This window comes from Hypomesus transpacificus, chromosome 8 (assembly GCF_021917145.1).
Source record: "Hypomesus transpacificus isolate Combined female chromosome 8, fHypTra1, whole genome shotgun sequence".
NCBI lineage: Eukaryota > Metazoa > Chordata > Actinopteri > Osmeriformes > Osmeridae > Hypomesus > Hypomesus transpacificus.
In genome coordinates this window covers 4,299,270-4,441,273 of record NC_061067.1, presented here as the reverse complement: position 1 = coordinate 4,441,273, position 142,004 = coordinate 4,299,270, and the positions used below count along the sequence as shown (strand labels likewise).

Below are 142,004 nucleotides of genomic sequence, written 5' to 3'. Positions count from 1 at the left end.
CGAGTGGGTCAGTGAAGGAGAATAGATAAACTGGAGGTAAAAAAAGACAGAGAAAGAACAACGCCCGCGCGTTTATGTGTGTGTGTGTGTTGGGAAAGGATGGACTGCTAAAGATGAACAGAAAAGGGAGTCAAAGTTGGATATTGTCGCTAAACAGAAGTTGAGCAGTGATAAGACGACAGGGGAAGAACAAAACCAGAGTTGGATGGAGAGAGAAAGCGAGAGGGATCAAAGAGTGTTGTACTAAAAACAATGAGAGAGGAGAGAGAGACGGACAGAGCGAGATGGGCGAGTAGTGCGACGGAGAGGACGGACAGTAAGGGAGTGAGAGAGAGTGATAAGAAAAGAGAGGAGAGGGAAACAGGGAGAGGGCGGAGTGTGAGCAGCGGGAGGGGGAGGGGGAGGAGGCAGGTCAGCAGTGGGAGTTATTTAATTGCAGAGTGACATTGGGAGCTGTACTAGTCAGCTCTTCCCCATCAATCACACAGGGTCAGGAGATGCCTGGAGTGATGTGGTGCTCGGCCTGCCACTACCCACTCCCCCAACCCTGCGGGCCGCCCCGCCTCTTCCTGCCCAGCTGACTCTCCCTCCACTCTCAACCCCACCCCCCTGACCCCCCCACACACACACACCAGCCCCCTCCAGGAGGACGCATCTGATTTGTCTCTTTGTTCAAAGCAAAACACAAATAATACCAGGAGGAAAGAGATAGAGGTAGGAAAACTGGAGATAAGTAGATGGATGGATGGATAGACAAAGTCAACATGGACATTTTAAAGCTACACAATCAATATGACTATTAGCTATCTAAATGATAGCTTCTCACTGTCGCTTCAAACAGATGATTGTTGAATTGATTGGCCAATTTCAACACTAAATGGTTTATTGATTTTCCTAAATTCTGGTTGTTTTCAGGCAACTGTTCCAATAATTTCCATGGAAACCGTCATTTATGCCCCACTAATGTCTGGAATAACTCTATTACTAACTAGAATGACAACAGACTGGAAATATATAAGACAAATCAGCTGCTATCTTAGATTATAAAGTCTGGCATAATTAAAATCTTCAATGGAACAGGTTCACGGTTGTTTATTTATCTTTCCATACTTTCCAAAAAAGAGACTGCCCCATAACACCTTCAGTGTTTGCCACTGATAAGAAAAATGTCATCGTAGAGAGACTTGGCATTTTCTGCACATGTAGATAATTATTCATCTGATGTTACAAACTCAAGGCTGGCTCCTGTTTCCACGTATGCCTAAACATGGTGGACTTTCCAGACAGTACTAATCGCACACAGAGCCTGTTACAAATTGCGGATATAAAACCGCTTAATTGTTTTCCTATTGATGTGAAGGCACATCAGAAGGTGTTTGGTGTCTGCATAATAATGATGGACAGAAGGGGCTTGGTTTCACAGTGCTGGTCCGTCAGTGCCTGGTCTCTCAGCTGCTTTGTGAAGCTCACAGGCAGGGGAGGCAGCCTTGGATCAGAGGGACGGGACCTTGATGTTCCTGAGACAAAGACAGCTGCCCCCCAAATGCCCCCCCCCCCCCCCCCCCCCCCCCCACAGGAAAATCTCCCCCTCTCTTCTACTCACAAGACAGCATCAACGCAAAAACATGGAACCTAAACACATCTGCATGAAGCAGGCCTCAAAAACTCCTCGTCGGCTCTCAGAAACCAGGTGGTTTTGAGACTAATTGTCCATCCATTAAATATTGAGCGATCACATTTTCATAAGATGCTCTGTGAGAGGTTCAGGGGATCAAATGTTCTAATGGTGGATCTAATCAAAGTGGATTCAGCATATTGATCGATATGGTCATGTCCTCATTGTCAGTGAGGCAGCAGTTGCTGCAGGATACGATCATTCACTCCCCCGTGCGCTGAGCGCCATTCCTTAGTTCCAGAAAAAACTCATTCAGATTACACTCATTTAACTTGGCCTCTCCTCCTCCCCTCGGGTTCGTATAGATTAAGGGAGGTCTGGAAATCTTGCTGAATTGCAGCTCAGGACTTGACTTGCAGAAGGGGGCTCAGAGTGATGGGTTGGTGCAAACTGTGTAAGCTCTGGACGGAGAGAACGATCCAGAGATATTTGATGTCCTCATTTCAAATGACATGTTCAGGCTGGCGAGCACACTGGGTTAGAGAGGCATTAAACTCTGTCTACCATGTTGCTGACCTGCCTACACCCTCTACCATGCTGCCTACATCCTCTACCATGCTGCCTATATCCTCTACCATGCTGCCCATATCCTCTACCATGCTGCCTACACCTTCTACCATGCTGCCTATATCCTCTACCATGCTGCCTATATCCTCTACCATGCTGCCTAAATCCTCTACCATGCTGCCTACACCTTCTACCATGCTGCCTATATCCTCTACCATGCTGCCTATATCCTCTACCATGCTGCCTATATCCTTTACCATGCTGCCTTCACCCTGTACCATGCTGCTGACCTGCCTGCACCCTTAAATGTACAGGAAAATGAGAAGACAAAAATGTTTAGGATCTATACATTTATTTATGTATAATTTTTCAATTTTAATCACTTGACTGAAATCAAAAATGTTGAATAGGCGTCATGAAATTCTGTATGACGAGCACTCTACCTGCCTTAAGCTGGATATGCTGGTCCCTCTAAATGTTGGACATCAAACCACAGCCGATGGCAAGCCTAGTACATGACCGCCAGCAAACTGATGACTCAGTCTCCAGCTAATATGATTGGTGACCACAGCTGTTAACATCACATATGAGCACAAACTCTCCTCAAGGACAATCTTGCTCATTTGTGTTGCAAGATTACTACGTAAGATGTGGACCCATGACATTCTTTACCCATCGAAAGCACAATCTTGTATATGGGGTTTACATAGTTAATAGTTGTTATGTCAACATCTTCTGATACTCAAGAGAATATTTTTCACTACATGCACGCGCGCGCACACACACACACACACACACACACACACACACACACACACACACACACACACACATAAACCAACACCCTCTTACTTCCCCTGGTATTGACATCATGGAAATTAGTTGATGAAAAAGTTGATGAATGGTTGAGATAGTCTGGAGGTGCGTGGAGATAGCAGGTCATCCACTGCTCCCCCACCCCCAGGCGGAGCGTCGCAGGCAACTACAGAGAATCACCCAGAGCGGAGGACAGACGTGTTCATTCACCTCTGTTTGTGTCGGCAGAGACAGGATCCTGATCCGAATCCTAATGACAGAGCAGTGCTGTCTCTGCTCCTGTGTGGGGACGCGTGTGTGTGTGTGTGTGTGTGAGAGAGCGTGCGCATGGGTGCGCGTGCATGCTTGTGTGGGTGTGTCTGGGTGTGTAGGCCTGTGTAAGTGCGCATGCGTGCATCATGTGGGTCTGTGTGTGCCCTCGTTTGTGTGTGTCACAGAGATGGATGGCTGTGACAGCTTGAGTAAAACTCACATACTTGACAAAACAGCGAGCTACCTGAACACACAAGACACAAGACAGAATAGGAAGGAAGAGTTGAGAGTAAAGATTTAGTTTTTTGAAGAATTAGAAGTTAATAAAGTTGCGCACCTCCCCAATGGCACATTTTCAAAACTTGCCTCTAAAGTCTAAATTTCACATGCTGTAATGCTTTGACATGCCTTGCCAAATAGACAATGGGATTTGCATCTTATGAAAAAAACTTGACTTGAAGAAAAGGATGAAATACCGCCTGCCAGGAGAATGTAAATATTGGTTGTATCGTTATTTGCACTGTGGAAACCTGATGTTTGCCCACCAACTATATACAGTAGAACTGTTCAGAGTTCAGGTGGGGGTTTCAAATACATTTTATTCCCTTTTATAGCTTATGATAATTCAATCTGCTGCTCTCTTCATCCTCCTGTTGTGCTTGGCGCTGGGGTCGTTGCAGAGCTCGGGGTTTCCATCAGGACGTGTCAGAGAGACATCGCAACAGATGCTCCAGAGATTCTGACAGCAGGCCTTTGATGTGTGTCACCTCCAGACGCTCCCTTTGTGAGAGAGGAGAGAAATTATGTGTTTTGTAGGTAAGCGTTATTCAAGAGGCGGGGTGAATAGAAGAAAAATGGAGGAGAGAGAGCCAGAACAGAGACAGAGAGAGAGCTAGAGAGTGACAGAAAAAGGAAAGAGAGAAGAGAGAAAGAGAAAGAAAAAGAAAGGAGAGTGAGAGGAGAGCAAGTGAGCAAGAAAGAGAGACAGAGAGAGAGAGAGAGAGAGAGAGAGAGAGAGAGAGAGAGAGAGAGAGAGAGAGAGAGAGAGAGAGAGAGAGAGAGAGAGAGAGAGAGAGAGAGAGAGAGAGAGAGAGAGTGGAGGAGGGGGAACGAGAAAAACAACAAAAATATCGGGCCTTTGTCATTCAAGACTCTTTTCCCAGGAGGAGAAATGTGTGTTCACATGCTTCACTGGTCGGGCTGAAAAACACAGAGGCCTGTAGCATTCACACTCACCTCACTGGGCCTCGGTCCTCATGGTTGCCTGGCTGGCAAAGAGCTTGTTAACACCCCCCTCCCTCCTCCCACCTCCCACCTTCCCATCCTCTCATCCATTTCCTCTCCTCCCTCCACATCCTTCCTCCCCATCCTCACAGACACCTGTGCACTGTATGCATGGACAAAACAGAGGGATTCCAGCCACCGCAGCGCAGAGGAAACTAACAAGGTCTCTCATTCTCGCTGTGGGACAAAGGAGAACAACAAACAGGCCCGGAGGCAGAGCTCCAACTATCCTGCTGCTCCTGGCCTCACAAAAGACCCCCTTGGATACAATCTGACACCAAATAGAGCTATGTCCCACACAAGTCTGCAGGCACAATTCCCTGTGACATGATTGTGGTGTCGACAGAGGGACCAGAGCAAAACAGGTAGTCGAGGATCTCTGATGAACTCGAAGAAGACGGTGGAGGCAGGATGAATGACTGGTTCTAATGAGTGGAAGGAGTCAGGCCAGGGATGACACATAGCACCAACTAACTCTCCTTTGCAGATGTCATGAGAGAGTAAAGACTGTTGCGAGGGTTTCATACAGTAGCATTTCCCATCTCTCGTGGGACACATGCTTCTCTTTAATGAAAATGTGTTCTATGTTTATCTGTGAAACGAAGAAAGGATCAAATTTGTTTGGACTACAGGGGAGGGAGAAAGAGAGAGAGACAAAGAGAGACAGCGAGACAGTGAGAGAGAGAGAGATGTTTGGATGCATTATTATCATCAGTATGTACCAGCCTATTCCTAGCAGGATGGTGACACATACTCATTAATACATTGTCCCTGATGAATAGAAGCAATTGAAACACGAAACAGGAATTGCACAAAGATTAGCATCTCTGGGTGTCAATAGGAATAACATAGCATTTCTCAAACAAAGCCAAACAGTGCTTCTAACTCATAGCATCAACACCATCCACTCCCTTTCAATCCTTTCCCTCAATGTCTCTTTTTCTCACTCACTCACTCACTCACTCACTCTCTCTCTGTCTCTCTAACCCCTCTTAAATCAAACTCCAACAGTAACTTTCACATATGTCAAAAGCCATGCGCTGCCAGAGGGAAAAGTCAATTTAGAAGCAGAAAAAAGACAGAGCGAGAGAAAGAGAGAGCAAAAGAGAGAGTGAGACAGGGGTCCAGCACTTCCTGTCTCCCTCCACATCAGAGTTTCCCTCAGCAGTGAAGCTGTGGATCAGCGGTCCAGGCTGGCAGCACTTGATTGAGCCAGGGCCCCCAGGGGTGCTGTGGTAGAAGACCTCCGCCTGGCTCAGAGCCCCCTTCCCACTGAGGGGGCCTGGGGGGTGTGTGGGCCACACTGGCTTAGGCTGACATGGGGCCTCCTGGGGCTCTCACGCGGCCGGTAGAATGAGGCCGCGGCCAGGAGCGGGGAACGGCAGGACGAGGGGCGGCTTGACTGGGTGGTCCGTGTCCGTCACAGCTTTCATTTCCGGTGCCACTTCATCAATTCCCGGGACAGCTGACATTGGTGACAGCCTCTTTTAATCTGCTACAAAAGGCCTGACCTACCGAGCCCTTATCCCCCCCCCCCTCCTCCCTTGAAGCATCCAGACAAGCTAGCTGTCCTCTGGAGCCAGAGTCTCTCCACAGGATAGAGAAATATCCCCGTCTCTCTCTCCCTGGGTATCTCCCTGAGAGCAGGGTCACAGTCATACCATCTGAAAGGATGGGGGGGGGGCTTCTCACATGGATAGAGAATAAATAAATCTGGCCAATGAGGTCAGCAAGGTGTCTTCATCATAGGCTTCATGAATCCGCCAGGGGGGCGATCTCATCAAGAGGATACAACAGGGTTTTAATGGGAACACGGGGGGAGCCAGACTTCTGAGTGGAGGGGCCTCGTTGGTTTGGCCCTTTGACCTGCAGGAGACAGTGAGGGAGGAGAGGACGCAATGCTCAAAATAACTGTTCCAACAAACCATCAGTTGCGTCGCACTTTGGCAGCAGATAGGCTTGATATTCCCCTGAACAGCAAGTTCAACGCTTAATACGAGAGCCTTAGTGTGTGGGTGTGGGTGTGTATGTCTGTGGAAAGCATCACTAAGGCAGAGGTGATGAACACTGTCATGGTTGGACTTTGATGTATGGTCCTGTGAGCAGGGTGGGAGGGGGGGGGAGTGCATGTGAAGACACAAGTTCACATTTTGCCAGTGAAATTAAAAGTCATATTGAGAAAGTGGAAATTAATGTAAGCTATCAATTCAAGCCTTAAAAGATGGGGACATATTTCAGTACTTCATGCTGACGTGTTTTAATTAGACCATCAATAGTGAGGCAACACTGGCTAATGGGGCAGAAGACACTGTCAGGACACGATACCTTGCCTACATTTCACTATTGTTCTCACACAACATTTACTGCTGTCATCTCCAACATTATCCAAAGGAGGGGGGGGGGGGGGGGGGGGATTGGGCCAGCGGGTGACTTTTTTTCTCAGAATGACAAGATTAATTGTATAGCTGGTTGCTGTTTCTCCTGGGCAGGCTATGGACAGTCCATGAACACCAAATGTTCTGGAGTCGTGTGACAATTTGAAAACCTGGTTGTAATAGCCCTACAAATGATATTTCAGCCAGCAATGAAAGAAATAAATGTATCCATCATTTGAACTGGTGAGGTGACTAGTTATGGTGGCCACTTTACAGCAGGTGGTTGTTTTAGTTCAGAGGAAGGCGTTTAAGGGTGCACGTCTCAGGTAGGGTGCAGCCTGGGTCTCAGATCACTGATTTAATTAGGCTAGCTGACATCATCTGAGAGGTGATGGGAGGAAAACAAACTGTGCAAAAGTTACCGTCAGAGTCTCAACGCCTTGTTCATTAGCGACACACACTAAATGGTTGCAGCTCCCCCTACCACACACACATATATATACACACACACACACCTCCTCCCTTACACCCCATCTCCCCCCACCTTGAGAATAAATAAGATAAGGTAGAGAAATGAAAGCATCCATCATTCAAAGAGGAAGAGGGTAATTCATCTGGCCCCCTCCTGACAGCTTTACAACTTTGCTCACTATTCTGTTTTAATTGGCAATCATGAATTAGCTGAACGAGGGGTCCGCTCTTTGCTGCCATCTCTATCCTCTCTCTCTCTCTCTTTTCTGTCTCTCTCCTTTCTCTCTTTCTGTCTCTCTTTCTCGCCGTCTCTCTCTCCTTTCTCTCTTTCTGTCTCTTTCTGTCTCTCTCTCTGTCTCTCTCTCTCCTTTCTCTCTCTCTCTCTCTCTCTCTCTCTCTCTCTCTTTCATCGTGGCTTCTAATTGGGTGGACTTGATGGGTTCCAAAGATAGGGGCACACAATGCATTCTCAGGATTGACAACTCATTTGTTGCTATGTAATTAGGCTTGAGTCTAACAAAACACACCATTTCCACTGGCTCAGTTTACTCTTGTCATCAGGCATCTCTCACCATCTATTTATCTTTATTTCCCATTCTTATAGCTCCAACAGTGCCAGGAGTGCATGGATGTGAGATATAGAATGTTATTAGCGTAAGCTTCCAATATCAGTATTGCATTTCTGAGTTCAGTCCAGTTGAAGCTTTGATGGTAAATGTCATGTGTCCCTCATGTCGAGCAATTACCTACTGGAGGGTTAAGTGAGTAAGATCACCACAGGGTTTGGTAAAGCTGTAATTCATGTCAAATGCCAAATGTGACTGATAACTATCTCGATGTATCGTCTTTGTTCCAGATAGTGACTATGGGTGGTTTTATGGTTATCCTGAGAAGTCTGAAGAAACCTGTGAACTGCAAACACACCCATCCACCCACCCATCCACAATGAGGAAAACTAGTCTGGGACACAGGGTCACACACACACGCACACACGCCAACATACAATCAAAGGCTTTTAGAGAAATGTATGAAGGAAAGAATGAGTGCTAGCTCCCCACTAACCTAGTAATCTTCATTTCCTGAACTCATATTTAATGGAGAAGAGATTAAAACCGCTCCTTCAGATTGACCATTACACGGCGGAGTAGGAGGTGTTTGAGAGGATTTATAAAAGAGATGTTCTACATATTCATAGGTGCATTGCTTCCCCGCCAGTTCCTAATGGACTTTTTATGACTATGAATCTCCCTTAGGCGATCCTTACTGAGCCTATACTTTTACATATAGGGTCAAATGTTCAAAGCTTTCCTCCATTCTCCCTCCATTTAAAAATAGGAAAAAAGGAATTAAACATTAATATGCTGATGAATAAATATTTTGTGTCTCCAGGACTCAGCGTTTTTTTTTTCCACATCCCGCAGCTGGCTTAATTAAGTCTTCCTCGAGCCTTTTGTAAATTAACACATCTCTTCCAAAACCCCTCCACTGTTTAGCCTCGCCTTCTCTTTTGCAGAGAAAATGGAAAATTAGCGAAGCAGCTTTTTCTGTGCAGTGATATGTCACAGGGAGCGATGCATAATTACCCCAACTCAGAGTAGTCCCTGTTTTAACTTACAGAGCAGTTTTCACCACTCGGGCGACACGCGCCGAACGCTCTGGGCTAAAGAGTGTTCTGGATGTCTTTGTACTCGCCAGTGCTTAAGGTGTAACCCTTGGTTCTGTAATGAGCTACTTTTATTCCTATGCTAGGAGGATAGAGTTCAGATAATGAACTGAGAAGGGTTCAGATAATGGGCTTGGCTTTCAGCTGACTGTTGGACATTATCCTGTTAGCTGAGGCATTTAAAACCCTTTCATAGGCAAATCAGTCCTAAGCCGATGTAAGTATAGTGGACAGTGGTATACAGTCCAAGTAGCTTGAGTGTTTAGAAAACAAATCTAATTCATTTCAGACACACCTGTGACATGGAATACAGTGTTTGCTCCAGACAGAGTTAGTTCTATATTACTCTAGACAGGGTTAGTTCTATATCACTCTAGACAGGGTTAGTTCTATATCACTCCAGATGGGTTGGTTCTATATCACTCCAGACTGGGTTAGATCTATATCACTCCAGACTGGGTTAGTTTTATATCACTCCAGACTGGGTTAGTTTTATATTACGCCTGATGGGTTAGTTCTATATCAATCCAGATGGCTTAGTTCTATATCACTCCAGACTGGGTTAGATCTATATCACTCCAGACTGGGTTAGTTCTATATCACTCCAGACTGGGTTAGTTCTATATAATTCCAGAATGGGTTAGTTCTATGTTACTCCTGATGGGTTAGTTCTATATCACTCCAGACTGGGTTTGTTCTATATTATTCCTGATGGGTTTGGCTCTGTTGTCATTCAGCACACGGTAGCTCCCCTCCTGGCAGCTCTCCTCGCTGTGTTTGTTCTCCTGGCGTGTGTTCACCGCTCGGACAGCGCTTTCTCACGTAGGGCCGCGACCGGTGATAAATGTGACGTTACTCCATCAAAGGATCATTAAATGTCAGGGCCTGCCGTGACAGCGGAACGTCTGGGCAGGAAGTCAATGGTGGCAGGGGGAAGTGGGAGAGAGAGGGGAGGTGGGGGAGCGAGGGGTTGGGGAGAGAGGGGAGATGGGGGAGAGAGGGCAGGTGGGAGAGAGAGGGGAGGTGTAGGAGGAGGGACCCAGAGGGATAGCATTCTGGGAGGGATCAATGGCTCATCTAGCACAACCCCCCAACTCAACTCCCCAAACCCAAGCCCACACAAACACAGACAAGCTCATCTCGCACTATACTCACAATTTGGAAGCAATTTAAAGTTTGCTAAATGGATAACTCTGTTAGCAAATCTCAAACACATACGAATATATATGTACAGTATTTATGTATGTATATATATAGACCAGTATACAGTGTATATATATGTATATAAAGCGTATGCAGGGATAACTGTTCATGTCCTTTGAAGTAGTCCAGAAAAACACAGACAGTCAACTGAGGTATTTATAATAGTGACACTGTGGAAGGTCTTTCAGGGAAATTCATCTGCAACAACACCCCTTTCATTCATGGGTTAAACATGTATTATAAATTATATTAACTATATAATTTAATAATAGAACCTTTGTCCACTAACAGACAGAGAAGACCATCAATGCATTGTCATTAACAGCAAAGAGAGGAAGCATCAGAGAAGAAGTCAAGGATTCACATTAACTGAATCTGAATGGATGTTTTTTTTATCAGACTCCGGCCTTGGTTGGTCAAAGGGAACCCTGACCGTGTTGAGTGATGACTTGACTGCCCACTGATTCTATTTCCCTCCCCTTGACAAGCGTGAAGCTTTCACCTCTTCCACCCATCCTTCTGAACACAGAGAGGGGGCGGGGGGGTGTCAACATGTTGAGTGAGGAAATAAGGAGATCCCATCTTAAGTAATTCTTTAGGCTGAGAGGCAGACAGTCGTGGTTTCTTGACTCTGCAAGTTTGTTTGTTTGCATCATTGAGACGTCAATCAGAATGCCACAGGGGCAAAGGGGGCAAGGAGGGCAAGGGGCTGGGTGCAGACAAGGTTGTCATGGTGACAGAACAGAAGAGAAACAGTGACAGACATTACTTTACACACATTTTGAAGGCAAACATTTCATGTTTTTTTTCGTCTTGACAGGCATGGACACATAAACACATCTTCCTTTGACGCAAGAGGTGATTATGGCACAAACTTCCAAATCTTCCTTCAAGCAATACCTACAATTCAGGTGCAGTGCATCTATTTGAATACAAAATCCGCAGTCACCTACATAAAGTAATTGTTTCATGAAAACAATAACTGTGATGAGGCAATCGCTCAAGGACAGGAGGAGAGGACGTAACAAAGAGACTCGCAAAGTGCAGGAAGTCAAAGGGACAGAGAAACAAGAGAACATTTATCTGTCTGTGAGCGACCGTCGCGGCAGCCTGAAATCGTGACAGAGGTAAATTAATCAGTCTATCAGCCAGACACCTAGAAGACTGCATTTGGGGAGTTGGTCAGGATGAAGTCTTCAAGGATGTTTCTGAAGAGTGCGATGCACCAAGGTCATCCTCACATTGCATCAAGCCAGGCGCTGGAAGGGTGTCTTTTGTTCTCTCGTGTGAAGTCTCTTTCTTGCCAGAGGTAACAATTAGAACTCATCTGTCAGAGGCCACTAATGTGTTCATCCCAGATTCCACACTGAAACCCACAGTTGTTCCACAGTTTTTTCATTATTGTAATTAAAGCCTCGATGTGTTCTTTCCTGTTTTATACACCTCCTCTCTCCCAGACGCCTACGTTTTCAAAATTGTATTTTGTTCACATGTAGATTGGATGTGTTATCTAACTGTCATCGTAACTTGTATTCAATAAATCGCTGCGTGCCACTAGTGCTGTTCTGGCATCTGTGTGTCTGCAGATAAGGATCGTGTTGAAGACAGAGTGGTCGTATTTCATTTGCTTCATCTATTAAGTGATAATAACATGGCAGAGATGATGGAAGAGTGCCTCACAGTGTCACACAGCTGTGGCAATGTCAATCACCTGTACTTGTCTGTCCCTTGTGGGAACAAACTGTGTTTTCAGTGAGTTTGATCAAAACAGACACCCCAGGCCCCGCAAAGAGAGGCTTTTTAACTAGTGTCCATACAGAGGCAAGAGCTGAGAAGAGAGAATGACGCTGTCTCAACCTCTTGTAGCCATTTATCTCCTCGATTCTTGTACACGCTGATGTTTTGTCTTACCTGAAGGTCGATGGAAGCCATCTTAGTCAGTTTATTAAAAGTAAAAATCCCAATTTCACCCAACCCTGACATGGCCAATGTGCGGGGTATGTGAATGAAGTTGAAGGACATCTGCTTCCAAACAGGAAAACGTTGGTTTAGAGGTATTGCACTCTGTGTCCTTGTTTCTTTGTGCTGCAAGTCATTCAATGTGCTTTCCAGTTAAAGTTGTTTTTGGCAGCCTGTTTTAATTTTAGTTCTAGTCTAGTCTTTGTGTAAAGCTGTCATTTGAGTTTTTATTAGTTTTAGTCACGTTCATACTCTTTTTAGTCCAGTCAAGTTTCAGTCGACTAAAAGTCTGAGCATCTTATTAGAACACAGAGCGTCTTATTTTAGTCAGACTTATCCCTGACTATTTTCGTCTGGTTTTAGTCTACAAAAACTGATGACATTTAGTCTAATTTAAGTCAATGAAAATTGTATTTTAGTCTCTTTTTAATTAAAACTTAATGGGAGTCAGGTGGCTGAGCGGTTAGGGAATCGGGCTAGTAATCTGAAGGTCGCCCGTTCGATTCCCGGCCATGCCAAATGACGTTGTGTCCTTGGGCAAGGCACTTCACCCTACTTGCCTCGGGGGAATGACCCTGTACTTACTGTAAGTCGCTCTGGATAAGAGTGTCTGCTAAATGTAAATGTAAAACAAAGGTAGTCTAAGCAGTAGTCTCGAGAGGCATGTTAATGCCCAAAAAAATGTTTTATGTAGGCCTATTGGTCTAGAATAAGGTATTCAAAGTCATGTTGTTGATGCCAAATTCAGTTCAGTGTGAGGTGAATGACAAAACTAGCTACAGTGTTTGGTCAACAAGGGATGCTTAGTACACATGCAGTCAGTCAGGTAGGAACTAAGAACCCACTTTACACTCTCATAGAAACAAATACACACGCACCTACCTCTGACTCATGTGTAGAAGAAGGTGTATCTGGGCACAATAGTGCAAATAACATTGTGAAATTAAAAGTAACTTACCTCACTCCCCCACCATCCCCCAGCCTCCTCACCCCATCCCTATGCCGCCCAAAGGATCTAAATGAAGAGCAGCTCTTTTCCTTATTCAGCCAATTGAAACTCATTCTTCCACAAACCAGCAGACTGTGGAGGTATCTGCCAAGTGACAAGTAGTCACACTGGAGTGAACTTGGATTTGAGCATATTTCAAGCAGGATTCAACCCCTGGCACTTGAATGAGAGTAGCTTCTTGGGCTGTTCTCCTCTGGGGATCGCTAACAAGTCTATTCCACGGGGTCCTCCGGAGAGTGTGGCAGAGAGATAAAGGGCGTGCGACATTGTTTAACTCTAGATCCTGACGCAGCGTTCCTGGGCTGGCGAGATGGCACTCTAATACATTTACAATGTAGAAATCAGCCCCGGTCCCTTTGTCCCTGTACCCCTTGTCGAAAATAAAGAATGCATTCAACCACATTCCTTCCATCTCAAGATTACAATATTGCTGTTTTTCTGCCCCCCCCCTTATCTCTCTCTCTCTCTTTCTCTCTCTCTCTTTCTCTCTCTCTCTCTCTCTCTCTCTCTCCTTCTCACTCACTCTTTCTTTCTCTCCCTAACCAGCTTTCTTTTCCTTTCAACTAGGCCTTTCATTCCACAAACATCTGTTGGCAGAGAGGGATCCCTGGTCTCGGAAGTCTCTCTCTCTCTTTCTCTCAGTCTCATAAATTTCATTACCAGAGACAATGCAGCTGAAGGGAGTTGACTAACTGCAGTTGCTGTCCTTTTTTGTCTCATTCTGATTTTTGAACATCAATTCTTGCTCAGTTTTTTCCACGAGTGTGATTATGGAAAGCAGAAGTAATCGTTGCCACACACAACAAGATGATTTTGCTGGGTTAATGGATAGTTTGGGCCTTTGTGTGTGTGTTTTGTACGGCGATGCTGCTGTTAGGAGTTCCCTCTGGGTGGAAGGTCCGCACAGGCATCAACAGATACAGACACACACATCAATAGCAAGACATGTTTACTCACAAAGAGGGACACCGGCCCTCCATCTCTTTTAGCAGGGTCACTTCTCTGAAGACACTGAAAGTGAAATCACATGTTTTTATGTTACTGAAGAACAACACCGTGTACTGTAAGAAATCATTGCTATGGGTTTAACAATCCACCATTTAATGGCCGAAGGAACCAAGAAGTATAATATCGTCTACCAGCCAGCTTTATTTGGTTGGTGAACAGCAGAAAGACCCCTCAGATCTCCTTTGTGCTTCTGTCCTCTCCAGCCCATCCCTGTGGACATCCCTGCCTCAGCCTAACTATCACAAGCCAAGCTTCTCTCACACGCCAGAAACTCTTTGGTCTGAAAACTGGAAATAATAATAAAAAAAATAGGGCTTGGTTAGAGTGGAACATTTGAAGAGAAAATTTGAAGAAATTACTTATTTCGTTGTTCAATATAGTTGTCGAGGAAAGAAAAATAAACTAATTGATTAATCACATTGAAGCACATTAGTGAAGGGTATGGACTTTGTATGGGGTTTGTTTATGTAATGAAAGTCTTATTCTGGCTTGTCTAATAAATAGCGTTCTCTATCCATATAAAAGCGTTTGTACTGATTGTAAGATATTTTGACATGTCGAATATAATTCCATCCTCTCAAGAATCCTCCAGAAACCAACGTTGGTAAAAGAATATAGCAAAGCCGTCATTTTTAACAAATGAAAAAAAATCACCGGGCTTATTTCTCTGTGTGTTTGATGTACACTTTGATTGTGTGACAGAATAAAAGAAGGATAGGTGTGAATAAAAAGAACCTTTCTTAAAACTGAAATAGTTTATTCATAAATCTGTCACCAACCTGAGAATGCCTAAAACATATTTTTTCCTCAGAATGTTCAGGTTTCCCAGAGTCAGCCTCATAACACACTCAAGGTTTACAAAACCTCGGATTTTAATATCATTCCTGCAGTAATTGGCTCCTTTCATCTGTCAGAACCTATTGTACCCATCACTGATGACTGACGGTGTCGGCAGTGGTAGGTGCTTGACTGAGACTCTGGGTTACGCGCTCAGAATCAGAATCAGAAGGGATTTTATTCGCCATGAATTTTTGCACAGACAAGAAATTTACCAAGGAATTTACCAAGGAATTTACCAAGCAATTTACCAATGGGTGTTATGACAACTTCTTGATAGTGAGTCTAAATGTTGTGTGCTGGAATTCAAACTTGTGGAGGCGTGAACCAAGCAATGACCAGTCCAGTGCGTTCAGTAGCATGGTATGAAAATATATATAACCATGAGTTACTGCTGACTGACACATCCTAAGCAGACTCTAGTCTGAGAATGGAGAATACTGATCCAGGTGATAGTGAAGAGGCATCATCTCAAGGTGACAAGGTATTGTTTCATTGCACGTCTCCATGTCCTCAAAACTGAATCTCTTCATTCTCAGCCTCATCCTGAGGATCTAATCCTCCTATGCAGTTGGTTAGATGTCTCTACATTAGGATCTGACAGGTTGCTGGGCCCCTTCATGTAGCAAGGAAGACTAACTCCGTATCCTACTCTCAGTGGGTGTTCTCAATCTTGTCATACAAAAACACCAGGTTTGAAGATTAGTTTCTAAACCCAAAGAACCAACCTGTTCAATACTGCGTTAATCTTATCCATCTCCTTTTTGTGAGACAGAACCAGAATAAGACAACAGTCTGACCCCTTTATATAAGGGAAGAATGAGATGTAGGTGGGGTGGGGGGGGGGGGGGGTGAACCTTGCAAGAAGTATTTACAGCACAATACATGTAATGTATACATTATCCCCATGATGCGTTGAGACCAAGCCACCTTGTGTTGTAAAATATCCACGACAGATCTCCAGAATAGAGACAAAATACTGACTTGATAAGGAAAAAGGCATCCAGAACCACAATCCAAGCACGGCAGTTGTATCCTAGGGGTGAAATGGGGGGGGGGGGAGAGGGGGAGGGCGGGCCAAGCAGTTTAACCCATCTCCAATTAGCTGTGAAAGTCCTTTGATTTTAATGCAGCAGTGTGGAGCGTCAGTACATGTCCCTCACCCCTCATTATCCCACAGTCTAATTTTCCATGGTCGCTGCCAGGATCTCCCCAGATATACCGCTGCAGCTTAATTACTGCAGCAGGGCCTGCAGACCGTCCATCTGAAGGACGGTGGGAGATTGAAAGAGGGAGGAGGAAGAGGAGGAGCAGAAAGGGGAGGATATCAGGAAAAATAACAGGACAGATCCTTTACAGAGGTAAAGGCATGAGAGTCGTGAGGGGAACAAAGGCTATTAACTATTTGGATTTATATTTTACACCATGCTGCTGTAGAGATCAGAGACATGGCAATGTGTTGATTATTTCACATTAATTACGTGCAAGAAAACTTCCAGTGTTGATAAAAATGAGACATCTACATAGAATTTGGGGTTCTAAAAACCCTGTAGAAGGTGAGTTTACCTAAGGGAGTTTACTTAGAACTTTTTTCTTTTCAAAGAATCTCCTGCAGGGACTAAAGGTTGTTAGACATACAGTCCCATCAAGTATACTTTCTACCTCTCCTTCTCCATCTTTTCACCTTCCAAAATCTGTTTCTTGTTTTTCAGACAAACACAGGGGCAGCTGGAAGGCAACATCTAACATTTTTATTATTTACATCAAAGAGAAAACAGACAGTGAAAAAGGCGGAACGATTGGGTTGACTTAGCAAAGTTACTGGCAATATTCCATGAAATATACAAAGGGATTGTTCTGACACACTCACCTGCCACTGCCTCATGATCTTAAGTCGTGTGTTTTTGCGCAGGTAAAAAAAACAACACTTTCATCTTGCTACTGTCGACTGATAGTTTTATATCAGTTTAATTTGAGTCAAAAAACAGATAATTGAGTGGTTATGAAGTTTCTGGGGTTTCAGGGGCACATCTTTGTTCCACAACAATGAACCTTCAATCCCATTTCCAAATACTTAACAACCAATTAGTCACTACGCAACTAAGTTATAATAACTAAGTTCATACTGTGAATTGTCATGTCAGCATGGTTGCAGAGGTAAAAAAAAAAAGAAGTGTACAGTAAACTAATAATTCTCCCTTGGTTGACCATCCATAGAACCATAGTGATCAAAGATACTGTGTTACAGCAGGTACTTGTTCACGTGTAAAGATGTCAGTGTTTAACCTCACGCCACCTCTCCAAAGACAGAAACTCCATGAATGTAGCCTAAGACGGGCTACAGGGTGATAGATTGGAGAGGTAAACTCGCATGCGAGAGGTTACGAGTTTCCAATAACGATAAGAAGCCTGTCCATTTACCCTCCTATCTGGCTCTCACCGCCACTGCAATTTGCGTCCTGTTCTTGCGCTCGTTTTGTCTGATTTAGTGGCACTAGCGTGTGCTATGGCATCTATTCATCTGTGTTTAACATCTCCAGGGCTATGGGTTCACCTGCCGCCCCGTGTTCCCGCCGGAGCTTATTAGCCGCCACTGCTAACAGGAACGCTCAAGTTAATTACATGAATGGACAAGTGTGTGCCGAGTTGCGGCACATCCTGGTTTTATCACCGAAATAATTCCACATAAATCTGACGAGAATGTCCTGAGGTGATGTCTACTAACGACTACTGCGTAATTCTCACCTGTTAATTTCATTTCGCAGGGTATTTCCTTAGATTGAACTCTCCTCCTTCAAAGGCCAAGTAGATGATTTAGCCGCAATAGGCGATATCATTGGTTCCCATCTGGAAGTAATGAATTCTGGTAATGATATTGAGAGGTAACGGTTTGAGATGTAAAGAAATAAACATGTAAACTTCTTAATTGATCCACATGTAGGTACATTTTACTAATCATTTCATTCAGTTCTTCTCAGTGGTTTCTTTAGGCCCTGTGGCCTATGTTTCCTTTTTCGTTTTGACAATTTCCTCTTTATAATTGACACATGGAGGGCTTGACGCTAAAGCTGAAATGCTGGGAGACAGTAATTGCTTCTCTTGAGTTTTCTAATGTTAGAAGTTCACCATGAAAACAACAAAGAGGAACAGAGAGACAGATGAGGTTGAGGGGAGAGAGGAGCTCATGTGAAGACAATGAATGCTTTGCGTTTACTTCAGACATTAATCATCATTTCTTCTGCCCTATCAATCACCAAAAAGGGAAAATGAAGTAAAATGGTTGTCATCCGCAGCACTTGTATAAAGTGCGTGGAGAGCGGGTAAAAAGGAACATAATACAATTAAACCTTGGGGAGGAGTATGGTGTGTTCTGCTTACCGCTGCATTTGGCTAAGAAACGCACCAAGACTTCAATACGTGCCACCATAGTGATACTGACCCATGGCTGTACTATCATTAAAATATCTCCCTTTGTGTTCACAGATCAGAAACTGCCGTTCCTCTTCTTCCATCCAAAAATAACATCATGTAAAACTAAAATAAATAAATAAATAACAACTATAAATGTGCTGACAAAAGCTTTTGATGCATAATAATGTGTTGCTAAAAACTGTAAACAGGGGCCCAGGAGAGAAGCTGTGTTTCCTTAACAAAGACTCTGAGTAAGGCTAATGCTTTCTAGGAGAAGGAAAGGCTGAAGGACTTGAGGGGGGATATGAAATGTTCACTCTAACATGCATGAACTATATCGTAATGTAACATAATAACAGGATCATTGTGAACTCAAATCAACCCCACGCACGGTTCATACAAATTTAATGCAAAGTGCTTATTTACTTACATTGTGCGTGAACTGTGCATTTGTACACAACTTCTAGCTAGAGGGTACAGCTGGCACAGACATGAACATCACAGCGGATCCATCTGCAGAACAGCCTGGAAAAAAGTGAGAAAGTACCCAGACTGTTGCCATACAGATTATTCAGCCAAGCGACATTGATGAGGGCGTCCGGACCAGTCCTGAACCCTGGCCAGCAGGGTAGAGGATGGATGATGTCAGGATGGAGAAGAAGAGACCTTAACTTTACTGTAATACGTAAGCCCATACTTGGCCAAGAAGACACACTGCTCTCTGTTGTTGTTTTTCACACACACATCCACATCCACTTGTGTGCATGCTCTCACACATCTGTTACAGTGCAAAGCATGAGCACTATGAAGGTAGGCCACAGTGGAGTTTTGGACAGCAAGGAGAGAGAAAGAGAGAGAGAGAGGGGGAGAGAGAGAGGGGGGAGAGAGAGAGAGAGAGAGAGAGAGAGAGAGAGAGAGAGAGAGAGAGAGAGAGAGAGAGAGAGAGAGAGAGAGAGAGAGAGAAAGAGAGAGAGATGGAAAGAAGGAAGGGGGGTCATGATCAAGGTGACTTGGGCATGATGTACAGCCAGAGGGCTCCTCCTTTCCTCCTATGAATCATTCTACATATTTTATGTGGATCTGTCTCTCGGCGTCAGCCCACGGTCCCGTGACCTGGATGGGGAGCCGAACCCCTTCACCCACACCCTTGTTTCACTGCTCATGTCAAGCTGCAGTGTCAGTCATGCATACAGACTGGTTGCTTAAGTGGCTTTGACTTGTGCCACATCAACTCATTAATATTAAAATGCCCAAAGGAGTAGACATGTTGGTATGAACCCAGATATGTCTCCCTGTGGCAGAACATACTCCCCATCAATGCCGCTTCCAGAAACGCATGGTGGCCCATCGGGTCACTTAAGTAGCTAGCCCCATGGTGAAGGCTGTAGTCAACAGGATGTCTCTTCAGTCAGTTCATCATGCAAAAAACATGTGTTTAACATCTTGTTAGTATGAAGAAGGTGTTGGGGGGGGGGGGGTCACATTCCATGCTTCATCAAATGCATCAATGAGCTGTGTTATTTATGTTAAAAAGAAAACGGCACCAATTCTTCCGATTTTGCTAATAACTAACTTCCTGTTTCGTGCGGGGATGTTTGCCCAGATCCATTCATAAATGTCATCAGGATCGTCTTGTTGAGGGATTTGGGGATTTCTCCTCATCCGCTCTGCAGAAAATCCACAAAATCCTCATCTGATGAAAGTCTGTGGGGATTTGTGTGCCCAGCTGAAATAGACCATGTTTCAGGCACAGGAAAGGCCTGTTTGTTCTCTTCGCTCAGTACCAGCACTGTCCTGTTGGGTTTAACATCTACAGGAACCCCTGAGGAAATCTAATTAACATAGAAGTGAATACTTGATCATGTTTCGCAAGTTTTTGAAGACGAGATTTGTCTCTTGTTAGATGCTCGTCTCAGACATGACCTCATCTACCTCATCACAAAAACACATGGCAATTTCCTACTATAAACATTGTTCATTGCAATGACTCAAGGCTTAGCGAGCACACAAGATGAACTTCAGTGTTAGATAAAGATGTGAATATTGTTCATTGCAATGACTCAACGCTTAGCTAGCATGAACTTTGGTGGTAGATGAAGATCTGATCTGAACTGAGAAAGGGCTCAGATGTTTTGGATGAAACACCAAAATGTAATGGAATTGCAGTAAAAATCTACTCAGTTTCCAAGGACTGAATTGATTCCTCTTTCTAATAAAAACACAACAGATATGAATTTGACCAAGTTTTGAAGGACAGGTACAGCAAGTTTGGAGGCTGGCACAAACAATAGCAACAATATCTGCATGGTTCTGCTTTTGAACTTTGCTCTGTATTCCAAATCCATTTTGGTTTATATAAAAGCTCTGTTTTTCTCCTGCTTAGCCTGCAGTGAGGCTTGTGGAAGTCAACGGATAGCCTCAGAACATGCTGTGACATTTTATTACGTTATTTACGGGTGAGGACTCATGGCAGTCATTCACAGATATATGTTATGTGCTGTGTCCATTAATTACATCCAGTAGACTGGTGCCTGGGTGATTAAATTTGATTACTCAGAGTGGCTATTGATTTATTCTCTCGGGGGATGGCAGCAGATGTCTAATAATTGCAGTTACATTGGTCCCAAAGTTATAGTAACACGACTTAACAACAACTCACATGCACACACAAACTCATATGCACAAAAACACACACAGGCACGAATACTCTGTCTTTTTCTTTCTTTCTTTCTTTCTTTCTTTCTTTCTTTCTTTCTTTCTTTCTTTCTTTCCCCTCTGCTCTCCCCCACTCTTTTTCTCTACTCTAACCCTGTCTCTCTCTTCGTCTTTTTCTGCAATCCCCCCTCCCCCCTCTATCTTGCTTCAGTTCTCCCTTCCTCCCCCTTTCTCTCTCTCTCTATCTCTCTCTCTTTCCCTCCACTTCTGTCCGCTGGCCAGGGCTGTGCTGCTGAGAAAAATTACCCACAATGCCAGAGGACGTATGAGTCAAATGTGTCATGAATGGTGCCGGTGGTGCTGGTGGTGGGGTGAGGGTAGCACGCTGCCCTGAAACCAGAGCACAGGATCGTGCCCAAAACCTAGTGAGTGCATCCTCCATCTAGACAGCACTCAGCTGGCAGCTGCATGCATGGTTGCTTAGTTCAAGGTAGACTGTACTCTCTGGACAGGGGAGTCAATAACACACAACTATAAGTGAATTCATCAACTTTTATACCACGCCATTTTTTTTTTCTTCTCTCTTTTCCTTTTTTTCCCTGCCGTCTTCTTCTTTAATCACTTTGAAAATTAGGCTGATTAACACTGTGTGGAAGGAGCCGCGCGGCGCCACGTCTCCCTGTACGCAGCGCATTCTTTGATGTTGTTGTTTTCCTGCACTGTACCTCCCCCGTCATTTCAATATCACAGGGAGAGGGGGCTCCTGAGCGGCCACTCGCTGAGCCTTTGTTGCTGTGATTAAAGCAGGTGTCGCGCAGGGTTGTGTGTGTTAATGACAGTTTGCATTTAAAAAGCTGTCACTCGCCTGTCAAAGGGGAGGGAAGATGGGAAAGTGTTGGTTTCCGGGGGCTCTCCGAAGTACTCGCGATGCATCTCCTTTACATAAGCTTAACCTAGCTGTGCAAATTAGCAGTGGGGAAAGTAGATCTGTTTTGTGGAAGGCTTCCTCCTCCGAGGCCAGGGCCAGGAGAGAGCTTGTCTTCCGAGAACAGGTGAGAGGAAGTTAACTCAGTAAATAAAGTATGTTGGTTATGCTGGCGTTTATTTCCTCCTGTGATGTAAATGTAGGAATTCATTATTTAAGAATGTTGATGTGAGATTCGAGACAGAGCGTATTTCAGCTCTTGATGGCACATGCTGTTGCATAGGAAATCTAAAGAGTGATATGATGATTTACATGTCCAAACCCAGTCAGATAAACAAAGGTCTAATCTCTGTGTTAAAAAAAGAAGGAGGTTGCTTAGAGACACGTTTAATCTTAAACCTTCAGGAACAAAAAAAGGTCCATACTGATTGTGTTCAGATCTGAAAGAAACATTTAAACAGCACCTTATGCTAACCGCTGTCGGTAAATCAGGCGGGAAACTACAGGCCAATTGGTTTCAACCAGTGTTTTATGACCACTGGCGGATCTCCCTCTCACTGTAATTGGTTCTACCAAAGACCAGGGGCGTTGTTAGACATAAAGCCCTACTAGGGCACAGGCCCCTATTCATATCCGTTTTTTTCTTCCAAACTTGCTGCGCACAATGCACTACTAGCTAGGCTCTATAAACTCCCCTTGCTTAACCCTCTATACAATAGTTCAGGGACGCAAGTTTGATAACAGCTTTGGCAGGGACATCAATAGTTAATGCGAGTGAGCATTTCTTTCTTATTCATTTGAGTGCAAATACTGTTTTTTGACCTTAATGTTATATTGTTTTTACGTTGTAGTCAAAATAAGATGATCGGTTGGCCTATGTAGAAACTTTCTTTAGTTTTGTAAGGTTTTCTTAACCTTCCTCAATTCTGACTAGTTTTCCGAGACTTCTGTGTGCGTGCTGCAGTGACTATTTGGCAAGCTCAGAAGAGCATGCTGACATGGATTTCTGCGGGCATCGCTTTGTGTTTTAGGTTAAAATTATTTGATTCAAAGGTTGCCGGGATTATCAATCTAAAAAAATGCACTGACTCATTAAGTAAATTGTTAAAAGTCAAACATTTGATTTTACTGGGGCACAGAAGATTTATACTGGGGCACGTGCCCCAGTAAAAAGGATCTAACGACGCCCCTGCCAAAGACCTAAGGCTCTGGAGTTTGACATGCTATCAGACCGATTAGCATTCTACGGTTAGAGTTTATTTTTTGTGTTCATTTTTTATTATTTGTGTAACCGGTGTGAATCGGTGAAACTCACTCCTCAGGTATGTAACAGGCCACCCGCATCAACAAATAGCTAGCTTTTCTTTGGCGTAGCTGGTAATGGTTGCGCTTGGCAGTCAGTGGTGGCGTGTTTGAGACCAGGCAGGGACGAAACAAATGGTCCATAAAGCCTTCAGGACTGAGCAAGACCACGTCTGTTACACCCCCGTTACATTTGCTTTTTTCTCTAACATTTGGCCCCATCCTAGTTCCCATGTTTCTTTAAGCGCTGAACCCACAGTCCTTGATACCCTTGAGGATATGAATTCATGGTTCAAGTTGGTGGTTAGTCTGAAGATAGAAGTCGTTTTATTTATTCCAGTTTAGCATTTGATCGAATTACGTCCTTTAGTTTTATACACTGGTGGCAACTGGGTGCGGAATGTGGTAATTGACTTTGGAATTAAGTCACATTAGTCTTGTTAGTGTGTAGGTGTGTGTGTGTGTACATGTGTTTGTGTTATTGGTTAAAGAGATAGCAAGAGAGGTAGAAACTCATGAACACCCATGGCTTTAAAAATCTATGTCTGACTAATAGTTTTCATTCTCATTTTATAGAAGTACATAAAATATCTGTCTTTTCTTATTCCTTTCATAATTCAAATATGCATCCACCCCAAAATGAATTCTATTGTTTTTATCGGTAAACAACCTGAATTTCTCATTACACTCAACTATTGATTTTACCCATCCTGAGAGATGGTAGATTAGTGGTCAACTTTCAACACCTCGATCAATATTCATCTGCCTAATTAGGTATTAGCAACAGGAAAGTGGACTAACCTGCCACACAAACAAACAAAGTCTAAAAGTATCCAGCTGCTAAGCTGCCAAGCTTTTGTCCATTATCAACCATTGTTGTCTCGCTCTTTATGCAAATGAGGGTATTGGACTTGTTTGCTTGCAATGTAAATCAAGGTTGGTGCACTTCAATCTGTTTTTCTTTCACCCCACAAATGTCCGACAACCGATACAGGAACAAGGACAGTCTGAGGACACTGCCAGCTCATGAACATCCTAGTCCGAGTCAGATGGCTGAGCGGTTTGGGCATCGGGCTATTACTCAGAAGGTTGATGGTTCGATTTGTATTCAAATCTAGAATGAAACCCCATACCTTTGACTAACAAAGCATTTCACTTTCACCATTGTTTCATCTTTCATGTTTCTTTACCGTTAATTTCGTAATCTATTCCTTTGAAAGTTTTTTTTTTTCTTTTGTCCAATTTAACTTTTTCTTAAGCACTTTGAATAGCCATTGTGAAATGTGCTTTACAAATAAACTTACCTCGTCTATGTAGTTGCCAAGCGAAGGTTTAGATGACCTTGTTTAGGTATAGAAAGAAGTAAATGCAAGTTTCATTTTGCTTCTTTGAAGCAGAAATGACTGGCTTCCATTGAATACTTTTATCATAATTAAAGACCTTGATTCCCTAAAATGAACAGACTTTCCCAACTAATAGGGTGAATTTGGGTTATCTGGGACATGTTTTGCATGCATTTTCTCATCGGAGCTTCCGGTGCCCTGACCCTTTCTGTAACACCAAACCAACCACGTTTTGTGATTTCATTCACATAACACATGAGCGAAGCAGGTTCAGGCATGGCACTTGGGCAGCGCGCGTCATGTCACCCATCGCCGTGTTCTTATCCCATAGGCTTAGCTTGATAGGCGGCGCTATAAAGTCGTCACATGCACGCACACACATCCTTGTTTACCTTTGTGTTCTGCACTGCTGCCACCCACCACCGTCCCCTTCTCTGCCAATGTTAAACCATTTGTAATGTGTACGAATAAATGGTGAAATCAATCACGTGAGTGTCTTGACTGAACCATGCTAAACCTAGGGGTAAAAGTTCTGTGGACTACACATTGTCATAGCAGGGAAGAAAACGCTCTGGAGTTTAGGTGTCCCAGATTACCCAAATTCACCCTATCTTTATTTGGAGACATTAAGCATTCTGTTGGTGCTCCTGGCATTTGCTTTTAATTGATTGTCTCTCATAGGCTGAATGCCATGCGCCTTGAGCCCACACTATTTATGTGTATTCTCACCTGCTTCCCTATCCAATCGGAAAAGATGCAAGACAAGCAAAGAATTCAGTAGCTTTGTACTCAGGCTCTGTAATTGAAATGAACGCTCCATTTCAAAACAGAGCCGGCTGGAAAATCTACAGACACAATTTGTGAAAAAATATATTTATCCACCCTTGACCTCAACTACAACTAGCAATCAAGTCAAGACAGACATTTTGAGTAAATCCTAGGTAAAAAAAAAGTCTGGTTTATGAAGAAATGATAAATAAACCCACATACAATGCTATAAACAAGAATACAGGAGGATTTTATGAACCGGATGTATATTGGGGGGGGGGGGGTGCACAGTGGACAGATATTGGACAGTGACCATGTTGGTATAAAAATTCTGACATTTATCCCATAAGTCCTGTCTAATTGCAGCAAGCCAGCATCAAAAACACCTCAGAGACTGTCTCTCCCCCCCCCCCCCCTTCACCCAGGTGAGGTACACTACAGGGGGCTCACAGTGGGCTTGGGGTTGAAGCTTACACAGGCGTGTCTGCACCCGTCCTCTCTCCCTCCACCAGTTCATCCCGTTCTCAGAGGACCACTGGTAAACACTGCTTGTCCAACCCCGGGGCCAATTAGCCTCCAAGATCAGCCTAGCGCACTCTGTATTGGAAAGGGAGGGGGACTTAACTCAAGGAGCGTTCTCTTGAAAAGTTCAGCTTGCCCTAATCATTGGGAGAACAACCATCCCAAGGGTGCCATTCCAGCTTTCAGAAAAAATTCAAGGGGAGTTTTATCACAGTTTGTTTAAAGGGCGGTCTACAAATTCATACAAGCAATTTATCTAATAACTCTGGAATATGATCTGAACCCTAACAAGCAGTGCCTGTGGAGAACAAACTAATAGAGAGTTTGTTAGGTTGACCTCATGGCTGCTCCTCCCACAGACGTGGGGCCTTCATAGCTGTGAATGTTCTCTTGTTATTTTTGTTATATTGTTTTTATTGAATTTGATCCGTGTTTATGTTTTTTAAATGTGTTCTGCATTGCACCTCATAAACTCTTGTGAGTACCACAACTTTGAGGGAAAGAGTTGAAGAGGATAGGGTGTGAATCACATTATTTCTAATTAGAATTTACAGGGCTTGCTGTGTATCCAAGCAACCAAAGCTTGGCACAAAGTCAGACTGGTTCTCTGAGGCTGTCTCTCTCCAGCACCGGTCCGGCCAGTGGCCATAGGCAGGTCTGCTTCCTGTCACTTATACCCTCTGGGCTATGCTTCCAATTAATAGCATAAACAGATCTATGAGTATGTGTATGTGTTCCTTGGTGTGTGCGTGTGTGTGTGTGACGAGATTGTCATTTCAAGTTGAAACCATGTTTTCACTGGCTTTTTGGCCAGCACCCCAGCCCGATCATGGACAAAAACAGAAATATTTAATTAAAGTCACCAACATTGATTGTCAGGTAATGCTTTTTTGTTTCTGTTGTTTGCTCTTTGTGTAAAGTCAAAGTAAAGTTGAAAAGGAGTCTTCCTAATCACCTCGAAACAGCACATCATCTGAGACTGGAACAGAGTGCTGAAAAACAACCCTGCTGTGCTTGTTTGCTGGCGGTGGAGTGGACATGCTCTGGCAGACAGGATCGGTTGTGAGGATGGACTTAGGAAGCGCTGCCTATTTACCAGGTGAGCAACCTGCCCATCCCTAAATCCCACGGCGGCAGTATCCATTAGGGGATCTATGAGAAGAAGAAGCAGAAGTGGTCCCCTGGAGGACGCCCCAATGCACAATCACCCACATGCCCTCTACACACGAGATACTGGGGAAGTCACACTTTGCGCTATTATAAAGTTATTGACCATCTGTATAAGCATCCATTTTAACTTGAGTGAGGAATGACTGATCGTTTGAGGTTAAAGCACACCGAGTCCTGATTACTGATGCAGTAAGTTACTGTTTTAACTCACTCTGAATTTCTGCCACTGCGACAGCGGCCATTTTTATTCTCACCCACATTTGTTGAGCCTCTGTTATGAGCCTCTGTTCTGAGTCCACACTGAGGAAGTAGACTGACTTTGTAAGATGATTTGCACGTGAAATACACCAATGACTACTTTGGAAAAAGTCCCAAACAAGCAAATGTGTGCATTGGGATGAGCAGATTATGCAAATTAAGGGGTGCTTTGCTTCCAACCCCTGGGCAGCCCTATCGGCCGGTTGTGGCCAGTCCCCATGTGTAACAGCCCCCTCTGGTGTGTGTCCACCCAGGGCTGGGGAGAACAGGTTGTTTCAACACACTGTGGAATAGGAAAACAATGACATGGTCTAGCTAGCCCATGGGCTCATAGGCCTCCCACACACAACCTGAGTTGATGGCTGACTTCTTTACGTCAGGAGAATTCATCGCTGACAGAGATGAGAGCAAACACCTTTTGGCATGATGGATGTGTATTAGCATAATGTCAGTCTAGGTATTGTGTGTACTACTGTTTGCTCGAGATAAGTTAAAGACATATTTTAAACACACTGTACTCAGCACAATGTGTCAGTCTGGGATACACGTCTCTACCGCATGCAGATCTCTCTTGTTGTAAGAGCCAAGGGTGCTTTGTATCTTCCCAGCGATAGTGAAAGCTGTCATCCAGCACTGGTGGACTCCATTCTGGATGTAAACATAAACAATTGTGCATACATTTAATGAAAACCCAGCTGTTATCTATGTAATGGTAGAACCAAAATATGGTAAACTGGTGTACCATACTCATGAGTACTGTACAGGACTAGGTTCTGGATGTCTTGAACCAAGGCCGTAGCCATGGAGTCAACATTGGGGGGGACGAATATTTTTTTTAATGATAATTTCGGACAGCGTGTATGGTTGCTTGTCGTAGCGTAGCACATTTATATTTTTATATCAATATATTGGGGGGGACATTTTGACCAGATTTGAATATTGGGGGGGATGTGTCTCCCCCAATATGTATTAAGATTATGGCCTTGCCCTGAACAATCACAAAGCATTATTTTAATGTTTAAAAAAAGGTTGGGTTCTTGTGTTTATTGAAATATGATATGATGTACCTACTGTATCTAAAAACCTACTGTATCTTAACTCTGTGGTAATCAGAATTAATATATTATAGTTTTAATCAAATGTAAAAACAAAATAGCAAATTCAGGGTGATCGTAAATAATTAGATCAACTATTAGGAAAAAAAATTCTGATTAGATGAGGTAGGCCTACTTCCCTACAGAATGTGATCTGTCCGCTACCAGTCTCAAAGCCTTGTAGACAGCCTGGGCTGCTTATTACTAACGCCCCCACCGGCACCGGCAAATGTATTGATTCCTCATCCTCACATTTCAGACAGCTTGAATGACGCAGTGATCGATGGAGATAGGGCATCACGTTAGAGCGTCGATAACGTTGGCCTACCCATGCCTTCCGATAGCAGCATAGCAACCTCTGTTGTGGTGTGTGGTGCACCTTCAGCTGACGCTACACACAGCTTTGATGCTAGTATGCCAGGTATCGGTCCCTAATGAATTGGACAGCTCGGGTTTGTGAGATTGCGGGTGGGGGACAGTCGATGAAAGGGGAGGGAAAGTTCAACCGTGTAAAAAAATGTGTTCTCTCGGAACAGAAAGAGGGGGGGGAAAAGTCACAGGTCCAATAAAGATAATTAAATCTTGGGTTTAAAAAGCGGAATCGCAGCGTTTGTTTAAATGGGTCGATGGAACCGGACTGACAAGACAAAGGAGACTGATTCATCAACGTTCTCGCAAAATGGACCACTTAGGCAAACATAGGCAAACAAGACATGCATTAGCTTGTCACAGACATCTCATAGCAACAAAGGGAGTTAACATATTCTTATGCGGGTAGGATCACTAACATAGTGATATTTGGATTTGGTGTCTGAGTGATTCAGTCAGGTTTAGCGTAGTAAAAGCATACAAATATGAATAGGAAATAACACATTTCAACAAGTAAGAAAACTATTGAAGTTGATCAATAGTGGCTTTATTGATTGTTTACTCACACTCAGGGACAGTTATATTGATCAAGTCCTTGCATGAATCAGCCTGTAACTAATATGTATCTGCTCAGCTTTCAGAGAAAACAAACAGCAAAACAACTGGGACTTCAAGCCCAAAGTCAGCATGGCTGGCGGCCAGGACAAGCTCATTTATTTGGCTTGGTCTCAGATAGGCTAGTACTTTGCATTTAGACACTGGCCAAAGTCGGAAGAAACTAACAAGACACAAAAAAGTTAAAAAGCTACAGGGTTTGCCTGGGTTCAAGTCACTGTGCTGCCCTGTAAGCCCTATGATAAGCTCCCAAATGTACTGCATGGGAACCGGGTTGATCTAGGCAGAGCACAGTATGTACACAGTGGATCTCAGGGGCCCTGGCGGGATGCTGAGTAGCAGCACTGATGATAATGGATAATGATAACAAGAATAACATCGTTAATTGGCTCTCACACATCCCCTTGATTATTGGGGAGCTATGTTTACACTGCTGGAGTACAGTAGGCCCACTAGGACTTGCAGCTACCTCAGTCAGCTTTAGTTCTGGGTCCACTGAACCAGAAAGTTGGACTCTGCACATTTTCTTGGACTTCTCTGTTGCTTGGCGTAGAGTCGGAATGCCTGTTTTTAGTATTTTTTCTCCCCCCTCCTCCCCTGCCTTCTCTCCTTTTTTCCTCATCTCCCATTTTGTTATTTTGATTCAGGCACTGTTGTTGCTGCTCCTCTTGATGGAGGTCCCTGATCCTTCAATTGCTTATCTGAGATTTACTCACATGTGGATATTGTCTTTATTATGTAGTCAATGGTAAACCATGCTCAATGAACAATTACCACTCCCATCAACACTCAGGTGCTCCATATAATACAAATTACCCAACTCAATTGCCTTAATCAAAAAATATACCTTTCGACTAAAAAAGCAATTTCCATTTTGACTGGGAATAAAGCACCTGCACCTGATTATAGCAGATACCTGGCTAAGTCTCTTGATGGTGTGGATGAGCAGAGAGTTGCAGGATGAGGAATGGCCTCTGATCAGAGTAACTGGATGTGTCATCGAAAAGACATGCAACATCTTTGTTGCAACATCACAGACTTCATCTACACTACAGAGAGATGCCGACAAGTGGAAGATGTGTTCATACTTGAAAAGCAAATATTTCAAAGCGTTCATCGACATCACACAGTGTGTCGGATTAAAATCAAATATCTGCGTCCAGGATAGTTTTCGAAAAACGTTTGAGCAGGAAAAATGTGTGAGTCTCCTGTTGTGAGTAATGTAACTTGATAATACCACCCCTTCTCCCTTTCACTCTGACTCTCAGTCTGTTCTCCCTTCCTTTCCCTCTCTCATTTTCTCTCACTCCATACCTCTGTCTTTCTTTCTTTCTGTATCAAGTGTTTTTAGAACGTCTCAATAACGAGCATCAAAAGTATTTCTCTCCGTCACTTTCCTTATTAACAACGATCAGTCAGCTATACAAAACTTCAGAGGGCTCAAATGCCATTTAACCGCAATGAAAAAGACTCCAACTAATAATAACTCGATGATAATGGTTAAAATTTACATTCTTAAACGGCCTGCAAACTCACTGATTAGAGCCATACTTCTCCTGGCAAAGATCAACTTTAAGTGATATACTACTGCCCTCTTGTGGAAAAGTAGGAATCTCACTGCAGCATAACATCATTTCTGCACTGCTCACTGTGTGTTTTATGTTTCAAATCCAAATCAGCTCACAATAAAGCTAATCATCAGACCATAACTTATATCTATTTTCTCCTATGACACACTACATATAATAATTTAATATTAGAATAAGGGGGAACACGTTTCCTTTCATGTGTTTACACAGACGATTGCACATTGATAACCTGAAGAAGAACAAAATAATTGATTAGACTCTCAAAACCCATTAAATGATCATGCCTGTATGATAAGGATTTCTGGAGTACTTCTTTTGTAGCTCACATAGAAACACACACAACAACTTGTGTACACACACAAATACCATATCTTAGCTAGGTTCTAATCATCGATATTCTCTTAAGCCTGGCTCTGTTGATTGACAAGATGTGAATACAACTATAGAAAGTTGTGTAGTGTCATTTATCTTTAATGATATATCGTCATTGAATATTGCTGAATTGGACAGGAATAATTTGATCAAACAACTGGAATAATTCTCACCATATGTTCATATTTAGGTTGTATGTTTTATTGAGGAGGAAATCCACATCTGCAGTATGCGTTTGACTAATAAAATAATTTTGGACTTGTAGAGCAAGTATGCCGCCTTCACATTTGATACAGCAGCAACAGTGGCATTAGTTCCTTTTTGTACTTGGGCTTAAGAGCGTGTTTACAGACGTGAGATGCAGTGACTCATGGGGGACAGAGGGAAACATATTGAATCATTGTTTCAGTTTCCTGAGAACAGAGAAGAAAGCAGGGATGGTAGGAATCAGACAAAGAGATGCATTTTGACATTCCAGTGCCAGTCTCGCCCACCTTGCGTAACTTTATTGCGTAAACATCCACACTTGTTTCAACACTTTAACACTCCTCTCTCCTCCCTCCCACCACCACAACAGAATCACACCCCTGTAAATGGCAGCAAAGTTGGTTAAAAAAAAACATCAATATGCTTTAAAATAGAAGACAACAAATACAAAATGTGATGTTTTTCCTAATATTCAAACACCAAATGTACATCAGATGACTCATTGAAATAATATACCATGGTTATTACACATCGTTATTTACAGAATACTCCTCTATATTTCTTTCATTCAAACCATAGTTTTTTACAAGGTAAGGAAGCTACTGTTAAATACCAATATTATCGGTCTGAAAAACTAAAATGGCTTTCTGAATTTTCATGTTACTTTAATTTCCTGCAAACACAAAAGCAATTGGCTGCAATAAGTTAAGAATATACTTCACTCTATACACATCCTACACAGGTATGCAGAGTGAGAAAAAACCAATTTCAATACTAAAATATTGATTTAAGAGTGTATTTCCAGAGCCCCAGGAGTAGAGATTTGCAAGGATGGCTTTATTTCACTGATATCTTGTTGAAGTACAGTATGTAGTTGTACATAGCTCTACAGGATAGAGGTGATTTTGTCACCTCTGATATCACTGACAGACAAAAGAATTACTAAGAAAAAGCCCAAGAACGTATAAATAACAAGTCAAAGCCCTGGAGTAGCCGACTAGGAGGTACAGCTGATAAATGAACTGTAACAATCTGAAAACACTGACATGTTCCCACAAGTCCACGAGGCATCTAACAAGAGGTCAATATCACAACTTTAAGTCATGCAGAACTTGAATCCGGAACTGCCAATCACAAACAGTGTAAACATACATATTCTGTGTATGTATGTGTCTCTAGTCCTCCAAGTCATCCCGTCCACAGGGGAACACAGTAACTTTAGAGGCGATGTGTTCTGCGATGGTCCTGCTGCTAGCGATGATCAGCCTCCTGGACATCAGGTCAAACTGTCCTCCTGTAGACACACAGGCCACAGAGAGATCCTCATGAAAACAGCTACTCAACTGAGGAGACATTTAGGTGAGGTATTGAGTTTAAGTGAATCGTAAATTGAATCAAAGTGACTCCTCACCTGAGATGTCCATGATGACTCCGCCTGACTCTCTGATGATGGCGGCGCCGGCTGCCATGTCCCAGCAGTGGATGCCCATGTGGTAGTAGGCGTCCGCCGCGCCGCACGCAACCAGACACATGTTTACCGCCGCGCTGCCCGGTGAACGAATCCTAGGATTTTATTAATCAATTGATTTATTGGTCGATGGGTTGACTGATTGAAAGATCATGCAGAAAGAGATCGTGGCAGCCCACAAATTGACACAAACTCCCCCAAAACAAAAAATTAAGTTTAACAACACGTTCAATGAATGAATTATGATACAGGTCCCAGGTGTGCAGCTCTGCCCTGCTTACCCATGGACAGGAATGGACAGGATGGTGTTGATGTTGGCCATCATTGTTTTGAAGTGCTCAGGGTCCTTCTTGAAACCCATCTCCGTGAGCACCAAGGACTTAGTGATGTCTACACAAGAAAGGAAAGCAGTCAACTTACTTACACAACACCTCAGTTACACATGTATTTTTCTTTAAAGGACTGCTGTACACCCTACCTTCCTGCCCAGACACCTTGATGGGGACTCCATCACAGAATGCTCCATTCCCTTTCCGAGCAGTGTACATCTTATCCTCTATGCAGCTGTAAATGATACCAAACTCTATCTGAATTCCACCAAAACAAAAACAGCCTGGAGTCAAAGACTTAAACAGTTTTACCAAGGGGTGACTTTTAGAAGTAGTCAATGGAGACTGATGTCCTCACACATGATAAATGCTTAACATACCTCTTTCTTCACAGCAAAGCCAATTGACACAGACACAAAAGGGAACCTGAGAAACACAAGAAGGGGAACACAAAGTTGGAAGATGGAATAGAATAAAACGAAATGGAATAGATTGTATCCTCCACAGAGAATTTACAGTCAAGAAGTTGGAGGGTGGTAGGCTACAACTCCTTAAGGATCTGGGCAGCGGCAGAATCCATTTCTATTAGCGGCTCCTCTTCCTCCCAGGCCGAGGGGTCAGCTCTAAGGGGAGCTTCATTAAAGATAGCCACACCGCTGTGCTGCTAATGCCCACATGAACACACTGAAAAGCCCCAGATAGTGATGAGGGTACTCAATGTCCAAGGCTTAACCAGTCATAACACCCCCCTCCACCTGTGTACAAAGTTGGTAGTTCCATCGATAGGGTCGATGATCCAGGTGGGGTTGTCTGTCAGGATGCTGGGGTCACCAGCGGCTACTGACTCCTCCCCTATGAAACTGGAGGAAGAAGGAGAGGAGGGGAAGTGCATCAGAGACCAAATACACCTTAGGCAGACATACAGGGGAGAGGGTTACCTTTTTAAAACATCTGTTTCTGTCTAAAAATGTATGTTTGTATGCTTATGATGATGAATGCTCAACTACTAAGTAATACATCATTAGTAATCACTCCCACCTCACCCTTACCCCAATTCAAAATGTAAGAAACACAGGAAGAACAATGAGTGACCATTTTCTACTGTGGTGTTTCTAGTGTTGCTGAAGTGGGGGGGGGGGTCTGGGATACCTGTGTGTGGGATATTTCTCCTTGATGGAGGAGATGATGAGCTGCTCCACCTTCTGGTCCGTCTCAGTCACCAGATCCACCGGAGAGCTCTTCTGCATGATGGCTATGTCCTTCTGGAGCGCTGCACGGATCATCTGACAAGCCGCAAAGTCAAGGAAATAGTGGCATCAGCCTGTAGGTTAGTCTTGGAAAGGTGTTGCTCAGATTAATGGAAATCCTACAATTTGACTAATGCAGTCTATGCAAGCTACGTTGCTGATTAAATGGAGGTATCTGTAATACAGACGCATCATTTAGATTCCATCTAGCTAGCTATAGGCTTCAACTCAATCTTCACCCTTTAAAGGGTGAAAGAAACATGTTGGAGTAACACGGTGGATGTACTGTGTGAGTCTTGTCTCAGTAGTATTTCAGTGTCCCAGACCTGAAACGAACTAACCTTCCCCGCTTCTTTGGTCACCTCCAAACAGTGGTCCATGCACTCCTTCCACTCGTCAGCCATGGTGACAGAAATCGTAACCTGAAGTCACACAATTAACAACTGAGTATATGTCTAGACTAGCGCACACATAACAAATATTGTCAATTGAACTGAACGAGTTAACGTGATAGATACGATACTGGTGACATACATTCTCTAGTACTATTCTGGAGTTTAGAGTGACAGACGTTGCCACGCTCCATCATAACAAGGTGTCGGCAGCCACTCGCTGGGTTCGAACGCTCGACCTCTGATTTGCCAAGCGCGACCTACCAACTACGCCAAAGAAAAGATAGCTGGTCGTTGACGCGGGTGGATTATCACATACCTGAGGAGTGAGTTTCACGGTTTTCACACCGTTACATTAGCCTACAGCAGAGCAAGCTAACCAGCTATAGTAGCCATATAGACTAAATACCACTAATACCTCTGATACTGCTAATATACTTTGCAAGATAGACATGATTCTACATGCACATCACACTTCCGTTCAACAAAGCTAAGTTATAACAGTAAGTGACAACGATTGTTAAAATTGCAATAATTCAAGACAACTTACTTCACTTTATGTAAATGACTACTGTGCGTTGGGGCAGGCTTGGCGTGAGTATAACGAATAGATTATTGGTCCACCGACGTCGGTGACATGACAAGCGAATGTATCATTGGTTAAAATGTGATAAAACGTATAAACAAGCTCCACCTACCACCAGGAAGCTGTTACTGTAAAAATAATAATTCAAAAGATCTCTCGCCACGAGATATTTGGAACATAGGACACACTAGGCTACAGGTAGCCTATTATTTGAGTCCCGAAATCCCAACTACACTATTACTAAAATTTTGCAATAAACTGAGATTGAAATTAAGAGAATACATTTTCAGCGTTCGCTAAAAAACTACGTTACGAACGCGTTATTTTTATATCAGTGTTCTTACCGGCATGTGTTACATAATTACGCAAAAAATGACCGGCATGTGTGAAATAATTACGCCCCCCAAACATTGTAACAGGGTGTGTAGTGTGTTTTTACTAACAAAGCTGATTGATCACTCTTGCTTGTTTCTCTCCCTAAAATTGAACATCATAATTCAAACGTGTGAATCTCGCATTTTGACTATGATTTTGACACAGGCGATTTGGCTAGGCTACTGTGCACTGTCTGTTTAAGACATTCATCTTCCGGGAAATAAAACTGAAACTTATAGTTCGTGCCTTTCAAAGAACCACAGGCTGGACTGTATGTATGCTGCCCCTGACTAGTGATATCTGCAGCACAATGGCTGAAGTAGGAAAGCTTTTAAATGAGTCAAAATGTCCCATCTGTCTAGATGTACCAAAGGATCCTATAACAACCCAGTGTGGACACACTCACTGTAAGGTCTGTTTCAATAAGTACTGGGATCAGCATGATCAAAGTGACAGCTGCTGCCCTCAGTGCGGTCGGGCATCCACTTTACAACCTGTCATCAAGGTAACTGAAGAGACTGGAAGAGAAGAACGTGTATCCCCTGCAAAGAATGATACTCAGCTCTGCTCAAAAACCGACAACAAGCCACCAGTCATTGGGAAGGACAGCCCTTCGACCCAACAGAGTGTCTGTCCCTCTGTCCTCAGCGACGAGTTCAATGTTCGCACAGAGTGTGCTGATGGTCACCCTGAGGGGGACAACTCAGGACCCGCTTCAGAAAAGAAGTCTAAAAAGGTGTGGTTAGACTGCGGTGCATTAACTGTAAACAGCGAAAGCTGTTGGAACTGTATTGTAGTAGGTTCAGTGTGGGAGCATCAATGTGTTATAGCTAGTGAGTCAAACTTATTCAAATTTCTACCTAGACCATGCTATTGCCAAGTTCAATTCTAATCACTTGTTACCCTCCCCTCCACTGTAGGGTCACCGGCATAAAAAAAAGAGTGACCCCCCCAGAACGTACAATGACATCATTGAAGAGAGAGAGGAGGAGCTAAAGAACCTGAAAGATGAGATGGAATCTCTGAAGGTCAGACTTGTGTATAGAAGGTGTGGTTCTGTATGAGTTATTCAAATGCACCCTTTACTCCCTTCCTGAAGGCAACCTCGATCTAACATAACTGAGCAGCTGACAGCATGCTTTCCCTAGACAGCTGTTAACTATCCAGTCATGCTGTATTTGTAAAAACCATACATTTCTCTACAAGAGGCCTCTAAGCCGTTCAATCATTTGCCGTACTTTCTGACAGTGCCTGGCATGCTGCAGCTTGCATCTTGCATCAATACAGCATGTTGCTGTATTGAATTAGTACTTGAAATAAATACGAAATTCCTCCAAAAAGGGATGGTGGTGGTGGGATATTAACAATAATAAAAACAACAACATCCATGTTAGATCAGTGATTTGTCAAGGAATCTATAATGGTTTAGAGGGCACCATCACAAAACAGATAATCCACACGGCTCTCCACTAGACAGTTGCTAAAAGGATGAACCACTATGGTCTCTAACAGTTGGATTTCTCTCCAAACAGCGTTCCACCCAAGTTACTGTGGAGGACTTTGAGAAGTTCTTGACGGAGTTGGTGGAGAGAACGACCTCTAAACTGAGAGAACGTATCCAAGCCCAGGAGGGGGCCATGTTGAGGGAGGCTGAGGGTCACCTGCAAACCCTGGAGGCGGAGATTGTAGAACTGAGAAGAGCAGAGGCGGAGCATAAGCCACTGGCTCCCTTAGATGAACGCCCACACTTCTTCCAGGTGCGTGCATGTGAAGAGGCCTCTTTTGAAGAGATATTTACTTTATCTAAAATATTCTTCTGCCGGTGGAGCAAGATCGTTTACCCCAAAAGTTTGGTATTTTAACCTCTCATAAATGCAACTCCTTCAGGTGGTATACCCCCAAACAAGCAGGAAGGCCTTATTTTGGCGGTATTTTAGGCAAGGCTGAATTATAATTTAATCAGAATGTTGTTGGTTTGTCCCTGGCTGGTTACTCAGGCTCGGTAAAGCAGATAGTGCCATTTTTGTATGTGTGACAAACTTCTGTTACTCATGTCGTACAATGAAGTGGTTGGTCTTTCTGTCTGTGTCTGCTAGTAGAAGATACCCAGCATCACCTCTGCCTTTGGCATGGTGCAAAGAAGTGTCTACAGACTGCAGAAGCAACTTGAAATGAGCTTCGACATTGAACTCAAGGATTTCTTCTTAGAAGGTGCGTGTGAGTGTGTTTATTTGCAGGTGTGTGAGTACACATGAGTTGGAGGGAGGTTCCTTCACAGTCACTTTTATCTGTCTTTTTCCCCAACAGCTAAACATCTGCTAGAACCTCACAGTAAGCATCCCCATTCACACCATTCTTACAATCTACTCATGAATAGGTTCCTATTCATAACACAGCACTACACAGTTTGATGGAGATATTTGGATTCTGTCCCTCTCTCTTTAGCGCTGTCTTCCCTTGCTGATAGAGTAGTGGAGGAACATGAGCTGGTAAGAAAACAGTGACAAGATATTGTAATGAATCTGGGGTATCTCTGAAGCATCCTTATTCATACGATTCATGGCTTGTTTTAGGATGACTACAAAGACATAGAGTCTGTGAGGACAAAGGAGATGTTTGCACAGATGGAGGACATCCTGGGCCGTCTGACGCCTGAGAGATTTCCGCAACTGATGAAAGTGGTGGCGACCTTTCCCATCACCACGGAGGAGAGGCTGAGGGGCATCGTAGACCTCATCTATGAGAAGGCCATCTCAGACCCTGACGACTCTGAGGCTTACGCACAAATGTGCAAATGTTTGCAGCTGGTTAGACTGATACTCTGGCTGTCTCTCCATGTCTATGTCATGTGTTATACTATGTCTTGCTTCCAGGATTAACCCCCCCCCCTCTCTCTCTCTCTCTCTCTCTCTCTCTCTCTCTCTCTCTCTCTCTCTCTCTCTCTCTCTCTCTCTCTCTCTCTCACTCTCACCCAGCGTAAAGTCCCCAGCTCAGACAAACCTGGAGAGACATTGAATTTCCGCAAGCTGATGCTGAATCGATGCCTTGTAGACTTTGAGAGGAAACACACTGAGTGTTTCAAAGAGTTTGTTGACAAGATGAAGGCTGCCACTGAAGTATGGAAAAGTGCATATGCTTGTTATTTTTTTACATGTATTAGTTTTTTTTAATACTTTAAACCCTTAGACTGGTTTAAATGTTGATAATCATGCGTCATTAGTGTCAAGCATTATCAATCAAGTACAGATAAGAACTAAAAAGTAGTTCTGCAGTATTATATATAAAAGGTTTGCCTTTATCTATGTCATCTCGGAAGGAGAAACGCAGCCTGCAGGGAGAGAAACTGGAAGAGGTATTTTCTGAGCTTCTAGACAAAGCAGTGGGAAACATCAAGTTCATCTGTGAGTTCTTCAAACTAAACATGATGACAGAGGCCCAAATGCATGAATTCTTAACAAAGCTGGTGAGGAGAAGGGATGCAATATCCATTGCATGTTTTTCCACTATGCTCTCTACCATCGGAAAGGACTTGGACCATGGAAAGGCCAAGGTAAAACATGAAAGACAAGTCTGTCTACTCATTGTTAGTGTGTGTACATGTGTGTGCCTTGCTTGTCAACAAAAGACACAGTTATGTCTTTATATTCCCACAGCCCAGAATGGATCAGTACTACAAGCACGTTGAGATAATCATCAAGGAAAAGAATTCCTCTGTGCCTTACAGGCATGTCCTCTTTGAGCTTCACCAATTGCTGAAAGACAGACAGGTAACAATCGAAGGCCACAGATGGGTGAATTACAAATGTTGGTTTATTTGAACAACTTTGATTGAAGTTTGGCTCCCACCTTGGTGGCAAAAAGTGATTGATGGCAAACTCCCTGCATGTTCTTTGCCCCGTATAGGAGGAAGAGCCCAAGAACCCTGAGTTGGTGAAGACGCAGGAGATGTTTGCCAAAATGGAAGCCATCTTGATTCACGTGAACAGAGAGAACTTTCAACAGGTGATGAAAGAAGTTGGGACCTTGCCTATTAACACGGAAGAGAGATTGAAAGGCATCATAGACATGATTTATCAGAAGGCCATTTCAGACCCTGACAACTCAGAGGTGTATGCCAACATGTGCAGATCCCAGATGGGGGTAAGTCTGTTATTCTGGCAATATGTGTCTGCATGTGTTCCCATTTTATATTTTAATCATCTCTCTCTCTTTCTCTCTTCTTCTGTCTCTCACCCAGCGTAAAGTCCCCAGTTCAGACAATCCAGGAAAGACAGTGAATTTCCGCAAATTGCTGCTAAACCGTTGCCAGGTGGATTTTGACCAAGACAAGACAAAGGGCTTGAGGGAGAAGCAGAAAGAGTTAGAGGGCGCTGTTGATGTATGACATCACCTTGCATATGTACACATTATTGATCTCAGCTAGAGCTGAGGCAGTATTTTAAGGCAAGACAATCAGTCTAACACAAATAATACTTAAGGAAATAATACATGATTTTAAAACATACTAATTTCTTTGCATACTAAAACTTTCTTCTGATCTGATCAAGAATAAGGACCGCATACGACTGAGAGAGGAAATAAGAGTGATAACATCTGAGGTTCAAGCTGAGGCTGTAGGAAACGTCAAACTGATTTCTGAGTTGTTTAAGATAAAGATGGTGACAGAAGCTATCATCCACGACTGCATTGTGGAACTACTGAAATGCAAGGAAAACATAGCACTTTCTTGTGTGGTCACTATTCTGTCCACTGTTGGTAAAGACTTGGACTATGACAAGTCCAAGGTAAGGCTGTCTACAATTTTTTAGTTGTGTGTTTGTGTATGTGTTTTGAGTGTCTGAGCATGTACAGTAACTCCTACATATGTGTGTCAGGTTCTTTGTGTGTCGATCCATCAGTGCTTTGGTTCGAGAAAAGCGTGTTATAAATATAATAAATTATGATTATCGGTCCATACAAATAAATGACTAATTATTTCCATTTATATTCCCACAGCCAAGAATGGATCAGTACTACAATCAAATTGAGAAGATTGTCAAGGACAAGAAGATCCCACCCCATGTTTGTAATGAGCTTACAGAGTTGCTGGAAATTAGACAGGTAGCAAAACTGTACAATACAAAGTACAGGCTTATTTGTTTATGAAAGATATATTTTTGTCTTCAATTCACTGAAGACAGGCTCTTGTGTCGTTGGCATTATTTAATTTGCCATCCTTTGCATGTGTGATGTCACATTTTAAGATAGTTTCACTTTTTTTCTCTTTCCCTTCACTTTTTTCCAGTAATTCCACTTTTCTGTATAGTATACCAAACAGTAAAATACAAATAATTGTGTTCCTAATTTTCCCAGGAAATTTGGAGGAATAGAGACCAGAAGTTGGCTGCTTCTAAATCCGTGCCAGGCCAAGATGAAAGTGGGACTGCAACAGAAACAGAAGAAAAATAGAGAATGTCAAATTGATTCATGATATATATACAATATATACACATATATATACATACGTACATACAGTGGCTTCAGAAAATATAAGCAAATGGCTAATTGGGTGTAAATTCATGGGGATTTGATCAATTTACAATTAAATCTACAATATAGGATCAGAAATCTGCCGGAAAGTCCCTAACCCGAGGTCCTTCCAGATCTGACTGAAGAAACCAAACTGATTGGCAATGCTTGGAGACGACCATTATTTAGTGTTGATGCAGTAATGAATAATCTGAATGCAGCATTGAGAGTAGATAAGTTATGTTCCTATGAAATGTATAAAATGTATTTCTGGTTGTTGGCTATGTTCATGTTTTGATGGAGCCACAGGGCCCCAGAGTGTTGTAATGATGGTATAATAAAAACCAGTACACCAGTTCACAGTACGGTTTTATACACTATGCTTGCCGTCGAACGCACACGATGAGAATGCGGAAGCACGTTTATGACAGCGTTGGGCGTGTCACCCATGATGTAAATAATATCAGTTGGGTAGTTGGTTTTACACTTCTGTACCAGACTATTGAAAGAACACTAGCAACCTCTGGACCAAAGAGCTTCTCTGACATTTCTTGAGAAAGACAGCCTTTCATACGTGAGTATTCAAGACGGACATTTTTTTTGCCAGAGTGCTTGAACTTTGTTCAAATAGATAGCTGAGCAACAGTAGGACTACGGTCATCCCACGATCAAACTTTAGAAACGCAACATAGTTATTTAAGTTGTCAAAAAAGGTGGTTTCAAAATATATATAAACATTTTACTTGTTATTTTTAGCCTTTTGCTAAGGAAAAAAATTGAGAGTATGATTGTTTACGTTTGAGAAGTCTTAACTCCCTGTCTAACTATCTCAATTTGAAACCTGGATGGTTTAAAAACGTCTTTACACATTTTTCAGATCCTGTGTAGTATGCTGTAATGGTTCCTCACCCTTCACCCCTCTCTCTCCGTCCTCTCCGTCCTTGCCATCAGCAGCCCATCATCATGGCATCACCCCTAGCCGAGGCAAACGCCAACTTCTCCCTGGCCCTGTTCCAGAAGATAGCAGAGGAAACCCCAACAGGAAACGTCTTTTTCTCTCCCCTCAGCATCTCTTCAGCTCTGGCCATGGTGCTACTCGGCGCCAGGGGCAACACGGCCACACAGATGTCCGAGGTGGGTCTGGTAGGCTTCGGTGGTCTGTTTCAGTCCAACAGCATGTCTGTATCAATGTGTAGGTATCTAAAGATAGGCCACAGAATTTATTCTTATAATATGTTTGTTATGACAACAAAATCTAGCGTGACTATTGTGGTGCTTGGACCTACTTTATTACAACATTGTGTGTTAGGGCATGCAGAGATTGTTACGTGAAGTCTACTGGACCCCAATTCCTAAAAAAAGTATTTGGTCCATGGGACCGTTAGGTCATGGCATTGACCCAGGGGTGCTCATCATAAGTAAGGAAGGTTTTAAATGTTTTAAATTCACACAGGTCTGTACGTTATATCACTCTGCCATGTCAGCAATGGGCATCCCTCTGTTGTTTCAGTCACTATAGAAACCAGAAATGGGGCCAACCCTGACACAAGTCTTTAGAAACTTTCCACTTCTACTGTAGAGTTGATGTGAGAGAAAGACAGATAGACATGCAGTGCTGTTTATCCCTTATGACTCACCGTAGAGTCACTCCGTCAGCAAATATAGTCCTGTCTCTTTCAAATGTGATTTTAACAAGAGGGCAGTTGTTACTATAGCAACGCCCTGCTATAAAGGCCAAGCTACAAGCTGTAACCAATCAAACCTTATCAGTTTGTCTGTTCCACCACACTCTCGGTTTACCTTTGTACTCAAGTCTGATCCTGAAAGATAGCTTTATAAAAACACTAACTACTCACCCTCAAATACTATATCTCAAACTCAGCAAATGGGTAGAATTGTGTGGCTGTACATGCTTTGGCAGAGCCACACTCTCAATGAGTCAAATTTCCAAACCTCTTTCCCAACAAAGAACACCATGACACACACCCAGCTGTGGTGAGGCAATGTTGTGGGTGTGACTTGTAAAAGGAGTGTCTCTGGTGAGGCCACGGAAGGTATGGTGGGGCAGAGTGGATTCCTTGGAATACACTTCAATGGAAGGTGTGGTCACACACCATCATGCTACTTGTTCAGTAACTCAACTTTAAAGGCCTTGGTTTCTATTTCTAAAACGCAAACACACACAGATCTTATAAACACACAATATGCATTTACATACACACAAACAGACACATCCCAAAACACCCTGTTAATGTCTAACACAATTTAACAATGTTACTGTCCAATATACATTTCAATGACTGAATACTCAAAATCGCCTTAACATCATCATAACCATTCTACCACTAGGTGCTCTGCTTCAGCAAAGCAAAGCAGGCTAAACATGCAGCATGCCCAGAGCAGATGATGCAACAGCAGGTCCAGAGAGCCCAGCTTCCTCAGGCTCTGGTCAAGATGGTAACTTTAACACAAAATCGAGTACAGCAATGACTAACCAGGGGAGAAAGGGCGTTGGGAGATAAGGTGAAGTGTGCGTTAAGGGGGTATGGGGCCTGCATGTGTGTCTATAATTCAGTTGAGGGTGGGGTTCTTGGTGAAGGTAAGCTGTTCAAAGTGTCTCTCAGGTTACAACATCTGTCATTTCATGTTGTCATGGCTACACAAAGAGGATTGGTTCCATGGCTGTGTTTGCCGAGCGTCTTAGACACAGGACACCGTCTGTTCACTTAATCTAATTTATGTAGACAAATAGTCCAGAATATCTCTCTCTGTGCTGTTCTTCTTCAGATTTCTCAGGAAACAACATCTACTAACAGGTCGACTGGGACTGCATGTGTGCCCTATTTCTTTAAATTTTCTTTCAGCTATTTTAAGATGGCCGCCTGCTATTTGTTCCCTTTCCATGTTATCAGAGAGCAGTGACTTGATAAACAGGAAATGTTGCCTGTCATGCGGCACACTGTATGTTACTTATCACCCATGGAGAGGAAATGTTACATACACTTCAGTGCACACACACACACACACACACACAGAGTCCCAAACCTCCAACCTCAAAACATATAATATGCCGTTTTGAAGATGACTCCTATTCCTTCTCTGACTTAGTCCCTGCACCTTCACAAGACAAAGGATGATGTGCACGTGGCCTTTAGTAAGCTGATGGCTCAGCTGAACAAGAAAGAAGCCCCCTATGCCCTCAGCCTGGCTAACAGGCTCTACGGAGAGCAGACATACGAGTTTGTCAAGGTAACGCCCCGTGTGTTGATCCAGAGGGGGGGAAGAAGGGAGGGAGAGCCAAAGGGAATGTGTGAAAGACGCAGTTTGATGGACGCGGGGACGCAACTCGTCCATGTTAAAAATGAGTGTCCATTTCAGAGATAACGTTATGAACCTTCTCTCACTACTGTGTGCGTGTGTCAGGAGTTCCTAGGAGACACCAGGAAACACTACGATGCAGAGCTGGAGACTGTGGACTTTGGAAAGAATTATGAGGCGGCCAGGCTCAACATCAACGGCTGGGTGGAGAAACAGACTCAAGGTGACTGTGATGTAGCTGTATTCACTGTACTCTACCAAAAAGCCAGTTATCATGAAAAAGGTTGGGTCTGATTCTATGGTTTTCTCCTCCCTAGATAAGATCCAGAATCTTCTGCAGGAGGGCACTCTGGATGAATTGACCAAGCTGGTGCTGGTCAACGCCATCTACTTCAAGGGCAGCTGGGAGAAGAAGTTCAAGGACACAAACACAAGAGACACTCAGTTCAAGCTCAACCAAGTAAGGCCACGAATTGAACAAAGCTTGTGTTCTACCTCTTTTGCATGAATCTGTTATTAATACCATCCACATAATTCTGGTGTTGTCCTCCAGAATGAGAGCAAGCCAGTGAAGATGATGTACCAGAAGACAAAATTCCCCCTGACATTCATCCCTGAGGCCAACTGTCAGATCCTGGAGCTACCTTATGTTGGAAAAGATCTGAGCATGCTCATCATGCTGCCCAATGAGATCACAGGTCTGACGAAGGTAGGAAAAATAAACACTTTCTCTACAAGCTGCCTTGAACTCTGTTTGAATACTCTCACAAATTATTTCCCTCCCCAGTAATGAAAACCTGTATAAATGAAAGCCTCTCCCTCCCCCCAGCTGGAGAAGAATCTGAGCTATGAGAACTTTATAGAATGGACCAGACCAGACATGATGGATATGCAGGAAGTGCAGGTGGGCCTGCCCAGGTTCAAGTTGGAGCAGACCCTGGACCTGGGAGCCAAACTGACCAGTATGGGCATGATGGATGCCTTCGACCAGGACCTTGCCGACTTCTCTGGTAGGGCCTACGCCTTTGTGTTTCTTTCTTCCTTCTGTTCTTTTTTTATTTTCTTCCTTCCTCATCCGTTTTCCCCTCTGCACATTCTCTGTTCTTTTACACTATATAAATGAATGGATTCATTATTAATGATTTAATCAACTACAAATTGATTCAGATCAGACACCTGCACTTTCCCAGGTGGATGATTCAAATGATAACATCCTGTTTTTATCTGTTTCCCCACAGGCATGTCCCCCAGAAACGACCTTGTCCTGTCCAAAGTCATCCACAAAGCCTTTGTGGAGGTCAACGAGGAGGGCACAGAAGCCGCCGCTGCCACGGCCGCTATCATGATGTTGCGCTGTGCCATGATGCCAGCCTCCTTCATCGCTGACCACCCCTTCCTCTTCTTCATCAGACACAACCCCACCAATAGTGTCCTCTTCTATGGGCGCTACTGCTCTCCCTAGACCCTGAAAAGGATGGAACAATTCTGAGGAGTGTATTGCACTGTGTATTGTATTGTCAGTGGAAGGAACCATCTGTTGACAGGCAGAGATGTTTAGTTTGGATATGTGTTTGCACTGCATTCTTACCATGCCAATGTATTCATCAGTTATATGCATATGTCAAATATAAAATATAGTGTGAAGTGTAATATATTATAGCTGCATATACCACTATTTGCTTGATGGATTTTTTGCTGCATCTAACAATAATATAACCAAAAGTAAGTAGTTATGTCACCTTAACTGGTCTGAAGCTCTATTATACACTCCACCATGTTACAGTATACTGTTATCAGAGTTGCCTTACTATTACTGGCTTTACTATGACGAAAGTGCAATTATCCTCGCAAGGTCTTTAGCTGTGATAAACGGTCTCATTTGTATTCTGGAGAACAGCACTTGACCTGAGAGTGTGTCTTAAAGGAATATCAGTTTATGCAATATTATAGAAGTAAAGAGTGAATGAGGTATAATTGTGTCTTTCTGTTTCGCTTTGTTTTGTTCTACTACAAGTTGTCACCATGAATCTGTACAAACTTTAGGTTTTTATCCAAAGTATACAAACAGTAGGCATATAGAAATGAATATTAACATTATACAGTATGTATACTGTGATCCTCCGTGCATTTAATTTGCGTAGCACAATAGTACGGTGGCCCTGAAGTGCAAACCACACCCCCTAATATGAGTACATCCCCCAAATCAAACTACTCCCCCCCAATACGAGTCAACTCCCCCCAAATCGGATGACTTGTTCACCTCCCCCCAATACAAAAACCTGCTCCCCCCCAATAGAGTCAACTCCCCCCAAATCGGATGACTTGTTCACCTCCCCCCAATACAAAAACGCGCTCCCCCCCCCCCAATACGAGTCAACTCCCCCCAAATCGGATGATTTGTTCACCTCCCCCCAATACAAAAACGCGCTCCCCCAAATGGAAAACGACATTACATTAACTCAAAAACACATTACATTAACTCTGAACGGAAAGGGTAGGTACTACACTTTAGCGCTGATTGGATGCAGTAGGCTAACTAACAAGAAATAAGAAATTGATCGACAGAAGTACAAAATGCAATAGCCTGGCAGAGTTACGTGCACCAGAACATGTGTTTGGCTATAGAAGAATGTAGCAAATAGTAGGCTACTTAGGCAAAAGTATTTCGAGTTAAATGTAAAAATCGATAGCCAAACAACTATCCTGGTCCACGTTACTCTGTCATTGTGGCATTTCATTCTTCTGTAGTGGAGTATTAGTTTTTTCTTCTGAAAAGTCCTGCTTCCTTCAACTGCGTTTTTAGCGTGCGCATAGGCTACATATTGTGAAACGTTAACAGCAGATCTAAGATTATTTCATAGGAATTACCCAGATTAAAATAAAGAGTAGTGTAATGACTCCGAATTGTAAACATGAATGTTTCCTCTTTCCTTCCAATCAAAACGATTAAGTTCATGATAATGACAGAGTTACTTGTTTGGCTATCGATGTTTACGTTTAACACTGCAATTTATGCTTTTGCATACATAGCCTATGCTACATGCTTAGATACCCAAATAAATGTTCTGGTGCACGTGACTCTGTCAGGCTATTGCATTTTGTACTTCTGTCAATCAATTTCTTATTTCTTGTCAGTTAGCCTACTGCATCCAATCAGCGCTAAAGTGTAGTACCTACCCTTTCCGTTCAGAGTTAATGTAATGTGTTTTTGAGTTAATTTAATGTCGTTTTCCATTTGGGGGAGTGCGTTTTTGTATTGGGGGGAGGTGAACAAGTCATCCGATTTGGGGGGAGTTGACTCGTATCGGGGGGGGGAGTATTTTCATTTGGGGGATATACTCATATTAGGGGGTGTCATTTGCACTTCAGGGCCACCGTACAATAGGCTACTACCACCCAGGGTCTTAAAAGGGCATCTTCAAAGTTAACATATCTAATTCACCCCCAAAAAACAAAAATACTTAATAGTTTTCTTTTAAAGTAAGCTTTTTCTAGGACGCTGACTAAGATTCATATAACATATTTAAAATATTTATTTTTGATATGTGATTTCACCTGTTGTTTTAGAGCGGAAGTTAATGTTAGGAATTTAATTCTGATTGGTCGTTCATGTCGCACTTCCTTGTCCCTCGTGTAAATAGTTCCTGACTCGGCTCACCATTTAGCGAGATTTCAACTAGGTTAGTGGTGGATGGAAACAAGAAAGTCTTGGAACAACACCGTTAATGTATGTCGAATTTATAATGGACAACAGCTATAGTGCACTGCTTGTTTTTGTGGCTATATTTGTCCATTTGACTAAACCAAATTATCATCTGAAATTTACAGATGAAGCCAGTGGCGGAAATCAGTGCTAGCTAGCTAGCCAGACCCCTCCGTCAGTGCACAGTAAAAGTCTTCTCTGTCAGAAGGCTGAATATGGCTTCTGTTGTGGAAAGGGGAATGTCTTTTCTCATGAAGAAACATGTTCACTTCACTGTTTCCCTTGCCGTGCGCTTGGTCCTGGTTTTTTATGGCGTGTATCAGGACAAGACGATGGTGGTCAAGTACACTGATGTAGACTACCATGTTTTCACGGATGCAGCGAGATTCATCACTCAGGTGAGGAGCTAACGAATGTCACCACAAGAAATGTATTTTGTGGCGTCTCACTGGATGAACGTTATTTTTATGCAATGGCTATTTCACAATTGTGCCGACCAGTAGCCCAAATAACCATGTGTCTAAAGATGCTAAGTTGTCTCTGATGTGCAGGGAGAATCTCCGTACAGACGTCCCACCTACCGCTACACACCCCTGCTAGCCTGGCTTCTCACCCCTAATATCTACCTCAACCCCATGTTCGGGAAGCTGCTCTTCGTGGCCTGTGACCTCCTTTCCGGCCTCCTCCTCCACCACATCCTTTGCCTACGGGGGTCCGATGGCGCGGCCGCCAGTCGTGTCACCTCTCTCTGGCTTCTCAATCCACTGCCCGTCGGGGTGTCGACCCGAGGTAACGCCGAGTCGCTCCTGGCAGCCCTGGTTCTGGGAACGCTGCTCTGCTTGGAGCGAAGGCGTCTAGGGCCTGCGGCGGCTCTGTATGGGTTGTCGGTCCATATGAAGATCTACCCGGTGACCTACGCCCTACCTATAGCTCTTTCTCTAGCTCTGGGAGCAAGAGAAGGACAGGAGAAGGAGGGAGGGGGCATCAGGAAGGGTGGAGAGGAGACGGGGACAGAGGGGAGATGGAAGAACAGGTGGAGGAAAGGGGTGGGGTTGCTCAGACTTTTTTTCTGTAAGGATCTGCTCCTCTTCGGTGGTATAGCTGGAGGAGTGTTCTGTGGGCTGACTGCTTTGTTCTACTACATGTGAGTATGCATCACTATCCCCTCCATCCATGACTATCTCCCCCTAGACTGACTGATAGACCGATATGGTAGATGAGCTCTGCTGGTACAGAAGCAGCATCATTCAGTTAAATTTCAGTTTCTACTCTGTTCCTACTTTGATAAAACTCTGTTCTACTCTGTTATATTCTATCCTACAGGTATGGCTGGAACTTCCTCTTTGAGACCTACCTGTACCACCTGACCAGAAGAGACATCCGCCACAACTTCTCCCCATATTTCTACATGTTGTACCTTACTGCAGGTTTGACATGGGCTACAATATGTCTTACACATAAAATATAAAGCTTTTGGAACCATGTTGACTGTCTCGACAAATGCGCTGTCTTTGAGCTTTTTTTCAGAATTTCAGACTTTTATTAGACAAACCTGTTGTGTGGTGCCCTCCATCCCTAATGTTTTGCAGACAGCCCCTGGAGTCTGCATCTGGGACTGGCAGCCTTCATCCCCCAGGTCTTCCTCCTCTTCCAAGTCTCCCTGGCTTTCTACTCTGACCTGCCTTTTTGCTTCTTCCTGCACACCGCCATCTTTGTGTCCTTCAACAAAGTCTGTACCTCACAGGTACCACTCCTACCTCTGTATGCTTGGATAGACCTGTTCTAAATTCGCTATTAACACATTGACTATGCTATTATGTTAAAGGATCCTTTTGATGCTTCATGATATCCTCAACATGGAGAAAACAGCGCTGCTGAATCATGATGATTGTGTATTGTGTCATGCTGTTGCAGTATTTCCTGTGGTACCTGTGTCTACTTCCTGTGGTCATCCCACGTCTGAGGATGTCCGTAAAGAGGGGAGTTGGGCTGCTGGTCCTCTGGTTTGCTGGACAGGTTTGTTTTAATGACAAATATAGAATGTATAGAGACTATAGATGTATATCATGTCTCTGCATTGAAAGGGCCTGTTTAAGCTCTCTGGGGCTCTATAGTCTGAAGACAGCTATATACTCCTTCATCTTTAGATTGTGTGAAACGGGTGCTTTCTGTGTCTGCCCTAGGCTATGTGGTTGGCTCCGGCATACCTCCTGGAGTTTGAGGGCTACAACACGTTCCGGGAGATATGGCTGGCTGGACTGCTCTTCCTGGTTATAAACTGTTTCATCATGGACCAGATCATCTCCCACTACCAAGCAAAGCACCCTGCTCTGAGACAGAAGACTGACTGATTATGTCATACTTACTGCACCAGCTTGGGTCAGTTCAACCACCATGCCTGCCTGTAGAAGATTATAAATCTGACTTGGAGGAGGAGAATGGAACCTGCAGGAGCAGAACTAAAGGGGGAGGAACACAGACCTAGAGGAGGAGGAACAGCAACCCTAAAGGAGGAGGAACAGCAGAACTACAGGAGGAGGAACAACAGACCAAGAGGAGGAGGAACAGCAGACCTAGAGGAGGAGGAGGAACAGCAGACCTAGAGGAGGAGGAGGAACAGCAGACCTAGAGGAGGAGGAACAGCAGAACTAGAGGAGGAGGAGGAACAGCAGACCTAGAGGAGGAGGAACAGCAGAACTAGAGGAGGAGGAACAGCAGAACTAGAGGAGGAGGAACAGCAGAACTAGAGGAGGAGGAGGAACAGCAGACCTAGAGGAGGAGGAACAGCAGAACTAGAGGAGGAGGAACAGCAGAACAAGAGGAGGAGGAGGAACAGCAGACCTAGAGGAGGAGGAACAGCAGAACTAGAGGAGGAGGAACAGCAGAACTAGATGAAGAGGAGGAACAGCAGACCTAGAGGAGGAGGAACAGCAGACCTAGAGGAGGAGGAACAGCAGACATAGAGGAGGAGGAACAGCAGACCTAGAGGAGGAGGAACAGCAGACCTAGAGGAGGAGGAACAGCAGACCTAGAGGAGGAGCAGAAGGAGAGGGATGGTCTCTAAAGGATAACCCTAACTTTAAAAAAGGATGGGTTAATATGTTGCACTCGAGTCTAGTGACATATTCTTTTCTGGCTGCACTGTAACACTTTAGCTATATGTTCTTGGTGGTATAGCATGAACTTGGACAAAACAGACCAACTTTTCCAATGTGAGACTGCAAAAAAGTTTTTATTTTATTTTTTGAATAAACTCTTGATACTACAGCTCAGCCTCTTGATAAACATGTACTCCATGGCAATACTTCTTTACTGCATCAACACAAAATAATGATTGTCTCCCAAAGCAGTTCTCTGTGGCTTCTGACACTGATGCCCCTCTGCAGGGGGTCAGAGATCCTTTGCTCAACTGCTCCTCCGCTCCTCAAGCTTTGAGTGGACCACAATTGTTTAGCCTTCTATGGGATTACTCGAGCGTGGGGTCAGAGTACACTGCTAAATAATCAGAATCATGACCCAGGTTTATTTGAATCCTGAAAGCACAGAAGCACATCTGCCCCAAATCCTATTTGATGGAGCACCTGTACTCCTGACTATGCATTTATTTCCCTTAATCAAGATCCCCTATTTTTATAAATGTTTTATATTTTTCTTGCATTGCTTTTGTCAAGATGCTAATAAGATTAGTAACCACCTATATTAATAAAAAAAATATTTTATGGATTGACTACCAATGTTTAAATGATAACTATACATTTCTCCAATATATATACTTATATAAATGTATTGTTTTATATGCTGTATTTTGTTTACCTTTGAAGGTGCAGTTACCTGTGATGACCAGTAGATGTCATGATGACCAGTCTTGTTTAGTTGGATGGGATTTATGCCGTTTTGTCCTTATTTGCCCTACAGTGTAATCGGCCTAGTGGACCATCCACTCAACCCAAAACACACTGAAACATACACGGCAGCTTTTCTTAATCCATGCTGCAGGTTAACACGCAGTGATTCCTCCCTACTTTTGAATTTCAGATTTTTTTAGTATGCTTCATTATTTTAAGGAACTTATGAATCACTTCCAGCGGTGCTGACCTAAGGCATGAATTAACCTACTACATTAGAGTGTGTGAGAGTGTGTGTGTGTGTGTCAGCCTTGCCCTACATGTCCCGAGTATGCGCAGCACTACTGTCCTCGACCCCCCTCTCTGAGGACCCCTCCCCCCCGCCTTATTTAATATGCCATCTGATGCCACCAAACACACCGCACACACACTGCCACTTCTGTTCAGCACACCTCCAACACAGTTTCCATAGACCTCAGCATACAGTAGACACTCCATAGGAAATCTCTTGGGGAGGGCAGGCAAGGGGGAGGGGTTATGGTTAAGGGGTTGCGTGACTACTATCCATCTGCTCGTTGATGGTGCATGTATGTTGGGGGGAGAGGCAGGTCTATTACAGCCATCATCACCCTTAAAGTCCCAGATTATCAATTCAGGAATAGGGTGGGGGTTAGGGGGCGGATAGTAGGGTAGGGGTTTAGGGGTGGGGGCAGGGGCCAAGGAGGAAGTGGGTGTGACCAATTACCGATTAATCTTACTGAAAATGAAAGGGTATGACTGGTCACGCAACCTTCCTAGCAAAGGACTATGGGTCTGTTAGTAGATCAACTCAGGCCCTTGTTTTTCCCGCCCTCCTGCTCCTCATTCTGTTATCCAGCTGTCAGTGCACATCAGACACTCCCTTTTGCACCATGGTTTAGTTCTAAACCTCTCCCCCCTTCCCCTCTCTCTCCCCCCTTCTTCTCCATCCCTCTCTCCCTCCTTCCTCTCCCCATCTCTCTTTCCCTCCCCCCTTCTTCTCTCCCTCTCCCCTTCTCCCTCCCTCTCTCTCCTCCCCATCTCTCTCTTCCAGTGTTCAACTGTTTTGATGGCGTGCTCTTTGGCTGCCTGCGTGCTGACGAAGATTAAACATTTAAAACAACGCTTCAGTCTTCCACCACGTTCACATTTACCCTCATATAGTCACTTACATACGGAGGAGGTGATACTCACATAGACCACGGCAGGGAGTAGTGTGTGTCTATGTGTGTGTGACAGATCTCCTCCGACATAGTGGAGAGGACTACACAGTTGGGGGAACACATCAGGGAGCACTTCTCCCTGTCTCACAGATGCTGTGAAGATCTGCTGTGACAGACAGATGAACAGCACTCAGTCGCTGGGTATTTCAAAACGATATCTTGGCACCCCGGTTGTTGTGAAATGTTTTTCTGCTGTGAGATTGTTGCTCCTTTGTTTGAGAATGTTTGACTCCAATAGAGGTTTTAGAGAAGGCTCTTCATCTCGTATATTCCATATTCATCAATGAAACACATCCAACACTCACAGATCTCTTCCGTCACCTAACCAGAACGCTAACGCTGGTGACATCCTGTACCTCCAGCAGTCCTACTGAGGTCCAGGTGACCACGGAACCTCAGGCTGGTGGGTGTGGGTGGGTGTGTGTCAGAGAGTGTAGGCACACCAGGGGTCCTGGATTATGGCTCCTGCAGGACATTTTTCCTGGAAGGGTATGGGACTGAGTGTGAAGGTTGGTAACACAGCTTTAAGCTGTCTGGATAGCCTCTAGCATGCAACAACAGAGGGGATTGGCTGAGAGTGTTTGTGTGTTTACAGTGCATACATACAAATGAAGTGTGTATGTATGAATGTCTGTGTGTGTGTGTCTACACATATACCTGTGTGCGTGCATGTGAGTGTGTGTGTTTAATCCTCTGATCACATAGACTGATCCTCTTCCTACCCCAGTGACACCTGGGAGATGATACGGGTCTGTTCAGAAGCAGGTATTACAGTGTGATGTAGCCAGCCATGCTAAACTTATGCTAAATGATGTATCCAGTCTGTTACGATAAGAGCATAAACCTGTTTTCTTCAGGCCAGGGTGCCTGGCTGGCTAATTTAAGTCCTGTATGGTGAGAAAATCCTGGTTGTCCTCTGGAAGATGGATCTACATTGTAGCACAATGGAAACCTCTCTCCCAGGTCGGTGTTCATTGAACAAGATTTTTCTTGTTAACCTTTTTCAGTCTAACCTTGTGTTGTTCTGTGCACCTGACAAATAAAAGACTTGAACTTGAAGATTTTTCCCCCGAGTGGACTTACCTACTTGCATAAAAGTTTTGACACAACTTATAGATAAACAGATGCACTTGCAATGGCAACAGCAGAATGAAGGTGTTCATTCATTTCAAGATATTTCCTTGTGAACTCCAGCAGTTACCTTTTGACCCGGAAAATGCCTTGTGGGTGTTTAGGTGAATGGAGGTCGTGCTTTAGTGTTAGCCTTGGGGTCAAGGGGTGAAGCTAAGGTTAGAGCGGATTTCCCTCCATTTATTGAGAGCTGAGCTGGAGCAGTTTGCAAACCGACTCACAAAGCTGTAACCTCAACAGACCATAATGACAGTAATACACACAGCTTTCCCTGGGCTTTATACTCAAGTGGTACTTTCAGAATCAAAATAGACTGTTGTTGACCCTTCGTTTTGTCATCGTTTCTATACAGGAATCAGCGAGTGCCCCTGTGTCTCAATTCTTCTGGAAGTGTCTCATAAGGTCAGTATGTTATTCTCCATGGTCCTGGGCCTGCTTTATTATGAGGGCAAAGGCTCGGATTTAGTCTGGAAGCCATCTGATTTGGTTGGTTAATCATAGTGTTAATCTATCAACCTGGAAGAGTTACGTAGCTTCTCAGAAGGATGTTTAATTTGGAGCAGTGGTGCAGTATATGTCTTAGACACACAAATCCACCGCTAAGGAAGTTTGACTGTATGTGGTAGTCACACATAACATACGTTATGTCAAGTAATTACTGTACATCAAGTAACAAGAGAACCGTAAAATGGCTTGTTCCATCAATACATCTAACACTTTTTCTTTTGGTCAAAGGAACTGACTGTACTAATGTGTGAGCACCGGCATTACCAGTGTCTTAGTAACGGTCATAGGTCAACTGCAGGTCACCATACCAGAAGGGTCACAGAAGGATCAGTATGAATCCCTAATCCTCTGCAGGGTTGTCAACCAAGACATCTTAGCAAACCCACTGGTGCAGTCAATCTTCCTTGCTGTACTGCTTCCAACAACGATGAAGCAAAGAAAACAGACGGAGAGCAGACGTACGGACTCTTCTGGAAATACTTTTATTATATGATTATGTTTTTCCAAATAACATACAGAAGCAAGACAAGTTGGCTGCCTAGCAACTACACAGTTCACAAGAGAACTCCTTTGCCTTTGTTAATATCTATCAAAAAAGAGAGCAAGAAAAGAAAGTAGCACTCAGAGACATTTTTGCTTTAAATATACACTTTTGTCTGAGACAATAAATAGCAACCATCATTGGACATTGACTGAATTTAATAAACAATGCACACAAAAAATAAATGTATTTACATATTTTGTAATTGTCAAAAGTGTACAGTTGTGCGTGTCAAATTGACATCATGTCTGGAGGAAGATAGGTCTATTGTACTGATAACTCTCTCCGAATAGTGCAACGTCATAATCGATGGCTGAACAGTAGTTTTTACGTATTGATTGTTGATGAGTGATTGATTATTATCACTAGGAAATTGAGTGGCTCAAAGATGCCCCATTGTAACTATTGCATTGTAAATCGAATGACTAAATGGCAAGAGACACTAAAAATGTACTAATGTAATCTGTCATTTGTTAAATGTAATCACCATGATATTACAAACAAACAAGACAAGAATGTGACAGAGGATCACAGAACGGTTTTGTGCGCATAGAAATCAGACTATGAATTCAAATAATCTTAAAACATGAAAAATACTTAAGATCTCAGGTGACTGTACAGTCACACACACACACACACACAAACACACGCACACACACACACTCTCTTCTCTATCCGACAGGTACCATGTCCTTCAATATTGTTCAATAAAAGCATGCAAAACCCTCTATGGGGAAGACCTGTGTTAACAGAAATGTATTTTTAAAATGTCAAATTACGCACAAATAACAAAAGGCATTCTCTCTCCGACCCTTGCTCTAAAAGGGTGTACAGCTGACTGATGGGACTATAACGCACAACACCAAACTTTGTACAGTATGCCCTTCATATGTTTGCACTGCCAACAGAACAGCAGGTGTACACAAACACAAAGATAAAACTAAACGTGAGACTAGAAAATGTTTGCATCATCATGACTATATCAAAAAGTGCTTTGAATAGTAATTACAGTTTATGCTCAGCAACAATAAAGAAAATTACAAAAAATAGATTGACCCCCACCCCCCCCCTCCCACCTCGCTCTGTGATTGTGTCAACACTGAACGTCTCTGAACCTGAGTCTTGTCCTGAAGACCTTCTAAACAAAAAGAAGCGTTTTCTTCAGCCTAAAATCTCCAGCCTGTCCCTTCAAGCCTGTACTCATTACCGCACCTCATGTAATCGTTAATGCATGGGCCACTTAATTCATTAGTTCAATTAATGTATCAGATTAAAACACAATATCAGCCATGGAAAACATTGGTAGTTAGTGGATTTAACTTAATTGGTGTAATGCTGGTGAACAAGGATTGATTGTACAGTTCATACTGTCTACCCTGATTACAACTTCCTTCCTTCCTTCCTTCCTTGAGGTAATCTCTGATCTAACACCAGTGGATGAGTGAAACAATAGCTCATTGTCTGTACATCAGCTTAGCCAGTGATGTCAGATCAGTGATTTCTCCTAAGAAACTGGACCTGTGTTTCTCAAGGACATAGCTGCGTATCTATCTATTGCATATAGGCGTAAGGGTTGGCTTTGTGCTGCCCTGCGCTCATCACACAGGTGGCCATAGTGTTCCGCTGAGCATGTCCTGTCATGTTCCCGCACATGTCATGGCCCCCATCAGACCAGGGTGGTGAGTCCATTGGCTCCCGCTTGATGGTGTGAACCAGTCCGTGACCTTTGAACTCCTGGTAACTCAGCTTGTAGTCCTGGGACTTGTAGTCCTCCTGCAGGTAGGCCTTGTGGAGGGGGGACTCCAAGGGGGCGCCGGTGTACAGATGGGCCTCCAGTAGGTTGATGGTCTGGCTGCTGCACAGGGGGTCTGGATGGGACAGTCTCTGGGGGCTGAACTGGGAGCTGTGCTCTTTGTTGAGGACACACTTCAACGGACGCCCACCAGCGCTAACAACACCATTGCTGCAGATATTGTGGTAGTGCCCGTTGTTGAATTGCGGACTAATGCCAGCTTTGGCACGCTGGCAGGGGGAGTACTGCTCGTAGAAGTCTGCCTCTGCCTTCATCTGGAGGCTGCCTTCATGACCGGCGTTACCGTAGCGACGATCCACGGGCTCGTGGCACGGCCAGGGGCGCCCGTAAGTGTCGCAGCCGTTCTCAGAGTCCGAGTCCTGCTCCACCTTGATGGGCATCTCCGTGGGCATGAACCGGGAGTCGTAACATCCGCCTCCGTAGTCATTCTCGTTCTTCATGACCTCGACGCAGTAACCGCCGTCCGACTCCGGGCTCTGGAGACTCCCATACAGTTTAGGCACATAGACGTCCCCGCCCCTTGCACCTCCGTGACACCCCGGGGACAACCGGTAGGGCTTACCGTAGTGGCTCACCTTCCCCAACCGGTTAGAGGGGACGTAGCCCACCCCTTGCCCCCCACGTAAGGATCCCGAGCTGGGCCTGAGTGGCCAACCGTTCTCCAGGCCTGGGTTGAGGCCTTTGTGTGCTGCTACGGAGGACTTGCAGTAATTGAGGGGTTGCTCCTGGCTGTAAAAGCCCTCGTTCTTGTACTTGAGGTTGTCTTTGGAGAGGGGGGTCCAGGGGGCGTGGTGGCCGCGTTGGGACCCCCCGGGAGTCGAGCAGGAGAGGAGGAGCTCATCGCCCCCTCCCTCCTCCATCCCTCCCCCGCCCACAGAGTGTCTCTGGAGGTGCTCCTCTCGCTCGCTGCAGAAAGGGAGGGGGATGGATGGAAGAAGGTGAAGGGATGGTGAAAAGCAAAAAAAGAGAAAAAGAGGGGAGAGACAGAGAAAGACAACACATTAGACATAGACCCTATGTTAATGTGTGATGTCTAAGGTATCCTGTAACTCCTCTAGAATCATCTTTTCTCAGTAGATCAAGATATCATCATCATCTTTATAATTTGTGTTTTCTTAATCAATACTGTATCTGGATATCCCTTTCGTGGTCAGTATTTCATGCCAGTTAACCTCTTGACGTTGCCCTTCTGTATTAAAATACTTTATCTTTATAATCCCTTGTAAATAGTTTTATTGGAGTGATCCGCACGTAAACAATTTCTTTAACTGACCATGATTTCCCAGAACCAGAGAACTAACAGAACAACCCCCTAACGTCAGTCCAGTGGATTATTTCAAGGACTAATCTTTCTCTGCAGCGGAAGCTGCCAGCCAGATCTGTTGGGGAATCAGTCCAAAGCCAAAAGTGCAGATGAGTTTCACTCTGGCTAGAGGACTGACGGACACAACATAAAACTGAGAGGAATCAACATTAAATCATTCTCTTTATCTCTCCCTGTCTTCCTCTATGTTTCTCTATCTTCCTCTCTCCATCTCTCTCTCTTGCTCTCTCCTCTCCCCCCATCGCCCCCACTCTCTCTCTCTCTCTCTCTCTCTCTCTCTCTCTCTCTCTCTCTCTCTCTCCTCCCCCTCTGGCTCAAGGGTCAGGCCCTGGGGAGAACATGATGTCATTCACCCAGCCCTATTTAGGGATTCCTCTGAGCAGTGATTCTCTTCTAACATGCATCATCGCTGCAGACACAGTTTTTTTACGGTTCCAAGAACTGACGACAAGCACCTGTTTAACATGAGGCATGATCTCAGTGAAGCCTGAATCTATCCAGTTCTGAAACTGTATTTTATCATTGTTTGGGGATTTCACCCAGTGTTGAGTCATGTCTGTTGGACCCGTCCTCTGAAGAGTCAGGTCTCTACTGAGCCGTAAAACTGATTCAGATTGTACGGTAGAACAACAACAGGGACTACACATAATATTTTTGATATTGAATATCACTTGGAGTTCTAGTCTGTGTAACAACACACTGTAAACCAGTCCACTCACATTAGCTCAATCTAACTGACTGTTATGTTTTGTGGGTCACTTGCTGTGCAGCTGGAGCTCTGTTGGGCTCTATAAAACACGCTATTCTCCTGCATTGTTCAGATTTGCACTTTGATTTGTGTTCATGTCAATCTTACATGTTCAACACACATGTACACCAGTGGGTATGGTTTGTTTCTGTTGCAGCTGACTGACTGACTGACTGGTTGGTTGGCTGGCTGACTGACAGCTTTTGATGTGCTGTGGTCCCTCAGTGTGGAAGCATGATGCTTCAGCTGATAATCAGCGTCTTCCTGAAAGTGAACATCAACTGACGGTTGTAACTGACTAGAGCTGCTTTGAGGGGGCGTGTGAAGTTTTTGGGGATTGTTTTTGTGAGGAATGTGTCACGTGTGTGTGTGTGACAAAGCAGAGAGATTGGGGTAAATGTCTGTCTAAACTTGTGTGTGTCTGGGTGTGCTTATGACTGTATGTGTTTGTGTGTGTTCCCATCCCCTCCATCTCCTTACCCCTGCTCCAGTGCCATGATTCCCCCGGACCCCCCCTTGTGCTTGCCCCTCATCATCATCGTCTTCATCTTCACCTCTGTGATGGAGGGCAGCAGAAGAGGCACTGCCACGCAGAACAGAGCCAGCTGGGGGGGCATCAGGGCCCCTGACATAGATCTCCTCTTCTGGCCCTGCAGGAACTTCAACCGCCCTTGGAACTGCATGGTCTGGGAGGAGGGGAAGAAGGTGGAGAGGCGAAGAATATAGTGAAATTATCATTCTAAACTCTGACAAGGTCTCTGTGTCTGTCTGGGTCCATGTGGGCCCTGTGCCCAACACGTGACTGGGTCTGATGACAGCAGGACCTCCCTGACCCTGTTCTAACCAGACTGTCTGGATCCATCATCGCGGTCGGAACCGGGAGATTCTGAGCTCGCTAATGTGGGGCCTTGCAGCTATCCACCAACTGTCCAAACCACTCTGGTCAGAACGACGGGTCAAGCTGGACTGCCTTCAGGGAGCCTAAAAAACTGGACCAGAACCAGAAGTGGAAATGGACTGGTCCTATGTCCATAAACCAAGGCCCTGCTAACTCTAGTACACAAGGACATGGGCTAAAGATAGTCATGTTGACAGCAATTAAAAACATATATTATTATATTGCCAAATGGGTCCTTCAGAGTCAGGCTGATTAAGGGTAGTATGGTCTCAGGACTTTGCTCAAACCAAGCTCTAACATCAAAACCAAGTTCTGACACTAGTCTCATCTAGTTCAGTCCAGTTCAGTCAAGTCAGGCATCCAGGACAGTCCCACTCACCAGGAAGCCAGAGGTGCTGTCCAGCAGGCAGCGAACCCTGGCGATGAAGCACCTGTTGAGGAAGGAGGAGAACTCTGGAGGTACTCCCCCTGCCTCCTGAGAATGGAACAGGCTGTTCACCACATAGTCCTCACCTGGGGGGAGTGGAGCGAGTTGGAGGGATAGAGTGATGGAGAGAGCATGAAACATTTGGAGATGGAAGGTTAGAGAGATGGAGAGTAAGAGAGAGGGAGAGAGAAAGAGGCAGAAAGAAAAAAAAAGGGAGAGAGAAAAAGAAGTTGAGAGACTAGACCCAATGAGGTTTAATCACCATAAGATAATGCAATTACATATAGATGACGGGGCGTCTTTATCTGACTGAGTTGACCCAGAACCCCCCCTCCCTCCCCCCCCTATCCTCCCCTCCCCTCGGTAGTTCACCCACCGGTGCCTGCTGCCATCTGGGGGTCCTGTGGGTCTCCTCTGTGCTGCGGGGGGTTCATGGCCCAGTGCAGCTGACGCCTGAACTCCTGGCGATCGTCCACGTGGATGTAGTCAAACACGTTCTGGTGCATCACGTCAGTCTGAGAGGGTGGGGGGGGGGGGGGAAAGAAGAGAGAAAGAGATGAATTCACATCATTAAGGGAGATCATAATCAAAAGGAAAGCCTTGAGGAGACACTCACACCACTACAGATGCCTGCTGTGCCGACCACAAATTGGATCAAGGTCCACTCTATTGTGTTTGCAAACAACGGCAGCTTCGCCACTTGACCCCTTCCCTGAGTTCGCCTGATCTCAACTCACCTCCCCCCCCCCCCCTCCCCCACAGAGACAGCTGAGACACACAGGAGCGTGTTCCTGTTCAACAGGATGGCATTCAAACCCACATTCGGTGTAATCAACAAAGCCATTAGCAGCTGTACAATTCCTAAAAAACTATCTTCTGATGAAATTCATAAGAATTACTTATGAATGACGGAACAGGAAACATTGACTCAGGCTGGGTGAATTCATACATTCAGATTCCTATCCACTGTGGGGCTTTAAACCAGTGTCATGTTACACTAGGGCATCCTGAGAGCAGATGTTTGCTATAGCATGATCTTAACATTATCTTTTTTCTTTAGATGCCACTTCTGGAATTCCTTAAGGTCTCTTTCTCTCTCTCTCTCTCTCTCTCTCTCTCTCTCTCTCTCTCTCTCTCTCTCTCTCTCTCTCTCTCTCTCTCTCTCTCTCTCTCTCTCTCTCTCTCTCTCCATCTTATTATTTCTTTTACACACACCCTTTCTTTTTTCTAACATGCACATCCTCCTTCTCTCTCTTTTTCCCATACTCACATCCACTGCCTCTCTTTCTGAACACACACCCTCCCTCTCTGTGCTCCAGGCAGATTACAGTTCATGTACAGTCCCAGGGCTTAGGGGCCAACGGGAGCAGTGTTGTTTGTCAAACATTGCGTGACACCAGCTCCTGAAGAGCTACTGAGCCTAGTCCAGCTGAACAACCGTCAACACACACACACACAGCCCTCACAGCGCCTTGCTGTCTTTCCAGCAATAGCTTTGCTCTCTGTCAAAGGAATGACAGCTTCCCACTAAAATATTCAACCTTCCTATTTCCCCTTCTATATAATTTCCCTACCGGAGACACGTGAGAGTTCTTGAACGGTTGCCTCCCAAAACAATATTGTCTTCCTACCATGCAGGGTCCAACCCCTTCCTCCACCACCCCCTCCCTCCACCACCCCCTTCCTTCACCACCCCCTTCCTTCACCACCCCCTTCCTTCACCACCCCCTCCCTCCACCACCCCCTCCATCCACCGACCCCCCCCTCCACCACCCCCTCCCTCCACCACCCCCTTCCTTCACCACCCCCTCCATCCACCACCCCCTTCCTTCACCACCCCCTTCCTTCACCACCCCCTTCCTTCACCACCCCCTCCCTCCACCACCCCCTTCCTTCACCACCCTCTCCCTCCACCACCCCCTTCCTCCACCACCCCCTCCATCCACCACCCCCTTCCTCCACCACCCCCTTCCTTCACCACCCCCTCCCTCCACCACCCCCTTCCTCCACCACCCCCTCCATCCACCACCCCCTTCCTCCACCACCCCCTTCCTTCACCACCCCCTCCCTCCACCACCCCCTCCCTCCACCACCCCCTCCCTCCACCACCCCCTCCATCCACCACCCCCTCCCCACCCCCACCCCGGTTCGGCAGACAGATCGGGTGACTTGTGCGTGTGAGTGCGTGAGAGATTTTCTCATAAAAGAAAATGAGAATAAGTGATATTTTCCCTAGCCCCTGTGTGTTTCCCTGTAAAGGATAATGACAGCATAACAAACGAGATCAAAGGCTAAAGGCTGTTTCTGCCTTGTGCTTTTCAGCTTTCTTGTGGTGCAAAGGCACTGGGAATGTCATGAGTGTGTGTTTGTTTCTGTGTGTGTGTGTGTGTTTGTTACAGATATATATTGGTTGAGTGGTAAAATCCTGCTGAAACTACAGTTAGGCAGACAGAAAGGCAACATAAAAGACAGGCATCAAGGCAGATAGACAGACAGGCAAGCAGAGAGAGATAAGCAGACAGGCAGATAGACAGACAGACAGACGAACAGATGGACAGACAGGCAGGCCATGCATCACAGCAGCCTCTTTAGACCTCTAGATTTCATTTCATTTTAATGTCTGGTGAGGCAAATGAAAAACCTCTTGCAGAATAATCTCCCCTCTCCGGGTTTAAACGCTCTCTCTCTCTTTCTCTGTCATGGGGTGAGTGTGTGTATCAGTGTGAAGCTCTTTGTTCATGGCTGTGATGGGAAATTATTTTAGAAGAGTACGACAGATAGCATCAATAATTAAGATGAGGGGAGAGAAAGGAGGAGAGTGGGGGTCTGACTGTTGCCCTGGTCACTACCTGCTGACCTGGAGGCCTACTCATTGAACTGTGGGTAATGTGTGCAATGTAAATATGGTAATGCTGATTGCCCTGTGGCCTTTGGCTTGGGAAAAAAACATTATATACGGTTTGGTTACTGCCACATGGCATTTTCTCAGTGATGGAGAGGGAAAGGAAGAGAGAGAGAGGGAGGGATTACATGTTTGTATGTGTGGATGGATGGATGCATGGATAAATGGATACACGGATGGATGCATGATAAAGAGAAGAGTGTTACCTGATGGAAGCCCAGATAGTCTACAATGGTGGAGGAGGCGTAGAAGACCATGCCATCGTTGCTCACCACCAGGGCAAAGCCTGTCAGAGACTGGAGGGGGGGAATCAAAACCAGATTCAGACTAAGATTCAGTTCACTTCAGTTATTATTATTCAAGATTCAGATTCAGTTGAAGTGCAGATGTTAGTAATACACCGCTGAACAGTACTTTTAACAAAGACATTACAATCTACATTTAATCTATTACAACCAGAATCATTTCAAATGCATACATTATTATTCATGAAGGCAATGGTAAGATTCATTAATGAAGCTTGGCTTATGGTTTTAACTCCCCACAATGTCAGGTTTCATGAGCCACAAAGGACACACACACACATGGAGAGGTTTACAAAGTGTACCAATAAAAAATTCCAGCACACACAGTTGAGATTAGGAAGAAGTACGCTTCAAACGACACACTGATATCATCTGAACTTTACGAAAGGGAGGGGGAAGAGATGGGGGGGAAGAGAGGAGAAGTATGGAGAGAAGTGAGAGAGGGAAAGCAAGAAGGAAAGAAGAAAAATGAATGGAGAGGGAGAGGGAGAGGCAGATAGGGGGAGGAGAAAAAGTGAAACAGAGGGAGGGAGTGAAAGAGAGAGGAGTAAGGAGCTAGCTCCTTAAACAGCTATTAACGTCCTCATCAATATACCAGCTGTGTGTGTGTGTGTTTGTGTGCATGTGTCTGTGTGTGTGTTTGTGTCTGAGCTAGTTCCAAGTCTCTGCCGATCGCGTGACTGCTGCTCCTGTGCTGCCAGAAGCTGTCACCTCCACTTTACACTGATACTCTACAGGTCTGAGAGAGAGAGAGAGAGAGAGAGAGAGAGAGAGAGAGAGAGAGAGAGAGAGAGAGAGAGAGAGAGAGAGAGAGAGGCCAGTGTTTGTGAGTGTGTAGGGTGTAGTATGGTATATGATGGATAGGCAGTGTAATGGTGTGGTGTGGTAGTTGACTGTGGCTTAGAACTTGGCCTGCTTTCACACTCCTCTTCTCCACTCCAACCATGTCAGTCATTCAACCAACCACACAGCAGCACACACACACACACACACACGCTCTGAGTGAGCTCGCCCTCTCTGCTTGGTTAATCAGGCATACTCACCACTAATACACAGGCACCTCTACTGAGACAAGAGTGTGTGTGTGTCAGTGTGTGTGTGTGTGTGTGCGTGTGTGTATGTGCATGTGTGTGCCTGTTTGTGTGTTGCAAGGGCGAGTGTATGTGTGTGTGCAACGAATAGTCTGTTCTCCTGCCTACAGTCTAGCAGTGTGGACACAGACAGTGTTTGACAGGTTAAAACGGCACACCCTTCAGAAGGCTGGAGGGGCCATGACCCAGTAAACAAAGTCTCCTCTCTGATCCCCACTCCCACCTCTACCCCTTTCTTCTCTGATTACACGCCCCTCTTGTCCACCCCCTCTCCCCTCTCCCCACCCCTCGCCAACTCCGTCTCACCCACAAATGTTCTTCTCTGCCTTCTCTCTCCCTGTCCGCATCCCATACACCCCTGTCTCTGGAACTCTCACCGCCCCCCCCTTTTAGCCTCAACCCCCCCTCCCGTCTCTTCCCCCTCCCTGGTCTCCCCCTTCCCCCTTGCCCTCCTCTCCCCCAGCGATGTAGTAACCCAGTACTGCTCAGCAGAAATACTGCTGCCTGTGCGTGACAAGTCTCTGTGGTGTCTGCACGAACGTCTGTCTGCCCCTCTGCCTGCTTGCCCTCCAGGCTGCCTGCCTGCCCCTCAGCCTGACTGCCCCTCTGCCTGTCTGCCCTCCAGCCTGCCTGTCTGCCCCTCTGCCTCCCTGCCCTCCAGCCTGCCTGTCTGCCCCTCAGCCTGTCTGACCTCCAGCCTGCCTGTCTGCCCCTCAGCCTGTCTGCCCTCCAGCCTGCCTGTCTGCCCCTCAGCCTGTCTGCCCCTCTGCCTGTCTGACCTCCAGCCTGCCTGTCTGCACCTCTGCCTCCCTGCCCTCCAGCCTGCCTGTCTGCCCCTCAGCCTGTCTGACCTCCAGCCTGCCTGTCTGCCCCTCTGCCTGCCTGCCCTCCAGCCTGCCTGTCTGCCCCTCTGCCTGTCTGCCCTCCAGCCTGCCTGTCTGCCCCTCTGCCTGTCTGCCCTCCAGCCTGCCTGTCTGCCCCTCTGCCTGTCTGCCCTCCAGCCTGCCTGTCTACCCCTCAGCCTGTCTGCCCTCCAGCCTGCCTGTCTGCCCCTCTGCCTGTCTGACCTCCAGCCTGCCTGTCTGCCCCTCAGCCTGTCTGCCCCCCAGCCTGCCTGTCTGCCCCCCAGCCTGCCTGTCTGCCCCTCAGTGTGTGAGGGTGAGGTCATGGAAAGTGTAACAGCGGCTGCTGGACAGGTCTGGAGCCCAGCACAGCTCCGACTGCTTTCAAACACCCAACCCCTCCCTGTGTCCCCTAATCGTCTGCTTGAGGCTGGGGGTGTGGAGGTGGGGGGTAAAAGCTTTGACTTACAGCCCTTAAGAGGCAGCTTGCACGCATCACCCCAAATACACTCACAGAACCAGGAGAATTGGGGGGGGGGGGGGGGGGGGGGGGGGGGGTCAGAAAAAAAGAAAACAAAAGAAAGACAGAGAGACTGAGAGAGACAGAGAGAGAGAAAAAGTAAAGAGAGAGACCGTAAACACATCTTTCTTTCCAAACATCACATGTTTTCCTGTCCTCTCTCTCCTGTTTCATTCTCAGGGAGAGATCAAAGCCAGTGTGTCAGGGTCACAACCCAGTGAACATTGAGACCTTCCTGGTACACACACACACACACAGATCTGCACCTCATTCTAAGAATGAGAAGGAAAACACTCCACGCCTGATGCCCCCCCCCCCCAACCCCCCACTCCCTGCGGATTTCATCGCCATGGTAATCACTGCACGCTCAGCAGACGCCCCTGGCATTGGTCGCTTCTCGAGTCACGCAATGAGGCGGCACGTCGCCATGGTCACCCGGGTGCCTTTATTGCCACTGGGCACTTACAGACTGACTCATTATCTTCAGAGGCGATGCTGCGGTGTGTGTGTGTGTGCATGCTTGCGTGTGACCGTATGTGTGTGTGTGTGTGTGTGTGTGTGTCTGTGTCTGGTACACAGAAGTGTATGGCTGGTGGTTCTTGGACAGAGACAGAATCTTCTTGGTTCTGCATTGCCCACAATGTCCATTCTGCTACACATCCCGACAGAGAGTCCAGAGTCTCACAGAACTCTCTGGCCACAAGACCCAGGGCAGAGAGCTGAGAGCTAGCCTTAACTCCACACCCCAATCCTACCCCACTCGCACTCACTCACTCTCCCTCACCCATTCCACCCATGTGCTATGCCTACCTCCAGGACGAGGCCACTCTCTGTGATGTTATTACCCAGGGGAAGGCTCTCTTTCCTGGGCTCAGAGTTGGCGGATGCGCCGGTGTGCTTCCTTGGAACTTTCTCATGGTTAGCTGTAAATAAGAAGAGAGAGAGAAGACATGGTCACATCAATGAATTGTCCCAAAAGGTGAGCGGTGGAAAAAGAGAAAGAGAGTGAAAAGAGAAAGAGAGTGAAGAGTGTTAGAAGGCCCTCTTCCTCCCCCTTTCCCCCTACCTTCCTCTACCTATCTCTTCCCCCTCACACCTTTCCCGCTCTCTCGTTCCTCTCTGCTGAACAGTGGCAGAAGCTTCCGTGACTCCGCACTGTTCACTCTCAGCTTAATTCCTGCTGATGCACGCAATCTCATCCTTACTCCTGGTCTTTGTCATTTTCTCCAATCATAATAACATGGACAAGACCTGATCCAGATAAGTACACTGTAAACCGCTCTCTCTCTTCCCTCCCTCCCACTCTCTCACTCTCTCCCACTAAAGCACACACCACCACAGTATTATGTCAGCATATCCTAGCACTTGGAGACAGGGTTGTTCCTTATAATCACCTGTATTCTTCCGACTAAAGGAAACCACAGGAGGAAATTCAAGTTTCTCCCTAAGTGACACACACACACACACATACACACTGCTCTGACGACAGACTTGGAGAGGACTTTGGGCTCAGGAAAGACAAATATACAGATGATTAATTATGGAGACGGGGCTTCCTATCCAGCCAACACTGTTCTTATTCACTCTCTCTATAAGAAAACAGAGAGGCTAATGGCGAAGTGTGTGTGTGTGTATGTGTGTGTCTGTGTGTGTTTAGTGTGAGGTGACAAGGGCCAGAAGGCAGAGGAGAAGCCTGACCTCCCAACAAAAAGCAAGATGTGGGTGTGGTTCTGTAGGAGTCAGTGCCTGTTCTGTTACAGTACAAGCTACAGTCAGACCATGAACAGACCATCAAGTTAAATCAGTCTGTCAGTCTGTCAGTCTGTCAGTCTGTCAGTCTGTCAGTCTGTCAGTCTGTCAGTATGTCAGTCTGTCAGTCTGTCAGTCTGTCAGTATGTCAGTCTGTCAGTCTGTCAGTCTTTCTACCCATCTATCTATCTAGCCCATGTATGTTTCATAGATATATAAGGTCTGACAGAAGTCCCCATGTAGGACTGTCAATTAATACAAATGATGAGCAGTGAACCGTGTATGTGTGTACTGTGTGCGTGCTGGGGGTGGCATCTGTTGAGTCGACTGTGCTAAGTGGGGTGTTAACCTCAGACAGCCCTTTCGGTCTCCTCAGCTCGTGCCTAACAAAGAGGGGGTGACAGAGGAGGGGATGGAGAGATAGACAAGGGGATGGAGGGATGAAGAGAAGAAAAGGACAAGGGGGTGTCATGGGGATACTGAACGGTGAGGTGGGGTTGTGCTGGTTGAGTGCATTAGAGTCAGAGTGCGGAGCAGGGAGAGAGGGGTGGTACTGATGAGGAGGTGAGGGGTCGAGGGAGTGGGGGGGGAGGATGATGGAACTGCCTTCAAGTCATGTGTGGAGCCACAAAGCGAGCGGAGCATGTCGTAGGAAGAACTCTTTGTCACACACCCTTTGCTATCTAACCCACTTCCTCTCCTAACCAATAGCAACCAGGAAGCAGATGAGAGACAGAGAGAGAAAGAGAGAGAGAGAAAGAGAGAGATTGCGTGATATGTCATGATATTCCAGCATGGGGAATTCGAGCATCGCCCGGGTGGCATGTTCTTTTTCTGGAGATAATGGCCAATTTAACACGCACTGAAAAATGTTCCACAACACACAAACTACAAATAACTAGATGATATAAAGGGGTGAAGAGACAGGGATGGAGGGAGAAGGATGGAAGGAGCGGGAAGGATGGAAAGGGAGGAAAGGAAGAGTGGAGGGAGGGAGGGAAAATGATGTAAGGAAAGGTGTGGAGCGAGAGGGGTGGAGGGATGGGTGTGTGGAGAGAGAACAGGATGGGTGGAGCGAGGGGATAGGGTTGAACACCACTTTAATGTAAGGTGTTGCAGGCCAGACTCCAATACAATACTGTGACATTAGGGTGAGAATGATAGGTTTGGAAGGTTGGGCAAAGAAGGGAATCCTTTTTAGATGGTGCCGCGAGCTAGGCTGTTGTCTGCAACAATCTGCTTCCATCTGTGTGGATCACGCATAGATTTCCTGAAACTAATAATACAATGCTGAGACTCTGGTTCACAGTTGGTGATACATGCTGTAGATTTACTCAGACAGGACGGGAATGTAGAGCTATTTTCCTGTGCAAGTCTTCACACTACTATTTGTGCTCAAAGTATAAATATCTCTATCTCTTTCTCTCTCTATCACCCAGCTCTGCTGCCTAACAGGGCTTGCGTGAGCACAGGGAGCACACATATCCTTACTCGAGGCAATGGGCTGAGGGGAGTAAGGGGGAGGGAGGGAAAGAGCCTGGATTGGCTGACAGCCACCTTCTTTGCCTATACCCGCCCCTCCACCCCTCCACACCCCCCAGTACAGGAAATCCACTGGAGAAAGAGAAAACACCAAAGAGAAAGAGAGAGAAAGAGTCTGTGTGCGCGCGCACGTGTGTGTCTTAACATGGCAGCCGGCCATGGAGTGTGTAGGGAGCTGGCTGCCCAAAGCCTGGTTGTCACGCGAGCTAACCGTCTGTCAATCTCAGGCCCGGCCCCTGACAGTGCACTGGCAGGCAGCCAAAGCCTTGCGTGCAAGCCGGCAAGCCACATTAGTCTATAAAGAATTTCATAATAACAACAGCTGTTAAATATTGATGACTGCTGGCATGGGCTCAATGTGCTGCGCAAAGGTTAAGCCTGGTCTGTAATGGAACCTAATTCTTCATTATGTCTCGTATCAAATATCCAAAACTCTTCTCCGACTTTTTGGTGGAGGGTGGGGGGTGACATCAAGTCTGGGTTTACTGTAAAGGGAGAGAGAGAGTGGGAGAGAGAGAAGCAGCTAATTCAGTTTGTGTTCAACTTCTCTGTATATTTTTTATGCCTGGAAGCTGTAGTCTGCATTGCATCTTAATGACACAACAATGTAATATTTTCTGTAACTCTGTCATCATCCTGAGGCCAAGGGTTGGGGTTGGAAAGATAAAACCATAATCCCCATATCTGACTACATTTCTGGGGGAAAAGGATGCACATATTTTTTTTTTTTATGTGCGATTTATCCATACTTAGTATGACAATATCAAATACATTTAACTAAATGGTCTGTTTTCACAAAATTGGAGATCGATCATACTCTTTGACCAGATAAAAAGTCAAACAAAAGTAGAGTCCCACATCTTGCTCACTAAACGGATGTCTGAGAAACGGAGTTGTGTTGAAAGGAAATTCCACTTTTCATCTGTCACTACAGATGATCATCAATAGTGATTACATGGAGAGCACAGCTCCAGCTCCAAATGTCTCTCTCTCACTCTCTCTTTCTTAAAAAAGAATGAAACGAGAGCACAATTTGTAACTAGAGATCATGCAGCACAGGGAAGGGATCCTGGCATGGAAAATATCACTGTATAAACATTTGAATTGGGCTACAACCTCGATTGTTTCCTTTGCTCTGTTTCACTTGGCACAGACTGGCAGAGGTACCTGACAGAGTTGTCAGGTCATCCCCTCAGGCACTGCTGGTTAACAGCTTGTTGATGCTACATCACTTCTGTTACTGAAACTACTGTTTGACATGAGATCCAACTGGATAACAGGAGCATCTAAGGAACTCAATACCATGTAATGTCAAATTAGCCTATACCACATCTTTCAGCTGTTGTTCCCCAAACAGACCTCGCCTCATAATTCATCTTACTTATATCTTATTAAATGTGACAAATGCTTGCGCCGGGTGAATAAAAAACAAGACCAACTTTAGAAGTGACAGCATAGCTTAGGCACAGTTAAAGATATGTGGGTGACAACCACATATTCGGTATTTTGTGTTTGTTTATTAAGTCAACGGTTCTTTTTCATATTCTAGCCTTGTATAGATAGTGTGGTGGTCTGGTATGGGTACCGATATGTTGTAAAAGGATCAACTGTTTTTTTTATCAATTATGGCTGCTCCTCACTACCCAGGTCAGATCAGGATAGCCCAGCGTGTGACACACCCTCAGACACACACATATACACACTGATATTGGCCTCCCCTAATTGAAAGCCCATTGTCACAACGCCACTCTGACTGGCTGCTAAAGGCTGTAATAGTGGGACTGTTTAACCTAATAGTAAAGCCAGTCTTCCTCTGATACATTCATTCAAACATCCTCTCATGACTCATTTGTTTCTGGTTTCCACTGCGTCCAGACTCAAAGACTGCAGGACACAGATAAAGACCCGATCAACAGGCAAGAATTAACCCAGGTCATTTGCATGTCACATTGGGTCAAGGAATTATGGTCCCAGTCCAGTGTGTGTGAGGATATGTGTGTGTGTGTTTGTGAGAGAGAGAGAGAGAGAGAGAGAGAGAGAGAGAGAGAGAGAGAGAGAGAGAGAAAGAGAGAGAGAGAGAGAGAGAGAGAGAGAGAGAGAGAGAGAGAGAGAGAGAGAGAGAGAGAGAGAAAGAGAGAAAGAGAGAAAGAGAGAAAAAGAGGAAAAAAGAGAGAGATTAGGTTTTACAGTTGTATAAAACCAGCTTAAGACCTCACACGTTGTAATGTCTCTGAGCCATCTACCATCAAACATAAACTACCATTAACCTAGTTTGTGTACAATATTTGTGTGTGGCTAAATTCCCAACTGAAGATATTTTAAGCTTGATTCAGAGTGGTGGTGGAGCTGCATTCACCAAAATCTTACTGGTCTTTAAATTGCAACATTGTTGTACCACTGGCCACAATAAAGTAATTTACAGCTGTAACTCTCTACTTACTTATGTGCTAACATAACAAAGCACAGTTTATTTAATCATTTCAAAGGGGATTGAACAGACTGTAAATAATCCCAATAAAAGGTCTTTAATATCAGCACAGCACATTGTACTCACACATGTGCAGGCCACACTGTGGTTGTAAAGCTATAAACCCAAATGTAATTGATTTCAAGTTTAATTAGAGCTATGTTTGGAAATGAAAAACTATTTTTATACAGATTCTTTAAAAAACCAACAAACCCCCGCCCTCTTCAGATAGAAACAGATGTTTTTTTCCAAACGGGCTGCGTTAACACTTATTTACACATGTTCTTGCTGGGGGGGGGGGGGGGGGGGGGGGGGGCTAGGGTCTCAAAGTCTTAGCACTATCATCATCTGACCTACTGCACCCATATTTACGGTTACTATTAAGTTGGAACTGGCAAGCGGTCTTCTAAGGTTTCCCAATATGAACAGGTCTGTGGATCTTGACAGCTTGACATGGCATCCAAGACTCCCCAGCCCCTTTTAGTTCTCAACAGTGGTGGTGGTTCTCTGAGAAAATCTATTGCAGGTTGGGTTGTTCCTCTGTGTTGGAGGTCTGTGGGGTTGCAGAGGCCACAGAGGAGAGCGGGAAACACGTCAGACAAGTTAAACAACTCTGGAAATAATCATTAGTTGTGAAGCCCTCTATTTTGGTTGCAGAAATGCTTAGCCGCATTCCTGCACGAGAGAGCATGAGTGGAGAGAGTGAAAGAGAGAGATCTCTGAAGAGAGTAAGGGAGAGAGGGAAAAGAGAGAGAGACACATATTTGGGGATTCATAGGGAATTACAGAAAAGAGAATAATATGTTTATGTTTAGTTTGTGAATATCATCAATGGGCGATGACTTCAGAACAGGATTCTTGTCAACATCAGACTTGCGTGATCACTAACTCTGCCTAAGGCCTAAACACATTAGCTGACTCCCTGAGCTTACGCACTTTCGGCTTACCCAGCTAGCTAATGTCTTTGATGCTGGGTTTGAGTCCCACCTTGGCCGCAAGCCTAGGAGGTGCAGCAACAACAGGGAGCAATAGTTGGATATTATTTTTCAGTCAGCCTGCACAGCAACAGAGAAAATCAGTTAAATAGATTATAGTCTCGTTTCGGCCCATTGAGGGGAGTAATACAGGACAGATGGTCCTTCTGAGGTGAATACATATGGGTGAGTGAGGGGAGCTACGCTAATGCTGTCACAGCACGCAATGTTCAATGCTAACCGCTAACACTGAGTCTCTTTTTAGAACCCGTGCTAATGCAGCTTCAACACGCAATGCTAACCATAATATTAGCATTCAATAGACTTCTGTCAATTGGCCTTCATGCAGCCTGCTCCAGTTCCTTAAGCACTATCACAGAGCAAATACAAACAAAAGAGAACTGTTGTCCCTTTAGTTTCATTCATTAAAAGGGATAAGGCTTGTTGCATGACAGGCATTGTATGTTTACATCAGTGTCAACCGTTAGCCCGCTGGGGTGCTAATAGGCTGAGGTTGCAGCGAGAGGCAGCCCGGCCAGGGATAATCAGATATTCCAGGGTTAGCGTGTTAGCACACAGCTTAATGAATTAGCACTGTCAGCTATCATGTTGTTTGTGTGACATTCTCAATGACAGCCACAGTCAGCCAGCAAGACCATGAGATACAATAAGTTGATAAATACAACTTTATGACCTACTGATCTGAACTTGGGGTCAGTCTTGAATTATTCTTAGGTGATCAAGGTTAGGGGTTTATCCTAAGACACCACATTACACTACACTACTTACATTTTGATATTACAAAACTTTGCAATTGCAATACTTTTTTTTAGTTCTGGTGATTAGTTATGGTCCAAATCCAGCTTACCTAAAGTAATTGTCTTTGACCCAGGTTTCCAATGAGTAAGCAACATGACCTAGATCAATTATATAGGAGAGAGAAAATAGGATGGAGAGAAAGAGGGAGGAAGAGAGAGAGGGCAAAGATAAAGATACAAAGAAACAGATACCACCAGGGCCTGGCATCTAGCAGAGTTACAGCGCCATGAATGACCTGGTTCACAGGTCTGCAGTGGAGACCTGGGCGACAATGCATCCGACACACAACACCCAAGATGAAGCAGGCTGACTGACACTAATGATTAACATGAATAACACATGATCCGGAGCATCGCCATCACTTGATCCTCGAACTCTGGACACGTATCAACCATCTTGCACCCATTTAATTACATTTCCCAGGGTTGGGGTTAGTATGTGTAAGAGTGTGTGTGAAGTAGGCTGCTTCTACTGAAACTCAACTTCAAATGTAAAAGATCTGACAGGTCTGCCAAACGTTGAATCTATCCGAAAATGTCCCAAGACGTACTCACAGTCGGAACCTACACTCCTTAAATCGCCGTGGAAGATCTCCAGTCCAACTGCTGGATGGAACCCGGAAGTGTAAATAATACAGAGCCTCAGGGTTCCTATGTTCTCCAGAGCTCCATGTGTGTGTGTCAGATATCTAAACATGTTAATTGCATGTTGCTTTCCATCCCTATTTATACAAACACAGTTTTCCAGTTCATGCCGATCACTTTGTAAGTATGTAAGGCAGAAGGAGGAAGGGGGGGGGATTTGTAACCCCCCCTACATTTGGTGTGATGTTCCTGCAGGAGGTTGGGGGCAAGGGGGCACTTGACAGAGCAACCATCAGGTCACGCAAGCCTGCTAAAATTGGAAAATCCAAGAGAGTCACGAAGCCCCAGTCACCACACACACACACAAAATTACACTAATGTTTTCCCAGGCAATTGGAGCTAGCATGTGAGAGTGTGACTGTGTTAGGAGCTGTTTGTTTTGGTTTGTGTTCCTATTTATTATCCAGCCAATAAACGGAGGAATTTGCCACATGCTTTGTTCATGCTTTGTCAGAACCACTTGTCTTGAACTCAAAGATCAAGTCAGTCCAAACATTTTCCACAACAAACACCTCTTTCCATGTTTTCTAGTCTTAAATTTTTTGTCTTATCTCTGAGTTATTTTTCTTAAATCTGTGTTTAAAAGAGCCTTTTAAAGTTTTAAAGTCATCAAATAATCACACAATCCTAATCTTCAAAGATGTGAGGCTGAGAAAAAGGGAAGATGAGACGTGAAGAGAGAGAAAGGAGGAAATGAGAAGAGAGGAGAGGAACGAGGAGAAAGAGGGGGAGGACGAGGGGATTTAGGTATTGTTTTGGTGGTGCAAGGCGGCTGAGCCTGGTGATGATCTCACTGCCACATGGTTGACTCGGCCACTCGAAGAAGACGATCCCCTCTTCTCACGGAAGCCTGTGTGTGTGTGTGTGTGCCTGGGGAGGCTTGTTACCCAAGAGGTCAATAGACAGCCTCCTACGCACATCTGAACTCCTTTTTATCTCTTCTTCTCTCTTTCTCCCCCTTTTCTGTTTCTCAGTGTCAGTTCTCTGTTCGTTTGGTTTCTCAGTGTCAGTCTCGTCCCCTCCCCCTCTCTATTCCACCTCTGTCTCCCTCTATTTCTCCTTCATTGTTTACGGTTGTTTATTTAAACCGGGTTGAATGGCTAATGAGTCAGGCTGTGTGGTGCTTGGCCATGGTGTGGGCTTGATCCTGTCTCCTGCCATGGACAGAGTTGGCCTGGTTTATGACAGTGAGCTTGTCAGTTTGCAGAGGGGAGCCCTCTGCACTGAACCATAATAATTCACCCACTTGACACCCTCCATCATGTAACAAACTCTCACACACACTCTCACAAGCCAAAACATACCAGTTAGAAGTTGGTTTGGGCATATAGGGCGGACATGTGCCTGGAGTCTGTGTGTGTGTGTGTGTGTGTGTAAGCACTTCAAGGCCTGTCAGTTGTTATAGCCTGCAGCTGTATCCTGGACAGTGTATTCATGGTCACATGCATGTGTGTGTATGCATGTCTGTGTGTCAAGGTTGTATTTGTAGGAGTAACCTTGAGCAGCCACTGTTCTGCCCTCTCCACCCACCCCATGTCACGCTATGGCCCCCACAGCCGTGTGGAAACCTGGCTCTGCCTCCCAGCCTCCAGCTGCTCTCCGCTTCACATCCCCCAGTCTCTCAAAACAGTGAATGAAGCAATTATCAGGAGAATTTAATATTAAGATTTTTTTGGCAAAGCCCGCCTCAGTTCTAAGAGCTGGATGCCTTTCCCCCCTTCCCTCCCTCGGACATTTATATCCCTTGACTGGGCTTGGCAGAAAGCGGAGGTGAACCATTACATGATAATGCAGTGCGGTGGATGTGTGAGTCACCTCTTATTCCACTTGTCTCAGGTATTTTTTCTGTAACCATTGATGAAAAGTAAAAAAATGACACGATGATACGGTAATACTTGACACGTTTAGACCTATCTATTGCCTTTAGAATATCCAACAGGCCACTAGGAATATGTGGATCAAAGCCGGAGACCCAGGTTCGATCCCCTCTAGATACACGTCTATAGTTATTATGTCAGGAATGATTGAGGGCCCTCACTGGTATTACACTGCGACAGAGGCAACAGGGGAAACGGATAAGTGGTACATTTATCTAGGGTTTTACCACACGGCACGTGTCACGTAGACAACACTGGTAATTATCACTACCGCGGTAATGGATTTCAGCAGACCTCCTGTGCAAATAAACAGCCGTGTTGTTGGGCATCTGGAGGCAAAGGAAGCAGAGGCTTGTGGCTTCAAGAACTGGAACTGGGCCCATTATGAGCCCAGGGCTGGGCTATGCTAGCTGGTTGGTTGGCTTAGAAAAGGGTAGACTTATGGTTAGGCTCAGCTAACTGGGTGCTTAGCTTACACACAGCTAGGTTGTGTGACCTGGCACACCAAGTAGGAATAAATTAAGCTAAGCTATTTTGAAAACAGAATTTTCACACCTAGGGCAAATGAAAGCTAGGCTTAAAAAAGCTACAGCTGATGATCTTGATGTTGTTGACTAATAACATACAGAATTAGGCACTGTAGGCCTAATGATTTTGAAAAGTGATGCATCATTTGAAGAAATTAGCTTGACAGACAGGATAAAACATGGTAAAGAATACCCTTTACTTGGTTTTCAGGAAAGTATAAAAGTTGAAAGACTTAGAAACAGGAGTGTCCAGATCTAATATTTACTTAAATTGTGTAGAGAGAAATTAGCTTGTGAACAATAATGTGTGTTTACTGTTCTGGTGAGTTGCTACACAGTATGTCACTCCAATAGTAGCTTCTATGCGGAAGTTTGATTTACGACGAGACCACAAGAATTTCTTCCCCAATCACTTCAGTGTGTCTCCAGGAGAAGGGAACATTGCTGATTTCGCAAAGATGTACGAACAATTCCAAAATACAGCTTGTGTCACTCCGGAAAACTCACGCAATCCCTGGGAGGCTGGGCCTGAGAGACGCTTCATGAACGGAGGAAAAGAAGAAGAGATGAAAAGAAAAAAAAGAAAAAAAGAACAGGAGGGAGGAGGAGGAGGGGGGGATGTAACATGTGTTATAATCTTTACTGTCTTTCTTACCCTGCAGGAACCAGATCAGCAAAAAGAGAGAGATCAAGACAGAGAAAAAAAGAGAGAAACAGTCCAAGAGAAAGAGAGAGATAGACTGATAAAGAGGAAGAGAAAGAAAGATGGAGGAAAAAAAAAAAGAAACGGAATGGTATAGCATTACTGATCTGGCTGACATCATAGCAGTGCTCAACCACCTGTGCTGGCAAGAGGTTCGCACACACACACACACACACACACACATGCTGCAAATACCCACATCCTCACCCAACACTGGTGCAACTGTTCCTCATGTGACTAGGGGAGTATTGAGGGGGAGGGAGAGAAGGGAGAGGAGAGGGAGGGGCAAGAGGGATAGCGTGCGAAGACCTAATGGAACGTTTTAACCTCAAACTGGTCACATCAGGAGCCCGCAATCAACAATTTTCTGCCGTGCCAAGTTTACATGCTTTACATGTTGAGAGGTCTGAAACCTGTTTCTTTTTGCCGTGGTCTGTCTTGAGTTTCAGTTATTAATTGCACAGGCTGCTTTTCCACTGCAGCAGAGTAGAACAGAGTAGCAGAGACGAGTGGAACAGAGTTGTGTAAAGTAACAAAGAGAAGAAGCATTGGTAGAATATATCCTGAAAAAATTGATTTCTTATATCTGAAGTACTAAACATACATACAGCACACTTCCCCTATGACATCATAGCTCATCACAGGAAGTTATTTTGTATTTGATTATGATACTTCACTAGAGGAAGTCCAGTAGGCCCACAATCCCCTGTGATGCCCTGTCACCATGGAAACAGTCATTCACCTGTGACACCAGTGACGTCTATCTACCACCACAGAACCACAGAGCCATAGAGGAAGCACCCCCCCACCCCCCACCCCCCCAACTCACACACACGCACACACATCTGCACACCTGACCAGGAAAGCCAGGCAGAAGTAGACCTACACCAGCAGAAACAGGCCGACCATCTGAGAACAGGATGCTGTTTTACACAGCGACTGTATCAATTATCTTGCTCTAGATGGACATCGGTTAGTCAGGCTGTCCTGGTGTGTGGTCTGTTTAAGCCTCCACCTTTCCTTAGTTTACCATCAAACTCCATGGCCTGGTCTTTATTCAGAACACTTTAATCCTGCTGTCCGTACAGCAGACATCTGGGGCAGGGCAGGCACGAGGAAGACACAAAAGGCCTGTTCTTTCCCCCAACCAATAAACCCTGTGTTGGACTCCATACCCAACTTCAGACAATAAAAGCTTACGAGAGAAAAAGAAAAGACTTCAGACCCAAGCAGTCATGGAATGACTCCACCTGAATGGGAAGTGTCCACATGTGGGTCCCTTTGGGTGTGAACTCAGGTTTCACAGAGCCCTTGGTGGGTCTTAGTGGAGCGGGCCCACAGTTCTTATTAAACACGGAAGGGCGGGACCGGTCCAGTTAACACTCTGAACCATATGGTGAGCGTATGCTGGCTACATCTCAATGCAACCTGTTTGAATTTAAAATGAAAGGAGTATAAAACACATTAGAATCCAGATATTTTCCGCTCTTTCTTCCTTCTCCTCTCCTCTCCTTCCATCTCCTCTCCCATCCTCTCCCTCCTCCTTCCTTCTCCCATCCTCACCCTTCCCTTTCTCCTTCCCTCTCCTCTTCTCTCCCTGCCTGTCTTCTACTCCCTAGACAGCCAAGCTTCTGTATGTCTTAATATTTAGCTCTGGCTGTCACAATAGGTGGTTAGACAGTCCCCACCTATTATGCTAACAAGCTGAGACATGGTGCTGCTGTGTGTGTGTGTGTGTGTTTGTGTGTGTGTGTGAGAGAGAGAGGGGGCGGGTCTTTTTCTTTCATAATGTATGACAACTAGAGTACCATTCACATCTGCTGATAGGGATCTTAGATTCACCGTTGATCGGTTTTAAAGTGCACCATGACCATATCACTGTCATTTAAGTGCTCTCATCATTCGGCTTTATTTTTTAAAGTCAGTACAGTCTCACTCTTGGAGGCATAATCGTGACCCAGGGGTGATTCAATAATTCAAAGGGGTGAAACACAAATCAAATCTTGTCTCTCTGGGTCTAACTGACAAGGTGGGAGGAGGGGAGGAGCCATACCCTGTCAGACAGCCTGGATGGATGGAGAGGGGAGGGGAATGGGGGAGAGAGGGAGGAAGCATGCACTTGCTTGCCGGTCAATTCCCTCTGGTGCAGATGATGTGCGTGTGTGTTTGTATGTGTGTGTGTGTGTTGGTATGAGTACATGGGAATGTGTATTGTATGAGTGCATGTATGCTTGTGTGAGCATGAATGCGCTTGTGTGAGCGTGAATGAGTTTGTGTTTGTGTGTGTGCTGTGTCTCATTGTGATGTCAGCTGATCTGTGTTATCTGTGACAGCTCTATATCAAGTGTGTGTGTGTGTGTGTGGCGTGCTGAGTAAATCCCCCACCTGCACGGATCGCGTGCAAGGGGGCGTGGCTATATACTCCCAGCCCCGCCCACTCTGTATAAACACCACAGCCATACACAGTATCCAATAGTAGTGCCTCAACCATAAACACAAATGCACACACACACACACACACACACACATCCCAGCCCCAGCTCCCTGGAGAGCCTCACTTCCAAAGCCTGAGGCTGGGTTGGAGAATGTTCAATGTCATGGCGTGACAGCGTTAATGGAGATTAACCATTTATTCACCTGTCATTTCTGTTAACTCCCCGCTGTCCTCTGAGACACACATTACCTGCATTGCTACTCATGTCCATGTTTTATTCCTCCCCCTCTCTCTCTCTCTCTCTCTCTCTCTCTCTCTCTCTCTCTCTCTCTCTCTCTCTCTCTCCATTCCCCTCTGTCTCCACTCACTTTAATTCACTCACTTTATTGATCCTGAAGGATATCTCTCTGTCTGTCAGAACAAGTCAAAGCAAACATCTGAATGAAGCCAGCTCTTCTCGAGGTCTGAGGAAGCAGCTAGATGGTTTGAAGGAAGAGGTGAGGACAGGCTGATCTCAGCATCCATACCCACAGAACCAGTCCGTCAGGCTGCTTCTGGTGTGCGTGCGCGGGTGTTTTGTTTGTGTGTCCGTGTGTGTGTGTGTGTGGAGGGTATAGAAACTGGCGTGGGCTACGCCAGTCCTTGGGTGTAAATCTAATACCATTACAGCATGTGATGTGCAGCACCTGTACAAACATCACTACAAAGACATCCCTGTTTCCATGCGGAATGCCCCTTTAATTGGCTTTTAATTGAGTCTGAAGGCAGACAGCTGCCATGGAGATCCACCCAGGCAGAACAGGCCTGGAAATACTGGAGAGTTTTATGAATGGGCATTAATTGTTGCCCCTAACCCCCTTCCCCTCCCTTCTCGTCCTTTCCTATATTCACTTGTGAATCAGCATTACCAGTTTGTTTTCTAATAAACACTCTCTAACACTCTCTAAGAAGTACAGCTTCTGTCCAAATCTACCCGGATGTCCAGTGAAGGCAGTGGTGTTTATACTAGACGATAAACACACATTCACACACACACATCCACATGCATCTTAACTTAACTCACCACACCTCCAAAAATATATAAAATACATGATACATCATGATTTACAAACCGCTATGCAGAGGGTGTTGTACAGTGTCCAAACATGTGGTCTCTATCGAAAACAAGGCCAGGCACGCAAGCAAGGTCACTACCCCTCTACTGCTCTCTCCGCTCCCTTCCGACTTTCTCTCATCCTCTTCTCTCTTCTCCTCCCTTCTCCTGTCATGTCTTTTATTAAAAATCATGACAAACAGTCATACACTGTCCAAAAATATATTAATTCGACCACCAACCAATCACAGCCCAAGTTCCACTGGAGTGAGCATTCTGTGGTGAGCCATTGGATAAAAAATCAGGCTGGCTTAGAGAGCTGATTCTTCTAACTCCAATTTTATTATTACAATCCTGGCTTCTTACATTTATGATATAGTTAATTTGTAATCTTTGTGTTTGAAGAAAAATGCGTTTCACCCCTCCAAAATTCTACAGAAGGTATAAACGTAGTTTAGTCCATATTGATCGGGGATTTGGTTCTTTATGTTGTTTGCACAGAATATTCCCAGAATAAGAGAGATTTGGCTAATAAAGGAACAATAAATTCAATCAAAGATAATGTAAAATGACTTTCCCCTCGGTGCGTTTTATCAGCTCTCTCAGCTTGTTACTTTCAGAGCCCTGATCTGAAATGAAACTTGAGGATGCAGACAGCTGGGCTTTAGTAGGCTATCACCTCCAAAATAATATTGGTGCAGTTTCCTGTCTGAGAGCCAATGGGAGAAGCATGTGTGTCGGTCTCATTGTTCTCTGTTCAGATAGACACAACGGAACCATTCTGGGGATAGGAAGTTGGCGACGTTCACTTCCTGTGTAAGACCAAAGGGAGAGAATCCTATTGTTTTGTGTTTACAACCACAACCACACATACATACGCACACCCTTTCAAGCGTAGCCCATGACCCAGAATGGACTTGAGTTCTGTAACAACAATGCATGACTCAGTGATGTCATCACCAATGGACACCAGTGAGTCTCTCCTCACTTGTGCACATCCCTGCTCCAAACCAGCACCAGCACATCCCATTGCCCAACTCGACAGCTCCACAGCAAGCTCAGTTGGGCATGTTGGGGCTGGGGAAAATAGAAAGTGTGGCATGAGTTATTGAGAAGGAGCCAGCTGTAGAGGCCCATTTGGTGTCACAGCCAGCGAAGCAGCCAACCCTACAGAGCGGCTTTCAGACTGACGGGAGGCACAGAGGCCCGGGCACAGAAGGTTCCACAGCACGCTTTGGCACAGCCTCACTTTCTAATGTGTTGCTTCCACTGGGTACTTCAGACGCATGCATACAAACACATACACACACACATACACACATACACACACACAGACACACGCAAACACAGCGCTCTCGCAGACTGTAGCTTTAATTGGCTGGAAGCATGCTCATCCCTCTGCGGGTCAGGGTCAGAGCAAAAGAGAGAGTGGGAGAGAGAGAGAGAGAGAGCGGGAGAGATGAGAGAGAGAGAGAGAGAGAGAGAGAGGAGAGAGAGAGAGAGAGAGAGAGAGAGAAAGAGAGAGAGGGAGGGAGGGGAGGGAGGGAGGGAGGGAGGGAGGGAGGGAGGGAGGGAGAGAGGGGAGGGAGGGAGGGAGAGAGAGAGAGAGAGAGAGAGAGAGAGAGAGAGAGAGAGAGAGAGAGAGAGAGAGAGAGAGAGAGAGAGAGATGAAGGTTGTTTGGGGACTTCTCCTTTGGCCTTTATGTCACTGTCAATATTTACATTCAATCCCCCCACCCCTCTTCCTCCCTCAAGGTACTGAGCATGCCACTGTTTAGAGTTGATCGTCACTGTTGACATGCAATATTTTGTATTCACTGATATGACATGCACATAAACACAGCATTAGATTTTATTAATTCAGAAAATGCGCAATTTAAATTTGTCATTAGGCTATGTGTGGCATCTGTTCATTCAACCATTCCTTAATTTTTGCCATCAAAACAGATGCTGTGAAATCTCTTTGTGATATTCAGAGTTTTGTGATTCCCTGAAACGGAATCCACTCCCTCTCTCTATAATAATCCTATGCTCACTTGCTGTTACATCCTCCTCCGTCCAAGCACGTTATCTCTCTCGTATTGCCCCCCCGTGTCTGTGTGGATATCACTTTGGGTCTTCCTCCTGTCCCAGTCCATTACACCCTGAGATACACATCAGCTCTGCTCAGTAACACCTCACCCTCCCTCTGGAGGCCCCTGGGCTGCCATTGATGGTGTGTGTGTGGTGGACGTTCTCTCTACTGTACAGCTAATAGTTTTTTTTGTGGGAATATGTTGTGTGTGTGCTACTATGTTCCTGTGTGTGTTTAGAGGAAAGCACTCCTCTCATTTCTGCAGTAGTGGGTCTCCCTCTCTTCTTATCTTCCGCTCTCTCTTCTCCTATCCCTTGCTCTGCTCTGTTCTGCGCGGCTCTGTGCTGTTCTGCGCGGCTCTGCTCTGCGCGGCTCTGCTTTGCTCCACACATCGTTTTCATAACCACTACACTGAGGTCAGAGCCTTAGTCTGCTACAGTCACGCAATCTTCCGGCACACACACACACACACACTCATGCAATGCATGTACTTACGCATGGCCACACACACATTAACACACACACACTTTCTTAAAGAGCCAACAGCTAGTCAGAATATTTTATATGCCACTATCAGATCAGCCCAACACACACACACCAACACACATACTTTCAGCTCAGGGAAGCAGCTCTCCGTGAAATTAATTCAAATACAGGATATATGAGATAGGATTCTACCAGGTAAGGCTGATCAGCACAATGCCATGCAAAAGAGATATGTGTCTGTGACAGTGTGTAGTTGGTGTGTGTGGTCAGCATATACTTAGGAGGCCATTCTTCTGTTGTTACCTCAGAAACCACTTCTGAATTCAGAATGTTGTTGGTTTCTACTCTGTGTGACAGTAACACACACACATACTACCACTCAACCAGACTTCTATGGCCTTAGCCTGTCCCTTCAGCTTGTGGGGAGAGAGAGAGAGAAAGAGAGAGAGAGAGAGACAGAGAGACAGAGAGACAGAGAGAAAGAGAGAGACAGAGAGAGAGAGAGAGACAGAGAGAGAGAGAGAGAGAGAGAGAGAGAGAGAGAGAGAGAGAGAGAGAGAGAGAGAGAGAGAGAGAGAGAGATAGGCCAATCCCGGGGAGAGAGAGATGGCTAAATGACTGTGTTGAAGCTTCAGTGAGAGAGCTGTTTACACTCTGTTCTCCTCCAGGATTTCCACGGGTTCCATGTGACCACAGGGCCGTGTGTGTGTTCTCGTGTGATGGTCAGACAGGGCATGACATGGTAATGACTGTCTGGGCTGCTACAATTCTGGCTGCGCCAATAAGACAAAGGCCACCATTGTCCACACTACTGTATACACACACAAAAGATCCTGTCCGTCCATGCCCTTCCAAAAATGGGCACAAATAACTAAGAAAGAGAGGGGAAATGAAAAAGGGATAGAGAGAAAGAATTTGAAAGATAGAGATAGAGAAAGAGAAAGAGAGAAAGAGAGAGAGAGAGAGAGAGAGAGAGAGAGAGAGAGAGAGAGAGAGAGAGGAAGAGAGAGAGAAAGAGAGAGAGAGACAAATAATGGCTCTAGAATGAGAGGTTCTACAATGAGAGGTTCTACAATGAGAGGTTCTACAAGGAGAGAAACGAAGGCCTGCATCTGAGGTAAACGTCTGTCACATGCGGCCAATTCGAGATTTGGCTGCAATTCAATATGAATCTGTGTGTCTGTGTGTCTCTGTGTCTGTGTGTCTCTGTGTCTGTGTCCTCACTCTTAGAGGGCGGCTCATTTGTGGGCTCTCTGAAACACTCTAATTTAATGGCAGCTTCGCACACAAGCTCCCTGGCTGCTGTCACATCTTATTATCAGTGGGAGCGTAACATGGAAAAACCATGGTGATTCTGGTCTGCCCATGTCGCTTCCAGGCCCAGGCCCAGGCCCAGGCCCAGGTACATGTCTAGGCCCAGGTTCAGGAACATCATAAGAGTGTTGACTTCCCCATGCCATCACGTTTGGTTGTGTGGATGATGTGTGTGTGGATGTGCGCATGTGTGTCTGTGTGAACTTGCATGGGTGTGCATGTGTGTCTGTGTGAACTTGCATGGGTGTGCATGTGTGCGTGCGAGTCTGCATGTGTGTCAGCATCATGCCAGCACCACGTGACTGGACATACATCTCCAAGCTTAACCCATTAATGACATACTCTAACTAATTTTCCCAGTATTTACACAAGCTTGCGTGCGAATAACCAGCTCTCCAGTAGATCTAATTGCAGTGTGTGTGTGTGTGTCTGAGTATGAATGTGTTCTTTGATTGTGGAGTACAGCCAAAGCAGACAGGCTGTATTTACTGTAGCAGCTAATAAGACTTCAAACACAACTGGAACAGTCAATTGAAGCTATTATAGACATCCCCCTCGCTCTGTGTCTATCTCTGACTGTGAGTGAGTCACAGGCATGGACTCCACAGAGGGAGCCGTGGCCTCAAATTAACCGTATGGTATGTGTGTGTGTGTGTGACAGAGTGTGTGTGCTTGTGTGTGTGTTTTCAACAATGTAGCTGTGCATATCTCTGTTCTGCAGCCCCCCATGCTGGTGTCAACCATTTGGAGGCAAAAAGATTCCCCCCAACCCCCACCCCAAAATCGTTTCTCCCTGGTGGTCCTGGGGACATGATGTCATCAGAAAGCCCAATGGGGTGTGTGTGTGTTTGGGGGCTGGAAATCCCTTCCCCACCACTGACCCTGTATATATGTGTGTTTGTGTGTGTAAGAATCTGTGTTTATGTGTGTGTACACCTTGTATGTTTGTGTGTGTGTGTGTGTTTATGTATGTATATGGTACATGTACAGTATGTTTGTGTGAGTGTGTGTGTGTGTGTGTTTGTATTTGTCTCCATGCAGAGCAGAGCACCAATGTTTACCGTTGAATACTTTAGACATACCTTCCTCTGGTGGATAACTAACAGTGCCTGGGGGGCAGGAGGGCCCAGCCAAGACCTAGTCACGCAACCAGCCTTACACAGAAGAACTGGAGCATTCATTAAAACCTTGCTCTACTATCCTCTTCTCCTCTGCTCTGCTCTTCTCTCCTTTCCTTTCCTGCCCTCTCCTTTCCTCTCCTCTCCCTTCCTCCGCTCCTCTCCCATCTGCCATCCCTCCTTTTCTCTACTTTCCCCTCGAGAGGGAGGAAGAGAGAGTCGAGGGCTGTAGAGACCCTGATCATAGATGACAGTCTCCAACAATAGTGTTGGTCCAACAAAGACGTCTGTCCCCCCGCTCCCTCCCTCCCTCCACACACACACACACCTCCCCATGTCGGGCTCTCAGCTTCCCCCATCATCAACTGTTAGAGTCAGGCATCTGCTGTTGGGACAGAGGCGCCTCAGTGAGGCTCCACTCTAACTTCTGGCCCTTTGGGGCCCCATCGCCCCTCCTTGAGCATGCTCAGTGGAGCGAGCGCTCTGTCCGTGGCATAAAGGGTCGTGGAAGACAAAGGGAGCATCACAGCTTTGACACAACTCAAATGAGAGAGCTGTTAGGGCCCTGTATGCACACACACGCACATTCACACTTATACACGGACGCACTCATCCGTTACTTTCTGAATTGTCTCCCATGATTGCTCTCTCTCTCTTTCTACCTGTGCAGAGACAATACAGTGTATTATACCACTGCTACATTACAATACAGCTTTTGTCAGTACTTCCTTATAGCAATGGTTGGGTATTAGATAAACAATATCATACAAAGCTGGCCCAGGGAACACTCCAGTCTATGCTTAAACATTAGACATTACTGTACATCAAAATAACACATTTTGTCATAAGTTGTTGTTTGTAATAAGTACACATTTCATGCCGAAATGGAATGGTGTTATTTCCCAGAGTGACCTCTCTGATGAAAGCGTTCAGAAAATCCGACGTGACGAGAGTTGGAGCGGGGCGTGTAACCAGAGGCAACCCTTGACATCCCATAGTGGAAGGTCTGACAGGCCTGTTCTGTTGTGACATTTGACATTCAACTGTGTGTGCGCTGAAGCCTCCCTTGGGAACAAAGTGTCATGTGCCACGACTGTACATGTGTGTGTGTCTATGTGTGTGTGTCTATGTGTGTGTGCATTTGAGGTTACGTGCACGTGAGTGTGAGTTTGTGTCTATACTGGACAGTTCTAGAAACACTGAATTACATTTAGGAAAGGTACTGTATGATAAATTATGCAAGTATGTTTTCGTCTCAGTGGGAGAAAATCCTGTTTGTTCCAAGAGTGTAGGATTTACTATAGTGGCTTTACCTCATTTATATGTAATGTGATAGTGATCAACTGGGACATGTTACCAAACAGTGATCCCATTGGTTGGTTTCCGGTTGCATGCCTCTGTGATTGGATGTTAAACAGGCAGCGAGCAACAAAGGAAAGGTCAATTGGTTTAGCCTTCATCGGGTTTGTCTGTTGCCTTCAGAGTAGTTGACCATTTCACAGAGAATCACTGTGACAGCTGTACCTACAGGGCAACGTCCCCTTACCCATCTCCTTCTCTGCTGCTACAACACATTATAATCTAGTGCTTCCATCCACTGCCTCACTCACCAGCCCAAACAACTATTAGCACATAAGGACCCTAATGCCCGGCATACAAGATGCATTGCATTTAGCCCATTGTAATAGAAGGTTTAGCTCATCACAAGAGCTGGGTTTTACACCAACACACACTCACACACAAGCATGCTACAGTTAGTTGTAGAACAATTTGCAAAGTAAAGTAAATATGTCAGTTCTGTACGTTAGCATAATCTTTGTTAACTTGGTTGAAGATCTCTCTCTGTTTCTTTTTTACAATGCGTGAGGTGTTTACATTTAATTTATTCCTGATGCATCCATACAGGAAGTGTGTTGATGCGTTGCTCCCTCTTATAGAGTTAGGCCACTTCTGTCTAGACAGAGGGGACAGGGTTCACACACTGGCCTGCTCATGGTCACACACAGTTCACTGGACACAAGATCACAGCTTGCTCACAGCCTCACTAAGGCGTCATTGTGTCTCAGTGGGTCAGAATCACCTCCAAACAGGTCCAGTACTTCTGATAAAAGGTCCATTTGTCAAAATCATGTCCACTTATTTATGTTGATGTTCTGCAAATTCATGTCCCTCACAACCGTGTGTTTGGTATTCCTAGATAAAGGAATTTTGGTTTTCCACTTTAAAATTCCCTTCCTGAATGTGGTTTGAATGGAAAGGGAATTGAACCCAGTCCTTGCCGTGTATGGGCAGCTAATATAGCATGGCGTGTGTGAAGGAAGTTACAACACTCTGTTCTGTCTGGCTTTAGACGTAACACTGACGTAGGATCTAGTGTGAGGAGAAGGTTCCTTCCTGGAGAGGGCCCCCTCCTCTTCCTCCTCTTCCTCCTCTTGTTCCATCTTCTTCCTTGTTCCTGTGTAAGTAGTCTGCAGTATAGTCTCCAGTCAAGCTTGGAAACTAGTTCAAATAAACAGCTTCTATTTGCTGAAGATTTTATTGAACTGCAAATAACACACACACTACCCCCTGTACCCAGAGCTGTTGTGAGGCTAGGTTAGTGATCTTGGCAGTTTTGCATGCACTGCCTTCATCTCTCATTGCCTCATATCAGCACCCATGATGATGGAGAGCCATGGGGGGGGGGGGGGGGTGTACTATAATATGCATACTCCCTCCCTCCTTTCCTACCTCAGTCATATGTATCATCTCTCATGTCTTCCTGCTTTCTAACTGAATAAACCTCATGACCACAGCAGAGAATCAGATTACAATGTCATTACAGGAGGGAAGTGAGTTTGCACGCCATGTCACCTCACAACAAACACACACAAACACACACACATATATACACACACACACTCACACATTCAACAAGACAGGCTTTTATAATCTGTCTGATCAGATTCTGAATGGGTCCAGTCAGACTGAAGTTGGAACATGGATATCCAGTCCAGACTGTATGGGGTGTATGGGGTGTTCACCCTCTGAGATTGGATTAAGAGATTAGACTCTCAAATAGAAATGACCCCCCCGAAATGTACGTCATCCTCTGTTGGAGAGAAGTATTGGAAAGTGACTCTGACTGTCAGCTCCTTGCACTGCAGTGTCAGCAGATCAGGGGAAAGAGGGAGAGAGACCGAGAGAGACTGTGAGAGGGGGAGAGAGGGGGAGAGAGACAGATAGAGAGACAGAGAGAGAGAGAGAGACAGACAGAGAGACAGACAGAGAGACAGAGATACATAGAGAGACAGAGAGAGACAGAGAGAAGCAAATAGGGAGAGAGAAAGATATCAAGAAAGAGATTGAGAGAGAGAGGGATACATATGGAAAGAGAGAGGGGAAGATGAGATAGCTCTGCCCCAGAGTGTTGATAGGCAGAGAGAAACATGATAGATCAGACATTAGCGGAGCAATGACCATGGCTCGACCAAACACGGTACCGGACGTCTGTCAAAACGGAGCCTCCATTACACATCCTCACACCACGCAGGCAAAATAGTCTGTAACGCCATCCCCACTATTCAGCCTTGACGCTCGTTCTACCTCCTTCTCTCTCTCTTTCTCCCATTTTGCCTACTCATATTGTACCTCCTTTCCCGTCTCTGAAACTCTTCAGCAGCTGAGGTTTCAGCTAGCATTCCAATATCATGTCTCAGTTCCCCAGGGGATGCACTATAGGGAAGCTAGCATTCCGTTGAATCCAACCCACACAGTATTTCAAGAAGCTGCTAGCTGTTAGCATTAGGCCAGATCTCCAGGACTGATAGGGAGGTCTGTGTTGTGTTAGCCAGCCAGGCCAGGCTTCAAAACCCATCTGATCCTCATCACAAGCGCTGTTGACTTCCATACTCCCTCCTTCCCTCCTTCCACACTCTTTCCTTCTCCCTCCGAGAGAGAGAGAGAGAGAGAGAGAGAGAGAGAGAGAGAGAGAGAGAGAGAGAGAGAGAGAGAGAGAGAGAGAGAGAGAGAGAGAGAGAGAGAGAGAGAGAGAGAGAGAGAGAGAGAGAGAGAAAGAGAGAGAGAAAGAGAGAGAGAGAGAGAGAGACAGAGACAGAGACAGAGACAGAGACAGAGACAGAGACAGAGACAGAGACAGAGACAGAGACAGAGACAGAGACAGAGACAGAAAGAAAGAGAAACAGAGAGACTATACATAGATACAACATGTTAAGGATTTAAGTGGGTTCACAGATACCCTAGATGGTTCTAGCCAGACTAATTCCTGGAAGTAAACATCTCAGACACTGTGGACACCCTCAGGTCCCCAGCTCCGGACCCCATGTGGTCTTTAACCAAGCCATTTATGTTCTTAACTTCTGCTCTGATTGTCTTTAGCTGAGGTTTTGTCTCCAAAGAGCTGATCCTTGCTAAACTATCACTGTAATCAGCTTCAAGTTGAGTGATGGAACCATGCAGTGTGTGTGGTGTGTGTGTGTGTGTGTGTGTGTGTGTGTGTGTGTGTGTGTGTGTGTGTGTGTGTGTGTGTGTGTGTGTGTGTGTGTGTGTGTGTGTGTGTGTGTGTGTGCGTGTATGTGTGTGTGTGGGTGTGTGTGTGTGTTTGCGGTGCTGAGGAGACAGTGGGGAGTGGAGCTGGAGCATCAAAGGAAGTGGGCCAGAAAGACAAAGGAAGGCAGCTACCTAATCCAGCCTGTAAATATTTAACCAGGACCCTAATTAACGCCATGACAGTGACCTTACACTAAACAGGAGAGGATAACACTGCCTGGCAAGAAGACCAGCACAGATATGTACCTACAGTACACACACACCTACTGTACAACACACACACAGTATACACACATACTGTAGAGTACACACACCTACACATACAGCATGTCCACATTACTGCAAAGTACACTAGGTCTGTTTCCAGGAACAGTGTAGAGAACCCTGAACATGTTTGATTGTTTCCAGGTCTGCTGAAAGTCGGCTGAGATTGTGGTCTGTCTTCGGTTTAAAACTTTTACATCCTCTGTAAATCCCCACCGTCACTGACCAGTACGAAGGCTCAAAGGAGGATACACTTGGACGATGATCAACTTCCTTCACTCAGGGTAATGTACAATCTGGATCTACAACTGTACTCTGTATTGGATGCCAGTTCAGACAATCCATATTTTATACAATCCTGACTTAACATGGTTTATAGTCCATAGATGAGCAGCTGCTTTAGAGACTGGAGGATGGGTTGTGGACTCAGTGCTGAACATGATGGATGGATGAAGCAAAACATTTCTCAAGTTCAAATAGCAGGCATCTACGCTTTCAGAATACTGTCTGGAGACTAGACAGTTCATTTGACTGTCTTTATAATCATCATCACATCAATAACTAATTCCCCATGTTCATTCACTTCAGTTGGTTCTACCTTTCTGTCTGCCTCTGCCTCACCCTCTGCCTTATCTTCTGACTCTGCGTGTCCCTGTATTTGCCTTGGCTTGGTCCCTATTTCTCTCTCTGTGTTTCAGCTTCTTTCTGTGTCACACACACTGCCTCTGGCTATATTTCCATACTATGTTGTACACATAGTTCCCCGTGCTCCACCCTGGGGCTCTCACGCAAGCCTCCACATATCATAAAACATCCTGGATCTCTCTCTGTCTTGCATTCTCTCTCTCATACACATACTCTCTCTCTTTTTCTCCCTCTAGTGGTAGAAAGTCAAACTTCACCTCTGGTGGAGAGCAAAAAAACGGTAACACTGTAATAGGAGCTGCAATAAATCTGCATTGAAAGAGAGAGAACCTTTAACTAATAAAACTATGACCAGACTAGACTCAGAAGGATTATTCAGACATTATGGTCAGATCCTTCATGCAGATCCTTCATGTAACGTGCGTAATTGATCTTTTTAGACATGCGTTAATGATTTAATCTGGTCATCACTTTCAGATTAGCAGACCACTGCTGACGACTTCCACTCTGCTCCCTTCTCTTCTGAACACTATACATCTTTTATTTACTGGACTTTCTCATCTCTCATTCTTTCCTCTCATTCCTGTTACTATGCCTTTTCCCCATTGCTCGTCTCCTCTTCTCTCATCCCTTCTTCCCTCATTCCTCGATCAAGTTTCTCCAGCCTCTATGAGAGACATATTTAACCTGCCTCACGATTACCTGTGATGGATAAGATGGTTCTCTCCCACGAGGTTAAAGTAATGTATTCACACTGTTTTGCTGTGTTTGTCTATGTGTGTGTCTGTCTACGAGTGTGTGTGTGTGTGTGTGTGTGTTTATGTGTGTGTCAGAATGCGAGGATGACCAGTCAAGCCCAGGTTGGGAGAAGTGATCTTTGTGCTGCTCGTTCTCAAAACAAAGGAACACTCCTTAGTCAGTTCTGTAATGTGTACGACATGTTCTACTTTGCCCCATAGTGCCCCTCAGAATTTAGACTTTCAGCCTTTAGTAGAGCCTATGCAGGGATAGAGGGACGGAGGGAGGGGGGAGGGTAGCAGAGCCAGCTCACCTCCAGATTCCCTCTCATCCAGCTGCTCCTGACAACTCTGTTTTGACACATGTGCCATGGAGGCTGAGCACTGCAAAATGTTTTCTGAAGTGCCCCATAAATATTTGACTGCAACGTGGTTGGAGGGAACAGCGAGGGGATTAGAGAGAGAGAGAGAGACAGAGAGAAAGAGAGAGGGAGAGAGAGCAAGAGGATAGCCAGAGAAAGAGAAGCCAGACATTCTGAGCCCAGGCCTGATCTGTTTTTGCTGTGCATTGTGCCGATTCCTCCCTCTTGGGTCAGTCTGGGCTGCACCAAGGAACCCAGCCTAGGACTGTAAGATCACAACCATCTTCTTCCTGAGTGTCTTAGACCCTTCGCGAGCTTCTAGTGCCATTACATCATTCAACTCACGTAACTGCAAAATCCAGAGCATAAAGCTAAAGGGAGACAAGCCAGGTAAAGAGACTGATATAGAGAGAGAGTGAGAAAGAGAAAGACAGAGAAAGATACAAAGGCATAAACTGGGGTGAAAGAGAGGGAGACAAGATAAGATAAAGATAGGGGTGGAAGAGGAATCATATGTAATCCGTTGTTGACAAGGTAAGATGACAGTAAATCGTCAAACTGTCTTGTAGCTCCAGCCTCGTCTGCTAGGGTTATCCCAGGACTCGGACTCAGCTGGGCTGCATATTCATGACGACTTCTGAGAAAGTTACGAGTCTCTTCAGATCTCCAGAATGTTAAAATAGCCATTAAACTACGAGGCACTAAAAACAGATTTCCATAACTGACGGATTCATTGTAACATCTGCAGCATTTTCCTTTCAACTCAGAAAAGTCCACGGCTCCATGGTCAGACAGGATGTCTGACAGGAAGTCTAATATTGCTGTTGTGGTAGTTGTTGTTGTTGTGACACGCACTTGAGCCTCAGGGCGTGTTTGTGGATCGTTGTCTGTCCCTGTGTTGTGAGTTGTAAATGACACACACACAGAAACCTTAAGGCTGCTCTAAAGTCCTCCAGATAACACACCCCTTCTACAGCATCAGTACACTATCACAGTCACACACACATCACGACACGAGAATTGTTCTGCGGAGACACTCTCTCGAACACACACACAAAGAGAGAGGGGGGTGTTCCTACCTTGGAAGAAGCTCTTGACCCGCAGGTAGGAGACACTGAGGCGCAGCACGGAGAGCTTGTCCAGCTTGGAGATGATGTCTGGGGAGAAGGGCAGCAGGCTGGCCAGGCGGTCCAGCTCGGCATTCAGGCGGTCCCGGTGGCGCTTCGACGGGTTGGTCTTTTCACTCACAGACGTCGGTTTCCTGAGGAGCACAAAGTATTTTGTTAATTCCTTTCCAAATCATGCTTCTCAGTCTCTTGCAATGAGTTCCCGATAAATTGAAATCTCTCAATTTCCAATTGTAGGCTACTAATGACAAAAGCAAAGGAGAGATTTGCTGGTCTCTCCTGGTGCTGTGGTAACTGGAGAATTCTCTATACTCCAACCGTTGATTTATTAATGTTATGTAAGGTTTTATTTATTCAGATGGTATTGTGTCCACAAATATGTGTGTACTGTACGTCTGTGAAAAGGAGTTGGTATCATCCATGTACCTCCATATACCCAGGACTACACTACTGCGTCTGTCTATCCACTGTGTGTTTGTCTGTCCATATGTGCTCTGGGTTCGGTTTTCATGCAGTGACCTCCCACACCCCTCACGCTCCTCGCACGCTAACTGTTCATAAGGATCATATGACATATGCAAGCCATCTAACAACACGATTCTAAAGGGAGATGTTATGTTAATGTTGGGATGCATTTCCAACAAAGCTTTTTCTTGTAACTGGTAGAGAACGGTGAGGAGAATACTGAAGTGTTAAATCAGATCTCGTGGAGCTCATACAAACAACTAGACGTCTATCCAGTTAGGATAAACAAATAAGATAAAGCTAAAGACGAAAAAGAAAGTTGAAAATATCCTTAACTGTTTTTGGACCGGTTTCCTTCTTTTCCGGCCCGCGTACATGCAGTCGCCGGGCGGAATCATGGTCTTGCGCTCCGTGTAGGTAACAGGTGCGCTACAGATAGAGGATGGAGAAAAGTTTTCACCGTAACGACAAAGCACTGAACACTGTACACATTAGTAACACAGATAAACGTAACGTAGTGACATGCAGCGAAACACGAAACACTGTCTTACTAGGCTAAGAATAAAATCGCATGCCCTTAAGAGCCCCGTTTATAGGAGAGAAGTTTCGTGCTAAAATACAGAGAAATGATAGGCTACATAGGCCTATTCTACAATCCTAGGGTAGGCTACACATGAAAAATAAAAGGCGTTTTATCAAAACAGCGCTGTAAGTATATAGGCTATTTGTTTCGCAGCGGTAAACAGCACAAAACACAACCAAAAGCCACGCCAAATCATAAAAAAAGTATTCCTAACATCAAGTAAACAATTTAAGTAGGCTAATGAAAAGTTGCCCATTTCCAATTCAAAGAACTAATCTAAATTATTAAAATGAAACACTTACCAAGCAGGTGTACTGTTTAATTCCAGTATAGTGTTGGTAATGTCATTCAGTTGAATTGAGATATTATGACTGGATAAGACTGTAAGTCACTGTAAGACGGCGATATTTTTATTGTTATTCCTCGGGAAAGTATAGCGACTGCTCGACCCGAGTTCTGACCTGATGTTTTCATCAGTTTGCACTGCTCGGGGCAGATGTTGATGCTTTATACCCAATTGAGTCGCCTTCACTTCCTTGCGTTTCAGGTGGCGGATTCCTCTGAATGACATGTCGAGCTCTTCGCACGCAACGCCACTGCCTCGCAAACAGTCTGCGCGCGCACGCGCGCACACACACACACACACACACGGCCAGTGAGCCACGCAGTCCTCTCTCTCTCTTTCACGCGCACGCACAAACACACACCATTTCTGTAGGGCAAGGGGAGGGATCACACGCGAGGCACTGCACAGCAAATCTCTAGCTGTTCTTGGTAGGAACACCGCTCCGGAGATGAACGCAACAGCCAAAACGGGAAGGATATTTTAAGAGCAACCTACGATTCCTTTGTAATATTAGCCTGTATTTCAAACGAAATATCAGCGGATACTTTTCATGGAACTTATTGCATTTCTTGAAAACGTCTTGCTTGGATATGTCTTTTTATGAATGGTGCGTTTTATATCTAAAAATAGACACGTTCTATTTCAGGATAGGCCTATTGTGTACGTTATGTGGGCTTTAAAATATAGTAGCCAACAGATTAATGTGTTGCTGTGTCTTTCTTAACACAGTTTGCCTATAGTTTTATATACGCTAGGCTAGTTATCGAGTTGAAACAACAAAAACCGGTGTAAATGTAGCTAGCTCTGAATAAAAAAATAATAAATAAAAAAACAGCAGAACGTTTGGAGTTGAAATGGGGAGCAAATCCGATCTGTCGAGTTCATCCGGCGGTCAAATTTACAGGGATTCCCTTATGCACAGATGCTGGAGGGATTTAACTGTTGCCTACATCAGTCAATTAGGCTATCATTAAATTTGTTGCACTTTTCATTCGGAAAGGTTAATCTCTTTGTTAATCTTTTAATACATTTTTCTGTTCGGAGAATGTCGGTAATCATTGGTTTGATTATAGCGACATTCCTACATTAAACATACGCTCGAGAAGCTGTTATCGCATTATATAATTTTTGTGTAGCCTACAATTATTTGTAGTTGTTTGAATGTTATAGGCCCACGTGAAAATATTAAAATTATACAATTTTTCCATATTGTGTCTTTCCTTATTCGAGCCAAGGTCTGGATGATATCAAATTGATATTGACAAGTCAAACGATCTCCTCAGCAGGGACTCACATGGGGATTATTATGGAATTCTGTCAAGTCCTCTCTCTCGCGCGCTCCCCCTCCTGTACGCCTACACAGTTTTACAAACGCATGCCATAGGCTAAATTGTAATTTCACAGATGACAGTTAGAATACTTAAAATACTTAGAGTGCGTGACTTGTATAGACAAATCCAGACAGAGTTAATTACAATGAGCAGGGACTTAGATAAGTGTGTCTGGTTGGGGACATTCATGGACTGGGTTGGAAGGTGGTGTTGTGTATATGTGTGTGTGCGTGTGTGTGTGTGTAAGAAAGTTATATTCTACTCTTCCACTATGTGATACATCTTCCAACCCAGCCAGCCAACCAGCTTGCCAGGCCAGCCACAAACAGGCAGCCAATCAATCTGACAGTGTCTGTCTGTTCCATGGTTCACGTGCCTCAATGTACATATTTCTTCAATCATTTGGGTCGGTGAGACTATAATGAAAATGAAATGAAGCTCTTCAGGTTGGTGTCCAGGTCCAGGAAAAGAAGAGAGTGGAGAGGAAAATAGAAACCGATTTTATTCATCAAATAATGTGGATGGGTACAAAAGGGAGAAACAGACAGCACACAAACTGAACTCATCTGTGTGAATGTTTCTAACAATGTCCTCACATTAGAACGAGTTACAATCTTAACATCACAAATCCATTAAAGCTTCCAACTATTTCAAATACAGACCTTTGATGTCCTCAGAGGTAGTCAGAGGTAGTAAATGTATAATGTATTTATAATTATATGATCTCACGTAATAAACGTAGGTTTTACTTGTTGAAAGCAGATGGCTTTGATCCTTTCTCTTAAGTCGTCTTCTCTAGTACAACTCATCCTACACATGAAGGTAGGTGACCAGTATAGCCTTTGCGAAGAGAGCAGGACAGCAGTGGTTTCGGTCAACAAACATCCCAGTCTACTAAAAATAACCAACACAACCAGATGGCTCGCATTCGTTTCCTTGGTAATTATCAGATTTAGAGTTGCGCCAGGGGATGATGGGGGCAGAAGTCGCAGCACAACCGCACACTCCTGTCAGACCCGTCCCTGCCCTGCTGCTGCAGCTGCTCACTCAGAAGCCTTCAGGGTCGATGTAAATCCTATCACATCCCTCTCCACAGCCATATAGATTAGCCCGGCCTTAGCCCAGATGTAAGCCCCACTGGTTGTGGCTGAGGCGAGCCTTTGCACGTGAGCCCAGCTCCGCTCATCAGCTGCCTCTGTTGAGCGGATCGAAGCTCTGTCGCTTCAGGCTACCCTGCTCCAGTGGGTGTGTGGGAAGGGGGGGGGGGGGGGGGGGGGGGGGGGGCTTTTACATGGTGACCCCTTGGGTCCTGGTTCTCTCCAGCAGACCGTTGAAGCTACACCTTACGGCTGAAGGTGGTCTTCCATTGAACAATGACCACCTCAAACCACTCCCATGCAGCAGTTGACTTTACAAGTGTTTCAAGGCTTTGACAATTTACAAAGTCAACATAATAGTCTACATTCCTCACATTCTCTGAAAGTAAACTTGACCTCCTAACCTTACCTGCTTACCTTCCACACTTAAAACTGCTTTCCAGACTATAAACCATTGAAGTTTAAACTACCCCTAATGCCAACAAAAAAGCCTGATGCAGTCTGGTCATGTGACGTCTGGAGACTGCTGCCTAAGAGTTTTCGAGGTGGTGCTACGGTCACGGCGAGGTCAGCAAAAGGTTGACCGCTTCCTCTCCCTCCATCCTTCCTTTCCTACACTTAGTCTGTAACACACACACTCAAACATGCACAAAACAAATCAGCAGAACTCTCACCCAGAAATCTGCAGGAAGAGGCAGCAGAAGGGAGTGACGGTGTGGTTGGGGGGGGTCAGATCAGGTGAGGAGCCATGGTTAATACATAGAACCTCTTATCTGTTCTACGGCTTAAGAGGTCAGACCTTAGAGTGTGGGTAAGCTTTTATCATCCAGAGATTTGACCAGGGAGAGACAGAGAAATGTGCTGCGCACCTAGAAACACTCACACATTCACACACAAGTTTGATTTACTATCCTAGTGAGCAACAACAATTCACTCCCATTCAAAATCATGTTCACCTGAACCCCTAACATTAACCTTAATGTAATCCTAACCCTACCATTAACCTTAATGTAATCCTAACCCTAACATTAACCTTAATGTAATCCTAGCCCTGACATTTCTGTCATTCTAACCATAACCCTAAACCCCCCAAACAGGATCAATTATTCTTAGTTTACTATCAGGGAAGTTAAACAAGACCACAAACACAAACACCCTCTGAGTGACCTCCATGATGGGTTACTGAGTTAGATGACAGTCTAGCTGCTTAGATTAGACCAAGTTAGCAACTGACAGACCCTCCCACACACTCACAACCATATCTTTCACATCATGAGACAAAAGAACCCTCCTTTCCAGACCGTTTGGTTTATGAAGGTAGTGTTCCCAAACCTGTCAGTGTTTGAATGTGAAGCCAGAGAGGAAAGGTGGGTTCACTCTGAAACCTCTGCTGCTATTACCTGCGGTACTTGTTCTTACCCTTGTTCTAGAATTAGTATACTGTACACTTTTTAGAACTCTTGCACACAATTTTTCGAGACACACACACACACAAACACACACACTCACACTGTACTCTTTAAGCTTTAAAGAGCAAACATCTTACCTTCACCATGCCAACCCATTGGGCACCTCTCAGGGAGGCTGGCATAGCTTTCACCACTCCACCCTCTGCTGGGAGGCTGTGATATGCTCTGCATGTACCCCTAACCCCTTTACATGGTTCAGCACCTGCGGAGCAAGAACACACAGATTAAAGGGGATTGGAAAGGAGCTTTCTTCTCTTGGGAGAAGCTTGGGAGTCTCCATGACGGTCTCAGCCTCCACCAATCTCTCTCTCTCCTGTCATCTGTTGTCACGTCTGTTGTTTATACGGATGATTTGTTTGTCAGGCTACTGTTGTTCCTGTGTTTTGACAGATTGATGACCAGAGAGGGGAAGAAATAATAAAAAGACAGGAGAGGAGAAGAGAGGAGAAGACAAGGAGAGGAAAAGAGGAGACCTTGTGAGCATTAAGTGTTAGGCCCAATTGAAATCTGGACAAGAACTCCTCATATACATGATTATCATACAGTTGTTGGAATATATTATGTACATGGATGAGTGACTCAATATTCCATTTGTCCCCCACATGTCAGGAAGAGACTAATCAAGTCCAAATGTCTTCAGGCTTCTAACATGGTCCTGTAAGCTCTCAAGAAGCAACCATAGACCATAGACAACATTGGGCCAGGAAGTGACTTCTGACAGTGAATAGTCGCCTTCATTAAATACTACAGTCATAAAGATAACCACATGGTGCATAAACAGGAACTGTGATGCCTGAAAGTCGCGCCAGTCACTATGGAAACTGTCAAAAAATAACTAGCAACACAAATAGATTTGCTAAACACAACTTTGCTATTACTAAGCAAACACAACTTGACTATTAGGACAGGAGAAGTAATGACCCAACATGGTCCACCAGATAATCAGACACATGTAAGATGCATTGTGGACCATGATGCTCACTGACCGTGAGGACTTCTGTCAGGTTGCAACAGAATGTGCTCTCCGTTTTTCAATAAAGTGATTCTGTCTCTTGAACTGGCAAGGACATTTAGGGAGGATATAAAGGAACTATAGTTTGGCAGAAGCAATCTCACAAGCTCCAAAAAGAGAAGCATCAATGGGATAAAAGGCTGGATTCACTTTGAGCTGCTTTAAATGCATAAAATTGCTTACACAGCTTATAGAGTACCTTCAATCCAGACATGCCAGGTTAAAGCCTTACAGGATCACTGCATTCAAACTGTGAGGGAGAGATTGGACTCTTCAGTCCTGCCCATGCCTTTCCAAAACCATAATCACACTCAAACCCAGGAAACGCACACAGACACATGCCACATTCTCAGCCACAGAAAATATTTTATATTTATTTGATCACATTGCACCACCTGGTGGACAAGTTGGAGAGGCATTAATTAATTATTGTATCAATTTGATATACCAATTGAATGCCAGTCAAATGACAAATTGTGATCAACAATATTAAAAATAATCATGCAATGTATTGTATAAAAAATACATAATACAGACATGTAGAGTGATACGGCAATTGCCTATTTTGTTGAAGGTGTCTAAAATACAACATTGGAACATAAACTGTTAAATTTCATATCTACAAAACACTCCATAGTGACAAAAAAATACTGTTGGAATGTCATCATTAAAGTATGAATTTCAGTAAATAAGACCTATGGTTAGAAGCAGACCTCTGTCAATTACAGTTTGAAACAACATTTCAAATACTTATCAAGCCCAGAAATATAAGACAGACAAACTAGTCTTAGAAGTGCTAGTATGACAAACTAGAAGTGTAACATTTAGACATTGGGTCCATCTGATCAGGCCAAGTGAGTGTCCTGGGGGTGATCCAGAAGTGTGGGCCCTCAGGCCACGGCAGGGATCAAGTACTGCAGGGACACGTCTTCATGCAGGAGAATCAGGTGGATGATCCTCTTATGGATGATGTCTTAGAGGAAGAAGCATTAAACAATGTTTCAGTGCTCTTAAAATGGATCCCTGTTTCCCTCCAATTTCTTTTAGAGGAGCTTTCTTCAATCCATCAAAATAGGTGCACACACACACACTTACTACACATGGCCTTGCTGGGGTTGACCTGTTGTCCCATAAGGAATTGCTGCAGCTTCCTGATGTCCACCCGTGTACGGGCCATCAGCTCTGGATCCCTGCTCTGGCTCCGCTCCTGAGAACCGTCCTCACCTGGTGCAGGAAGCCGAAACGAACACATCCACATTTAACTGATCTGAATGGCTTAAACTTCCACATAGGTTCTAACTGTGTTTCTGTGCCCTGAGCAGGAATCTCTCAGAGTGATTTAGACTGGCTCCATTGTTCCTTATGAGGGTTGAACGGTAGTCACCGAACCACCCTCACTGCCCTCTTACCCCAGGGTGGGTTCCCGAGGTCTTTGAAGTGGGTTGTAACAGAGACCAGGTCTGTCTCAATCTTCAGGTTCATCTCTCCACTCAGGTTGGCCTCTATCTCCTGACAGACAGACAATCAGGCATACCTTACAGAGGACAATATGCTTTGTTCTTGACAGGGAAACCCAACCCATATTTAGCTTAATTATCTGACCATATATGTGGCTGTGCTTCACTCTAACCAGGAAGTTGGAGAGATTCTTCATTCTGTCCACAACATTCTTCATAGTCTTCAGTGGTGGCATGTAGATACTGACCTGAGATGAATTCACATACATCATCAATGATCTCAACCCTTTTTTGTTATTAGCCATATTTACATTGACATGTATTCATTTAGCAGATGTTTTTATCCAAAACGACTTCAAAGAGAGAGCTTTACAAAAGTGCATAGATCAATGATCATGAACAACAAGATAACCCCAAAAACATTGTGGGTAGCCAAAACATGAAGCATACATTGTGAAAAGCAAATAAGTGCCAATGGGAAGACACAAAATAGCATGTAGTTAAACAAGTTAGAATTAAACAACATCAACCTCAAAAGTGCAAGAGTGTACCTGTGGGAAAGCAAGCAACAATAATATATAACATGAAGCTCAATCTTGCTTCAGTCAAGTTAACTGGCCTTTGAGAAGGTTTGATGATGTACTTACATCAAAGTCTGGCATACTGGGCTCCTTGAACTCATTCCACAATCTTCTGGGAATCACATCTACTGGGATGTCATGGGTGACTACTCTACTGATGCTGGACAGTGTTGGCTGTTAAAACAGAGAAAGGGAGGAGTAGAAAAAGGATGAGAGAGGGATGCAAGGAGAGAGAAAGGGCGTTGTGTGGAGGGTGAGAGAGATGGAAGGAGAGGTGTGAAAGCAGAGTCGAGAAAGGAGGCAAAAGACTTTCCCGGACATGGATTCATTCTAGTCCTAAAGTACGAGAACAATTCTATGAAGATTTCCATTGAAAACGTTTTTAGTCTTGCACTAGGTTTTATCCATGTCTGGGAAACTGGGAACTTGTATACACTATTCTCACAGATAGACGGCTAAGCTCCAGTAGACCCTGTTGGGTGAAACAGAGCTAATCGCATGTCAAGGTGTCTCACCAGCTCTGCAGCCAGGGTGAGGCAGGGACAGTGCTTCTTGGTCAGTTTGATCTTGACAGTCTTGGCGTTCTGTGTTGTCCTCAGGGCTCTGGACAGGTTATCTGGGGCCATCTCCAGACAGATCTCGTTGGCGTCAGCGGACACACCTTCCAGCTGGTACTCATCGAAGAAGTTGGCCTGAGGATGGAGACCAATACAGTTTTCAACACATGTTAGAATATTACTGTCAATTACCCTTTAATATAGACCAAGGCTTCATTGCCAAATAGTTGGCTTTCCATCCACACCTGTGAGAGCTCGCACCACATCCCAACTCCTCCACTGGCTACTTTGCCGGAGAGGACGAAGTAGAGCTTGTCAGTCGTCAGTCGCAGGACGCATGTCTTCGTTAGTTTGGATATGGTATTAACCACTCCTGGTGGAATAACAACAAGGACTCGTGAACATAGTTAGCTGAGTGACTGTCAACATCTACAATACCTAAAGCAGTCATTTATTCTCGACAAACGTTTAGTTGCCCATGTATCTGAACTTAATAAACATATTTTCTATACCCATCACGCTGCTACAACTGTAGTAGGTCTAGTTAGGTGACGTCAAAGTGTATGTATGTGGCAGTTACAGTACCTAGCTAGAACCACTGAGGCTCACCAAACATTGTAAAACTTACGCGTGAAATGATTCAAGCACCCAACATCAATCATTTTTGATCGGAACTTCATTATATTGTTAGTTAGTTCTCCTAATATGGCTAGTGTTGGTGCGTCCTGCTGTAATTTCAAATAAAAAGTTTCTGACCGCCGATGATCCGTCTTTATTAACAGTCCGCGGAAACAAGTAACTATCTTTAGTACCGCGTGTATTTAAACCATTTCTGGAAATCCAGAAGGTGGCGCTCACTCAATTCGGAATGAATTCCAAGCCTCGGAAGATTTTTATCAGGAAGATTATTTTGAAAGTTTTAACTATGGATTATGCTAATGCAGAATACGTTTGTAAAAAAAGAAATAATTACATCACTCAAGTCATATTAATACACATTTAGCATCATGCAATTGTAAATGTCTAGCTCTTTTAAGTTATTATAATGGTGTCAGCTTGGAAATAAGATATAAGAAAAGGCAAATCATTATTTAAAATATAAAATAAGCTTTCCTACAGACTTGATATCAAAACAATTTTTAACGCCTCCCTCTCCTGTCCTCTGTCCTCCTAGCTTTCCCTCTCCGTCTTCCCCTCCCTCTGCAAGGATGCAAGCTCAATAGTCTTCTACCGTGAAGGCTTGCATAAGGACCGTGGACCGTGGGGACGCGCATCACACAAGGAGGTCTGAGTGGGGCAAGACAGATACAGCCGAGATCGACCCGAGTTTTCTGACCGGAGCAAGTCATTGGTTCTTGAGACAAGACTAAAACACTTAAACTATGTGAGAAACTTTACCGTGCGGTTTTCCAGTTAATTTGGATAACTATGGTTTGCTACAGACATTGGTCTCCAAGCTGACATTTCATTAAGCATCCGATTGTGCAGGGCTTTACTCGCTCAACGTGATGGATACAAATGCATTCGCAGTGTTTAAACTTTTTATGATTGGAGTATTGGGTGAGTATTTCTCTCCATTTTATTTTTCTTGAATAATGAAACTTGACATTTGATTTATTTTGACAGAGGCTAGTGAGTTTGAGTTACTGGATAAAACGATTTTTAAAGGAACGTATTCTTGTCATAGGCCTTAAAATCAATTTACTTAGGCTATACAGTAGGTTAGTAGCCTAAGTCATTTTATGCTTCTTGAGGATGTAATAAAATAGGTCCTGCCAGACTGGTTACATAGTCAAGTTGTTAATGTAACATTCCCTTTTGATTTCATAGTATTTAAATCAGTAGATCACAGGAATTATAAGGAGCAACAGAACGCGTGTGACAGGGCTGAGGTAGCTGGATATGTAGCTGACAAGTGAATTGTAACGTGATTATTTTAACAGTATGAAGCTGTAATTAAAGCCGTTCACATTTATGCGTAGGTAAGCGTTTATATTTATCAGAACACACATGGATTGTTCAGGATTTGGTGATAATTCCCATGCAGAGGGAATGAAGAGTATTTGAAGACTTGTGTTCTAAAACATTCAAATATGCAGTTCCTGGACAACATATACCATAATAAATGATACAGTCTATTTTTAAATCACCGTCAGGGAAGTTACCTCTCAGAGGTTGACCGTTCCTTGGGGAAGGAATCTGTTATCTCTGGTATATAAAAACCTAGACGTTTTCTTTACCAATCCTTTCTCTCTTCCTTGAACTGGGAAATCACCAGTTTGACCTGCCTAGATCCTTCACAGCTGTCTAGTAAGGAACACGCTGTCACCAATTCAGCCATGCTAGATCAGGGAATACCTCAAGGAAGGCTGTAGGAAAGTATAATAATAAAATGTGTTCATTTGAGACGCTTTGATCCAAAGCTATGTACATTACAGGGGGGATTTGATCCTGCGACCGCAAAAAAAAAACACCTGGTACCTCTAAAAACAAAAGGATCTGATATACAACCATTTGTAACCCTGAATACATGTTTTAGAAAAAACATCCCTTAAGTAGTTAGTCAGTTTGTTTTTACAGTATCATGGAAATAAATATACATATATATATATATCCACAGTGTAAGACCCCTAAGTGATGATAGCAGGGGTGATCGGGGAAGCATGGGTCACAGTTCTGCTGGCGGGGTCCAGCCTGCTCCATACTCCCCTGGAGTCAAGCCATGTCCTGTAGAAGCTGCCAGAAGACATGTCTAAATACAGAGCCCTGTCAACAATCACACTGTGAGGATGTGCTCACTGTCAGAACTGGGACACAGGGCAATTCTTTTCAACAATTATATTATTATTATTATTGCGCATGTTATATTACATGATGTAATTGCACCACAACTGCGTGATATGATAACATTGAGGGGTCTAGTTTGCATGAAAGAACAAGTCTTATTTGTTGTTAGTAGGTTTGGAACTGCAGAAAATTCCCTTTAGCAATCCCTGGCATAGCTTTGGTGAAATATATTCATTTATTCATTGTTATTTTTTTATGATTGTCCATCAAACTTCTGAGTAAACAAACATTTTTACACTTGGATGCTACGGCCATTAGTTGGACAGAGTTTTTATTAAATCTTCTTCAGTAAGTTTTTTCTGGAGATGGATTTGCTGACTGACTCCTCAATGTAGTTGGCCCAGAAAGTTGAGGTAAAATCCTGAAAAATCCTGTATTCTTCTTTCAAAGACCTCATTCAATTTTCATGCTTTCTGAGTCCGCTTGAACTTGGCCCCTGGCTTGCCTTGAGGGAATGCCCTGGGACTGTCAGGAAACTCTTACCTCTGTCCCCTGAAGACAAGACACCTTTTTAACCTTTCATGCAGAATATTTCGTCTTGTCACAAAGAACAACTAGAATTCCCGCTCTCTGGGTAATTTGATTTTCAAGTAAGCAGCTGCTGGATAGCTTTGAAGAAAGGTTTGTGATTGACTGATTGGCTTGTGACACACTTGATGTTAGATATGGCTAGAAGACTGTCCCTATTCCCTGAACTTCATCACTGTGGGAGCATTGCTTGGACTCTCCTTGCCAGCCCTGTCATTTTAGAACTGGGTCCTCTATCTTCGCCCTCATTGCTCTCCCCTCAGGCTGTGACCCCTCCTCTCCTCCTCTCCTTCTTCCTCCCTGAATGTCTTACCCCTTCTCCTCCTACTCCTCCTTGCTCTCACCTGTCCTCCTCTTCATAGTCTTCAGCCAGACATCCCCTCTCAGACTCCCAGCAGCACAGCAGGAGGGCTCATCCATCTGATGTAGACCCACGCACCACCACTGGAGAGCAGGAACAGAGCAGATAGGCTGTATCAAAGGGCCAGGTTTCTAGAACAGCAGAGGGGAGCGGCATTCTGGAACAGTAGAAAGGAGCAGGGTTCTAGAGCTGCAGGGAGGAGTAGCGTTCTAGAACAGCAGAGAGGAGCAGAGTTCTTTAACAGCAGAGAGGATTCTCATGTCACTGGTCTTACATCCACCTGTTCAGTTAAAGCACCAGGAGCCACAATGGCAAAATCTCATCTGTGACAGGGCTATGCAGACCGGAGAGGCATGGAAATAGAGATAGTGCTTCCTGCTCTCTCTCTCCCTCTCTGGTGTGCGTTCTCTCTCTCTCTGTCTCTGGGTCGGTGTCAAGAGTCGAGGGCTATCAGTTTAAAGATAAACAGCAGAGCAGAACTCTCTCCACCGAGTCTCTCACTGCAGACACGCTCCTGACAGCTCATAGAGATGACAGATCTTTTTACAGCCTCAACAGAGCAGTGATTTGTAAAGGAAATACCGGTACACCAAATCTTTATTTAATTAATCGAATTCCTCTCTAATACATGTCTCTTTCTCTCATTATTTCTCGCTGTTACTCTCCTCAATGTCTCTCTCTCTTTATGGATCACTTTCTGTCTCAGATTTATTTCTCTCCCACTCCCTCATTCTTTTCTTAGCTTCCCTGTCTATCTCTCTCTCTCTTCTCTCTGCCCCTCATATCTGCCTCTCTCTGCCTCTCCTCTCCATCCTCCTCCTTGTTACCCCTCTATCTCCTTGCTTCCTCATTATTACACTCTCGCCTTTCTCTCTTTCTTGCCACCCCCTATTGCTCCTTGACAGCAGGGAAGAAGTTTTGAAGGCCAGAGTTACACTCCAGAGAGTTTGGTCCAGATAGATCAGCCAAAACGGAGGCCGTTTATCAATAGTTGGATTGTACTAACTCCGTCCACCATCGTTTTTGACCTCAGGTCACAAAGATCGATTTTCATTGCCATGACAGCAGCAACGCATGTCTTAACTATATCCAAGTACAAGTATAAGGATTCCTACGGATATCCTCTCCTCAAAAGACATGCCAGTCTGAATTCATTACAGTTTTGGGAGGGGAATTGTTGCCATTGTCTGATGTAACTACGCCATTGCTAAAGGGTCTGTCTGGTATTTGAAGTTGTTCTACTCGCGTCCTGCACGTAGCTGGTAAACATTCTGCCTTGGCTGATTCAAATAAGCAAGGCTTGTTTTCTGAAACATCAGTCCACTCGTTTCATTTAGGGGTGTTTTGAAGATGTGCGAAAACCAAGAAAAGGAAAAAGGGAAAAAAGAAAGAACACACAAATGAAGCCGCAAGATATATTTTAGTTTTTCTTTTGTCATGAATTAAATAGTTGGCCTTTGGTGTAAAGCTGCAGGGCCTGTTAAATGTAACCATGGGAGATTTAGAATGAGTCTTTAGAATGAGTCTCTCCGGCCAACTCAACATGCTACCTCCACGGTATTTATCTGTATTTATATACTTTTAGCGGTCTCCATTGATTAGGCCATACATACACATACACACAAACACACAAGCTGTCTTCAACTGTTGTCTAAAAATGGCCCATCACTCTTTTTGGAAAGTCCCTTCCTGCAGTATGTGACCATCATTCACATGACTTCATTCAAGTCTCTCTCTCTCTCTCTCTCTCTCTCTCTCTCTCTCTCTCTCTCTCTCTCTCTCTCTCTCCCTCCTCCGGCTATGTAGTTTATTTCTGTCTCCCTCCATCACAACCCCTTTTCCGGTGTTTGTTTGCCAAGTGGCCAGGGTCTGTTTCTGTCTGTCACATCCGTGTCACTCTTCAGTCCCCTCTACCCCTCTGCTGTTCCCCTCCAGGCATGCAGTATCCCACTTGGACCCTTCCATTTCTGTGGGACTTCAGTGGAATCTTCCATTCTGTCCTTGGATGTGGGGTGTCAATCATGATGTCCACCTGAGCTGACCCTCTTACTCGTATACATAATACAATATGTAATGGATCAGTCAGGCAGACCCTCAAACAGTCAGTTAGTAAATTGTCCAGGCAAGTGATTTAGTCAGTCAGTCTGTCAATCAGGCAGTTAGTCAGTCAACACGCATCCTGTATACCGTATAAACACAAAAGGCACACACTCAAACACATGCTCACACATATGCTGAGAGGTAAGCCTGCCTTGTCTCAGACCTGCAAGTCGATGGAGTATTCTTTGTCTAACATTAGATACTGCTTGACTTGACATTCAGGCGACCAAGGTGTCACCCAGGTGCCACCAGTCATCGCAACGACCTAGGGCAGCTTCAACTGACATTGGTCCATCAGTCACTGTTGCTATCACAACATAATACTGTGTGTGCAACACAACAGTGTATCTGAGAGGGAAGGGGAGGAGACTTCCTGGGTTTTTAGTACACTTTATCCATGTTCTCAACGCATTCTAAAGCACTCTACACTCACTCCTTATTGAACAGACTGTACCATTCTATTCTGTTCCCATTTCTATTATGTTTAAGGTTATCATAAAAAGAACCAATATAATTTTACAAAATAAAAAAGTTATGTGTAGTTTGACCTAGATGGTCAAACTGGACATAATCTGCTTCCCATACCATCAAGCTATCTCCAGGATGAGCTGTATTTGAAATCTGAAATGATCCCCTCCAAGACTAATCTCCTTGAGCAGCCCTAGTGACCTCATCCTGAGATTGTCTTTAGTTGCTGAGGTCTTGGTTCTGCGTTTGTGGAAGGGCCCTGGAAGGTCTGACTCAGAAGAAGATTTAAGAACAGACAGGACTTCTGGAGAGGATAAGGCTTCTGTATAGACAGCCAATAAGAAGAATATCAAAACACTTAGACCCCCTCACCCTTTTCCTCACCCAAACCTTCACCTTCTCCCTCATTCTGGTGACAGGCAAGCGCACTGAACTGCAACAATAAGAGGAATTCACATTTCAAAAATAGTTTGAACGCTCCTGTCATTTTGTGTCGTGTGACACCCAGTGAAGACAGACTATTTGCCAGGCTGTTGCACAGAGATTTTGAATAACTGTCAGTCGATGCTTTGTGCTCAGGGCTTAAGCTGGTCTGATGACAAACGCTTGTGTGATGAGTAGCAAACTCCGAGATCTGCAAACATACACTGGCTCAAAAGTCAAAGGCTTTAACTTCTAACTTAATCAGTCAAAAATTCATTTCCTGTGGGAGACATAGCCTCGTCGAGTCAGGTCTATGCTCTCTCACTCTGTCTCTCTTTCTCTGTACCCTATTCACAGTCATTTTCCCATGTACACCGGCCAACCAGATTCATGTGTCTCCTGGAGAGGCATGTTGTTATCGATCCTCTCTGGTTGTCTCTTTTGCCACTGGTCGTTGAACACAGGCAGGGGTGGTCAGGGAAAGCTAAGCAACCCCCCCCTCCCCACTTGTTCACAGCAGGAGGGTGAAAGGTAGCCAAGGTTATGGTAGGGAGAAGTAGGCCCCAGAGGGGTTACAGTAGGTGAAACACAGAAAACCTTTTCATCTTCACTCACAATAGCCAGGAGATTGATTGATTCGCCATGCCTGGCACAGTGGAGCCAATTCAACGGGCCACTAAGTGCCAGCCTGCCTACCCAGCAATAGCGCAGAAGTTAAATCAAGTGCACATTAAAGGGCTCGCTGAGATAAATTAAAGCTGAGTGACTTAACAGGGCCAAGCAATGTTCCCTGTACACCAGAGAGGAGTAGTTGTACTCTTTACCCTGAGAAAATAGTTCTGACGATGGCAGACATTTGATCAAAGTTATGTTCCCTCTGACAGCAAGGAGAACCAACAACAACTAAGATTAGGATGTGTATTTTTTATAAATTTTTGGGCAGCGGGACTGTACACCTTTTCAAAGATTTTGGCAAACGGAACGTGGCATCTGCTTGTCTCAGATCCAGGTGTTGTCAGTCACTCACTTTAGTGAACATCTGTTCAAGGTGGCAACGTACAAAAATAGCTGAATCTCAAAATATAATAGAGTGAGTGTATGGTCTTATATCTGTCGTATCCTTCTCTGTGTCTCTCTACTTCTCTCTGTTTACCTCTCCATCTCTTCCTCCCTATCAATTGAAATCAAAATGTAGTTGGCAAGTGAAGACATATTTAGAAAATTGCCAAAACAAACATAATATACAGTATACATACATATACAGTGCCCTCCAAAAGTATTGGAACAGTGAGGCGAATTCCTTTATTTTTGCTGTAGACTAAAAACATTTGGGCTTGACATCAAATAATGAACGTGAGACCAGATATCAACGTTTCAGCTTTTATTTCCAGGTATTTACATCAGGATCTGATGCACAACTAAGAAAATATCACATTTTGTTTGAATCCACCCATTTGTCATGTGAGCAAAAGTATTGGAACAGATATACTTAAAACATATTTAAGTGAATAAGACTTAATATTCAGTTGCAAATCCTTTGCTTTCAATAACTGCAGCAAGTCTGTGACCCATTGACGTCACCAAACTTTTGCATTCTTCCTTTTTGATGCTTTCCCAGGCTTTCACTGCAGCCTCTTTCAGTTGTTGTTTGTTTTGTGGGGTTCCTCCCTTCAGTCTTCTCTTAAGCAGGTAAAATGCATGCTCTATAGGGTTTAAGTCTGGAGATTGACTTGGCCAGTCTAATACCTTCCATTTCTTGCCCCTGATGAACTCCTTTGTTGTTTTGGCAGTGTGTTTTGGGTCGTTATCTTGCTGCATGATGAAGGCTCTGCCAATCAGTTTGGTTGCATCTTTCCTTAAATTGGCAGACAAAATGTTTCTGTAGACTTCCGAGTTCATTTTGCTGCTGCCGTCATGTGTTACATCCTCAATGAAGATTAATGAGCCCGTCCTAGAAGAAGCCATGCAAGCCCAAGCCATGACATTACCTCCACCGTGTTTCACAGATGAGCTTGTGTGTTTGGGATCATGAGCAGTTCCTTTCTTTCTCCAAACTTTAGCCTTTCCATCACTTTGGTAAAAGTTAATCTTTGTCTCATCAGTCCATAAAACTTTGTCCCAGAATTTTTGAGGTTCATCTCTGTACTTTTTGGCAAATTCCAGCCTGGCCTTCCTATTCTTCTTGCTAATGAGTGGTTTGCATCTTCTGGTGTAGCCCTTGTACTTTTGTTCATGAAGTCTTCTGCGAACAGTAGATAGTGATACCTTCACTCCTGCCATCTGGAGGTTGTTGCTGATCTCACTAACAGTTGTTTTAGGGTCTTTCTTTACAGCTCTCACAATGTTTCTGTCATCAACTGCTGATGTTTCTACCTGTTCGACGTCTGTTACTTAGTACACCAGTAGTTTTCTTCTTCTTCAGGACATTCCAAATGGTTGTACTGGCTATGGCCAATGTTTCTGCAATGGCTCTGATTGATTTTCCATCTTCTCTAAGACTCACAATTGCTTGTTTTTCACCCAAAGACAGCGCTCCGGTTTTCATGTTGTTTTCACCTCTGAATACAGTCTGCATAGACAAAACCTATCTTACCCAATCTGAACCTGAGTGTAGACATTCAGTGGTATTTATTGATTGAATAATGTATGTAATAGGACACACCTGGGCAACAAAACACACCTGTCAGTCATATGTTCCAATACTTTTGCTCACGTGACAAATGGGTGGGTTCGAACAAAAAGGTGATATTTTCTAATTTGTGCATCAGATCCTGATGTAAATACCTGGAAATAAAAGCTGAAACGTTGATCTCTGGTTTCACATTCATCGTTTGATGTCAAGCCCAAATGTTTTCAGTCTACAGCAAAAATAAAGGAATTGGCCTCACTGTTCCAATACTTTTGGAGGGCACTGTATGTGTACAAACACACACACAAACACACATACACACAAAGACAAATCTACACATATTCATAACATCTCTTTCTCTCTTTCTTTCTCTTTCTCTTCATCTGGACATTCTGTCCCTTGCTGATTACTTTTAGAGGTCCAGCTCTTGGTTAACCCAGACAGTCCTGCAGGAAATGACAGCATAGAAGATTAGAAGTTTCACTCTGGAGGAATTAGCTGGGCTAATGAAGACTTGCTCACAGAGAGAACACTGAATATTAAAACACTGTCACCAAGTTCTTTACTGGGGAAGATATTGAGAGAGAGTAAAGCGAGAGAGTTATCAGACTGACCAGACTGAAGTCACTCACCTCAATATCCCTTTTCTTTTGTGAGCACTTCTTTATAAAAAAATATGTTTCATTCTTTTATACAGAATTACATATTTTTCAGTTATGTGTTGAATTGTTCCGTTGCATATGAGTTTGTCAAACCTCTATTCCAATACCTCACTATCCACCTCCTCTGTGTCAGTTCAGAACTGATATAACCAGCCTCTCTGCAACACTGTGTGTGTGTGTTGTGAACTCCTGTTCACTCCTGTTCACAACACACACACACACACGTCACAAACCACTCATGCAGAGGCCTGCTCCACAGCACACAATAAACACACACATGCCTGCTCTGCACTCAACACGCTCACACACAGACTCACTCACATCCTCAGCATGAAGTGATTGCCAGTTTGGTGAGTATGAATATTCATGGGTCAAGGAGAGGCTCTCTCTCTTTGAAGACGAGAGGACAGTGAGATGACTCCCTCGACAGGAAGAAACTGTCTGGTCTGCTGGCTCCGCAAGGGGGCTCAGTGTGTCCAGACTGGGGGTGTTGAGGGTCGTGGGAGTGGATCCAAACCACCTCCACCACATGGTGTAACGGCAGGAGGAGCATCCTGGATGAGTCGGGAGGGATGAGTCTTGGCACGGGGGGGTGAATCCATTGACAGCTCCGGTGCCAACCCAGCCATGTTTAGATACCTGGTGCCAACGTTCAGGCAGGGAGCTGCCGATAGAGGCTGGTCCTAAGTGGATTACATGGTCACTAGTGGTGGTTTACATGGTCACTAGACATGTAAAGCAGTCGCATGACTCTGGGGGCAGGTCGTTAGTTTGCTGGAGTGTGACCTTGCGCTCTCTTCTTCTCGGATGTTGTCATCAACACTGCCATGCGAACGCCCTCGCCAAACCTGGAGGGGAGGGGGCGTCACCGCCACGTGAGTCAGAGGGGGCTGAGGATGTGTCACAAGATGGAATACGCCAGCTTCACAGACATCCTATCTACATACACATCAGAATCAGAACCCTGCATCCTGTAGAAGGCCTAGAACCACACACACAATCACATGCTGTACACACTTAAACACACACCCTTATTCTTAAACACACACACACCCTTGTACACACACAGACAGGCACACACACAAACACAGAAATCCAGAGTTTACCACGCATTTCACAGATTATATTTTCATGTTGTCATGGCACACTGAATTCCACTCATACATGTTACTGTAATATGAACTTTCTGTCTAGTGAAAAACTCTGAGGTGGAGAAGGTGAAGCCTTGTGTAATGTGACATTGATGAAGCTATATGTGGCAGTCTGGTTTCTACAACACTCAGAATGCATGTCCTTCTCCCCTCTATTTAGTATTGTGTTACAAGCCTGAGATGAGAATGAATCTTACCTTATACAGACAGCAGCACATGTGTTTTGTCACAGCAGCACACGTGTTATAGACATACTGTAAAGGCTATAGCTGTATGAAGAAGAAAAAAATGTATCAAGTCTTATTGTCACACGACTACCTGCCGTTGTTTGAACTTATCACTCTGGCCCATCTCCGACTCCTCTGCTTTGAACAGGATGGTATCCTGCAGCAGGAAGATGTTAAAATTAGCGTTAGCTGGTTCAACAACACTCCCTCTCCAGAGGGGCTTTCCCATGGTTTTGGTCAAGCTCATGTGTATTCCACACACTATATATCACGATATACTGGATATCACGCGTGTGATATCCAGCGAGAATTTACTGTTTGTGTGTCTGTCTCTGTATGTGTCCTTTCTCCTGTGATAAACAAGCACATAGCATGGGGTTAGCTTGCAGGTGTCATGCTGTGCTGTGTTGCTGTATGTTTCAAGCCCCTTAGTACAGGGTCTCAGGCAGAGTCTGGACACCATTCTCCTCCTCTCCCCACCACTCTCCTCCTCTCCTCTCTCCTCTCCTCTCCTTTCCTTTCCTCTCTCCTCCTCTCCTCTCTCCTACTCTCCTCTCTCCTCTCTCCTCTCTCCTCTCTCCTCTCTCCTCTCTCCTCTCTCCTCTCTCCTCTCTCCTCTCTCCTCTCTCCTCTCTCCTCTCCTCTCCTCTCTCCTCTCCTCTCCTCTCTCCTCTTTCCTCTCTCCTCTGCTCTTTACTCCTCTCCTCCTGTCCTCTCTCCTCCTCTCACCTCCTCTCCTCACCTGTCATATCCCCTACCTCCTCTCCTCACCTCTCATCTCCCCTATCTCCTCTTATGTCTTCCCCTGTCTTCTCCTCTCCCTCCTGGCTACTCCCCATTAGCCAACAGCTCTCTCTTTTCCTTTCCTCTCCACTCCCTGGGATCAAATCAGATGTGGCTTGGGAATTACTATTCTACCAAAGCAACGACAGTGGTAAATATTCATGTCTATCCCTACGAGAGGGGAGGGAGCACAGAGGAGAGGAGAGAGAAGGGAGAGGAAAAGGAGAGAGAGGAGGGGCAGTGGAGAGGAGAGAGAGAGGAGAGGAGAAAGGGCAAAGAGTTATAGTAAGAGTGGAAGGGAAAGAAATGTGGGGAGAGTGGAGAGAGTGGAGAAAGGAAGTGGTATATACAGTATATATTATATACAGTATGTCAGAAGGATATAGAAGGCTCAGAATACCGTGAATACCTCTTTACTGAGATTGTTGTTATGACTACTAACTGTCACTGTTTCTGTGTTTGTTTTGACAGTGAACAGCTGGACGGCGAGGGGCTTGTCAGGTAGGCAAGCAGGCTGCATGAGGAGACGGGGGGGTTGATGTTTGTGAAGAAGAGGAAGAGAGTGCATTTTGCTGTGAACCCTAACCTCCCCGCCATCCCTTTTCCTCTCTCCTTCCATCTTCCCCACAATGCCCTTCCTCCTCCACCCCTCCCTTGCTCAGCCACACACAACCTGAGCACAGAGCTGCTCCCTCATAGGTCCATGGTGCCATTGTGCAACGAGACCCACCTGCTGTGGACTATGGAGGTGTGTGGAGAAGGCTTCAAGAGGGAGATGGCCCACATAGAACCCCAGAATTGGTGCAACCTTACACACTTCATCAGGTAACCAATGAGGGTGTGTGTGTGTGTGTGTGTGTGTGTGTGTGTGTGTGTGTGTGTGTGTGTGTATGGAGGTAGGGGTAAAGGTTGGTTTGTATTGGTGTCTGAGTGTGTCAGTGTCTTCCAAAGCACAGAACATCCAGGGTGCACACACACACACACACGCACACACACAAGCCTAGACATAAACAGGACTGAACTCATCTGTATTCCCCCCTATTAGCACGCCCCCCCCATCCCTTCCTGTATAGAGACCTTCCCTACCCTTCCACTCCCTGGACTATCTGTGTAAACCATGAGTGAGGAAGCCAGGGGGGTTGGCATGAATGGCTGCTCCCAGATCCTGCTAATCCCAAGTCTACACAGCCTGGGTGACAGAGAGTTTAGATATCTTCCCTGCACCAGGGTTGCTGGTGTCAAAGACAGAGAGACTAAAAGCTACTCATCTATGACTCTGAGAACAGCTCACTGAGATGCAAAACGTATAATACTGTCATAGAATACAATGTTCAATGTTCATTGTTTTGTTTCTTGCTACCTCCACCACCCCAGCCTCCACCATTGGTTCAGTCTCCATCTGAGGGAGGAATGTGTATGGCAGTTCTCTGCCATGAATATCACTTCATCCTGTATCCTGTAATGATTTCATCATTCCTCACCACCAGTCTCAAGGGCCGGATGTCTTCAAACACTCTTTAAGCTTTTAACAAAGACATCAAACTGTGGCTTTTCTCACATCAAGCTGTGAAGTTTCCAGGTAGCCAGACCGTTTCTCTGGGTATATTTGTGGCAGTGAATACTGCTTTGACAGACAGAGTCCCACTCCCATTTCATCAATGTTTGTGTGCTTCTGTGTGGGAAAGGACCATCACAGCATCACCTGCATGCTCCTTCACCATTACAACTAGCTCCGTTGTGAGTCACTGTCTGAGCTGATTGCATGGAAGCGAGCTTCCCAGAAAGCTGTGTTAGTTTCTTTCCTGCTGAGGTCAGTGAAGGTGAGGGCCATTGGGAGCTGGGCAGAATAAGATAAATAAGTTCTCCTTAAATGGACTGTGAGCAACCTTTGACAAACTTGGGGGTATAACGATCAGAGTCTTTCCCTCTTTGTTCCTCTCTGAACCTCGTGTTACAAGGATAGAATAGACCCTCCAATAAGGATATACACACAGTAGACATACCACTTTTTGAAATATGGACACATATGCTACATTCACCAGATGCATCATTTTTAATCATGAAAATATCTAGAGAAATATGTTAGAAACAGATGTACAAATGTGCTTAAGAAATAGATTAATGGAGATGTTTTGAGCCTCGCTGCTCTGAGTTTTCTTAATTTTTTTGCCCACATCTTCCTCACAACCTTTATTAGCATGTGTGGGATACAGTATGTTGGCCTTTTCATGGTCATATTCATGTTCATTCTTAAAATATCCATGTTTATTCATTACTGCTCATGACTTCCCTACTCTGCTGTGTGTCTGGGGAGTCTGATAACAGAGGGAGAAAAATACAGGAATTGAAAGAGAGCAAGAGAGAGAAGCCGGGAAAAATGAGTGTATTTTGCACATGGTGGGTAGCGGACGAGCAAGGGCTTCAGCCAGCATGGCTTCTCCCCTTCCAACGAACATTAACTGATGGTCATTACTGATGGTGACTGTGTCCCACCAAATCCCCCTTTCTCCCCATTTTTCTCTCTACTATCTCTCTATCTCTCTTCACCTCTCACTCCATTCCCCCCTCCCTCCCTCCCTCACACTCTCATCTTTCTGCTTATCTCCCTCCAATTCTCTCTCTCTCCCTCTACCTCTGTCTTTCTTTCACTACCCCCCCCCCCCCCCTGCCACCTTTCCAACCAATAAATATCAACTGAAGGTCAACAGAGGTATGTCGAATTGGCCCAAAATGGCATCACAGTGGCCATTTATAAAATGAGAATCTACTGTCTGCAGAGTGAAGTCTCAACAATAGTACTGCAGAGCCAGTTGCAGTGCAAAGGTGGGGTGCTGGCTACAGAGGTTAAATCAATTGATTGTAAATTAAAGGGGATTTTTTTTTCGAGGCCCTCCACACTGATCTTAAGGGGGTGTTTATCTAAAAATGGTACTGCCATTGTCCATCAAAGTTATAAAGATGTTTATTTCTGAAATGAAATTATGTTTATAAACTTACATTTAGTTCTATTAAAATCAGCTCTCTCCCCTCTAAAACTCCTTGTTAGTGTGTGTGCGGGACACATAAGCCAATGTCAAGGGGATGTGTATGTTTATCTCTCAGACAGACTGTTGCAGCTGAGAACACACTTCAAAGGGGTTTCAACTATTCCCAGTGCTCTTTTCCACAGCACCCCAGACACATAGAGTATCTAGGGCTGCAGGACCATCTCCCCCACCATTCTCTCTTTCTCATCTCTATCTCCATCTCTCTCTTTTATTTTCATGTTCTTATTTTTGGCTTCTCTCTGGCTACATCAATGTCTCTTGCCAAGCTTCTTCACTTTACCATTTGACAATCTTTTTTCATTATTATACACACACTTTCTCTCTCTGTCTCTCCCCCATTTTATTTCCCAAGATCCTCTTGGGCAGAGCCTTCATATGTGAAACTGCAGAAACATTAATTTTCCCTGCTTCGATTCTTACTCATACATATCCTCTGGAGATTCCCCATTGCATTCTGACTCAACATTTATCAGCAGACCATCGTTACACAACAGCCAACATCATTTTTATTCAGATTTATAAGCCCATATAATGAAAAAATCGGGTGATTTAAAGAAAATGCTGAGCAACATTTCACATAAAAAAAACTAAATTAAGTAATTTGATACATTTTTTGACTTAATTTTTTAAGTTCACTGCGCTACAGTTTCAGTCGTTTGTTTTCAATAGGTTCTTCCAAAGTGTCCAGAATTGTCCACAAACCACTCACAGAAACCCCCCAAATCAATGAATCTCTAACCCCCTCCGTCACTGTGGCAAGTGAACATATGGAGAGTCCATACATCAGATTTAGTTTATTTGATTTGCAGCACTTAGCCAAAGGTCATTTGTAGCATGGATGGAGATTGACGACACTGATTGATGCTGTCTTGCGTCAAACTGGCACTCTATGACCACACAAATGGCTTAGATGGGGAAGAGGTTTAACGCAAGGCAAACACACTGGTTACTAGCTTGAGGATTTAACATCACCCCTAATCTGGCACACAGTTGTACTAGCTTTCTTATCACCTTCTGGTTCGATGTATGGTTCTCTAAAAGCTTGCTTAGCTCCTAACGTGACCAATGCAAGGCTCCATGTCAGTCTAGTGTGAAAAACAGGACAAAGTGTTTCTGGGTATAATGGGTTTGTGTACCGTGCGTGATGTAATGGCTTTAAGTGCACACCTTGTTTAAATGCCAAATTGGATCCTTATGGGACTGTCCAATGAGCTGTGAAGGATTTGAGGGCTCTGAAGTATAATCCAATGAGGTGTGAATGAGTGACATTGGGAACCAATAGAGTGCTCTAGATGGTGAGATTTCACCATCCAGGCAGTTTGCATGGACGGCAGTTTGACTTTACCAGTTAATATAAATTGTTCTTTTTTGGGGGCGTCAAGTATATTATATTAATAAAGACATTTCACTCAGGATGCCTCTGTTGCAGAGCGAAACTGCGTTATTTAAGCAGAGTACAGCTACTAGTTTCTAATACTTTGGAGAAAATAAACATTCTAAATTCATAATGAATTCATACTCTATCTGCAAAGTTCCTTTTTGCAGCGTAAGAACATTGCTGATGTCTGCCACTGCCATGCTTGTTTCAGACACGTTGAAACAGAGAGCACGGCTTCAGTTGCTAAGCAGCTAAATCCCACAAATAGGCTCTTTTCTTCTATTATCCCTTCAATCAGACATATATTTACTGAGATACAGACTGCTTGAGTCACAATACTGCCCCCTGACCTCAATTCACCCTGGTGCGGAGGTGGTTTGGAGACTATGACTTGGAGAGTGGAGCCCTGACTGGCTGGTTAAGGCATTGGCTTGGTCAGGTGAATGACTGGCTGAAAGAAAGAATCATAGAACACAGATCCATATTCCAATGAAAAGTTGTGTTACATAATGTTAACCCTCTCTCTCCCTCTTTCATTCCACCATCTCTCTCTCTCTCTCTCTCTCTCTCTCTCTCTCTCTCTCTCTCTCTCTCTCTCTCTCTCTCTCTCTCTCTCTCTCTCTCTCTCTCTTTGTCTCTCTGTCTCTCTCTCTGTCTCTCTCTCTTTCTCTTTCTGCCTCCACAGGCAGTACCACGGGTTCACGCTGTGTACGGAGAATAATGCAGTCAAGATCAACTGCTTCTGGCCCAACCCTCTGGCCGAGAGTTACATCATCCGCATCCACAAGCACTTCTTCTCCAACTGCACCCTGGAAAGGATCATCTGGGTGGACCCCCCGGACGACACCCTCACCATCCTCATCCTAATACCAGTCTTCCTAACGCTGGCTATGATCGCCCTGGTGGTGTGGTGTAGCAAGCGCAGTGACATCATGGCCTGATGGAGGAGGAGGAAGGGGAGGAGGAGGAGGAAGGGGAGGAGGTGAGGGCGAATGAGAATGAAGCACACCCTCTCTCTTTCTCTCATTCTCTCTCTCTGGTTCTAGAGCTGCTTGTGGCGTTCTAGAACCACTTGTTCAAAAACACCACTGACATTCTAGAACATGAATATGTATAAATGAGTTAAACAGAAAGTGGGACACCACAGACCATGACCACCAGGAGACACATTTCCTAAGACGGAAGGAGCTCTTCATTGGCCCACAGTGCTGAAAGACCTAACAGAGGAACACAACCGATCAAACAATGACATTTATTCCGCAACATCTTCCAATGATATCCATCACTATGACATTTACACTGCTCTGGATGGAGCAAGACTTGTACAGTATAAAGGATAACCTCTGCCCCAAAGGCATGAGGGTAGACAATGGGATCTTCTGTCTCTTGTGTTGTGATGTACCAGAGATCTGATAGGAACGGACTCACCTTCATCACTTCTCTGACATAGTGGGACTAAGACCCTTGGATGGGCCTCTGAGACAGGACTCTCCATGGCAGAGCTTTCAACAAACACAGGCTCACTGAGGCTCATTGAGAGTTGCCTCGTGCAGTTATTTCACCTCACCTGTGCCGTCTACTGTATCAACCACACTGTCCCCCTCTCTGTTGTTACACACCATGCTCTTTCTGTCTCTCTGATGCTGTCTTTGCCAACTCCTTCACAGGTCCAGCAGCCAGACCATGTGTCTGGAAAGGCTGTATCCAAGTACCATGACTACTGTCTGCATGCATCTAAAGGTCAATCTCGCTGGAGCCAAACCTGTCCATTCGGAGCACCTGTAATACCCCTTATATCCTTGTAGTAGATGACATGCTGGCGTTGGTGTATCAGACTGGCCCACAGCTTCATGTTCTGCTTATCCAATCCTGATGTATATTTCTGTACAGGTCAAATGTGAAACGCAAAAGTCATAGTCAACAAAAGTAATGTAAACAAATGTTTTGCCATTAGTGTTATCCCGCTGTTTCTTGTCACCATCTTATATTGACACAGGCGGTTAGAGTCAAAGAAAGTAATGCAGGCTCTGAAAATTTAAACAGTTATGAAAAAACTGAAGAAAAAAAACATGCAGACCTAGGAGCCCTGCGCCTGACTTTATGATTAGTCTTTTGTCTGGATTGTTGTCAGCTAACTAGCCGAGGCCCCATAGAGCCTGTTCCATAAACCTCAGCAGAGATTTCTCTGACGCTAATTGTGATTTAATCCATCTGTTAAATCGTTCCGTGAGTGCGGGTGGAAGGGTGGAAGAGAGAAAGCATCCATCACCGTCAGAAGCAGCCAAAATTGTTCGTTCAAAGACTGCGTTTGAGCTTTTCAGAGGGAAAAAGATTCTGTGGGGGAGTTTTGGCGTGGAGAGAACTATGAGATTACTGTATTTACTTATATTACTATTTAATGTTTTAATTAAATGATCTAGAATTAGACCTTATGTTTGATGTGATTTTCATTGCAGTGTAAGGGGCTTGTCACCAAGCCTTGTTACCTATCTGGGCCTTTATGTCTCTGTCGTCTAATGACAACACTGAGAGTGTAGTCTTTCCTCTCATTTAAGGCTTAGCTCCATAATGAAAGAGATGTGTGTGGAGAGGGAAGCATGTATCGACTCTTTCCTTTGGAGACGTGTCTTTTCAGGTGGCATCCCCTGTGGTTGCGGTGTTGTTGTCAAAGTCCATGGCTCGGAATTGAACCGTCAACCTTCAAGTTACGTAATAGCCCGATTCTCTAACCGCTCAGCCATCTGACCCCCCCTACAGCCCCAAATGGTACAGTCCCCTCAGACATGTATGGACAGCTTAATCACTGCCCTTTAGACAACAGCTCTGAATGATGTTGACATTGACGCTTTTGGGCTCTCCGGTTTGAGAGAATCGCAACGTCTATACAATGAGAAGTGCGATCATTATTGTTACCATCTGAAGGATAAACAAACTTAACGTGGACCATGTGATTTATCTCGAAGAGGAGACCCTGTCATTGTGAGTGAGGTTCCATACACAAACAACACAGACGAAAGTTTGTTCCCAGAGAGCACCGTCTTACCGCTCTGCCTTGTGCCCTCAAGGATGCCTCTGAGAGCCTTCAGCTGTTAAACGAAAACACCCTGCCAACTCAAACAGGAAGGATATAAAAGCTCTTTCCCAGAGAAGGCAGAAGAATTACAGGAAGTGGGGCTGGCTATGATTTTGACCAAAAGCAGAACAGGAAGTGAAGAGTGCCACACTTCCGCATGTGTGCATTGTTATGACTGGTCAGGCCTGTAGCACCACTTCAGCTAGAGCCTGGAGCAAAATCAACCTCCCTCACACCTCCCTGAGGGACCACACTCCACCCTCTCCCCCATCACACCAACCACCCTTCACTCTTTCACTTCAACCTCCATCCATCCATGCTTCACCCTTCACCTACCTATTTACCCACAATTCATTGCTTCCACTCCACTCCCTTCATCCTTACACACTCACTCTCGCACACTCCTCACCATACCCCTTTGGCATAGATGCATTGTTGTTGTTATTATTTTTGTGTGTATGCGTGTATGTGTTTGTGCATGTGTTTGTGTGTAAGCTACATGCCACCTGTACTAGCTGAGTTTTTGCCAATTACAGTTACTCTCATTTAGCCCGAACTAGTCTCTCTCTCCCTCTCTCCCTCTCTCCCTCTCTCTCCCTCTCTCTCTCTCTCTCTCTCTCTCTCTCTCTCTCTCTCTCTCTCTCTCTCTCTCTCTCTCTCTCTCTCTCTCTCTCTCTCTCTCGTACACACACACACACACACACTTCTCTGTCTCCCCTTTCCCACAGTAACAGGCTCTCTTCCATATGACCCAAACAGGACATCCCTTCACCCTCCCCCACCATCCTCCCCTCTTTCACTCTCCTCATCATCTCAACCCCTACTCTCCACTTCTCTACATAAACCTTTTTCCTTGTTTCCTCCCTTTTGCCCCACCTCTTTCAGCCGTCCTCATCACACTCTCTCTTCCCCTCCCTCCAGGTCCTCCACTGCAATGACACTTCATCTCCCCCTTTCCCTCTTAATCCTTTAGACTCTTCTCCCTTTGCCCAGCTCTCTCTTCCCCAATCCCTGTTCCATTCCTATCTCTCTCACCCATTCCTCATCCTAGCCCTATATGCTGCCCTGCTTCTTCCAACTTTCTTCTCTCCCATCTTATCCTAGGCATATCCCATCCCTCACCCCCCTCACCCTTATTCCCCCACCATCCCTCACCCCTCTCCTCATCCCCCTCCATCCTTACCCCTCTCCTCATCCCCACCATCCCTCACTCCTGCCCTCATCCCCCCACCACACCCTCATCCCTCTTCCATCCCTCACTCCTTCCCTCAATCTTCTCTAACCCCCACCCCAGTTGACTGTAGAGGTCTGTGGTATGTCTTCTGTTAGTGATACAAGTCACAGACACCAGCACAACTTACAAAGCCACAAATCAGGCTATCAGACACACTGGACTTTCACAAGGGAGTCTTTACACTCACACCATTTCATAATGAAATTCATGAGTTTCTCTGTGTATGTGTGTGTTTGTGTGTGTATGTATGTGTGTGTGTGTGTGTGTGTGTGCGTGTGTGTGTGTGAATGTCAGAGAACCCGAAAGAGAGCCAGAGAGTGCATGTGTGTTGTAGCAAAATGAGAGAAATTCATTTTGTGTATGTGAGTGTCTGTTGGTGTGCAAGAGAGTTTGTGTGTGTTCATTCGTTTGTTTGTGTGTGTATCATTCACTTGGCAGGTGGACATAATTCAGGATTTTGCAACTGTTTGCATCATTTTATGATTGCATTTGTAATGGCCTTGCTGACTGAAACATCCCGGGAGGATTTATTTCTTTCTCTATATAAAAAGTATTTTTATAGTATCAATACCGAATTACATTTCATTGCATGTGTACAAAATGTTGGCTTCTCTCTGGCACCATCACAAACATAACTATCATTTAAGATTTCATGTATTGATCGTACAAAAAAAACACATCTTACAATGATGAATGTAATTCATCTCAACAGGGAATACCCTCAGGCTTGGTATGCTTCTGTGGTAAGCTGGGGTCACTAAAGCATTTCCACATGTTTGAGATTGCTTGTACAGGACCCTTATATGATAAGAAGCAAGTGGAATTAACAGCTAAACACTAAATAAATGTAATCCATATAGTATATCCAAGTACATCCCTCGGAATTTGTACTCCACACAAACACACACACACGCACACACACAGTCCATTTGACGTGGTGTGTGGTGATATTTTGGGCGTTCCATCCTGCACCGGATTGCAGAGTACAAACGAGGCCGGTTTCAAAGGAGTATTTTTCTAAAAGCAGAAAACCCTGTAGGGTTCCTGTTTATTCTCCATGTCAGCCCCACACTGGGAGCTGACCCATGCTAATGCTACCTAAAAACAGCTCAAACTTGCTCTGAGATCAGACCTATGCTAGTGCTCAAGCAAGCTACAGGACAAACATACTCAGACAAATCCAACGATAATGCTCATTCTAGGGCTTCAAATACACTTACATCCAACCTACATTAATTTTAAAGATACTAAAGTTATGCAAAAAATACTGAGTAACAACTTAGTACACAATGATGCTCTGAGAGAATTCTTCCCATTGTACAAGTTTTAAACAAAACTATAAAGATCTTTGTCTGATAAACTTAAAGCATTTTGTTGTCAAGACAGTGCTCATTGTTAACTGTCAGTTTATTCATCTTGAAGGAAAAACGACCTGCACCTCAGACCACTGCATTGTTGACTATTCTAAACAGGATATCCTGTGACATCACTGGACCCTGTATTTCCCTCCTTTCCACCGAAGAGGCTGTCCAGCAGACAGACCTGAGATGAGCAGAACATGAGAGGTCAGAGTCTGCTCAGCTCATTAGCTTCAGTGGCACTAAGAAGTTTTTTTCTGAAAACTTGCTAACTAGTGGGCTCCAGTGTATTTTCTCAAACAATGAAGGCTCTATATACTGTTAAACTGTTTATTGGATTAGCTGAAGCTTCTGACAGCAGGTTTTGACTATTTCCAGTAACAGTTTCTTTCTGTACTGTTTAGGAACCTTGGACAGGTTTCCAATTGGATCTTTGCAATTTGCAAACCTGAACAGTTCTTTCCAGAATCTCAGTTCTATTGTCAAAATGGTTCCATTTAACTTCTTACTGAAGTTTTAGAATGAAACAGTTCACAAAAGGAAACAGGAGAAACCTATTTAGTGGTGTTCATTTTGTAGTTTTTTCAGCCACTAATGTCACCAAATGAGATCCCCGCCGGTCACTTTGTTGCTGAGGAAGTCCCACAACTGAATGATTTATAATAGTGTAGATACTCTCATGCATAAATGACAGGCATTAGCGCATACAGAACAAGAAAACTACAGTTTTGTGATTACGTGGACTAATATTACATTTATTAGAGGTCATAGCAGTTGTTAGCTGATACAAACAACCTCAGATGGAGTAAATGGCAAGTATTCCAATGCTTAGTTCATAAGTTCAATAACACACCAGTGATTGAATAGATATGCTTTTATTGAAGCAGGGTTGGTAGCAGAGCTAAGTCTGATGCAGTTTGGTAGGGGCTGGTAGCAGAGCCAAGCCCTATGCAGTTTGGTAGGGGCTGGTAGCAGAGCCAAGCCTGATGCAGTTTGGTAGGGGCTGGTAGCAGAGCCAAGCCTGATGCAGTTTGGTAGGGGCTGGTAGCAGAGCCAAGCCTGATGCAGTTTGGTAGGGGCTGGTAGCAGAGCCAAGCCTGATGCAGTTTGGTAGGGGCTGGTAGCAGAGCCAAGCCTGATGCAGTTTGGTAGGGGCTGGTAGCAGAGCCAAGCCTGATGCAGTTTGGTAGGGGCTGGTAGCAGAGCCAAGCCTGATGCAGTTTGGTAGGGGCTGGTAGCAGAGCCAAGCCTGATGCAGTTTGGTAGGGGCTGGTAGCAGAGCCAAGCCTGATGCAGTTTGGTAGGGGCTGGTAGCAGAGCCAAGCCTGATGCAGTTTGGTAGGGGCTGGTAGCAGAGCCAAGCCTGATGCAGTTTGGTAGGGGCTGGTAGCAGAGCCAAGCCTGATGCAGTTTGGTAGGGGCTGGTAGCAGAGCCAAGCCTGATGCAGTTTGGTAGGGGCTGGTAGCAGAGCCAAGCCTGATGCAGTTTGGTAGGGGCTGGTAGCAGAGCCAGGACTGGGGTCCCGGCATGACCTCGGGGTGTGGCGGAGAGTCCTTGTGTGTCACGGCCAAGCAGCAGCTGGAGCAGACCCCCCCCCCCCCCCCCCCCCCCGGGAAGCCTGGATAGACGACAGGGAGAAGCAGAGAAGAAAGGGAAGGGTGGGAGGGAGGGTGACAATAACATGCTAGCACAAAGACCAGAGGAACGGGAGAGACTTTATACAGACCTCGTAATTCAAAACGTGGAGTTTGGTCGCATTCCTCCGTGCTTTTTCTGGGCTGATGTGTATTAGTTGATTGGAGTGAATGAGAGTCTTGGTACGCTATATCTTTCTCCCAAACTTTACTCCATAATCTAACTCCATGAAGGGTAGAGTTAAATTGTGGACAATCAGGGTTAAAAATCACAAACTGTACCTTTAATTAAAATAATGTCTGTCAATAAACTGTGCATTTTAAATTGCTTTTTTGAGCAATAAGCTAATTCTCAGTTTGCTGATGGATTATTTGGCAGTTCTTTTGTTGTTATGTAATTGCTGGATGCAGAGCTATGAGATGATTGGACACACCCACCTCTCACAAAATCAATACGATCTCTAGCCTCAATATATTAGCAACTAATCCCTGTAAGTAAGACGGAAAATAAAGTATGATCTAAAGGGCAAGAAAAACAACCAGAACATGGAGAGAAGTACCAACAGAGAGAGAGAAACTAGGTGGTGCGTGGGGCTGAGGAAGGGGATACGAGACATCAGACAAACCTGACTTGTTGATGTGAACTGAAAAAAAACATTCAACTTCGGTGAATCAACTTGATTTGTTCCAGACAGTAAATTCTCCTGTCGCTCGTCTTGTCTCCTCACCTCCACATGAACAGCTTTCTGTCTCTTAATCTACAGAATACAGAGATTCATAGCACCTCAGTAAACATTTGCTCGCTTTAAATCACAAAATGGAGTAGTGATCCCTCCTTTTCTAAAATTGTACACATTTATCTCCTGTGTAGCTACACCCCCCCCCCCCCCCCCCCCTCCAGGTGGGACCCGATCTAGGCCAGAGGAGTGAACAGGTGTGCTTTGCTCAATTCGACACACTTTTATTGCAGAGATAAGAATCACTTCTGCTCCATCTGGGTATTTATTGTCAACAAATACAGAATTGCCGGCCTTGTCTGAGCAGCTGTGGGTGTGTTGTAAATGGACAGTGATATCGGCCTAGTAGGCGGCCTGGGAGGGGCATCTGTCATCGACCAGTCTGACTGGGGGACCACAGGAAGTTGGGCTGCCAGCTGCCAATGGGGATCCACGTACACACAGATCAGCATTTAGCTGTTTGTGTTCCTGCATATGTTTTTAACACTCAGGAAGCAGGCAAGCTGTAGCTACGACACATGACTGATCAGACTTTGCTGGAGACGGTCATGCTGTTATCATGCTATTACTGAGATGTGTGTGTGTGTGTGTGTGTGTGGGGGGGGTGATGGGGGAGTCAGAGTAAAACAATCATCCCACAGAACACTTGAATAAACATACACACTGACAGGTGTGTAAATATTGGCTGACAGGGTTCTAAAGGGAAGCAGACCATCTGAGCGACCAGTTTCTGTTGGAAAAATTGAAGTTATAACTGTTATCCTGTATAAGAATGATTCTGTGTTCAGTATTACTTGGGTGCAAAGAAAGTCCTAACCCCAAATTTGAACTCTGAGTAAACATTCAAGACCCTTATCTTGGGGCTAAGGACTAAGAAGAGGGGGTTTTGGTTGTTTTAAGGAGATATTGTATGACAAAGACTATAAGTGGAGACGCAAGGGCCAGTGATCATTTGAAGAAACCTAACGTGAAGGAGCTTTTACGACCCCAGGACCGGAGATCAGGGTTGATTACATTTAAAAGACGTCATTAATCATTTAGTAGACGCTCTTATCCAGAGCGACTTACAGTAAATACAGGGACATTCCCCACGAGGCAAGTAGGGTGACGTGCTTTGCCCAAGGACACAATGTCATTTTGCACGGCTAGTTATATTGTGGCTTTTTTCTGTTATTAACTTTGTCAGAGGTTTCTAAGGCTGAAGAGAAGGCAAATCCAGTGTTGTCAAACCAATAAAAGGAAATTGAAAACGGCCTCAGAAACAAGCCAGCAGACATTGAGGTGATCGACACAGACATACACCTACAGCTAACAGCAGAATGGGAGACACGATTTCCTGTCAACATCCCACACTCTTTATCCACTTCATCCACACTGACAGCCTGCCCTCTGGGTCAGTGGCCCTTGGCTTTGCCAAGACTAACCTCAGCTCATTGGTTAATCCACCTGTCAATTATAGTTTCCTTCCTGTGTCCTATCAACCAGGATCAGCAGTAGTTGAGCAAGTGGGCGTCGTCCTCACTCCCACTCAGCCTCACACTCATCCGTCACGCTTTTCTTTTGTTGCAAGGTGAAAGAGTTGTCCATCTTACTTTACACTGTTGAATAGAACTGACAGGAGGGCTTATGGACTTCAAGGGACTTTACTGTTAAACATAATTCCAGTCCCTTTGTGTTGTTTATAGTATGTTACTAGACATCTGTTGAGAAGAGGACAGACAATGTGCAGAGACAATATAGGAGGCAGATGCTGTCTCTAACCACTTTTTAATTGGCTGTCACTGTGTGATGGTGCATTTGGATGTTAATGTGTTTATGTGACAGTATGTGGTGGGTGGCTTTGGATAAACACATTTTAGGCAGAGCATAATACGGCTCCAAATAGGTAAATGGACACCAAGAAGCAGACATGGAAGAAACACATTAATTGAATTTACATGAAGTGAATTGAAATGCAAAGCTCCTTATTGAGCCATGTCCATTTGTATCATAATATGCAAATGTGTCTACTGGGAGAGTTGATTCACTTTACTAAGACGGGTGACAAAAGATAAATAGCTAATTGCATTAACATTTTCTAAATGTCTCGTTTAGATAAACATGTGCATGTTTGACCTGGCAGGTGTCTCAAGTTTGATTACTAGAATAATAATCGCAAACATGCATGTTTATATCTAATTCAACCCTCTTCTCTCTCCTCTTATTCTTTCCTCTCTCTCGACTTTCTTCTACTCTCCTATAGCTAAAGCTCAGCAGTCTGGTACAAACACATCAGTCATCTGTCCCTGCTCATATACCCAGAACATGTTCCAAGAGCAGCAGCAGTGAGGAGGAGAGGAAAAGGATATGAAAAGGTGAAGAAGAACTGCTGCCGCCCTTTTTCCAAATTCCGGCCCTCAATTATTAGGAATTATACCAATTTAATATATATTCAGCCTTGCTCACCCGTTGCTCTTCCAACTCAGTTTCTTGATAACAGTGCCACCTTTTCAGAAGTATTATCTACGTCTAAAGCTGCCAAAAACCCATACTGGAATGTTGGGCTCCTAAACATCAGATCTCTATCCACAAAGGCCGTTTTGATTAATGATCTGATGTCTGACTGCAGCCTGGACCTGATTGGTTTCACCGAAACCTGGCTAAAACCTGATGAATATTTCCCCCTGAATGAAGCTTCGCCTCCTGATTTTGCGTATTCACACATCCCTCGTGTTTCAAAGAAAGGTGGTGGTGTTGCTATGTTATATAAAGCTAGCTTCAACCTCAGCCTAAAATCTGTCAATACCTTTAAATCATTTGAGATAATTTGTATGAAACCACCAACTACTTTAAAAAGGACTAATTCTACTACTGTTGCCCCCCCTCCTTCGTTTTGTATAGTTACTCTATACCGGCCCCCTGGCCCATACTCCCTCTTCCTTGAGGAATTTGCTGATTTTAGTGCTGATCTTGTGACATACACTGACAATATCTTAATTATGGGTGATTTTAACATTCATGTCGATGACCCAAAAGATCCTCTAAGTAAGGCCTTTACTGCTCTTATGGATTCCACAGGTCTCACTCAGGTGGTTTCTAAACCTACCCATCTTCACTCGCATACATTGGATTTAGTTCTCACGCGGGGAATCAAGATTAGTGATGTCATTGTTCATACCCACAATCCTATATTATCAGACCACTGCCTGGTAACCTTTAAAATGGATCTCTGCCAGAGCCTTGGAGGCACCCAGAATATTTCTATTAGCCGCTGCTTAACCCCAAATACAGCTCTGGAACTGGCTAGTATTCTACCCGCTGCACTAGAAGCACTTGATGTCCCGAATAAATCATTAAATGCTAAAACAAGGGATCTGAATTTGGTTCTTCAGCAATCCCTAGATTCTGTTGCTCCACTCAAACCAAGGAAAAGAATAGACAAGAAACTGGCTCCATGGTATTCAGAGGAAACCCGCACTCTCAAGAGGTCCACTAGAAAATTAGAGCGTAAGTGGCGTACCACTAAATTGGAGGTTTTCCGCCTGGCCTGGAAGGACAGCCAAATAGAGTACAAGCAAGTCCTCATCAGGTCCAGATCAGAATATTTCTCTAAGTTGATTAGTAAGAACAAACACAACACTAAGTTCCTATTTGATACTGTTGCAAAACTCACTAAGAAAAGTACACTCTGTGTTAGTTCAGATCTCTCTCCCAATGATTTCTTAGATTTCTTTGACCAAAAAATCTATGCAATAAGGGACAAACTACAGACTAGTCCTGGAGGAGTGGCCATCAACACTGATTTTCCCTCTGTACCCAGCATTCTGCATGTTGAGACTCTCACTCACTTTAACCCTATTTCTATGGAAGCATTCATCAAGCTGATAGATTCCTCGAAACCCACTAGCTGCCTTCTCGATCCCCTCCCTGCCAAACTTTGTAGGGAACTTCTCCATATTATTGGACCGCCCATGCTTAGTATTATTAATGAATCTCTTGTAACTGGACAAGTCCCTGACGATTTCAAACAAGCTATTATCAAGCCCCTTCTTAAAAAACCAAACCTGGATCCAGGTTGTCTTAGCAATTACAGGCCCATTTCAAATTTGCCATCTCTCTCCAAAATTTTGGAAAAAGCTGTGGCAAAACAGCTCACTGAGCACCTCTCCTCAAATCAGCTCTATGAACCTCTCCAGTCTGGATTTCGTCTTCACCACAGCACTGAAACTGCATTAGCCAAGGTAGTCAATGATCTATTATTAGCCTCTGACGCGGGCTTTAGCTCTGTCCTTGTTCTTCTAGACCTAAGTGCAGCTTTTGACACTGTAGATCATGAGATTCTCCTGGAACGTATGGAGAACTATGTTGGGATTTCTGGTACTTCACTTCAGTGGTTCAGATCGTATCTATCTGATAGATCACAATATGTCCACTATGATGGTTGCTCATCCAGGAGCTCCATTGTAAAATACGGAGTACCACAGGGTTCAGTTTTAGGCCCTCTGTTATTTTCACTCTATATGTTGCCTTTAGGAAACATAATTAGAAGTTTTGGGGTAGATTTTCACTGCTATGCAGATGATACTCAGCTATACATGTCTATAAAGCCGGGAGAATTTCCACATGCTATGGAAACCTGTGTTTCCGGGTTGAAAACTTGGATGACTGCAAATTTCCTTCTTCTTAATTCGGATAAAACCGAGGTTCAAATTTTTGGTCCGAAAAAACACCGAAATAATTTATCCCATCTAACCTTAGACTTAGACGGCGTCAAAGTATCTCAAAGCCAGCTGGTAAAAAATCTGGGAGTCACAATGGACCCAGACCTTTCATTTGAGTACCATATTAAGCAAATCACCAGAACAGCATTTTTCCATCTACGTAATATTGCCAAAATACGAAAATTCCTCTCAAAGGATGATGCTGAAAAACTAATACATGCTTTTGTTACGTCCCGATTGGACTACTGCAATGTGTTGTTCTCTGGCCTCCCAATTACCTACCTAAAAAACTTACAGCGGGTGCAAAATGCTGCTGCTAGACTATTGACTAAAACTAGAAAGTTTGATCATATAACATCGACTCTTATCTCTTTACACTGGCTCCCTATCCAAGCCAGAGCTGATTTCAAAGTTCTACTACTAACTTACAAATCTCTGCATGGATTGGCACCACTGTACCTCTCCGGTCTCCTTGCACCCTATTGCCCCGCAAGGTCTCTAAGATCTCAAAATGCCGGCTATCTGGTAATACCCAAAGTTAAGAAAATAACTGCTGGAGGTAGGGCGTTCTCATATAGAGCACCTCTTCTTTGGAACAAATTACCCATCTCAATTAAGGAAGCTGATACTGTCTCGACATTTAAAACTAGATTAAAAACGTTCTTGTTTAGTCAATTCTATGATTGTTAAAGGGAAGTATGTGTGTACTTTCTATGTAAACCTGGGATGTGTGCTTGCCTATGTGTGTATCACATGTAACTTTTAAATTTTAATTATAGCTTATGTTCACATTGCCCAGCTAGATGTTACAAATAAAGTAAACCTGTTACTGTATATTGTTAGTATTATTATTATTATAGTTCCGTTGCTGTATATTGTTACTGTTATAGTTTTTATTACTAGTTGGAGACAACGGGGGACTGGCTGTTTTCATCCTTATTCGTATAAGTATAACCTACTTTAGAGTTCTTTCCCCTGGAACAGATTTCATGTTCCAACTGAGGGGGGCTGTCGTTGTTTTGGTGTGTGGGGCTGCATCAAATACCCTTTTTGCTCTGTTAAATTGCTGCACTAGTCCACACTTGACCGGTGGGGATCTCATTCTATTTTGACTGTAACTGTTAGCTGCTCCTGGCATTCTCTAATCCCTGCTCTCCTCTCTGTCCCCCCCCCACACATTCCCTGTGGTGTGGGGGGTTTGAGCTGTCAGGACCTGCTTGGTCGTCGGTCTGCCAACGCTGAACCAGGTCGTCACCCGGAATCCAGTCTCCATGACGGCCAACAGCGAGTTTCCCGGTCCCATCCAACGTCTATAAAGCCGAACAATGGATTTTGGTGTTTCAAAACCCATTGACACTGTATGACTATGTTTAGCTTGTGTTCTGCTCCTCTCTCTTACCAACCGTCTCTGGAGGAGGGGATCCCTCTCTGAATTGCTCCTCCCAAGGTTTCTTCCATTTTTTCTCCCGGTGGGAGTTTTTCTGGGAGTTTTTCCTTGTCTTCCTTGAGGGTTTAGGTTGGTTGAGGGGCAGTTCTATGGGCGCATGTGAAGCCCTCTGTGACATGCTTGCGTGTAAAAAGGGCTATACAAATACATTTGATTTGATTTGATTTGAAGAAGAAAAGGGCATGCCTGTCCAGGGAGAGAGGAAAGGAGAAAGAGCCTGGCCTAGACAGGAACAGAGAGATCGGAGATCCATCCAGCCTGGCACACTTCATGTTATATGTTGATGAATGTGATGCCATTCTAAACACGTGTGTTCTGACGGCATGTCCATAGGGCACCCAGAAGGGCCCTCAGATGTGGATCTGAACAGAGGGTGGATATAGACGGGTCTCCTTGCTCAGTCACTCCATTGTTATCCTAGAATAGGTTTATTGGTTGCTGTCACCCTCCCACTGGCTTCCAGTGGAGCTAAACGCAGTCTCTCCTCTCACCCTGTCCACAGCCGGTACAAGCTGTTCCCTCCAGGCTCTCTGACGAGCTTCAAACTGTTAGGCAGCTTTGATCAGTGAAGGCTTGAGTGCACATACAATAATATTGACTACCCCGACCGGCGACATTCTGTCATTTTTTGGATTGTGCAAGATGATATAGAAATATTTGGGTTGCTATCTTCACTAGATGTGTATGTGAGAGATGTAGTGAGGCCCCATCTGTGGATCAACAAACAGCTGACTCTGCCTGTGCAGAATGAGAGCTCTTTGCAGCTCTCCCTCTAGCACTGTAATCCCTTTGTGTCTGTTTAGTGAGTCTTTGTTGGACACAGCAGCAGACTCAACACAGATGTGGCCTTGCCCTCCTCACAAACACGGAGGTGGTGGAACAATCGGTGTATGATCAGGAGTTTACATTGAATAATCAATTTATTCCGGTCTCCAACCAAGTTTGTTCAGACTCAGCAGTGTCAATAGTATAAGAGATGCAGGGGACAGGGAAAGGCCTGGTTTGGCCTGCTAAAGACAGATTTTGGCCCAATTTCATAGGTCAGACATTGTGAAATAGTGTGTGGACAGTGCAGAAAATCTCTTACGCAGAACTCTGTTGCAAAAGCGCAGCACGATGACAGCAGCATCAGAGGGGAAATTACTTTCTTGACCTGCTTTTAAAAACGTCACACAGTTCAATAGTTCTGGTCACGGATGAAACTTTCCATCATGTTCGGAAATCACGACAATCCTTCCATCTCTGACCAGAGAATTGGGTGTGAGAGTGGAACATTTTAAAACTGGGCCAAAACATAGGACAAACAGCACAGTACTGTAAACATACACACATACACACTCTCTCTCTCTTTCTCTCTCACACACTTACGGAAACTGTGAACATCTCTCTCTGGTTTGACATATCCCATGTGTGATGAGTAGTGAGTTATGATGGTTCTGTGGATGATGCATTTTCTCACGTGACGTCTCCATCACCTCTTGACCTTACATGAAGCTTGTCCAGGAATATTACTTTGGCCTAATGGGCCTCCAGTCGGTGGGTGGTCTGCGGTTCAATCTCTGGCGGTTTCATCTAGGTCTACGTTTTGTTCCATCAAACTGATTTTATCCAATTTTCCTTAAATTGAAACAGTAAAAAACATGAACTTATCACTCACTGGTCACCAATTTTGGTTGAACTCATCCATTGAGAAACAATGGTCACATGAACTATTTGTTTCAATCCTCGCTCCCTCTAACTCTCTCTCTCTCACACACACACACACACACACACACACACACACACACAAACTCTTATGATTCCAAGGCTGTGAGTACCAAGCTCTGTTCGCAAGGAGGAATTTCCTCTTAGACTGAACACATTCAGGTTCATCACGCCAAGTCGGCACTTAAGAAGACGGTAACAATGATCCCATGTGGCACAGTGCCTTGCACTGTCGCTTTTCAGCAACAAGGTCCAGGGTTCGATTCCTGCATGGGGCCTTGTTCTGTGCTCAGGTGTCTCTCGGGCCCTTCTGTGTACAGCGTACATGTTTTCCCTGTGCTCAGCAGGATATAAAGGATGCAGAACAGACCGTTCTCCTGCCCATGTTCCTGGCCAGGATATGGGTGAGCACTTGGACTTGGCCCCTGGGCGCTGCTCCTGGCTGCCCTGGGAGGAAGGGCGGATGGGAGGAAGAAGGATGTGTTCTCCACCGTGATGTGTTCCACCATGGTTGGGATAAATTAAGGGTTTCTTCTTCTAAGCCTGGAGCTTGTTCATCCTTCAAGTCCCCCTTGGCACAGGATATGTCCGCCATGAAGTGATTGGATAGGAATCCTCATTGTAATTCCTCTCCAGTCGTCTGGGCAGTGCCCCCCCCCCCCCCGACACATACACACACACACATGACAGAAGGGTTTCCCTCATGACAGGAAGGTCAAATTCCATCTGAGACCAGCTGTCAATCAAAAGATGACTGGGGATAATACTATCTCAGCTTACAAAGAATTGACCATCAGATCACATCACAACCTTTCTGATTGGCTCACAGTTGTCACGTGATGTGCTCTGGGTCTTTACCCATTGGTCTGGAGCAAGAACCTGCCAACAAGAGGGTGACAGGAAGTAGGTGGTGTTTGATAATTGTTCCCGTGGCACCCACACACCCCTCATCCCCCACTCACCCCAGCTGTGGTAGCCCTGCAGGGCTGTGTGTGTAAGAGAGATAAGAAAGCAAGAGAAGTGAATGTATGTGTGGGACGCATAATGTTGCCCCCTCTCACAGATGAGTAATCTGCCCTGCCAGCTCCTCTCCCCTGGGTCCTAGCCCCTGAAACTCCAGAGATCCCCGCATGACATCTTCTTCCCATAACATTACAGACACAAGCACACACACACAGACACACGGACTGTTTATATTTCTCTTCCTGTCAGGGAGGGAGGGGGTGGGGGCAGGGGAGGTCTAGCTAAGGAACGTCATGTGTTTCCGTAGAATTCCACAGAAGGTCGTCCACTGCTGCTGATCCTCCCCAACTTTCTAATGAAGTGTCCGACCCCCCCAACCCTCCCCCCTCCCTTCCCAAAGAACACAGATTAAAAACAGAGGTGGTAAACGGGAGGAGTATTTGGCAAGGTAAAAGAGTGGGCTGAATGTCTCTCCTGAACTGTAACTCAACAGTTAATCTAAACTAACTAACTTGGTAATCTTGAGTTTAATCTGACTACAAAGTTAAAACATTTATGTTCTCCCTCCTCGCTTTTCATGCTCCTTTAACCTTACCTTCAATCTTTCTCTTTTCCTTATCGCTGTGTGTCTCTCTCTCTCTCTCTCTCTCTCTCTCTCTCTCTCTCTCTCTCTCTCTCTCTCTCTCTCTCTCTGTCTGTCTGTCTCTCTCTGTCTCTCTGTCTCTCTCTCATTCTATCTGCCTACTTTCTTTCTCTCTCAGAACAGTGATCTATGGGATGTCTAACTCCTTGTGATTGTGCAAGATGGCATAGCGGGTGGGTGGAGGCAAGGCAAAGAAGATGATGATTACTGTGTGTGGGGGTGGAGAGATTGAGTAGGGGAGCCTGTAACCACAGAACCATGGGGAAATACTTCATTACCTGAGAAGAGACTGGCTTTTATGTAGGTGAGTCCACCCGAGACAAAAGGAGAGAACAATCTCTGTTTGGGGAAAGTATTGTGTGATTGTTTGATAGGCCTGTATACTTAAGAGTCAGTGTCTGAGGTCTCTGTTTACAGTAATATGTCATAGAGTGTAGGACCAGTCTGATATTTCTGGAAATCATCCCTATTCAGAACCCATGTCACTGACCAAAATCATTTTCTGTTGGAATCTTCCTACTACTAATGGTACTGCCAGCATAAGCACAGATGATGTACTGTACAATACACGACCTTACAGCCTCTCAGACATACAGGATGACAATGGACATCTCGGTACCATACGCTCAAAGCATCGGCAAACAAGCAGGACTGTTTGCTAAAAGCTTTGTCTTGAAAGGGAAGGTTGTCTTTCCCTTGAAACACTTTCGTGAAACACTTGCTGTCGTAATTATCCCACAGGTCATGACTAAGACTGTAATGTGTCTGTTCACAATGCATGAACAGACGCAGAGAGCGGCCATGCACAAAAACACATTATCTAGGTTCTGTTTGTTGAAGAGGGCAAAGGTCTCAATTGGCAATTCACAACTTGGCTAGGGTAGGTCTTTTGATATCCATTACAGTAACAATCTGTTCCCCACCCATTGTAGAGCGTACGATTACCTGCAAGTAGAGAAATGCTGACAGACATGTCACACACCAAGGACCTTAGTACTCAGAATGTGGAAGAAGAACACAGAATGTGCAGTCAGGAACAAAGAACCTGCAGCCCAGAGATGTCTGAATGATAACAGCTGCCAAACGTGACATGTGACTTGCTCCTACAGACTCTCACACACACCAAATCACTGCATGCATGCTTGTCTGCCTATTGCAATAAATACCCTCCACTACCCTCACTTCCACCACCCCCCTCCCCTATACACTCACAGACACACACACACAACCCATAAATACTGTAACTACAAGGGGTTGAGTTTGAACCTTGTAAAAACCCATTTAGGAAATGAACCTCCTCTGATTGAAATGCATTTATCTGTCAAACATTCAACTGTAGAAGAAGGAGGAGGGGGAGTAGGAGATGGAAGTGGAGGAAAATAACATGAAATAGGAATAGGGATAGAAAGTGGAGGTGGGCGCAAAGAAGGATGAGGGTCTGTCACCGGAAATGATGATGTCACCCAACAGGTCCCCAAATATCAATATCTGAAATAGGCAGACCGGCAGATGGGCAGATAGACAGACAGACAGACAGACAGACAGACAGACAGACAGACAGACAGACAGACAGACAGACAGACAGACAGACAGACAGACAGACAGACAGACAGACAGACAGACAGACAGAAAGGCAGAAAGGCAGGCACAGAAAAATAGACAGGCAGGCAGACTGACAGTTTGTGGGCTGATGGCCAGAGTTCTGCATTGCTTCAAGGACAGCAGGTCAGCAGTGAGGCCTTAATCGATGAGAAACACAATAAATGTTCCTCATCGTCATAAAAGTTTCGATGGAGACTGAAAGAGGAGCCATAAACGCTAAGTCCATAAAAGTGCCCTTCATTCTCAGAGGAAACTCTGCATCTTACCCTTTCTTTTTCTTTCTCACTCTCCCCCCGCTCTCTCTCTCGTCCTCCATCTAGTTTAACTTGTGAAAGTCGTGGGGAGGTGTACAGGGGAGTTTGGGGTGGCTGTGATCAGTCATGTCGAGGGTACAGGGTTTGGGTTAATGAAACTGTCGTCCTGAGTGGAACACGCCACTTCATCTGCAGAAGCTTAGCCCTCAGCCCCTTCCTCACCTCAGAACCTGCACTGCACACATTCATCCCAGTCTGGACACACACACTCATATACACACTCACACACACACACTCATACACACACACTCAGACACATGCACACACATGCAGGTGCACAAATTCAGACATGGAACCACTTACACACAAAATGACACACATATTCCTTCAAGTGTACACACAGACAGTTATATTTATAGTTGCAGAAAGAGAGAACGGCATCAAATTCTGCTTAATCTGTTTTTAATGTGCAATTACTCTGTATGTCACGGTGCTTTACAGGGTGGTAATTTATTTCCGCTGGTGGAGGGTAAACTGGAAGGTGGGAGGAGAAGAGGAGGAGAAGAGGAAGAGAAGGGAGAGGAAGGAGGAGGACAAGGAGTTCCTTATTGTTTTGTTCTCCTTCAACTTAATTTGGGATGGATGCTGATGGATTCTATATATGGACCAAAATGCGACTGAGCAACATTTCCTAAAGACTTTCAACATCTCCAACTAAACTGAGCAACAGATGAAGATTGAGAGAGCAACCTGGAGAACAAGCTTCACAAAAGCAGCACTTTTACATTTGAACAGATTTATCTGGCTGTGGCTGACACACTCAATACTCAATTATATTTACTTGCTAAAAAGCTAAGATAACTCTCTCTCTCTCTCACTTTCTCTCTCTCTTTCTCTCTCTACCATTCTCTCTCTCTCTCTCTCTCTCTCTCTCTCTCTCTCTCTCTCTCTCTCTCTCTCTCTCTCTCTCTCTCTCTCTCTCTCTCTCTCTCTCTCTCTCTCTCTCTCTCTCTCTCTCTCTCTCTCTCTCTCTCTCTCTCTCTCTCTCTCTCTCCAAAAGGTATGATGTGGCATCAGGACTGGTTACTCTTTCTTCCATGTGTGGAACAGTCAGAGCGTGTTGTAACAGTCAGAGCGTGTTGTAACAGTCAGAGCGTGTTGTAACAGTCAGAGCGTGTTGTAACAGTCAGAGTGTGTTGTAACAGTCAGAGCGTGTTGTAACAGTCAGAGCGTGTTGTAACAGTCAGAGCGTGTTGTAACAGTCAAAATGTTGTTACAGTCAGAGCGTGTTGTTACGGTCAGAATGTTGTAACAGTCAGAGCGTTTGTTGCAGTCAGAGTGTTATAACAGTCAGAGCGTGTTGTAACTGTCAGAATGTTGTTACAGTCAGAGCGTGTTGTTACGGTCAGAGCGTGTTGTAACAGTCAGAATGTTGTAACAGTCAGAGCGTTTGTTGCAGTCAGAGTGTTATAACAGTCAGAGCGTGTTGTAACTGTCAGAATGTTGTTACAGTCAGAGTGTGTTGTAGCAGTCAGAGTGTTGTAACAGTCAGAATGTTGCTACAGTCAGAGTGTGTTGTAGCAGTCAGAGTATTGTAACAGTCAGAGTGTTATAACAGTCAAGCGTGTTGTAACAGTCACAGTGTTGTAACAGTCAGAGCGTGTTGTAACAGTCAGAATGTTGTTACAGTCAGAGCGTGTTGTAGCAGTCAGTGCTGTAACAGTCAGAATGTTGTTACAGTCAGAGCGTGTTGTAGCAGTCAGAGTGTTGTAACAATCAGAGTTTTATAACAGTCAGAGCGTGTTGTCACAGTCAGAGTGTTGTAACAGCCTTGGCCTTTCCCTTCAGAGGAGAAGCTGATTGAGGTCCTCACAATGCACATGAGCAAATACACATTCACACAGTCAAACCATACACAAACACACAGCCACAGATGCAGCCACACAGGGCCGGCCCTAGGGTTTTGGGGCCCCTAAACAAAAATAATGTATAAGGCCCGTTTGATTGGCAAACTTTTTTTTTTGTACAAATTTTTTTTGGGGTCGGGCCAGCCCTGCAGCCATACACACAAAAACAGAAACAAATAAGTACACACACACACACTGACATGCATGCACCCACAGGCAAAGCGACACAGACTCATACACACACACCCCTTATCTACAACAGATTGAATTGGTTGGCTTTTGTTCAAAAGTCAACAGTGAGTACAAAGCATTCAGTCTCAGTGAAGAGGGGGGGTTCTGTTCAATACATTGCTATGGCCCCTATTTTTCCCTTGAGGTCCTGTGGCCCGTTTTTTAGAGCATCTCTCCATCCTGCACCCCTACCCTACCGTAGGAAAAACAGAAGCCCTCGCCGCTCCTGAGCCCCTGAGAGTGAATCCTAAGAGTTTTGTCATTAACCATGAATTGCTCTTTTTGTATTTACACTATTTCCTACTTTCGGGGAGCTGACAGGATTGGACAATCGGGGAGTTTTAGGATGCAACAGGATGCTCAGAACACAATGCGGAGACACGGTCTGCCAATTCTGTCTGCAGCAATCTGTTTCTTTGTCAGAGAGAAGGGACTCTCAGCAGAATTCTGGACATGCGCCATTAATTACAAAAAATGAAGAAAATCCTCTCCACCCAAGCCGATCTGTCATTTGTTTGGTTTCCCACAATTTGAGGCTTTCCTCCACAGGGATTATAAGAAGCTGATTTAGACCCAGTGTCTCTCACTGTAGCCCAGCCCCTAAGAAGATGTTTCCCACCTGGATATAGAGGTTGTAAAGATTCAGACGTCCATTAGCAGTTCTGTTCTACTGGCTTACTGTAGCTTGTAGGATACTATACAGATCTGTATCGTAGCCTACCTTTCTTATCACGTAGCTTTTATGATTTACGCTGTTCTGTTCATAGCTACAAAAGTAATACATTTACAC

The 142,004-nt window shown here is 44.7% G+C and overlaps 7 protein-coding genes and 1 long non-coding RNA gene across 12 annotated transcripts; 5 read left to right on the top strand and 3 right to left on the bottom strand.

Annotated features, from left to right (window-relative positions):
- Positions 1-31,916: 31,916 nt before the first annotated feature.
- On the bottom strand, positions 31,917-36,023 carry LOC124470480 (inositol monophosphatase 1-like). Of its 2 annotated transcripts, XM_047024391.1 has the most exons (10): positions 35,646-36,023; positions 35,238-35,362; positions 35,045-35,125; positions 34,606-34,739; positions 34,212-34,316; positions 33,837-33,882; positions 33,606-33,714; positions 33,409-33,517; positions 33,071-33,222; positions 31,917-32,953 (listed from the first exon to the last, which is right to left on the bottom strand). In XM_047024391.1, exons 3-10 carry the CDS (start codon positions 35,105-35,107, stop codon positions 32,835-32,837), a joined length of 837 nt encoding a protein of 278 aa, XP_046880347.1. In that variant the 5' UTR covers positions 35,108-35,125; positions 35,238-35,362; positions 35,646-36,023; the 3' UTR covers positions 31,917-32,834. The 2 variants fall into 2 exon arrangements, with proteins under 2 accessions (XP_046880347.1, XP_046880346.1); XM_047024390.1 differs by lacking the exon at positions 35,238-35,362 and having other exon boundaries at positions 35,646-36,022.
- Positions 36,024-36,114: 91 nt separating this feature from the next.
- LOC124470429 (eukaryotic translation initiation factor 4 gamma 3-like) lies at positions 36,115-41,922 on the top strand. 2 transcript variants are annotated; one of them, XM_047024307.1, is made up of 15 exons: positions 36,115-36,792; positions 36,977-37,084; positions 37,589-37,813; positions 38,156-38,267; positions 38,364-38,387; positions 38,502-38,545; positions 38,630-38,863; positions 39,032-39,172; positions 39,373-39,606; positions 39,710-39,823; positions 39,960-40,196; positions 40,294-40,434; positions 40,604-40,840; positions 41,052-41,156; positions 41,409-41,922. In XM_047024307.1, the coding sequence occupies exons 1-15, from the start codon at positions 36,334-36,336 to the stop codon at positions 41,502-41,504; spliced, it is 2,511 nt and encodes an 836-aa protein (XP_046880263.1). In that variant the 5' UTR covers positions 36,115-36,333; the 3' UTR covers positions 41,505-41,922. The 2 variants fall into 2 exon arrangements, with proteins under 2 accessions (XP_046880263.1, XP_046880264.1); XM_047024308.1 differs by having other exon boundaries at positions 36,117-36,792; positions 36,977-37,104.
- Positions 41,923-41,999: 77 nt separating this feature from the next.
- LOC124470462 (leukocyte elastase inhibitor-like) lies at positions 42,000-46,861 on the top strand. 2 transcript variants are annotated; one of them, XM_047024368.1, is made up of 9 exons: positions 42,000-42,138; positions 42,442-42,698; positions 43,914-44,021; positions 44,673-44,813; positions 44,988-45,105; positions 45,200-45,342; positions 45,436-45,591; positions 45,712-45,892; positions 46,121-46,861. In XM_047024368.1, the coding sequence occupies exons 2-9, from the start codon at positions 42,462-42,464 to the stop codon at positions 46,342-46,344; spliced, it is 1,308 nt and encodes a 435-aa protein (XP_046880324.1). In that variant the 5' UTR covers positions 42,000-42,138; positions 42,442-42,461; the 3' UTR covers positions 46,345-46,861. The 2 variants fall into 2 exon arrangements, with proteins under 2 accessions (XP_046880324.1, XP_046880325.1); XM_047024369.1 differs by lacking the exon at positions 43,914-44,021 and having other exon boundaries at positions 42,001-42,138.
- Positions 46,862-48,507: 1,646 nt separating this feature from the next.
- On the top strand, positions 48,508-51,143 carry pigm (phosphatidylinositol glycan anchor biosynthesis, class M). 2 transcript variants are annotated; one of them, XM_047024370.1, is made up of 7 exons: positions 48,508-48,609; positions 48,711-48,983; positions 49,137-49,729; positions 49,909-50,012; positions 50,175-50,329; positions 50,500-50,601; positions 50,769-51,143. In XM_047024370.1, the coding sequence occupies exons 2-7, from the start codon at positions 48,801-48,803 to the stop codon at positions 50,934-50,936; spliced, it is 1,305 nt and encodes a 434-aa protein (XP_046880326.1). In that variant the 5' UTR covers positions 48,508-48,609; positions 48,711-48,800; the 3' UTR covers positions 50,937-51,143. The 2 variants fall into 2 exon arrangements, with proteins under 2 accessions (XP_046880326.1, XP_046880327.1); XM_047024371.1 differs by having other exon boundaries at positions 48,511-48,983; positions 49,137-49,510; positions 49,547-49,729.
- Positions 51,144-54,337: 3,194 nt separating this feature from the next.
- On the top strand, positions 54,338-56,717 carry LOC124470504. Its single transcript, XR_006956410.1, has 3 exons — positions 54,338-54,634; positions 55,155-55,204; positions 55,664-56,717. It is a non-coding gene; the product is annotated as an uncharacterized LOC124470504 (long non-coding RNA).
- Positions 56,718-56,803: 86 nt separating this feature from the next.
- LOC124470437 lies at positions 56,804-95,859 on the bottom strand. The gene is made up of 9 exons (XM_047024321.1): positions 95,575-95,859; positions 95,026-95,118; positions 94,177-94,358; positions 67,531-67,643; positions 64,169-64,258; positions 61,437-61,575; positions 61,013-61,146; positions 60,216-60,421; positions 56,804-58,569 (listed from the first exon to the last, which is right to left on the bottom strand). The coding sequence occupies exons 2-9, from the start codon at positions 95,085-95,087 to the stop codon at positions 57,402-57,404; spliced, it is 2,094 nt and encodes a 697-aa protein (XP_046880277.1). The 5' UTR covers positions 95,088-95,118; positions 95,575-95,859; the 3' UTR covers positions 56,804-57,401.
- A 5,017-nt stretch (positions 95,860-100,876) lies between these two features.
- Positions 100,877-103,902, bottom strand: hus1 (HUS1 checkpoint clamp component). Its single transcript, XM_047024387.1, has 8 exons — positions 103,751-103,902; positions 103,368-103,495; positions 103,081-103,257; positions 102,632-102,739; positions 102,158-102,232; positions 101,937-102,036; positions 101,623-101,751; positions 100,877-101,500 (listed from the first exon to the last, which is right to left on the bottom strand). Exons 1-8 carry the CDS (start codon positions 103,800-103,802, stop codon positions 101,418-101,420), a joined length of 852 nt encoding a protein of 283 aa, XP_046880343.1. The 5' UTR covers positions 103,803-103,902; the 3' UTR covers positions 100,877-101,417.
- A 458-nt stretch (positions 103,903-104,360) lies between these two features.
- LOC124470492 (receptor activity-modifying protein 3-like) lies at positions 104,361-122,153 on the top strand. The gene is made up of 4 exons (XM_047024409.1): positions 104,361-104,682; positions 115,773-115,802; positions 115,964-116,126; positions 120,412-122,153. The coding sequence occupies exons 1-4, from the start codon at positions 104,631-104,633 to the stop codon at positions 120,665-120,667; spliced, it is 501 nt and encodes a 166-aa protein (XP_046880365.1). The 5' UTR covers positions 104,361-104,630; the 3' UTR covers positions 120,668-122,153.
- The last annotated feature ends 19,851 nt before the right edge of the window (positions 122,154-142,004 follow it).

What these genes read in the sequence shown, in the direction of transcription:
- LOC124470480 (XM_047024391.1), bottom strand. Translation starts at nt 35,107, where the DNA reads ATGGCTGACGAGTGGAAGGAGTGCATGGACCACTGTTTGGAGGTGACC. An exon ending in ACTACCAACTTTGTACACAG is followed by an intron (nt 33,883 to 34,211) that starts GTGGAGGGGGGT and finishes TGTGTTTCTCAG; the next exon opens with GTTCCCTTTTGTGTCTGTGT. An exon ending in CTGTCCATTCCTGTCCATGG is followed by an intron (nt 33,223 to 33,408) that starts GTAAGCAGGGCA and finishes ATAAAATCCTAG; the next exon opens with GATTCGTTCACCGGGCAGCG.
- LOC124470429 (XM_047024307.1), top strand. Translation starts at nt 36,334, where the DNA reads ATGCTGCCCCTGACTAGTGATATCTGCAGCACAATGGCTGAAGTAGGA. An exon ending in AGATGAAGGCTGCCACTGAA is followed by an intron (nt 39,173 to 39,372) that starts GTATGGAAAAGT and finishes TCATCTCGGAAG; the next exon opens with GAGAAACGCAGCCTGCAGGG. An exon ending in TGGACCATGGAAAGGCCAAG is followed by an intron (nt 39,607 to 39,709) that starts GTAAAACATGAA and finishes ATATTCCCACAG; the next exon opens with CCCAGAATGGATCAGTACTA.
- LOC124470462 (XM_047024368.1), top strand. Translation starts at nt 42,462, where the DNA reads ATGGTTCCTCACCCTTCACCCCTCTCTCTCCGTCCTCTCCGTCCTTGC. An exon ending in CGGCCACACAGATGTCCGAG is followed by an intron (nt 42,699 to 43,913) that starts GTGGGTCTGGTA and finishes TTCTACCACTAG; the next exon opens with GTGCTCTGCTTCAGCAAAGC. An exon ending in GGACCTTGCCGACTTCTCTG is followed by an intron (nt 45,893 to 46,120) that starts GTAGGGCCTACG and finishes GTTTCCCCACAG; the next exon opens with GCATGTCCCCCAGAAACGAC.
- pigm (XM_047024370.1), top strand. Translation starts at nt 48,801, where the DNA reads ATGGCTTCTGTTGTGGAAAGGGGAATGTCTTTTCTCATGAAGAAACAT. An exon ending in ACTGCTTTGTTCTACTACAT is followed by an intron (nt 49,730 to 49,908) that starts GTGAGTATGCAT and finishes TCTATCCTACAG; the next exon opens with GTATGGCTGGAACTTCCTCT. An exon ending in ACAAAGTCTGTACCTCACAG is followed by an intron (nt 50,330 to 50,499) that starts GTACCACTCCTA and finishes ATGCTGTTGCAG; the next exon opens with TATTTCCTGTGGTACCTGTG.
- LOC124470437 (XM_047024321.1), bottom strand. Translation starts at nt 95,087, where the DNA reads ATGATTCCGCCCGGCGACTGCATGTACGCGGGCCGGAAAAGAAGGAAA. An exon ending in ACTATCTGGGCTTCCATCAG is followed by an intron (nt 61,576 to 64,168) that starts GTAACACTCTTC and finishes CCACCCTCTCAG; the next exon opens with ACTGACGTGATGCACCAGAA. An exon ending in ATCATGGCACTGGAGCAGGG is followed by an intron (nt 58,570 to 60,215) that starts GTAAGGAGATGG and finishes CCCTTTCTGCAG; the next exon opens with CGAGCGAGAGGAGCACCTCC.
- hus1 (XM_047024387.1), bottom strand. Translation starts at nt 103,802, where the DNA reads ATGAAGTTCCGATCAAAAATGATTGATGTTGGGTGCTTGAATCATTTC. An exon ending in AGAATCTCTCCAACTTCCTG is followed by an intron (nt 102,037 to 102,157) that starts GTTAGAGTGAAG and finishes TCTGTCTGTCAG; the next exon opens with GAGATAGAGGCCAACCTGAG. An exon ending in CCTCGGGAACCCACCCTGGG is followed by an intron (nt 101,752 to 101,936) that starts GTAAGAGGGCAG and finishes TTCCTGCACCAG; the next exon opens with GTGAGGACGGTTCTCAGGAG.
- LOC124470492 (XM_047024409.1), top strand. Translation starts at nt 104,631, where the DNA reads ATGGATACAAATGCATTCGCAGTGTTTAAACTTTTTATGATTGGAGTA. An exon ending in TTTTATGATTGGAGTATTGG is followed by an intron (nt 104,683 to 115,772) that starts GTGAGTATTTCT and finishes TTGTTTTGACAG; the next exon opens with TGAACAGCTGGACGGCGAGG. An exon ending in AACCTTACACACTTCATCAG is followed by an intron (nt 116,127 to 120,411) that starts GTAACCAATGAG and finishes CTGCCTCCACAG; the next exon opens with GCAGTACCACGGGTTCACGC.